The sequence below is a fragment of the Strongylocentrotus purpuratus genome, unplaced genomic scaffold (assembly GCF_000002235.5).
Source record: "Strongylocentrotus purpuratus isolate Spur 01 unplaced genomic scaffold, Spur_5.0 spur5_scaffold_16, whole genome shotgun sequence".
Classification (NCBI taxonomy): Eukaryota; Metazoa; Echinodermata; class Echinoidea; order Camarodonta; family Strongylocentrotidae; genus Strongylocentrotus; species Strongylocentrotus purpuratus.
Genome location: NW_022145601.1, coordinates 5,457,001 through 5,563,821, shown reverse-complemented (window position 1 = coordinate 5,563,821; position 106,821 = coordinate 5,457,001). Strand labels below are relative to the sequence as shown.

Genomic DNA, 106,821 nt, shown 5'->3' with positions numbered 1-106,821 from the left:
TTATCCCAAAGTTATTGTGGGAGCTACACTACTTAGAGATGCTCCCTTCCATTCAACCATTAGACCCCATACTTACCCATTCCCGTCGCCTCCTCCTATTAATGAATTTTGTCTCTCTGTTCGTCCACGAAGAGTTCCTTGGCAAAGGCCACCCCTCTCATGAGCATTTTCTACCAACCTCTCCATGTAACATGTTTGTATGTAATGTATCCCGATCTTCGATCTTCATCCATTTTCACCGCCCCTCCCCCTCTTCTTTAAAGGTAAAGACCAGTATTGGAAACGCCCCAATTTCAAAAAATGAAATGGAAGCTCTCATTACCAATCATGTGAAAGAATATGTTTTGACTAATACATGATGATAAAAAATTTGCCGGGAAACCGCCTACTAATTCATATATTTGGTAAATTTGTTTCTCTCATGGTCTGTGAGAGATATAGGGTAGTCCCATATACATCTTTCTGTGTATAGTGCTTGTAACTTTACGAAGAATGGGCCAAATTTCTTATCATTTTGATGATTCCAGAACCTTGCAGATGCTAGATGCTAGATGATCAACCTTTTCTGATCGATTCCACAACGTTTCTTTCACAATGCAATCGCATGACCATAACTGGTCTTTACCTTTAATAGTTAGTGTTATCATTTAGTCCATGAGGAGGTCACAACCCATAACACCCCCCCCCCCCCCCCGTTCTACCGACCGCCACATGTGCCCTTCCAATCAATGTTTACCCCATGTTCGACCACGAGGAGTTCATATAGGCTATGGCTCCCTCCCCCCATCTTCATCCATGTCATCACCCCCTCCTTTCCGCCCCTCCCCATCTTTCTCCTCTCAGTTAATGTTATCCTTATGTTCGTCCATCAGGAGTTACTCGTCGATTGATACGACCTCCTCAGTGACTACCACCCGTCTGCGTGCTGTGGATCAATGCAAACACGTCAGTTCTAAACCACCAGAAAACGATTACCATTTTCTGTAAAGACTCTAAGTATATCTTTAAAGGCTTTAACGATTTATTGAAAGGCTTTAATCACTTCTTTTCAGACTTCAACCTTTTCTATAAACACTTTAAAACAATTCTTAAAAAAGACTTATAATATTTCGTTAACATATTTAAAGGTTTTTAGGCTTTAACCATTTCTTTCGAGGCTTTACAATTTCTTAAGATACCTTTACAATTAAAAAAATTAACCAAAAGGCTTTAAACACTTCTTTAAATGTGACCTTCCTGTGATAATAGAGATCTTCTTCAACTGAGACATTTGAAATCGTCATTAAATCAATTATGAAGATGAAAAAAGTACCTTAATAACATTACCCATGGAAGCCTCATCAGCATCAATGTTGTTATACTTGAGAGCCCTGCAATTGGCATTATCCCCTCCACCATGCCAGCCAGCCATGAACACTAAGTAGAGAGTAGCAAATGTGGTGGATTAATGTATTGCCACATCCATGGGCTGGGATTCGAACCCTCACCCCTTGGATCGAGAGTCAAGCGAACGAACCACTAAACCACGACACGTATAAAGATAGTTATGTTTTATGACTGGGGAAGGGATTTATTCGTGATGATGAGGTGATACCGCTATCACTACCATCCCCTCCCCTTAATCCTCTTTATATCCTTCTGAAACATTTGTTCATGACCTTACACCATACAGTTCATTCATCCGAGGGCTAACATGAGTTTCGTATTCTGATCTCAAATCGAAACCATCCCAGGCTTGTATCTGTTTCCTCGGGAATTAAGAATGGAACATTGATTCATAATTCATCCCGGCTGACACCGAACTCCTTAATTGTCATTATCACATCCGTTATTCCTGACATCTCGCCCCATCATCTCTTCAGAGGTTAAACTTGTCAGAGATAAATCAAAAGCAGGTTTCAACCAGTCACTCGTAAAGATATCGTCACTGATACAAGTAAAGGCAATTATATAAAGGATGTGTGAATGAGGTAAGAACGCCGCTTGTGGCGTAGCCATGGACATGGGGGTACATGGTTACGTACTCTCCCCCACCCGCCCTTAATCGAATGGCGAAAAAAATTATCTCAGATAATCTAAATGAGAATGAAGAGGGAAGAAAGGACGATAACGTTTAAACGAGATGATACAGCCCCCCCCCCTCTCCCCGCTCGATAGCCCTGTGTTCAGTGCACTCCCCCCCCCCCCCACCCCCTCCATGGCGGCGGTGCCCTCTCACTTCGCCAATGGCCGCGTTGATACGATTATAAACGGGAGAGGAGCACATAGTTCACTTTCAAAATCGCAGTCGGATAAAACATAAATTTGAGACGAGTTCCTTTATAAAAGGAAAAACAAAATAGCGGGGCTTCTATTTCTGTAGCGAAAAAAATACAAATAACATCACGATATTTTTTCATTCTCAAAACTGTCCATGTCTTTCCACTAAATAAAGAAGCCTTTCTAGATGGATGGCATTAATTTTGTCGAGGGTAGGCCTACTTGACAGCATATGTACTTGATAAATGATAAGGTGAAAACATATCTCTGTTTTTCCAAGAATAAATAACTTCGGCTATATATTTTTCGAAACAAAAACACTTCTCATCTCTGATGCGACATTTGAAATTATGATACAAAATGATAAACCTCTGCAATTTTTTTTGTTAGAAGATTATTCTTGCGGTTTGAAAACAGAAATTCATCTTTTCTTCATGAGCATATGAGGCGAATTCCTTTTGTTCGATCATGTACCCTATGGTAGGGTCCATGGTTCGACAGACAACTTTTTTTACTTTGGGATGGCTACTTTTTCCATAGGGTACTTTTTTCTTTCTTTTTCCCCGTTTTTTTTTCTTCTAAAAACGACATCACTGAGTGTCTCAACACTACCTGTCTCTGTATTCTCATGTTTCAAATTCCTTTATTCTGGTCAGGTTATATCGGAACGGGCCATGATATATGCCCTATGCGATTTGGGATGACTATGACTAGGAACTTTCAAACTTCTTGGCCAGAAAGTACCGCGAATCACTAAACTATATGTACAATGTTACAATAATTATGTTCAATCATATTGCGGTATGAAACGTTCAGCAATATTCGAGACCACTCGCAAGATTCACGAATGTTTCATGCATGTGAATATTTTTAGTTTTCGGGCAAGAAAACGCGACCAAATTTCCAACGCAAAAACAAAATCATTTCACGATATAAGTATTCTTTCCTAAATCCCAATAGTGCATAAAACTGCTTTATTTTGTATGATTGTGTTGGTCTCAATACGAGAAACGTAAACCGCCTTGTCAATTGTAGCACATTCAAAAATAGAAATCAATGGAAGCTTTGACATTATTGTGATATCCCGTTTCTTCTCTGGTCATTTATCATCATTTTCTTTGACAGTTCTCTTTACTGAATTGGGTCATAAAATGAGGGAAATAAGAATGAACAAAGCATTATTCAGTTTCCCTGTGACAGCTATCAGACATGTCAAACATGTAAAGTTTGTATCAGATGACTTAATGATGTTTTACGTTATGCCCCCCCCCCCCTCATTTAGCTGTATATGTAATTGCTCCCTTTCTGTGGTCCCCCCTCTGTTTATATCCCCCCCCCCCTCTCTCTCTCGCTCTCTCTCTCTCTCTCCCCTCCCTCCCTTCATATTCCATCACATACTCTGTTTTCTCTCTCCCTCTCTGTCCCCCTCTCTCTCTCCCTCTCTCTCTCTCTCCCTCCATCCCTACCTCCATTCATATTCCACCACATACTCTGCTTCTCTCTCTCTGTCCCTCTCACTCTCTCTCTCTCTCTCCCTCCATCCCTACCTCCATTCATATTCAATCACATACTCTGTTTCTCTCTCTCTCTCTCTCTCTCTCTCTCTCTCTCTCTCTCTGTCCCTCTATCGCTCCCCCTCTCTCTCTCTCCCTCCCTTCCTCCCTTCATATTCCATCATATACCTTGTTTCTCTTGTTCTCTTCTCTCTCCCACCCCCTCTCTCTCTCTCTCTCTCTCTCTCTCTCTCTCTCTCTCTCTCTCTCTCTCTCTCTCTTTCTCTCTCTCTCTCTCTCTCTCTCTCTCTCTCTCCCTCCCTCCCTCCATTCATATTCAATCACGTACTCTCTTTCTCTTCTTCCCCTCTTCTCTCTCGGTACATTCCTCCATTCACCTGTCTGTCTATCTGTCAATCATCTAACCTCTCTTACAATCTGACATTCGCTTGTCCTTTTTGATCCGAAAATTGATGAAGGATTATGAAAAACATCTCTAAACATAATCTGTATTCCCACGAAAAGACCATCTAACATGGAATTACAAGTAAACTTCACTTGCATTTTAGGGCTCAAGATGGATTTCTAAAATATGTTTTGGGGTAGAAGAACATGCAACTATTAGTTTTGCATTGAAGTCATTTAGTTTCGATTAGACACATTCTTTTTCGAAAAGACACATCAATCAAGCTGCAAATAGAGGGTAGAATGCGCCATGATGTAATAATGCTGACCGTTTGTATACTGCTCGTGTGTGCAAATCATACTTGTATCGAAGTCACCTCTTCTAAGGTGTATGAGCTAAAAGATTTGATATGGACTTTTATGATAATAAAATAATAAATGATAATATATATAATCCACCCAGATGGTACTCAATATGTTTACAAGAAGCAGATATGATCATGAAGAATACTCTGAACGCGATCATGATAACAAAAGATATTCTGGATGAAATACTTGTCCTTGGTTGTGTTTTCAGTTTTCTCTCAAATTAATCTACAGTCTTGCAATCTTCCACTGATTTTGTGCCATTACAAGAATTGGGTTGTTGATGTAAACAAATGCTCATGTACCCTTTACAGCTCTTTTATGTATGTTATTACCAAAGAAGAAACAAGAAGTCAGTCAGTCACTCAATGTCTGACAGTGAAGTCTAGAAAGTAAACGGGTTTCCTTGTATAATTTGAATATTAGGACACTGCTACCCTATAAATTTCACAATTGGACATACGTGATATGTTTATATTTCCTGCAAATTTCTACAGAATTTGATGTTGGCTGCAAATGGAACATAGTACCTTTAATAGGCCAAGGAGTTACTGTGCTCAGAGTGTGCTAGTATACCCAACTGGATGCAATCCAAGTAGTATTTAGCCTAGTCATCTAAAGAGTGACTTGAAACATTTTGAAAAAGCTTGATCTTCATATACCCATGAATTATATGTGAACGGCCCCAACGTGAGTGTTACAACATGTATCACTCATCTCATGAGCTGTGTACCGGTGATGTTCACATCATCCGGTCTGTTATGAACCAGAGGAAGAAAAGAGGGAGAGAGAGATAGAGAGAAGGTCCCACGGCGCCGGCAGCATCCATCATAACAAAATAATTATCATGATCAGAATTACGAAAATGATCATAACTGACAGGCCTGGCACAGGACGCAATATGAATTAAGATCGGAGCGTCGGCTGAGAGCCAGAAGGGCGTTAACTCTGTGTTTAAAGTATATGAATTAATGTCCTTCTGGCGCTCAGTACAATGAGATGAGAGGAACAGACATGCACAAACATTGATCCATGGAGAAAGAGTTTGTCCGCGAACCCATTCAGGTAACATGGGGATAAATCCACTCTTTTGGGAGTCAAAATTTTGAGGGATCACTTCATCTTGGAGTGGAAAACAACGCTATAGCTTGTGGAATCCACTTTTAAAAGAGTAATTTAGATCACTATTGTTCCAGTATAAATGGGAGCCGATTCAACTCCAAAATTAAGTGACCGCCTTAAGGTTAAAAGAAAAGTAACGTTGGACTCTAATAAATGAATTTGAATTTAAATTTTTCTGGAGAAAAAAATGCCCCCCCCCCCCACCCCCTCATTTGAAACCAGCTGGTGAACAACTTCTAGAAGTGGAGTGGATCTGCTTGGAAAAGGCTGAACACGGAATATTCCTTTTATTTGCCGTCGTATTTTGTCATGTTTATGGAAAGAAACAAAACAACTATAGGTCTTGATAAATGAGATATTCTCTGGTGATAAACATGTCATGACTATTTGGACAGATGAAGAAAATGTCATCGACTTGGTATGGAAGTGAAAATAAACAAATCCATCCACCAGAGATATCGTTTTAGAAGAAGAATTCGAGAGAAAGATCACGTTCATTTCCTGTTCCTTCTGGGTAGTCCAGTGGCGTATCCAGACCTTGGCCTGAGGAAGGGCGGGGGGGGGGGGGGTCAGGACACCAACATATCGGCAATGGGTGTAGTTCTGTACAATTGGAGGTGTCCCCGGGTAATCCCCCTTATTATCTATATCCATCGTATGAGGGGAGAATCATTTTTTAAAGACTGTTTACTCTTATTCGTTTCATGGTGGGTTATTGATTGAGTAGCGGCACTGAGCGCTACATTATAGTTACTAACTCAATTATTTATACCCGAACTAAGTTTTGTAAACAAAAATAAGTATGTGAAAAAATAATTTGTCCAGATTTGCGTTTCTTGGGAATGTGACATATTAAACCTTACATCTAAAATTATTCAACAAAGGCCCCCAGAATCGACCAGTCCACCTTTTATTATTGAGTGATTAAAAAACACACAAAAGCAACAATTTTCATATAGTTGTTAACTGTGCGATTGTAAATGACATACACGTATGCAGCGCTCGATGCTAATATAAGTTTGCTTTCAAATTGTATTATGATCAGTGTCCAAATTAGCTTGTATACCTGTAGGCGTGATGAACATTACCAAAACACATGCAGTATGTGTGGAAAGTACATGTTAAGAATTGATAATAATTTTGTCCTTATCAATCAATAATGAAACTGAATTACAATGTTCAGACGTCTGCCAATCTTGCGAAGGTCTCTACAAAATAATGCGTTAAGCTCAAATCTTATACTTCATTATTATATTCATATTAGTTCTTTGCATTAATTTGGCAATATAACGCACAATATTCAATGCCTTTCGTTTGCGCGGTCTCAAGCCATTGTCCCTCTGTAGTTTGTTAACCCGTTGCATGTGAAGTTCTATAATCCTCATAGAGTTTATACATGGCTCAACCGCTCCCAGTAAACAGGGAGTGAAGAATGAATAAACCGAAACTTGGAAATTTTCATTTTGTTCGTCCTGTTAGATTGTAATCAATAATGCAGTTGCAATGCAGTTGCCATGAAGTTAAACGCAATTTCAAAGTCCCATAGGATCTCATCAAGCTCAAAAGCAGACGGATTTTGGCTTGAGTAGACTCACGCTTTCGATGGGTATACGTCTATAGACCTCCATAGCATTAATGACTGATTTGGAATATGCTTCTCGTATGCAAGGGTGCCATGTAAATACAGTTGATCCAAACATGACTTTCTTTCAACTGACTGAGATCCGATTCTCCAGGAGACAGTCTCTGAGGATGCGCCGGTATTGTCTCCGCCTCTGGAACCATTGGCCAACCATCACGTTGATCTATTCATTGGTCCTGTGCATCATGGTCACGTCAAGGACTCGTGAGAGAGTGGTTCTAGACATCCCTCTTCATCTGGATTATCCCGTTCATTGTGGTGAAGTTATGAAAGGGAGTCCGAGGGAGTTAAATCTCGTCCGAAAACTTTATGAAGAAGTTATCAAGATGACATCGGATGGGCTTATACCGATACCTTCGGACAGAGACGTTGTGGCCTATGCGGACAACTGCGGCTTCTTCAAAGAACAGAGGAGATATCCGCAACGGGTTGGTTCGCTGGAGGAAGAACAGTATCCTTTGGCGTTTGTGATAGTGGTTCATCGCAATGCCGCACAAGTGGAGAAGCTCCTTCGAGCGTTGTACCAACCGCAGAATGTCTATGCCATTCACCCAGATGGCAAATCACCGCCGGAGTTCATAGAAGCTGTCCGGAATATTGCGTCTTGTTTCGACAACGTCTTTGTTTGCTCTAAGCTTGAGGATGTTGAATATGGGAAGCATTCGCGTCTCATGGCGGATATCAACTGCATGCGAGACTTGATAAAGCATCCCGTACAGTGGAAATACTTGATCAACCAATGTGGCGAGGCTTTCCCTTTGAAGACAAACTTGGAGATGGTTCGACAACTGAAGAGCTACCATGGCCTCAATGACGTCGAATCCTACCCGACTTCCGGTAAGAAACTTAATAGATTCCTCAGATACGGACAGAACCGGAAGCTACCGGTCGAAACCAGATTAAAGCGGAACCCTCCGCCAGGAAACATCGGACTGTTCTCTGGAAACGCGTACAACTCCCTCACACGAGGGTTCGTGGAGTATGTCTTCACCGAGGAGATGCCCCAGAGGTTCCTGGAGTGGCTTGAGGATGCATGGTCTCCGGATGAGCACTACTGGGCATCACTGAACCGCGTTCCTGGAGCCCCTGGAGGATTCGACGGAAGCACTATGGACCTCACCACCTACGTCAATTGGAAGCATACACACAAACATGTCTGTCACGGATCTTATATCCACCATTTATGCGTGTTCAGCTCTGCAGATCTTACTTTGATATCCATCATGCCTCATCTGTTTGTTAACAAATTATACTATTTCGAGGATCCCATAGCTTTACAGTGTCTTCAAGAATCTCTCACATACAGGACACGTAAAGGACATTCTATACTACCTTGGTGATATCATGGTGACTGTCATAGATTAAGAGTCTCTATTAGGGTCAGGTCCCTTCATCTAAGAATATGTCATAAGTCAACAAAAAAACGTTAATATAATTATGATCAAATCCTGAAATTATGTTGTTGCTTTTGTAATCTAAAATCATCTCCCCCCCCCCCCCCCGAATTTAATCATTTTGCGTAATGATGTTGGCTTTAAACAGTATGTTTTTGTTTTGTTTTTTATTTTTGTTATTTGTTTAATCAATGAAAGTTGTGAATTGCCCTTCACTGTGATAACATTTTCTTAGTTTGTCTAAAAATCATGATTTTGAATATAAAACTAAGCAAGTAATTTTTCTTTGATTTATAACTTATAACTTCCGCAGTTGTTATATGGAAATCTGTGAAAGCTTTCTGAAACATATCATTATCGATTGGATTATGTTCGATGTCTAGACTTTTCTTTTTCTATTCATACTTTGTTTTAAAATAGTCTTACCACCCTTCTGCCGATATTTTCTCAGTGTCTTGGTGAGGTGCTTTTCCAATTCTTGAATCAACTTATGATATTACGTTATATTTTGTTATTTATGTTGTGTATTAGAACTAATGTAAATAAATTAATCTGAATCTGAAACTAAAACTAAAGAAAGATGAATGGCAGGTTAGGATTCAGATTGTTCTGTAAATTGTTTTAGCCTGTTGAGCCTGTTTATTAATATAAGCAAACTAATTTTGCGTGTTTGAATGTACTTTTGGCCAATAAAACTGAATGACTATTAAAAAGAATGAACAAAGTGATCTGATATTGTTTGTTCGAACAACAATCGCCCTTCGTACTACTGAACTTCGTACTACTGAGTTCCCCCTCATAGTTTTGATGACGTCACGCACACCTCACGCCTGCGGAATCCAATTGGCCACCCTCCAAGTTCTAATGTGACATGAGCGGTTGACAATGGTTGAAAAGTTCACAACTCTCCAGAACTTCACGCAGCTGCTGGGGCAGTATTCAGTCTTGTTAGACCTTTCTCTGTCTGTCTGTCTCTCTCTCTCTCTCTCTCTCTCTCTTTCTCTCTCTATATATATACATAATATATATATATTTTTTTCTGTTTCTTTCTTTCTCTCCTCTCTATTTCTTTCTCATTCTCACTCTCATTATCTTTCTTTCTATTCCCCCCTAATTTTCCCAAAGTATTTTCTATAATTCCATTATTCATTTTTTTTCTGGCCTCCCGATTCTTAATGAATCTTTTTTTTTTTTCTGTCTAGACAGTGAGCACCACATCATTGAAACTTTCTTCATCTTCTCTTTTTCTTATGCGGCTCCTTCTTCACTTCCTTTCTCTTTCTTTGTATCGACATCCTCCTCCTCTCTCTATCTCTCTCTCTCTCGCTCTCTCCCTCTCTCTCTCTCTCTCTCTCTCTCTCTCTTTCTCCCTCTCTCTCTCAGGCTCTCTACGTTCCCATAACCTCTCTTCACCCACTCTTCCTTTCTTCCCATGTGGTATGAGGTCAGCCGATGCGATTACAATCATTCATACGATTTTAAATGAATGAAATTCCTCACCAAAGCCAATCTTTGCAAGAACAAGAACTCTGCAATGTCATAACAACCAAACATGACGCATTCCTAATAATATAATTCAAGAGAATAATCACCAAAGGTCGCTATACAGATAATTAATCATTACAGTTATTATAACACTGATCCGAAATGTGTGGTTGGACCATTTCCATTGTATATTATATCCATCAACATTCTTGTTGAATGATTGTGTAGTGTGTAGTGCATAAAAAGGGTTACGTGTAGCACAACATAATGCCAGCCAACATGCCAAACTGTCATGGTAACAATCATCATGTGCTGCCAAAAGGTTGTCAAAATGTTTATGATATGATAAATAAAACATTTTTCAGTACGAATTCTAAAGTAAAGCAATCATTTTTTCCTTTTTCCTGTTTCTTCCAGATCCAATCTCTTACACCGAACCGCCATGTTGGGCGTTGCCCCCCTCCACCAGACCAGATACCGGATGATGCGTGCTCGCAGTGCGGATGCCGCTCAGATAGGGTGTGTCCAGTGGAACAGAAATGCTGCTTCAATGGGTGCCAGTACACCTGCATGAACCCCGTTAAACCACCACCAGGTAGGCCTGTGTGTGACCCTGGAAGTGGCGTAGCTACTGGGGGCAGCCCCCCCCCCCCCCACACTCACTCACACACTGAAAGGCAAAATGAGAGAGAGGGGGAACCAAAAAGGGAATAAGTTCTTTAAAATAGAAGAGGGGAAAGGAGGCGTGATAAGAAAATGATCCATAACCTACACCCAATCAACATCCTTGATAATTCGTACATTAATTGGCCATGAATTTTGAGATACTTGAACAAAATTCTTTGTACCTTGCCCCTCCTTCCCCTAGTCATTTTCTTCACTATAACCAAATTCGAACTCAATCAACGAGGGGAAAATGAAGATTTTTTTGTTGTTTAATCTTCCGAATATGCTGCATGAATTGCCTATATTAATTCCTTTACACAAACTCTACACTCATACCGTTATGCATGAATATGAACGACTGCTTTGTATCGCGGTAATTGAATGAAGTGAATTGAATTGGAAGGTGATCCACAGACACATAAGTATTACGATGTCTGCAAACTAAATTGAATACACAAACTCATCATGATCGGTGGATATGATTGCGATGACACAAAGGTGTGATGCATGCGATACCATGCAGTGTATTGAGACCGACATGAATAAACCCTTACAAAATGTGTGTTAGGGTGCGTTAAGCTTAAATTCTGAAGGCAGAATGAGCGATTTGTAACGCTCATCGTAAACGCTCATCGTAATCGCAGTTCCACGGTGTACTGTTTATGCTCACTTCTCTGGCTCCTCCAGGCAATTCTCCCGGGGTGGCCTTAATTGGCCTAGCAGCTGGATTCGTAAACCTGCACTGCGCATGCTACGTAGACCCACTAGAGGTCAGTGCGTTGACCCAATTTAAACGCGTTTACAAATTGTAAACGCATCTTTTTGTGAGTTTACGATCGGCGATTCTACAAAAGTGAGAAAGGACGCAACCATGTTTTAAACTAAACTCGTAACAGATGCCTGATTCTTGCCAGAAAAAGTTAAGCATAAACACGCCCTTAGAAAGGTCCCGCCAGGCATCTGGGCTCAATATAGAACCTTACTCAGCTAGATGTCAACTAATTACATAGGCTATAGTGCTGTTACTTGACAATATTATGCTAATTAAGGTTTTCTGAAGATGGGCACTTACAGTAGAGACTTTTCTCAACTTGGCCAACAAGGTCTTGCTTTGCTAGCCTGAAATTACATGTACTCTACTTGAACTGTGCTTCAATATACATGTTTTAACTTACCCTTTTTTCCTTCTTCTTTGCTGCAGCTTTTGACTGGTTAAACGAACCAATGCGACAAAGAACTTCTGGTAAGTCATTGATTCTTATGGAATACTATATCATTTTCGTTCAGGGGCAATATCCGGGGTCGGATCCTGGAAAAGTTTTTTTTTAAATGGGACACAATTAAAAAAAAACTCTAACAAGTATATAAATACCAAACAAAAATTATAAAAATAACATAAAAATCGGTGCATTTTAAAGGGGCACATTTTGTGGGTATATGTACGATTGGGCTTTAAAGGGGCTGACAGTTGCCCCCCCCCCCCACCTGTCCGTCTCTGTTAGTTGATGAAGTTACGCAATTTATACCAAAGTCACAAAGACGAGACCGATAGCAGACCAACAACAGACTTAATGGCCAAGGTTTTGTCTATGGAGTTTCTGGGGTATTAGAACAATGACTATCCGAGTGATAGTGAACATTGTATCATTTCATACTTGACACCATAGATCGAGACAAGAATTAAAAAATTGGCAAAATGCAAAGAAAATGAGAAACGTAATGTGACACCAACAAAAACGACCCCAAACCAAACTAACAACTATACATTACCACAAATGTCCTAAGAATCGGTTAGTGTACAAGGGTGACCATGGCGACGATTGAAAATGGATTAATGCGGTCAAACTTGGCAATGGCATACAGTAAGGCTTGTCAAATATGATTACCTGAAAAATCAACCCAATTGCAACTGTTGATTATGACGAGAATTCCCTAGTTCCTCGATCTGGACCTGTAGATAATGATCATGAATTTGACACCAAGAAATAGAAAGTTTGAAATATATGACAGGAGGGATGGTTGGAGAGGAAGAGAATGGAGAAGAAGAAGAAGAGAAAGAAAACGGAAAGAAAGAGAGAGACTGTATACATGGATTATTATTACTGAAAGAAAATATGAAAAGTATCACAGAGCCCACCCCTCGCCCAGCAACACAGAGGAGAAAATAAAAGAGGCATCAAATACATGAAAAGTGGTAGAAGTTTTTTTGTTTGTTTAATAATAAAGGATAAAAATACTTTCTCCGGGATTCGTGCCATGTTCAAAGAGAGAGAGAGAGAGAGAGAGAGAGAGAGGGGGGGAGAGGGGAGAGGGAAAGGGATTGGGAGAGAGAGAGAGAGAGAGAGAGAGAGAGAGAGAGAGAGAGAAAGAGAGAGAGAGGGAGAGAGAGAGGGGGGCGGATCAGGGAGTATTGAGAAGAGGATGGGAAAGGTTGGAAATACGGGACGGAAGAACGGAATGGGGGAGGGAAAGAGATGAATAGACATGCAGAGATGGGGAGAAGGGGGCAGTAGAGAAATATAGAGGCGGGCATGGGATGACGGGGGGGGGGGGGGGGGGGGGGGGGGGGAGGGGCGCAAAGGTGGGGGGATGACGAGGTGGTATATAGAGGAAAGCGTGTTGACCTGTTTCCGTCTTTAAACCTTAAACGTCCTTTCATGAAAGTTTGAAATTTGAGCCTCATCTAGGACTTAATCTGATTTGAAGGTCCTCGAAATGGAATTCAATAAGTTCACCACTCTCTTGAGAAATGTGTTCATCGATTAACCGCATTTCAAACCTCTGAGACATTTTTGGTCACAATTTTAGTTTAGAGTGTATATTCCGTCGAGAATTAGAAATTTCCTTTGAGAAATGGTGTCAACTCCTTTCAAAGCAGAAAAAAATTATTAAAACTGACAGAAGTCGTATTTCATTTTTCGTTCTTTGTTGGATTGCAGTATTTTTTCATTTTCTTCTTTTAATGCTGAATCTGCAATCATGGTGAGGTGGATTTTTTTACGGACAGCTGACAACCGAAGAAAGAATAGTTAAATTAATTATATAGGGACGCAAGAATTCCTCTAAATAGAATTTTTTAAATTAGATATGATAACCCGTATTCAAATTTTCAGGAGTGGATATTCAATTTGGGGAGTCATATATGGATCACATCGTTTGGAGTGGAATCCATATTAAAAATGATGAAAGTCATTCTAAAAGGAGTTATACAATCACTCCTTTGGCGTGCATCCCACTATATTTTGGAGTGGATTGTGAATATTAAAGGCTTTCCTTTCCTTCAATATGTTTACATGCGCATATTAAATGGTATAGGCCTTCTTCTTACTGCTCATTATCTTTGGTCATGAGTTTTCACCTTTTTTTTTCTTTCCTTAGCGATTTGATTTCCTTTTCGAATTTCGATTTCTTTCACCAGGCAACGCATGGTTAATAACTGGGCCAGAAAAGACACACACTGGTAAGTTTAAAGTAATGTATCTTTTATATTAAAAGGATAGATTTTGAGGATCATAATGAATCTCTAAATTTGTCTGATGAATTTAATGTATTTAAATCCCAATCTTTTAGCCCCATCAAATACCTTTTCTACATGAAATATTTTCTTTATGTTTTATTGACAAAATGTTGAGAAAGCAATAACAAAAAAGAGCGCATATATCAGTGCATTAATGACTCCCAATTTATGAAAGATAACAGCAAAGAATTCTCTAATTTTTAAATGATAGAAAATTATCATGGTCATATTTAAGTCATTTATGTAATTTTCTAAAGCAATTCTCTTTTGCACCTTCCCTCCCTTTGTTTATTTTTCTTTGACTACAGTCGAATCGTGCAGCACATCTACATTTGACGAGGGGGATGGAATCTTACTGGAATGTCCGACAGGCTACCAATGTTACATCACATACGGCGGTGATGCTGAGAACAATATACCCAACAAAGGCATCTGTATTCAAATCAAATGATGACGTCACCATTAATCACAACGTGTGACATTTTTAAGAAGTTACGGGACAGGCAGCAACCGCCCCCTCCCTAACGCCGCCCCTTCCCTGCCCTTCGAGTTTATTCTATGCAATTTACATCCGTCCGCTATCATACCGATATTTTTATTTAAACAAAAAAAAACCTGCTTGGGGTGATCATAACAATGTAGTTTAGTCTTCTACCAATATTAAAATTGAGTTAAGCTGTCATCCATTCCTGTTGACTTTCTCAAGTCAAGTGATTCTTCACACAGTTTATTGCTGTCTGCTTCCTCGAGATCATTGGAGCGAAGAGGATGTAATCACAGTCCTTCACTGTATTTAATGAAGGATTCATATCGATACGGATTGATTCTTTCACTTTCTTGACCAGAATGTGTTCCAAAATTAAGTCAATAATATAGGCATCGTCCCATCCAAAGTTCTTTCCAGTTTTAAGGGCGTACATGTTCTGCTACTGCTGAATGAGATGGATTGCTCAATCTAAGGGCTCTTTGGGGGGGGGGGGGGGAGAACACGGAAAAATTGATTTAAAGGCGGGTCGAGGAAAAAATATTACCAGAGGGGACATAAATTGAATGGCAAGATTGAAATAGAGACGACCCCCTTCCCCCTTTCTGGATCCACCAATGTTTTTTCCCCCTTTTTGGTTCGGCTTAATAATTATGTGTTCACAGAAAATGACAACATTTTCTTTTTCAAGGTACAATTTACGTGTAATAGAAAATGAAGATGTTGAATTACATTGCTGTTCGAATAGTCCCAATGGTTGATACAATATTTTAGCTGTCATCGCTGAGGGCATCATTTCACAAAACTTTCCCAAACACAAGTTTACCGATATTCCATTGAGACGCGTGTATTGTCATTCAAATACACTCGATTCAATGGGATATCGATGAGCTTGTGTCTTTAATAATTTGTGAAAGCTGCCCCGATTGCTATGTCCCACACTATACTTTTTTATTTATTCACAGAATATTATTGTAAAATCTCTTTTATTTCAATGTACAATGTAATCGAAAATGTAGATGTTAAATTGTATTGCTGCAAGTAAATACCCAATGGTCTATAAAAATGTATTATCATTGTTTTAAAATGTATAAATATACTATTTGTAAATAACCTGTTACGGACTACTGTTTTTAGTATGATATATTCAATTAATTTAATGTATACAAGGAAATAACATATACAACTCAACTCACTGGAATGTCTTCGACTATATACGATTCCATTTGTGAATTCAATTTTTAATAAATATCATGAAAGTACTACCGGTATGAATTATTATTCTTCTTCTGTGCAGTGTATTGAATCGAATATTCAGAGCAATTCTTAAAGTTAAGTTCGTAATTTAAATGGGCAGGTGTTAAAAACCGCTTTAACTATTAGGGATTTACTTTGGTTTGGAGAGAAAATCCACGCTCTAAAGCTTAATGATACAAGATTTGACATTTTCTGGTAAATATTAAAATACCCCTCCGACTAATGAGCAGGTATGTGAGTATTAGACCTTCCTGATAGATAGCCTGACGTGTACAATTAGGGATTTCCTCCATTTCCATCTACCACAGGGTGACACAGACCAGATAATCCTATCCGTTAATCCACATGATCTGACATCAAGCGCTGCCGATTCGGGGGAGGGGGAGGAGAGCGAGACATAAAGAGCGAGAGGGGGAGATAGGGAGAGGGTGAAAGTGTGAGAGAGAGAGAGAGAGAGAGAGGGGGAGAGAGAGAGAGAGGGGGAGAGAGGGAGAGAGATAGATGAGGAGGAGAGAGAGAGGGGGGAGAGTGAAAGGGAATTAGAGAGAGAGAGAGACAGAGACAGAGGAGAGAGAGAGAGAAACAGAAAGAAGACATTAAGAGGAAAAGAGGAGCATATACTATTTTGGATAGGGGTGTCAGGACAAATCTTGCTACCAAGTTGGCAGAATTTTTTAACAACAAAATGAGGGGAAAAAAAGAACAAAATCTAGGATCTTCAAACTTGCCATAAAAAGAAATGACCCTAATGCAGATTAGAATTATGGGATATGGGAATAAAGCTTTGTCCATTCTCTATCAGAAATGGACGTTTGTCCATCTATAGCTTATGTATTCATGCCAAACAAAGCCCTTCTCTTACATATTCAGATTTAGGGGAATAAGCAAGGGGTCAGGGGTGGTGGATTAACTACACCCCCCCCCCCCCCTCCCTTCTTACCCATCACAAGTCCTTGTATGATCGACATGCTTGTCCATTTTAATTGTGTCCGGGAAAAATCTCCATCCAGGAAATTAACAATTATTAATTAACCCACTACCTGTATAGATGTACAAGGAGATTCAGAATACCGTCTGTTAGAAAGCAATTCTCCAAGACTAGCTGCCTTCCTTTAAAAGGGAAAATAAAAAGGAATCTCTCAGATATTAGGGGGAATACAGTGTATTTTGTGTGGTTTTATACAGAACTTTCCCCAAGGTAATTCCTGAAGGTAATGGGAGGGGGGGGGGGGGGGGGACGATACCGTAAAGGTATTTTGATACAAAGTATATTATTACATTTAAAGTTTTATGAATATAGGCCCATGTTGCTTACTTACAAGCATATCGGTACACAATCATCAAACATTGGGCACACAATCATCAAACATTGGTTGGTTTAGAATCGGTTTGTGGATGTCACTGAGGTATTTCTTACTCTCCATTTCTCTTTCAAGACAAAAGTACAAAGAAATCATTCACTTTCATTTTCTTCATGTTTTGTTTAAAAAATAGCTTCACATAGATTTTAATCAATTAACAATACAAAATACAAGAGTTTAATCATTATTGCACAAATAGCAATTTATAATGAAACATTAAAAAGATAAATATTTCTAATTCAAACACATCAAGGCAGCTGACATCAAGTGAACTAATTCATAGAAGGAATCGTACAAAATTTTGTCCAAATACTGTAAAACAAACTACTTTACGAGCAGATTTTAAAGTTCTATACAAAAAGTAATAATAATAATAATAATAATAATAATAGCCTAATAGTCCACTCCAAATTTTATTAAACCGAAACGGAAATTCTTTTTGCCCAATTGATCGTGAGCCCGGCAGCCACTGAGCAGCGCCAGATCGACGTTGCTCTATCCCTTATTGTTGAACGCCAAACAAGGTAGCAACAACTCCCATCTTTTAACGTCTTTTGGTATGACGCGGCCGGGGTTTGAACCCACGACCTCCCGGTTGTGAGGCGGACGCTCTACTGACTGAGCCAACATTAACAATGACTAGAGGACCAAGTGGCAGCATAATATATGCAATAAGACATGACCACCTGTTTATTGAAAATTTTCTGCACATGCCCCCCCCCCCAAAAAAAAGGAAGTTTCTGTTGGACAATTACGAAATCAGTATATAACGTCAACAAAATAAAAGTGGAAAGTACAATCGGCATGATTTTTATGGGAATTCCTTGAGATATAGATATTTGATGCTCTTTGTCTCACAACTGTATTTATGAAAATAGTATTTTTTTTTACTCCCAACCTACATAGCGTTCCATTTAACAATTCTCAATACACAGATCTAATAATATTATATATTCCACTTTTATATAGCGCTTAATACAAATGTCACTAAGCGCTTTACAGATATACTATTACCCCGGTCATTGGATTCAATACTTGCCCGCACAATCTCCACAATCTACACAAAAAATTATTTTGTGTAGCACCCTCCGCAACAAAACTCAACTATCCCTTTAATACAACATTTTCTGTTGGAATGCATTCACTTTGTATCCAAAATTTGCACTATCAAACTTGGTAGGAGATACTCTTATTTCTTAAGAAGAAGGATAGCACACTTTCCCCATCAACCAATGAGAACGCATTACCATGTAACAACATTTGAGCTTTGCTTGATTCTGAGTTGATATTCATATGCAACGATTGCTGTCATCATCATCATCATCATCATCTATACGGGAGTGTAGGATATCCTGTAGGTTTCCCGGTCAGATCACTTGGTACATTAGTAAAGGTCTATATCAGTGCATGCGTGGATGTCAGACTATGCTATAACAAAGTGTTTGTCCGACCAAAAAGAATCCAAGCTGTGTTTAAATGAGTTGATGCTGGTAGCAGTTACTAGAGACTCTGGTAAACTGTTCCAAGACTGGATGACCCGATTGCTAAAAAAGTTACTCCTGACATTCAATCGACAGCGAGTAGTGAATAACTTCAATGAATGGCCTCTTGTTCTCTGATACTGAGATTTCACAAAAAAACAATCTGGATCGAGTCTATCTATACCATGAAATATCTTGAAAACTTGGATCATGTCTCCTCTTACCCTCCGGTAATGTAAAGAATAGAGATTGAGCCGTTTAAGTCTTTCGCTGTAAGATAGGACGCTGAAACCTGGGAACAGCCTCGTCGCTCTACGTTGCACAGCCTCAATTCTCCTGTCATCAGTGATGAACCTAGGGCTCCAAGCGACACTACAGTATTCCAAATGAGGACGAACCAACGCCTTATACAAAGGCAAGAATATGTCTGGATCAATGTTAACAAATGCACGCTTGATAATGCCCAGCATTTGGTTGGCTTTCTGGGTAGATGCAGAGATGTGTTGACGAAAAGTGAGTTCACTGTCAATTAGAACACCAAGATCCCTTTCAGATTTGACATCCTCCAATACGACGTTCTCCATTGAGTAGGAACAGTGCAAGTTATTATTTCCTATGTGGAGAGTTTTACACTTCTGGAAATTCAAAGGGAGTTGCCATGTTTGTGACCATGTCTCTATACCAATCAAATCTTCTTGTAACAATCTGCAAAAGTCTGTATTTGGTACTCTTGTGTAGATCTTGGCGTCGTCGGCATAAAGTTGTGTGAGGCTTGTCATACTATCTGGCAGATCATTAACAAACATAACAAAAAGTGTGGGCCCGAGTACGCTGCCTTGTGGTATACCACTCAATACACTTGTCCAGTCTGACTTAGAGCCATCGACGACAACCCGCTGTACACGCTCTGAGAGAAAGGCCTTGATCCACGATAAAAGCGGGTCACGTATCCCTAGCGATTCGACTTTCTTCAAGAGTCTAGCATGCGGTACGGAATCAAAAGCCTTTTTAAAGTCCAGGTATATTACGTCAACCGGTTCGCCATTGTCTATGCTTTCTGTCCAATCCTCAAGCTGACAGAGTAACTGTGTTGTGCATGAACGTCCAGGCACAAATCCATGCTGAGCATCACAATACAACTGTTGGTGAATCATGTGCTTGACAATGGCATCTCTAAGAATGGACTCCATGACCTTAACCACAACTGATGTGAGACTAATGGGACGGTAGTTACCGGCATCCTTCCTACTACCTTTCTTATATATAGCCGTAATGTTTGCTGCTTTCCATTCTAGAGGAAGGACACCTTCTGTGAGTGACATATTAAAAATCTTGGCAAATGGTTCACAGAGTTGATTAGCAAGTTCTTTTAAGACACGAGGATGCAAATTATCTGGACCAGCAGATTTACCATTCTTCAGTGAAAGTAGTTTCTTTCGGACAACATCCGCTGAAAAATTTACTTTGTCAAGCAAATTGTCAATTGAATGTTTGGGAGCTTCAGGAATACTAGAGAGGTCTTCAATAGTGAAAACACTACTGAATTGTTGATTCAACACATCAGCTTTTTCCTGACCAGTAGTAGCTGTTGTTCCGTCAGTTTTGGATAGATTCCCGATCTTACTTCTGCTCTTCGTTTTACTGTTGACATATCTCCAAAAGGATTTAGGATTCGACTTTACTTCTGTTGCTAACCGCAATTCAAAATCTTTGCACAGATCTCGTGTCATATCTCGCAAGGAGTTCCGTTCACGAGCATAAGTAGCATAATCCCATGCGCTATTTGATTCCAGATATCTTTTCCACAGTCTCTGCTTTCTCTTGGAGATAGTCAAAGCTTCATGAGTCATGTAAATATTCCTTTTCTTGCCTTTCCCCATGACTCTCTTTGGAATATACTCTTGCATACATTGATGGAGTTTATCAGACACTTTTTTCCATGAGTCAGTACAGCTAGAATTGGCAAGGAAATCATCCCAATTAACATCACACAAAGTTCTCCTCATTTCTTCATAGTTGCCTTTGTTGAAGTCATAGACAGAGTCTTTTTTCTCTTGTGGTTCTTCACGTTCAAGTGTCGTGTTGATCAATAGACAACAGTGGTCACTCTTCCCCAGGGGAGGCAGATATTGTCGTAAATAAGGTCCGATTCATCAGTGAGCACAAGGTCCAGAACGTTAGCCTGTTGTCCTTCCCTAAATCTGGTAGCGTGTGATACGTGCTGGTAGAGAAAAATATCCTGCACTGCAGTTAAAAATTGATATGCAGGCTGTTCTTCACTGCACTGTAGATGCCAGTTACTCCAGTTTATACTTGGAAAGTTAAAGTCTCCTACTACAAGAATATGTCGCTCTTTCCTCAAGGTACTGTCGCGTACTAGTTTGCACAATAATTCATTGTTAAGTGATGTTGAAGATGGGCTGCGATATACACACCCCAACAACAAAGAGATTTTTTCAGAAAAAGTTACTGAAATCCATACGGATTCTGAGAAATCGGAGCTGTACTGAACGTCAGTGGCAGATAATGATTGTTTCATGTACATAATGATGCCTCGCACCTTAGTTTCATCAAAGTTACAAAAACTGTCGTACCCTTGCAAACTCACAGATGTTGGATGCAGTGCAAAAACTGAACTTTTGTGATTGGCTGCCTGCTACCTAACGGAGCACATGACTGGACGGATGTTGTTGGACTCTTCCACTGCCTGACCACAGGAGGGGCAAGTGTAGGATGGATCAGCTTCAAAATTACTCTAAAATGAAAAAAAGAAAACAAGAATCACAGTTATCTTATCCACATTACTTTTAAAGTAATCATTTATAGACCAGTTTTGGAAATGCCCCCCCCCCCCCCTCTCAAAAAATCAAATAGAAGCTCTTATTACCAATCATGTGAAAGAATATGTTCTGACTAGTATGTGATGATACAAATTTTGCCGGGAAACTAAACCGCCTACTAATTGATATATTTGGTAAATTATCATATCAATCCGGCCTGGACAGATATCGCGAATGCACTTCAACATTGAACATTTGGGCATATATTTCTGCTTTTTTACAAATTTATGCGGAAATATTGCCATCTAAACCTCTGAAGGCAATATTTTAACTATATTGAATGGATATTTTGCACCCAAAACCCTTTAACCGCAATTTACCACTACCGGTCTATATCTTTAATCTATAGGTAAAAGTGGCTTTGGCTTTACGGCAGAATGTTAAACCAGACATCAGGACAATGGGCTTGGGGGCAGTTGCCCCCCCCCCCCCCAATAAAAAATTAAATCATGGTTTATTTCTAATTCGTCACCAGTGATTTACAAATGTTGCTGAAATGACATGATTTTCTGGGTTTTATTTTTCTTCTGCCCCCCCCCCCCAAAAAAAAGAAGTTTTTACTCAGTGCGCCACTGAATAGAATTAACCCACTAGCTACTGGAACCAAGTGGTCCATGTATCAAGCCGGTGTCAGTGAGAGAGTTGAGTATTAATCTGACTGATGTAGAGTATAGTAATAGGATTCAAATTAAACAAACATTACAATGGATGTTGGAATCACTTTCATTATAATAATGTAACAAACTACATCCATAATTCAACATATGGCAGTCACACGGTCAACTCCCTTTCACCTTGAGACAGTAGTAGCAGAAGACATGCTGGCATCCCATCTCCTGGGGACAGGTCGGCCACTCTCCACAGACGGCACACTCCTTGCACTCCGCCAACGACCTCTGCAAGGTGCCCCGCCCCGCCGGAACGCCAGCGATCCTCCGTCGAATCACGTTCCGGATGCGATGGATGTTGACAAGCGGGAGGAGGAAGAAGAGGAACTCAGCAAAGCCGTGCCATAGAAGCTCTCGGGTCATGAACTCAAAGGTCACCTGGTAATTACAAAGGTCAAAGGTGGAAAGTTGAAAGAGACAGTTTTGCTGATAGAAGCTCTAATGGGGGAAACTCAAGTGTTACCTGGTACTTACAAATGTTAAAGGTCACAGGTGAATACTTGAGAGAAGCTACTTCGCTGAGTCCATTATATGGAAGTCCTTGTGTCATAAACTAAAAGGTTGTCTAGTTATTTTAAAGGTTATACAATTAAAAGGTGAAATACTAAGAGATTCATTTTTGCTGATGAGGATGCCATGCCATTGTGTCATGAACTCAAGGGTCACCTTGTACCTACACAGGTTAAAGGTCAAAGGTGGAATCCTGAAAGGGGTTAGTTGCTGATAAAGAAAACACGAGATTTCAGAGAAAGGCGACTAGGCAGAGATGTTCTTAGTCATAACAATCAATAATAATGAGAGTATCATACTGTTCTAAAAGTCTTAGAGATCACTTGCTTCATCTGCAACAAGGACGACTCAGAATTTGTTCTTAAGTTGAAAGAATATCATTCGGTAATCTACTGCCACTTTGCAATTGCTTTACTACGGCAGGGATATGCTGAGGTCTAGAAAAAAATATTATCCTCTTCTGTTTTACAATTTACAAGGTAAATTTACAATTTACAAAATATCCCAGGAAGAACCTTTGTGAATAAATAACTCTTGTCTGATTAATGAAATTTATAAGGGTACAATTTTCGAAACTGCCTTTTGAAGTATTACAGAATAGATAGCACAATTTATGTAATGGCAGATTTTATGAGGGTTGCAACGATCATAAAATTCCTTTAACACATAGAACATATCTTCATGAATATGACCAGAATACCGGAATGTAAATTACCTGTCTGACAGACTGAGGCTGAGCAAACCTTGGAATGATGCCCAATACCCTCTCAAGAAGACTGGGATAGAAGCCTTGCTGGAGGAACACCAGGAAGTTAACCAGAGAAGCTACTTTCACCAGTCTCTCCAACAAGTCTATCAATTTCCATACCTACATGAAGAAAAAGTTTAAAATGAACAGCAAAATTTCAATTCAAATAATTATGCTAGAAGAATGTTATAGAACTTGATAGGTGATTTGGATCTGAAAGTTTAGTTCAACAAGTTTTCAACTTTTTTTATACATGTATCCTTGAGAATAAAATGACAAATTCTGATGAACTTTTGGTGAATAAATTGAGAGGATTTGAGTGAGATAGATAGAAATAGATTGAACAAATTGAGAGACAAAATGAGAATTCACCTGCTCTCTCCCCCCCCCCCCACCCTCCCCCACCCCTTTCCCAAAAAAGAGAATCCTGAAGCAATGGTTACAAAAATTAACCCCCAAACTCCCTTCTGTTCAAGACGTGACGATTATGAAATAATAATACAGTAATACAGTGTTTCTTGATGGTCATGAGTTTGGTGACAATGCGTTCTTACTTGGTGCATGCAGCTTGTCTTAGATCACACATTAATCTATTTTCTTCCAATAATTCTGAAAGCTACAGGATTACATAGGTTGGGGTTATCTGTCCAGAGGAGAAAAAAAACTACAACAGATAAATGTTAGTCATTTCAACTTGCTTACAAATTGGAATTTTTCGCTGCTTCCCGTCATCAGAGAAAGATCTGAACTCCTCTCCTGAAACCACCTGCATCCCACGAGGAGCAGCGCATAGAGTAGCTGGTGCTTACGATCTAGTGAAAGTGACCTTTGACCCAGCGGGAGGCTGTTTGTGTAGAGCATGTTGAGCATCTGCTGTCCAAGGGTGGCCCCTACTTTGCTGATTGAAAACTGTGAAATTGAAGACACAAAATACACCTATCATTATATGGTCCTTGGTTTCTATCTTAATGTAACAATAATTACAAGGAACCTGACCATTTAGAATTGACCTAATTTCCCAAATTTCAACACTATTTTCATTGGAGATCATAACATGATTCTCATGCATTTGAAAATTTCTCTTGAATACCCTTTAACATTTGTTGAGCCATTCTATAAAACATTGCTCCAAGGCATGCCAATCCCACTAAGGGGCTTTCATTTAGTATGCAGAAAACTTTAAAGACCCTATCCGGTGAAAATACACCTTGATATAAATGGAAAACTATGAATGTAGAATACAAATATAAAAAAATAACAAGTATTAACCGTTTTAATATTGCACAAAAGCAAATTAAAACCTCATTTTACGCACCCCTCCAAATTAGGGGTCAACAGGGGTCGAATTTGTAGAAGTTACAGTGACGACAACATGTGGACCAGATCGATTTACCTATATAGCAGAGGCGATGAGCCATGCTTAATCAATGCAAAGTCTTTGTGAAAATGCGTACCCCACATAAGATGATGTCATCAAGTGGATAGCAAGTTTTTAGGTCGACAACTTACGATTTTTAAAGCTTTAGATTTTGAGCTTTCAGAGAGCTGATACTCCTTTAACAGACACTAAAATGGAATATAATAGAAATTATTGTAAATTATATCCCTCATGTATAGTTGTTTGCATTGCAATTGTACAGAGCATGAAAAAGGTATAGATAAGTACTATCTACCTGAGATAGGTCTTTTTGTAAAGTAATTTTTTGCTGCTACCCCACTTGCCCACCCTTGCCCATTGAATACGCATAGCAAAGTAGGTTACGCGAAATGTCAAAGTCAATGTCAATGTCAAATGAGCGGGCATCGACTGTATTACATGTATGCATGTTGCGCTTTGTAAAATCTAGCTGAAGCTAAACTCTCTGCAGAATCAGTTCTCGGGGCTACCATCATCCCTCGCCTTGCGGCTCAGGAAGATAGTAGCCCCGAGATCACCTCGGCGATGATATTTTGCACCATTACCCTCGTAGTCGATTAATATTTGCTTATTATGGCTTATAAGCTTTCACTTGATATATAATTCATCCATTTCATTTTTCAGTTTGGATATGGCCTTTAACAAATAAAATCAGGATAAGTCATTGGTTAATGTCTGTGCCAAGCTGGCTGCACTTATGCTGTATCAATCCGATTATGATTATTTACGTCTGGGGAACGACCTATAACGTCACCGTCTTCGTCTGCGCAAGCTTGTAGAGGAAGACAGAGAGCTGACCAAGTGAATGTTCCACTAGACCAACTCACATCTCCCTAATTAAGTGTAGCCCCTGCATATTTCATTGCCCAGGTTTGTTATGGTACGGTACGTACATGCCATATCAAGAGACGTAAGACAGCATTCACTTCAGGATCACACTTTGAGAGTACACCCGGCTAGAAAAAAAGAAAGAAAAAAACATTTATCCAAAATAGGCAAAATGTTGATGTGCATTATATTACTATAAAGCAAGGTATGTAAGGCACTATTTAGTGTCTACCTTTCTTTTCTTGATTTTTCTTCTATCATTTTTTCCCCTTATTTTCCTGTTTAGTTTGCATAATATTTGAAAAGTTATTTCCAAATCAAAATGTTATTCAGTTCACCTAAGCTTACATTAGGAAGATATTACTTGAGTAACTTGACCCAAGTTTGATCTAAATTGGATAGCATCAATTGCACATTTTTGAAATGTTAAAAGCTGAACAACAAAAATGTTAATAATAGTCTATATGTGGTTGGATACACAAACTACTTCACATGGAGTGAGCTCTGATAATTCTTGAATTTGAGACATGAGCCTTATTAATTGTTACCAAGAAAATTTAAATATGGTAATTTACTAATTAACAATTATTAGTTAGTCATACCCTGAAGAACTGGAATGCTTTTGTTAACTGAGCCCTGAGAAGCAGATGAAGTTCATCATCTAGCTGATGAGCATCCAGCTAAAATTTGAAAAGGAAATAAAAGACAAGCTCATGATATTGCTTGCTTAACTGAGAATGAATACAATTTTTGTTAGAGCAGATTATATAATCATACAAAATGAATAATCACTGTTCATCCACTGTTAAAAAAAAAGTTGTATCTGACTCTTGAACATCCTCACCTCGACCTACTCAGCTCAGAGAATTTGACATTTTGACCAAAACCAAATGAAGCTGAATAGGTCTAAAAATTATGCCATGAACTAGGTATGTTACAATGTGTGTGCTTTCGCCATGAAGGTTTCTGCCATGGGGCTGTTATGCACTATTGGAGACCAAGTTGGATAGCCTAGGTAAATGTGATCTTTTATATTTCCTACTGGATTCGAAATATATTTCCTACTAGATTTGAAATTGCTATTGTTGATTTTGAAAGCTGTCCGTTTGATTGCACTTCAATAGCTGATATTGAAGTGCAATTAGACGGATAGCTGGAGACTGTGGATCGGGAGCTAGCGGATGGGGGGGGGGGGGGGGGGGGGGGGGGAGCTGACGGGAAATGAAATATCATATTATGAGACATTTTAATTTATGACGCATGTTATTTATTTATACGACTGTGCCGGTAAATTGTTAACTTAACTTTTTCAATCGTTAAGAGTTCATTTTACTGTAGAAGTGTTGCGTAATTATATCACGTATTTATAATTATGAAATCTGAATGTAAATGTATTTATTACTGTTATTTTTCTGCAAATCCAAACCATCTGTGGATCGGGAGCTAGCGGATGGGGGGGGGGGGGGGGTGGTGACGAGAAATACTATATTATATTATGAGACATTTTAATTTATGACGCATGCTAAATGTAGGCAATAGGAAATTGAGGGGCATATGCACACTATAAACAGTTATCCATATTTATGTACATAGTTTTCTATTGTTAAATGTTATATTGTATTTTCTATCATTTGTATTTTCACTGTCAAAAAAGCCATTGGAAGCAAAATTTCTATGTAATGTTTGCATGCATGGACCAATAAAATAATCTTGAATCTTGAATCTTGAATCTTTTGATGGGCTGATTAGATTTTTGTTTCATGATTTATATTGGATGAGAAGAATGACATTGTTATCTTTCATTTCATACTAAATTTTTTATGATTTATGTTTTCGGCAGTTTGTTTTGCTGCACTGTTTCACAAGAGCCGTGTTTAGTGCCATTCTGTACCCTGATCCCACCTACAGGATTTGAAAAAAAGTATCTAGGATGATTGGTTAACATGTGAATTTGCTTTTGGTGAAATTTCAGCAAAATCTATCGATTAGAAATATGTTTTTTTGGATGAGGAATGTGAAAATGTCATGCAAAAATGACGGCCCTATTAGCGGTTTTTGTGTATTTACATACATTTTGGGGCGATTTTATGTAATGAAATGGAATCTTTTGGTCACATTTGAGATCACAACTTTTGGTTTAAAAACAAAGGAAAACAAAGCAATTAAATACATGATTTCCGGGCGTTTAAAATTGGCATAACTTTCTTATTACTGGGGCTATTACGATGAATGAGGCATCAAATAAAAGGTCTTATCAAGCTCTGTCTAATGGCATAAAGCAAGAGCTTGAATTCTGAGATTTAATTTTTTTGTAACATCCCTAGACTCTACATCAACTTCAACTAGCTAGGACAAGGTATCATTCATTCATCACGATAGTGAAAGTTTTTTCAATTAGGGCCTAGATCTAGCCCTAGATAGACCTAACACTATAATTCATATTTATGTGTTTTTATAAAATAACCATGTTCAAACAAAAAATCATGACAACCAATGACAATGTTTAAACTTAAGTTTACTAAAGTGAGATGGGGGCGTGGTCAAAAACAAAACATTGACCGGATTCAACCCCACAACATTTTTCATTCAGAACACACAATCTACCGTATGACCGACTTCACCATACACAAATTGTACCTTACAAACACTCACTTCAAAACAGAATTACGCCAACAGTAAATTATTAATTGAAAAGCAGAATTTTCCTATCATCTGTTTATTTACCCAGCTACGGACTAAAATCAAGTTTGGAGATTCAATTTCGACAAAAGACATTAAATTTACCTGATCAACTCGGAGAACGCTGTGTGCCATCTTCCACAAATTGTTGTTGTTTACATCTTGTTTCATTTCTGATTAACGACCTCTATCGTTAGAGCGCGCGCAGCCTCACCTGAGTATTATTTTATAGCTTGAATAAGGAGAGAATAATCGAATAAATAAATAGGTAAACAAAACTATATATGAATAAAAATGAAATGAAATAAACAAATAAATAATTATATAGATAAATAAATTAATAAAGAAAGAAAAAATTAAATACCACAAATGTCTGTAGCCTTTTGGTTGAAGGGTCTTCTTTTTTCTCCTCTCCCTCGCCCCTTCCCCTTCTATATATATATATATATATCTCTCTCTCTCTTGCTCAACTTTTTTGTATAGTCTACTCTTCCCTTTCTCTGTCTCTCTCTCTCTCTTTCTCTCACTGTATCTGTATATTATACATCCAATTTTAGTTGTAGGGTCTTTTTTCTTCTCCCCTCTCCCTCGCCCCTTCCCCTTCTCTCTCTCTCTCTCTCTCTCACTGTATCTGTATATTATACATTCAGGTATCATGTTCACTCAAAAATAAAAGTGGTTTCATGTCAGATGTTACGTTATATACATTCTTTTATTTCTCTACTGCTCACAATTGAAGTATTCTCCTGAAAAAAAGATACACTTAATTACATTATTGCAATGTAGATGATGCAAATGAGATGTTCAAAATCAGACTATTATACATCCTCTTCAATTCAATTTCATTTCATGAAAAATATCTTACAAAGAAACAAAATAATATACAGTGGTAAGTAGAACATACATGGAGAACAATTGATCAATTGATCCATTCATTATTCAAGCAATTTAACATAATTTATCAACTTTTATGGCAAGGGCATATGATGTGCATTTTGTTCTCAAAATATTTACACATGTAAGGGCTAGGGTTTTGGACATAATTAGATTGATGCAACAAGCAATGTTTAGCAGTACATCTATCCACATTTCTCGTTTATGAGATTTATACATACAAAAGTAATGAGCTGCTTTTAGACATACATAAATACACACACAAATCAACACAAATCTATCTGGATTATCATAGCGCAGTTTCAATTACTAAATCAATTCAAGTATGCTCTTTATACTCTTTATAAATGAGAACAAACCACTGGGATTAAAAAAAACATTTCTCAGTCGTCATGGATATACAAAGAGAACAAAATTACATAATGTCTATGTATTTGATGATACGCTCTGTATAACAAGTATTGTCTACCATCAAAATCATCTGCACTGAAAATGTCTATTATCACTGCAATTTAAAACTTTATGTCGTACAATATCCAACCATATAAGTGGACCTAGCACACAAAATCACTTCTAATATTTCAAGCAATTAACGACTTTTCGTCTTCGATATTGAGAGGTTCAGAAAACTTTACAACACAATCATTGGCACAGAATACACTAATTGCATTGCATGGACAAATACATATCACTACAAATAAATATATAGCCCCTCTGGAGGCATAGATGGCTTGAATACCATAGGCATAATGCAAGACAATAACACTCCTCCCTTTAAAAAATTTTTGATGGGAGGGGGGGGGGGGGGGGTTCAAAGATGTATAAAACAAGAATGGTTTACACGCAAGTCAATTATATACAATTAATTGTATTTACATAACTAATTACAAACAGATACAAAAATTCGCTCTATGAGCTTGACGGTCGTTACAATTTGACCTACAGATACGAAGGTCAACCATGGAATTCACTTCAATCTATATTGAAGGCTTATGTAAATATGGTGCAGTAAACTACCGCAAAAAAGCCACTGCATATTTTTCTATGCGTCAATGAATGGCAATTGCACATAATAAAAGACTTACACATACTCACTGAGCTCTGAGTTAGAAGATACAGAAATATAAGGCGTATTACACTTGACTTCATCATACAAATTTTGAACAAAACGCAGCAGTTTTGCCGCATCATATCTGAACCGAGCTTTAATAGACAATAGACTGCCAATAAAGTTATAATGAAATGAACACATTTTCTAGTAATATGCTTCAGTCATACTGCTAAGCCGATTCCAAATTATTTCTACACTGACTGATTCTCGGCCATTCGGTGGAGTTTAATTTTCTGATCAGTCTGCGGCTACCTTTCAGTCTTGTTGGTGTAACTGGGGTATTTAAGAATGACTTGATTTAGCTGACCTACCTATGAGGGTGACCAGTAGACCACTATAAGAGGATTTACAAATAATTTTTTTAACTGAATTCATACGAAACAAGAACACTGGCTTGTATACTGTATACACATGAATTTGTACAAAATGACATCTACACACAATTGATTTTCACTCACAGCACAAGCTACACTTCAAGTTCAACAGTAGAAAAAAGAGAGAAATGACCGAGGTTTCATCGCTATAAGAATTCATGTACATCCTTTGTTGTTCTATAGAAAAATAAATTTTGGCAAAAATACACTGCATAATTGATCATATCATGATTCAAGTTCATTGAAAAGTAAGGCATAATTTCAAAGATTTATAAATGTGTTAATACAAAAGGCCTATAAAAAAAATATGGTATTGCCCCCAAAATAGTGAAATCTACACAAGGTTTTTTTTTTTTACCGTTTTTTAGATTTAAAAAATGTATTAAAGTATTCAAAACGGAGAGATATCAGCCCAAAGAGGTAGTATAACAAACAAAAAGTTTTTAAAAAAGAAAGAAAATCTGACCGACCGACCCATGTTTTGGCACTTAAAGGCAATACAACATCTGTTTTTGTTAGGCCTAATGTATGGCACAGCTAAAAAGAGACTGGCCAATACCACAAGCTGATGTAGGAAGAAAGACTTGATTATAGAAATCCAATTCTTTTAACATAAACCCAACAATGTGACATAATGTATATTACACATAAGGATAAAGTACACCATAGTGAGCTCTATTAAATGTACAGTGCTCTTACTATGTAAAGTAGAGGGACTATATTGCATGAAAGAGCCGGAACTATTTGAAAAAATCAAATTCATAATTTTACAGAATCTACTCAAGTACTTGATCAATACGTTTATTTCAACATTTTCTGAACAGCCATATATCCTTGCATACTTTGTTCCTTTTTCAGACTGGTAAATATCTTACATTAATTAATCAATGGCAATCTATATCAGTCTCCAACGTTCAAAGTTTGGTCATCATTTTATGACGCTTGACCCAGACTGGTAATCATTATTTATTAATCACTGGCTATAAGCATTTATCATGCCTATTACATCTAAATGTTGGTCACCAGTCACTGGCTCTTGCATAAGACTGGCAAGTATCATACAATGACCAACAGCTCTGTAGATAGGTATCAGCCTTCAACATTCAAGATTTGGTCACCAGTCTTGGGTTCTTGTCCAGCAAAGCACACCATAACCAATGTGAGTTACCATTCTAACTTAGACTGGTACTAGTTTCTTCATCCTGATACACTGCCACAGCCAGTCTGAAGTCACATTCTCAGCTGAAGAACTGCTATCATTCTTCTGCATTGCACACGAAAGAGAAAAGATATTGCAAGATGGTAATCGGGAGAAGTAATGAGGTGACATCAATAATCAGAATCTAAAATGCAAACTCAGAAGTTTTTGTTCAAAGTATTCAGGGAAGTATGACTGATGTGAATTTTTGTATTCCTGTCCATAAGATTTGGGGAGTAAGGCCAGAGATTATGGGGCTAGGATGGAGTGGAGAAAGCAAAACCAAAATTGTTTTTGATCTTTTCTTTTTCCCCACCTTTCCTCTCATTCAGAAGGGGGGGGGGGGTGCAGCTATTTTGCCCCCCCCCCCCCAACCTCCAATGGGCATGACATGATGTGAGATATATAGAGAGGACAAAACACAAACACATATATAAATAAAAGAGAAAGAGAAAAGATATTGGGAATGGAAGAAGAAAAAGCAACAAAGAGTTCAGTGAAAAAAATACAAAATACACGGGGGATCGGGGCGAAATAGCCCCCGAAATGCCAAAAACAGCCCCCGAAAATCAGAAAAGAGCCCCTGTATATCTGCATAGAGTTTAATGCAAAACAAATTTAAGAGTGTTAATTTCTTGCAGGTAAGTTTGAAAAGTAGCCCCCGAAAAATAAATATTAATTTTTTCCCTGAAAGAGTTAATAACCGAAGAGTAATAAAATCTTTCTTACGTCGGATGTTTTTGCATCACCTACGATGTGGGTGGCTTGGGATTTGGATGCTTCGTCGATGACATCTCCATCGTAGGCAATCACAAATCGCTGCAGCTTCTCGTAATCTTTCACTCCCTCAGGGATGTACATGACCATGCCTGTGAACACGTTGGGTAAACCCTGTTCCAAAGGATAAAACAAACATTGGTATATCAAGCACGTATATCATTTTAAAAGATTTTTTTTTCTATGCAATTAATCTTTCAAATGAACCGATGTTTCTTCCATGAAGCTGTTGACGAACTACTTCACATGTAAGGTGTGCATGATACCATTTCTACAAATACATTGATAGATTATGTATACATTAATTGTTGCAAAAGCAGATAAACCATAAACAATTATGTTTTGCAACAGTTCTAGTCTACCACAATAACAATGTATGCTCCCTTCAAGAAGCAAAAATATTGATACAATTATCCCTCATTACAACAACGGATACTTCTAAGTACTCATGCTACTCATTTCGCTTTTCTTGTAAAAAATGTCAATCAGCCAGAGGGAAGGTCTAATTAATAACACTGATTCTGAGTCAGATAAAACCATGAAAAACACACTTTTAACACCAAACAAATTTCCTATTTCTACCAATCTCAAAAATTGTAACAAAGTTAGCTTTGTGATGACACACCACTAATTTCTTTTGTCCTTTCTGATCACTCCTAATTCAACTCTGGTGTACCGTTCCAGGTAATACACATCAATGTTAACCTATCACCTCTGAGATTCTGTCATTCCCAAAGGGGCAATACATGGCACATCCAGTTCCTGTAGGAAATGGGATAATAAAAGACGTCTTGATTAAAGCATACCTTAGATGGACTTTGTTTTGAGGGTGAGCCGGTGTGTCTGAATTTCTCCACATGATCTTTACTCTTCTGGTAGCAATCAGGTCCATACTTGCACATTGTCTTCTCCTAATAGAATTATAGAGAAAGAGGATTTGCTTAACATACATTAATTGTATTCTATGTGTATTTTAAACTAATGTAAGTTGATAAGTATATATTAATTATAGCTGGTAAATATGATATCGAATGTACTATTATCTGAGAACCGCCATTTTTTGTAAAGCGCTTAGAAACATTGTATTAAGTGCTCTAGAAATACAATGTGTTATTATTTATTATTATTATTGATAAGAAAGGTATTTCAAACATTGACCCATTTTGCCCTTGCGTTCCTAGCATATCCAATGTCTCATACATTATCCCACCACATGTAAAGATTTGAGTATATCTGTTGATTGTTTTTGAAGATAATAATCAAATTATCATGTAAAATGTTACTTTTCATCACAATTTACAATCATAAATCACTAATACCAAGAACTGTATATGATATCAAATCAATTGTAGCTTTGGAATGGGCCAAATATATAGATAATCAAATCAGATTATTACTAGGAGAAGATTTGATTCGTGGAAGACCTACCTTTCTTGGGCTTGGTGAATTGCTGTTGTTGCCGTTCCTCTCATTCTTCACTTTCTTGGCCGGACTCTCCGCTGCCTTCTTGGCTGGGCTGGCCCCTTTGGCTGAGGTGCTAGCTCCTGTTCCTCCACCCTTCCCAAAGCTGAATCCTGTGATCTCCTCCTCGTCATCGTCGTCATCATCGTCGTCCTTCTTCCTCTTTGCAGACACCTTGGACGGGGAGGATTGGACACCTAGTATTGCACTCACATCAGTACTCTCCTTGGATTTCTTGAATAGTGTCTGTGTTAAAGTAAAATAAATAATAAACTTGTAAAAAATTTAATGAATGGATGTCGAAATTTGGGTCATATGAAGGCCACCACACGTTGTGCAATCCAGCTGCAGTCTCATTTGGAATGAAAGTGCGATATTATATGTGAAATAGGGTGAAAGTGACCTGATTGAGGGTCCAAGTAGTCATATCAATATCAAAACCCCAATTGCAGGGTACTGTGGGCCTTCATTTTTAAGGACCAGTCAGAGCATTTGGTCCTCAAAAATGAGGATGCACGACTAGTTCTTCTGTTGTGAAAACCTCTGAATGACAAGGTGATCTTATTCGCTCAATCAATCATCAGGAGACTTAGACCTGGTCCTGGACTTACCCTCAATCTCGGTAGATCAGTTGCCGTCTCAAAGTCTTTATCGTCACGGATACGTGTCACTCTAGGAAACCTGATGGAGATGCCTCCTGCTGTGTGAGTTTCTGATTGAGTGAACTCTGCTCCAATGATCTCCCACACTGGCGCTTTCTGTAGAAAATACAAATTTTATCTTAAAATAACACGTGGCTACAACGTTTTTCATAGAAATGATTTGCCTTTCTTCTGATAGATTATCTAAAGAAAGGCATTTATGATTTTAAACAAATACTAGTTACATCTCGCAATTATTTATAACATTTGACAGCAGAAATACGACACTAATGTTGAATGTTGAATACAAATATCTCACTGAATCTAGACTTGCCCTCAAAGTTTCCTTGGCAATTGGTCCTTGAAGACATACACATACACACAATTCCAAATTGCCAATTTAACAATCGCTTGTTTTGTATTGACTTTCATCCATTTCTATTTTCAAATTCACAATTTTTCTGCTTCCCCTCAAATCAAGTCGTAATCGAGACCTTCCCTTTAAAGCAACTGGAACACACTCTTTAAAGCCCTACTGCACCACTTATAGCTACTTGCGCCCTCTATATAGCAAATAATGCCTAATCAGTGCCTGTTGGTCCCCCACGAGCCCCTTTTTCTTATTTTACAATAATTGAGAGCCGATTTGATGAGATAACCACCTGTCAGTGACCTTGCAGGGAGGTAAACAATTATCAGTGATTCCCTGCCACCAATTAATTTTTACCTTGGGCTCTCTGATGACAAAGTCCGGCACCAGGGTCTTATTGACTCGTAACCATGACGGCACCTTGCTACTGTCCTTACTAATCTTGACCATGTCCAGATCACGGTTGACCTTTTCCATCGTATTATCATCCAGACCGTTGCCACACTTGGTGACGGTGCGGAACGAGTCAGAGTGCGGGTCGTACACACCCATCAAGAAGACTGACATCATGCCACCTAAGGTTTTAAAAAGAGAAAGAAATTGTAGCTGGATTAGTCTTTAGGCTATTGAAATTAATCCAGTAGTCCATTCATAAATGATGTTATAGATTAGAGTAGTTGTTGATTTATTGTATTTTGGCATAAACATAACAATAGGCATTATACAGAAAATGATAACTGGAGAAAATAAGAAATGTCAAAAAGGACAAAAAAGGATAAGAGCCCTGACAAGAATAAAGTCAACAAACTGCTCAACGTAATCAAATCTATCACGACGCCACAAAATGGAGTAATTCTAAATGCTTATATGTACTCTATAAAATTTAACATATGTAAAATTTAACAAACACAATTTTTTATGTGTGTAATTACCATTGTATTATTGTATTTTCTTTGTCCCTGTTTTTTTTTTTTTGTGTGTACATTTTTAGGATCATCTACCTATAAGTTTTTGTAACTTTTTTGAAGATCCAACCACTACGTAATTTCCTTTAGTGTATTTTCCACTTTATTGGTTTATCTATGTTTGCAAGAAATTATTCAATTGTATTCTTTGCCTTTGTATGTTTTTATGAAAGTGGTGAATAAATAAAAAAAAAAATAAAAGATACAGAAACGTGAAGGGCACTCAGCGAATGCCTGATCATTTGTCATGCCGGGTTTTTTAGAGACATTTCACCATATCACAAGAGAACAAGGCCTATATGAGATGGCCCACAGAGGGCGCCCTCTCACCTTTGGTCCCAGTGCCGTAGAACGCTCCCAGCACCAGGAGATCGGCAGAGTCCGCCATGGAACCTTCCTTGAGGTAGTCCTTCTTGACCTTGAGCCAGTGGCGTTTGCCCGGCTCGTACAAGCTCTGGACATCCTTGAGGACCAGACCCTCAAGACCTTCCCGGATGACGTCCGCGATGAGGCCAGAGAGCTGCCGGGTCTTGGTGACAAACTTGGACTCGGACAGCATGATGCGGTTGGGGATCTCGTCTAGGTTCTCCTCAAGGATCTTTCTCCTTGTCTTGAGAGGCCTATGAAGGGTTTGGGGAGGATAAAAATAAGATGTGTTAACAGACTCATTTCACTCTTGATTTGTTTGTTGTTATTGTTTTGTTTTGTTTTGTTTTTTTTTTTTGGGGGGGGTGGGTGATACCATGATCTTACTACAATTATACTATACCACTCACCCATCCCCCTCCCCCCCTCTTAATTTATCTAATTTAAATGTTTGCAACATCATGTTATTCCCACCAATATCACATGTACACATATACCCAAAAGCATAATCTGTTTGAAGGATGGCATCGACTGTACACATAGATGAATTTTGTTCATATAGTTCATTATTTCCCCAAGAGAAGTGATCCTAGTCATGGTAATATCAAACAGGATAGAAGTTATTTATCAAGCATTAAACAAAACAGATGAAGAAGCACGATGTGTGAAAACTCACTTGTCCATAAGGTCTTCTCCGTTGAAGTGAAGACAATCAAAGACAAAGAGACAAACGTTGGCATCCTGGAAGGCCGATTTCTTGTGGACACCAAGGGTTCCAAACGGCAGGATCTTACCATCTTTGTCAACCATCAAGATCTAAGCACAAGAGGGTGGATGTTAAAAATTAAAATGGAATATCCACGGCTTGACACTAACAGGCACCAAGAACATAAAATCTTATTGCAGACCCCCAAATTACAAAATTTCACCTAGTTGCTCATGTGTGCAGATTATTTTTTCTTTGCATATATCTGATCTCACTGCCATTAATGCTTACACAACTGAAAGAAAGATTCATCTTCAGTATCCAATCAACTTAATCAAGAGACTTAGGTAGCCAATTATCATAGCATCTCATATTTAAAAGTATATGGAATTTTGAAATAACAAAAAATGAAGAGAAAGAGACCCAACATTTGCTCTGGCGACAATTGCTCCAGACTAGACATGATCAAAGGTCAAGGGTTGGAGTTAGGGATAGAGTTAAGGGTGCAATCGAGTTTGAGATTAGGATTCAGGCTAGACAAAGGTATAGTAATCGGTCCAGAGCAGAAGTCAGAAAATAAGGACTTCAGCTAGGTAGGATGTACAATGTATACCGAAAAGAGCAAATGCCATTGAAGCATGCTTCTCAGAAACGTCAAAGAAAAACACATGGATGCCAGTTAGAATTGATCAGAGGGCCTGAAAATCACCTAGAATGAGCTAGTTTGTACACAAAAAAGCTCAAACTATGGTATGAAAATAACTCGCCAGGGCCTGAAAACTGGCATCCCTGGAAACATCCACTCTTACCTCACTGTCCAGAATGAGACTGTTGCCATGGGGACAGGCCTTTGGGATCCAGTCCTTGATGTGGGTCACCTTGTGAGGCAGGACTGGTTTCAAGGACCGGCTGAAGTACTGAAAGTTGTCCCCTTGCTTGTGGATCTGTACTCTCTCACCGTCATACTTGATCTCCGCGTACATGCCGTTGGGGCACTTCCTCATGCCCATCTCGACTGACTTACAAGCCTCAGCCTGGTGAGAAACGGAGAGACAGAATAGAGTATAAATGCATCCTATGAACCAGGGACCCGTTTCACAAAGCCACTTTTCAATGAAAAGTGACAAAAGTCGGTGACAAATCTGCTGATAGCCAATCAGAAGCAAGGATTTTGGTAGCTTATAACAAAAACTGTCAATTGTCACTGATGACAAGTTTTGTGAAATGCCCCCCCCCCCCCCAGGAGTCACGTGATACTCACCAGCATGGGTAAGACTGGTGTCATGAGAGCGGCCCTGACACTCAGCTTCTTTGTCATGCCCGGCACTCCGTTGCTGGCCTTCTGGTTGGCGAGGACACGACTGACGACATCCAGGAGATCCCTTGAGGCTTGGAAGGCCTCATATGCGTTGGGGTCCAGAGCGTCAAGTCTGGTGATGAGGAATGAGTGAATCACAGTCAAAGAATTGTTATTAATTATATTTTTTAAAGCCCCACTGTCCTACTTGTAGCTACTTGCTCCCTCTATATAGAAAACTTCCCCAATCGGTGCCTGTTGGTCCCCCCTGATCCTCTTTTTCTTATGTTTAATGAGAGCTGATTCGATGAGATAACCACCTGTCAGTGACCTTCCAGGGTGGTCTAATCCCTCCTGGCCAAACTAGTGCGGACAGGCTTTAATGACTCACAAGACAACTACTTTGGTCTGAATTAACAAAATTAATATTTTCCATCATCACCACAGCTCAAAATCACCTGTGAAGGTCTATAAGCGCCAGGCTGAGATTTAATCTAACAATTTTCAAATTAAAAGCCACCAAAATTAACCATCTGACTATAGTGATCCTGGTGTAACACCAAACAATAAATGATTTTAATGAAGACATACATGTATGCTCCTACATGTATGATAATTTCTTTCACTAACTAAATTTTCTAACTTCAATGCTCAACCCAAGACTATACCTAATCTTAAACCTTACCTTAACCCTAATCTTTGACAGGAGCAATTGTTGCCAAAGAAATTTTCAGATAATCCTATAAAATGGCTCTCCCTAAGTTCTACTCACATGTGCTTTGCTCCAGAGCTGATGCGAAGGTCGTGTTTCAGAAGACGGACCACCATCTTGAGGTCGTTGGCCGTACATTTGCCGGTGATCTTGGCAAGCTCCCTCTGCTGTTCGAGTTCCTTTGTCATCATGGACATGTTGTCTAGAAACTTGTCCACCTAAAGGAAGTGTATCAATTAGGAAAAATGTATCAGATATGTAAAGAGTAAAAAAGATAAACACTTTTTTTTTTACTTGTGGAAGCTTTGTTTAGCTTTACTATACCAGTAGCAAAAGAGAGATCCCCTCCCATGGCTGTTTACAACTTAATTTCTATACAAAAACTGTTCATGTCACCTTAATTCACAGTTCATAATTCTATATTTTGGTATCAAATAAAGACCAGGGGCCTGTTGCATAAAACTTACCATTGATGGTAACTTTGCCATCAATGCCAACTACCATGGTAACAGGGCTCAACAGCCAATCAAAATCAAGGTTTCCATGGTAGCTACCATTGATGGCAAATTTACCATCGATGGTAAGTTTTGTGCAGCAGGGTCAAGGCAATGATATACAACAATTCACTTTGGGTTTTTCAAACCACATGGGACATTCAATAAGGAGGGAGATAATGCTTCGTCAGTAACAAGTGTCTCATTTCTGTAGAAGCTTTGCTCACAGTCGATCAAATGCAATGGTTTATGTTCATTACTGCACCTTGCAATTTGAAACAAATTTTATGAATCAAGGCCACTCTTTATCTCTCAATATGAGTTCTTGAGGTATATTGCAATCAACTTACATCGTAGATACTGAGAACACTCTTCTTGATCGGGGGCGTGTGTTTGCTCTCCTCGTAAAACTTCCTCACCGTCTCTGAGACATCTCCTTGCTCTAGGTCAGTAACCATCTCATCCAGGTCTGTTCCAAATATCTAAAGAATAAATAAAATGTATAAATAGACTCCATAGTATGAATGATTCATTATTTGGAAATGATGATTTCTATAGAAAATTTCAAGTTGAATTGATGCAGCACCATTTTTCTGGCTAGGGAGTCTTTTCATCAAAGTGGTAATCAACAGCAAGTTTTGTAATGTTTATACTTGTTAGCCCCTGAACTACATTGGGCTGCATTAAAATACAGTATTTCAGCGACTCACAACAGCAAAACAATTCTAGGTGAAAAGTAATCTTTGAATCAACAAGAAGAAGAGCTAGCCAGCAAGAGTGAATAATGATCAAGCATTTGTTTGAAATATCACTTCAATTAATAAACACTAATTGTCGGATTGCCATAAGCTGCCTTCGATTATCTCACTGGGCACTGATATTTTGCAAATGCGATACGTGCAAGGCACACATTTGCTCCAGCAACTGATTGTAGCATACAACCCACACTAGTTACAAAATGGAGATGCCCAGCAAACCATTCACTAAGCACCATCAACAGCCATCACTTTAAGAAAAGAAAAAAAGAAGTTCATACCTGACTGAAAAGCTTAACCAGTTGTTTGCTGTTGATATTGTAGACTCTCTTCACTACGCCGGGTAGAAGCAACTTGAGAACAAGGTACGGATCCCCACTGAATGTATCTAAAGTAAGTAAAGCACAAGATGTGATATCAGTATTAGGAGATCCTGTTGGAAAGTCCCTTGGACAAGAGAGTCGCGTTCATTTTATTTATTTTCTTCCGAGATTCTGATTGCTTTCTCAATTTTGCATGAATACGTCCTAGTAGTGCTGTTTTAGAAAAGTGAAGGTTGACATTTTCCATCATAGTAAGGGGGGAATCAAAGTGAATAACCAAGTTGTAATCAGTCTCATAATCATTGTTTTCAACTATTGTGAATTCATTATCAGAAATCAAAGTACAAAACAACGAGTTATCATCTAATCCTTTGATCAAAGTTCTTTACAATCTAACCATTTACACTCTTTGGACTCACCTCCATCAGCGCCACGCTTGAGGTACGCGGCAACGACTTTGGTTTTAGCATGGTGGCCGGAGATGTCGGCGATGCGGGCACAGAGCTTGCGGTACTCTCGGAATGAATTGTCTGGATGCTTGGGGTCACTGCCGTCCCCCTGGTAGGAGGTCTTAGAGGGGGTGGGTGAGGGGGTGGATGAGGAGGACGATGCTGCTGCTGATGTGTGATGAGAGGAGGAGGGTTGACTTGTACCTGTAATCATGGAAGACAAAGTTGAAATTAACAGGAAACAGCGATTTTATATTAAGACAAAGATTTAAAAAATCTACAATTTGATACATGCAATGAAGGCGTTGTATACTTCCTGGAGTTTACTTTAATATATAATATCCACAGATCGTTTCCTGCTTTGTAACAGCTTTCGGTGAGACAATGCTCAAGTATAATTTACACACTGATGCTGTTTATTTTTTTGTCAATTAAGGATTCCCTCTTAAAAGTCAATTAATGAGGGATTGTGAGCACAAAGCATTAATGATACTCTGCTAAGCAATTCTTTTCTTTTAGCATATCTTGCTATTTTGTACTGTAATCAGAGAATTTAATGGAACATGTTTGAAGTCATACAGAATCATTAGCTCATTAACAAATTATTCCCTGAGGACTTCTCTTCAAATGGTTTCATATTTGAAATACGATGAGGAAGAGCTTAAAAGTTTGGAGCAAACTGTCAAAATACATCTGTGTGTAGTCCCATATACATGTATACCCTATGTGCAATGCATGTGATTTTCAGCAAGTCAATTTCTTTCCATTTGATATTTCCTTAGACTTGAAGGCAGACATCAATTTTCATGTCGTACATGATCAACATTTCCCGATTGCTTCTGCTTTCTTTAGGTCATGCAATCGCATGACCATAAATAAACTTTATCTTCAAAGTTGAGGACTTACTGGGTTTCGGTTGTTTAGACGAGGATACAACTTGTCCGCCCGGTGAGAGGACGCTTTGTACTGTGGCTTTTTTTTTGGCTGGTGTTTTCTTGGGTGTCTTGACTCTTGATAACAGTTCTGTAAGAGGAAAGTCAGTAGAAATTAGTGAGAAATAATGCAATATCATTATGGAAGGGTGAAATAAAGCAAGAAAGCAATAAAGAGAGAGAGCGAGATTGAGGAAGAGAGAGGGACACAGAGAAAGAGGGGGAGGGGGAGAGGGAGGGAGGGAGGGAGGGAGGGAGTGAGGGAGGGAGAGAGAGAGAGAGAGGGAACCAGACACAGAGATGGGACAGAGAGAGAGAGAGAGAGAGAAGGAAATATATATCAATTATCGATGCAATATATGATACAAGGAGAGGGCATGTGACAGAAATAGAATAGGATGTCTTAAGAAGTTAAGAGGAAATATGGAAAGATTCCAATTTTCAAAAAGTGACAATTTTTGGCACTGAATATCTTCTGTGCAGATATTTTCAGTTTCTCACAAAACAAGAGACGGTTGCGGAAATGGCGGGAAGTGAGATAGAAACAGAGAAGACATGTAGAAGCAAAAAGAAAGAGAAAGAGAATGAGAGTTAGATGGTAACTACAGGTACATGTATGTGTAACTGAGCAGAAAAGCAAAAGATTGATAGAGGAGTAAAAAACAATGGGTAATAAACTAGCCCTGGCAACTGTTACATGCCTGCAACTGAACTGGAATGCAATTGGATTTTTTCCATCTTCTATATCAATTAATAATTGCACTGTTTGTTTCAATAATGATATCAATAATACACAATTTCTTTCAAATAGAAATTAAAACTACATTCTCTTACCTTCAATATTCTTCCTGATCAACTTCTTTTCTTCTTCCTCCATCTTCTCAAACCCATCCAAGTCGCTCGGGTCCTCGATCTTCTTCGTCGTAGCTCTCGCCCGGACGAACGTCTCAAACACACAGTTGATGTGGAAATAATTCTTCATCATGCTTCCGTCATCGCTGAAAGGATTCGTTGAGAGCTTGGCGATCCTAGGCGACTTCTTCTCGATCCCCTGCTTGCATTTCTTGCATTTTGACGTCCCAAGCCGTGCATAGTCTACCATGAAGGATTTCTCGTCATCCATTACTGAAGCAAATGTCTTTCCCAAAGTAGAAGAAAGGGCAGTAGGGTTTAAAAAGGATTGAAAAAAGACTATACCCCCTTTATGTTCAGTTTCAAATTTGGATGAGAGTGTATTTCCTAGATAAGACTTTGGTAATGCAGTACCACGTCTACCTAAGCCACTATCAGAAGGACACTTGGCATCCCGGTAGGCCGAAGTGTAATGCTTAAGATGTTGCTGCTCAGGCCTCACAAACGTTCTTTGCAAGCTGCTCCAACCAAGATTAAATGCTGTGTAGACCTTAAATCTCATAGATTCACTACACTTGGGAAACACTGTGGGCAAATGCTGCAAAGAAAAATGACAAGCATTGGTTTAAATATATAAATAATATTTCTCTCCCCACCCCTCCAAAAAAAAAAAAAAAATGATTACCATTATTCATTACCAACAATAAACTGCACCAATAAAACAAACATCAACCATAAGTAATTCTAGACTAGGTCTATGTATCATGTAACATGTACATTTGTAGCAAGCTGGAACTCACAAGTTCTTAAAGACTTCATGATGAGACGTGCACATTTATGGATTTATACTTTATAGATTTCTAGAGCACTTTTTAGTTTTACATCTACAGACATATTTGTAGTCGTTTATAACTTTAGAGCTTTACAATTACAGCACTGGTGTTGTGATTTCTCGTCTAGCTCATCTCAAACTTGAATTGAATGTTCAATTTACTGCACAAAAACAGTTAAATTTCAAAGTAGATTTTTCTAGCTATATCGTTGTGCAATTGTGCACACCACATGCCTAAATTAGTCTCAACTTATAATAATTAATACTGGTTAGATCATGTCAAAATCAATGATCAACATTCAATTTCAATTGAACATTATCGATAATATCACTAATGATCAGAATAGAATGGAGCAGCCTAGGCCAGGCCTACTAGTAACCAGTAGGCTAGCTTAACCAAAACTAGTAAACACTAAAACAGTGACCTTGTATTATAAATTATTAGGCTAGGCCTAGGGCCTACACCTCTAAATGATTAGCATTTTTATCAACAGTCAGACTTCATGCTACACAATTTCATCTAGTTGGTTTCATTGTGAATTTCACTCTTCAATCATAAAGCATAGATCTACAAAAATTATTGTAGATAGGCTAGATCTTTATGCAAAAGTCATGAAAGTTGCACATATTTCTGATATCAACATCATGCATATGTGACGGTGAGCGCGAGCTGAGCTAGCTAGTTGAATCTTGCATTTTGCTTACTCGAGCTCCGACGCCGATTTATTGACAGAAAACTTACGTGAGATATGAATCTCTCAGAGCTCGGACAGCACTTTGTCTCTGAAGTCCATGCAAAACTGATGTGTTCTCCACTTTAGTAATGGGGGTAAATTTATACCCAAATGGACATCAGTGCAACCGGTAAATTAGGTGGATACATGTCCGATCTTGCCAGGCCAAACGAGCGTACATTATTACCCAGCCGAATAATAATAGCGCATTACGTTATTTGCCACATGCGTAATTATTGTACTAGCTACGTACGTGCATGCAATTCAAGTCGCAGCATGCAAGCACAGTTTGCAGATCAGAGAGTGCAGATTTTATGTACCCGTACCCTGCCCAGTTACCGCTCCCCTAATACCAGTAGTGGCTTATTAGACACAACAGCCATCTTCGATCGCCCGAGTTTCTACGGTGCGCGTAATGAAGGCATGTGCGCGAAATATAGTACATTGTTGATCGTGCAATGAACGGAGATACGCGAAGACAGACGTCAAGGTGCAGCTGTGAGCATTGCGCTTATTAGGCCTAAAAAAATTAAAAAATCACTTGGTTGTCCGCGATTGCTTTGGGGCGGGCGGGCGGATTTGTTTTTTGTTTTTAAATTTCATTTTGTGTGTGTTTTGTGTCCCCCCCCCCCCCCCATTTAAAAAAATATATATATATTCTTCTTATTTTTTTTATTTTTTTTAAATAAATATTTTTCCATAAAAATTTAAAAAAATCATTGGGATGTCAAGCTTTTAAAGTAAATGTTTAAGTTTTAAACAAACAGTCTATAAAATACTTTAATATGGTAAAGTACTAGTTTAAATAAATATCAAGACCAACACAGGTTTTTTTGGTTTTGAAATACAGCCCCTTTTAAATCCCGATAGTTTTTTTCTACACTGCTCCCCCCTGCAATTAGTCCATGTTTTCCTTTTTTAAGAATCCATTGACATATATGGAAATAAGCTCTTGAGCTTTCGTGGATTATCCTGTTCAAACTGACTTATTTTTGATCTGTTATTATTGTATACTGTTGTATGTTGGAAGCTTGTCGAATAAATATCAATCAATCAATCATAATTGTGCTTTGGAACCCTTTCCCTTACATCGACAACAATAACAGCAATAATTAAGAACTCCAAAGATGGAGAGTCGCTAATTGTTAGAGTATCTCATGTTATTTTCTCCTGTGTTGAGGAAGTGGGGGGGGGGGGGGTGTCCCCTTAAAAAAAGAGATGGACCATTCAAAACATGAATAAAGTGGTGAAGAAAAAATAATACAAAAAACATGGGGCAAAGGGGCGTATAGCTGGGAGTCGAACCGAGGATGTTTGCTATCCACAGGACCACATTGCAGCACTGCTATTAACTGGTTCGCTTAGATGGACGACAAGTCAATCAACGTTCGAATCCGGCATAATTTTGACCCTTATAGCATTTGGCAATATGCCTGGCATTATTTGGCTGTTTTTTAGCAAAATTCTGGCATATTTTTAGCTTTGTTATCATAATTTGACTACATTTTCAACATATCGTCGCTGTTTTCACGAAGTGACGGTAGTGAAAAAAAATTGCATTCACTTTGCGTTACGATTTTCCTCACTACCGTCACTTCATGAAAACAAGGACGATATTTCCTAACAAATTGGACCCCCCCCCCCCCCCCCGCTTATTCAGCGGCTGGCTGAGTCGGCGCAAAATATTGCCTAAAAATTGGGCCAACAAAAAAAATGCTACTTACCACAAAAATAATACAAAAAAACATGGGGTACGACAGATGACACATGCCGCACATGCCTTGTGACCCCGCCCCTTTTTTTCTAGACCTTTCATGAATTGCCTGACTCCGATGTTTCATAGTTGGGGGAGGAAATTATAAGCATTTGAGACTCGAGTGATTTGGTACAGATAATGCAATTAGCATACTAGCTTATATCGGGAAATACAGGTGTCATCGGTTTACTTAAAATCACATTTCCTATCCATGTCTTGCTTACCTTGAACTCTATAGTACTAATCTTACCTTATTTAAATAAGGAATACTCGCCTGGGGGAACAGCTCTAAATTCCTCATTAATTTTTTATACAAAAACGAGCTATCAAAATAATTAAAGGTAATACAAAGTTTTGGTATGGGGTCATGAATTTGGTTCAAATGAACATACTGGAAGCATAATGCAATCCTACAATATTCAGTGATCGTTGTCTCGGTTGAAATTGAGTCTAAAGTTATGAAATTGTAAATAATAAACTCTTTGTGTTGTATAGCTCCCTATCAGGGTCAAGAAATTGATTAATGAGCTATAAAATAATGTTTCTTGACTAAAATCGACCGATTAGCTATTCCCGTTTGGAAGATATCACAACTATTCATGGTCGCAGCTACCATTGTACGACCGTAGGTGCTATTTGAAATTTATCAAAATTTCATATTTAATTTTTCTCGAAAGCAGAAGTGTTTTAGGGGCTAAATTTGCTAGTGCTTATAATTCATCCACAGGGGCATCCACCCAATTTTCAAAATTTCTCAAAACTTTGTATTACCTTTAACAATTCAAGCCTATCCAGGGAGATGAGAGTTTAAACTCTCATCTCCCTGGCCTATCGAACCCATAATTCCCCACTTTTTTTTACCCTTGTAAGCTCCTGAATTAGATACACGAACTCTATTCATTCAACGTGAGAATATTTAGGTTTCAACTCTCACGTACAACACGTGAGCTACCCGACCATGTGTCTTCTTTGTGTGGTGGGCACGTTAATGAGTTGGTGACGACAAGTTCAGAAATAAAATGAATACAAAATAAGCTCGGATATACAGTTGAAGTCCACTTGATTAATTATAAAAGTCAGTCGAAGCTCCAGTAGTTACAAACGAAGATTAATTATTTTAGAACATTTCAAATAAGCTGCTTCTCTCAGAGGCTGGGCGGCCCTATCGACAGTAAACTAGCAGCACATCCTAAACATGATAACGGAATGAAATAAACTCCAAAATAAACTCAACTAAAACTCAAATAAAACTCCAACTAAACTGACCTCAAAATCCCGCACATGGCATTTAAATACTCCGGCACCCGAAGAGGCTTAGATATCACATGATATACCCAGCCAACCAGGAGGACCCTTACGAAGCCAACCAATTACAAGACGGCATATATAAAATAACCCTTAATTAGGTCATCCGACCAATTAAGAGAGGAGTTATACATTTAATTAATTACTATGACCAATGACAAAGCATAATAGATAAGAGTGATTTGAACTAGTCACCGACAAAAGTGGGAGGAGTCTATCTCTTCGCGAGAATGTCAGGTCCGCGGAAAAACAGTTTTTTTGTCTAACGTGTTATCGGAAATGCAGGAATTCATTTCCATCGTGCTTATCGAAATGAACACTTTAATCTAATGCAAGAATTTAAAACCAGGGGTTGTTTACCCGCTCCCGGCATACTTGGAAACATAATTAATGCTAAGTCAAACTAATAACTGTACAATTAAAGGGAAAGTCCACCCCAAAAATAAGTTTGTTTCGATAGAGGCAGAATAATAAGAAAATCAGGTGAGTGAAAGTTTGAACAAATTCTGAATGAAAATAAGAAAGTTATGAATTATTGAAGTTGTGATCAATCAAATACAAATTGGCAACTCTGTGACGTATTATACGAGCTCTCCTTCATTTGCTTTGTGCATAATATTCCATAAAATCATGTTTTCTTCGTTATTGATGACGGAATATATATTTGTTCCTTGCAGGGGGAGTATAGAAACATATTTGCAATTATTATATTTAGGGTGCATGTATGGTTGAAATTTTTCTTGAGGGAAAAGGAAAATTTTAGATTTTTTTAGTACTAAGCAAATGGAAGTTGAGCTCGCATTTTACGTCATAGAGTTGCCAATTTGTGTTTGATTGATCACAACTTAAAAAATCCTAACTTCCTTATTTTTAATCGGAATTTGCTCAAACTTTCACTGACTTGTTTCTCTCATTTTTCTACTCCTATTAAAACTAACTTAATTTCAGGGTGGACTTTCCCTTTAATCAACCCAGCCAGGCTTCTCTATGGCTCTAGCGCCCCCTTCAGGTCAATGAGTTGCCCAAATCAGCGTACCAATTTTGTTAGTTAGGAATTATTCAGTATCCCGACCTCACCGCCTTACTTTCATGACCTTATTATTGTATGTCTTTTAACACCGTTTGCAAGAATAGTTCTCATTGTTTATTGCTAATGATTTATGTAATGAATATGAATGTGAAATGTGAAACATGAAAGAAACTTTAAAGGGGAAGTCCACCCTGAAATTAAGTTAGTTTTAATAGGAGTAGAAAAATGAGAGAAACAAGTCAGTGAAAGTTTGAGCAAATTTCGATTAAAAAAAAGGAAGTTAGGATTTTTGAAGTTGTGATCAATCAAACACAAATTGGCAACTCTATGACGTAAAATGCGAGCTCAACTTCCATTTGCTCAGTACTAAAAAAATCTAAAATTTTCATTTTCCCTCAAGAAAAATTTCAACCATACATGCACCCTAAATATAATAATTGCAAATATGTTTCTATATCCCCCCTGCAAGGAACAAATATATATTCCGTCATCAATAACGAAGAAAACATGATTTTATGGAATATTATGCACAAAGCAAATGAAGGAGAGCTCGTATAATAAGTCACAGAGTTGCCAATTTGTATTTGATTGATCACAACTTCAATAATTCATAACTTTCTTATTTTCATTCAGAATTTGCTCAAACTTTCACTCACCTGATTTTCTTATTATTCTGCCTCTATCGAAACAAACTTATTTTGGGGGTGGACTTTCCCTTTAAAGGGAAACTGATAACTGAATCTGAACCATGACATAGAATAGAAATTTAATCTGTAGGGACTCATGGTAGTTTATTTTACAGTTGATTTCACTCGGTTGATTTCACTGTTCGCATGAATTAACAGAGAAAGATAAAGTGTACATCAAGCCCGTACAACCTTTTCGGTGTCAGAGGTAAGGGTGAGACATTGCAAGGGAGCGAAGTGACTGAACGGAGGAAGGGTGTGGGAGGGGGTGCCCCCTCCCAAGATAGGGAGCTTTTGCATTTTTGGACTTATATTGGTGCAATTTGGTGCCGTGTCGTACCATGCTAGGCCGTGGTGCGCAAACAAATTTGATGACAAGATTTCAGTTAAAGACCGTCAACTTACTACTGGGCCAGAAGTGATAAGACCACACAGCGAGGTCACTGACAGGTGGCTATCTCATTTACTCAGCTCTCAACTAACATAAGAAAAAGAGGATCATGGAGGACCAATAGGCACCGATTGGGGAAGTTGTCTATATAGAGGGAGCAAGTAGCTACAAGTAGGACAGTGGGGCTTTAAATTGTATCGTAATGTGAAAGAAGATGTAATTTTAGACACATTTCTGAAATGATTTTCAAAACAAATTGAAGTTGAATATCTTTCTTTTAGGTGGGGGGGGGGGGGGGGGGGGGGCTCGCGCGAAACCCGCGAACCCCTATAGTTTTCACAGGCCTGATATTTTCACCATTGACGACGATGTTATTATTATTATTCTCATTTGTTCGTTGTCTCTACAACGCATTTGAATTAACAAAGTGTAAATGTGAGGACACTTGGTATAAGTTTTAATTGTTGTTATGAAATGTGTGGCTTGCACTCAGTAGATCCCGCTGGTTCGAACATTTTCTTCTGACTTGCTTTCAATTACAAGAAGGAGCACGCGATCTTAATCTACTGGGTGCATGCCAAACTTTGCTTTACAGCAAGAAACTATTTTATGTAGCGTCACATGGTAATCACTAGTAGCAGTATGGTAATTATTATATCATTATTATTATGACATGGAATAGTAATTTAGTCTTTAGAGACTCAATGATGAAAAATGTAGTTCATTTCACAGTTGATTTCACTTGTTGATTCCACTGTTCGCATGAATTAGCAGAGAGAGATTGTAGTGAACATTCTGAAGATTAACGTTGACCTTGTTATTATGAAATATGTAGTTCATTTCACAGTTGATTTCACTTGGTTGATTCCACTGTTAATTCGCAGGAATTAGCAGAGAGAAATGGGAGTGAACATTCTCACCATTAACGTCGACCTTGTAGTACATTACTATTATGAAAAATGTAGTTCATTTCACAGTTGATTTCACTTGTTGATTCCACTGTTCGCATGAATTAGCAGAGAAAGAGAGAGAGAGATGGAAATGAACATTCTCACAATAATGACGTTGACCTTGAATTATTATTCTTATTTGTACTTCGTCTTAACAATGCTATTTGAATTAAAAACTTTAGGGACTCAATGATGAAAAATGTAGTTCATTTCGCAATTGATTTCACTTGGTTGATTCCACTGTTCGCATGAATTAGCAGAAAGAGATGGAAGCGAACATTCTCGCGAATCACGTTGACCTTAATTATTCTTATTTGTTCATCGTCTTTACAATGCTATATTTGAATTAAAAAAACACTGAGCTTTCATATTTTTTTTTGCTTGGCGGGGATGGGGGGATGGGGGGGGGGGTGTATACTTTTGGCCTAAGCAATGCACAAAATTCTTATAGCAAAGGGAAATATTGGACAGAGGACACCCTAAGGATATTGGCGTAGCTGTGGGGCGGGGGCGACACCTGGCCCTGAACATTTTATTATTTTTTTAAGGTAGGTGTATTTCACCTGTTATCTTTGATAATTATATAGAGACATCTCCCGCTCCTGTAGTGACGAAAAAAAAGGGGAAAACATAAACACATATAATCCTATTAGAATTTGACTTCCCTGTGGGAAATCCTGCCCAACCACCGTGCCCTCGACTGATCTTATCCAGGCTACGCCACTGAGACATTAAGTAGACCAAGCAGGCCAATTATCATAGTTATTTAATTAAGGACCGAGTTCGCTATTTCAGAAAATAGTTATTGTTTAATGGCAATAATGTGTTTGTAGAAAGTTGCTTTTAGTAGGACTTATGGACCCAGAGAGGGTTGAGAGGAAGGAGGAGGGGCACTTTTGAATTGTGATTTGTTTGGGACTTTGGGGGAATAGGGGGCTTGAACCCTTTCGGACCTTGAAGGTTTTTGCGTCATGTAGCGTACACAGAGGTTATGCAATCCGAATATGAATCAAACATTTATTGACTTTTATGTTGGGGGTGACGGTGATGGTGATGATGATAGGTAAGAAGGTCTGATAAGGTCCATTATAGTGCAACACAATTAAAAGTAAAAAATGCCGTGAGAAATTGTCATTGTTTTTAATTTGGGGTGGGATATCTAGCCCACGTAGCAACAAGGGGGCCGGATATAATGATAAATGCAAAACAAACACAGGAAAAATACGATATGTAAACATAAATATTGGGTGATTTACATATATTATCTGGAAATCTTCAATGTGAATAAAACAATGCACAATAAAACAATGAACTGGAGTTTCGGGATTGATACATTGGGATATATTTTTTGAAAGGACCTTGGAAAGTTTTACCAAGGCTTTAGCACCAGCAACCGTAGTGCTCCATGCAGTCTAGTACATGTAATAGATAATTCTGACATTACCAGGCACCGACTTACAACTTACTACAACAGGGTCGAGTGTAGTCTGCAGACACAGACCCTAATTTGACACTTAATCAAAAAATCATAGTGCCTTGAGAGGAGTCTAGCCCAGCTACCTACTGGTTGTGTCAATTATATACCAAGTTGACCTTCATCTTAGTGGGAGGCATGCAAGTCAGCTCTGATAGTGAATGTCAATCATTGTTACCATGACGATCCATCTCAGAGCTAAGCTCCTCCTATAAGCACAATAAATGCTTATGAGCTCACTTGTTGTACAGACCCTGTGTCAGGAGCAGCTACAGTACATGGCATATGGTAGTCTTATAGTGCATACTCACTTTTACGACTGACCAGGGTTTGTGCTTGCAGACCAGGTCGAGTGTGGCAAATAATAGATTGATATCTTGCCAAAGTACGTTAGTGCTACGGAAGAGATTTGAACCCCCATTTACTATCAATGGGTTGAGCAGTGGCGGATCCAGGGGCCTGGGCCCCCTCCCCTGGGGAAAAAACAGGTTAAAAAAAGGCGGTAACGTTAGATTTGTTTTGCTCAAGTGGGGGGAGGGGGGGGGGCAGTGGGTGTTGAGTAAAACAATTGTGTTCATTATCCTCCCCTCCCCCCCCCCCCCCCTCCCCCGCCTATTCGCTGGCTGGCTGATTCGCTGATAAATATTTTTCTCACGAATTGCCCACCCCCCCCCCCTTCCCCCACCTCTTGCCGCCGGCTAGATCCGCCTCTAGGTGAGTGTGGCGTCTCATCCACTAGACCACAACACATAATATGACATTCTATCAAGCCACTGCACTGTACAGGACATCGTTACCTTCAAATGTTTAAAGGAAACCAAAACCTTCATACTAAGTTACTTTAATTGTAAAGTTTAAGATATTTGAAAAATATCAGTGAAAATTTGAACAAAATCGGGCAAGGAATAAGGAAGTAAGAGCTTTTTCAAATTACTAGTCACTAGAGGGCGGTATTCAATTTGATGACATCATCTGTGGACAACTCTCCATGCCTTTTGTACATCAAATTTCATGTTTTTCCTTCTTTCTTGTGATTGAGATAATGTACTCCCCTGAAAGCAAGATATAGAATGCAAAATGATATTCTACTTCACATGTTATGAAGTCGGATCAAGAACACAAATAAATACGAAGAAAACAAAAAAATTGTGAAATTTTATGTACAAAAGGCATGGAGAGTTAGTTCACAGATGATGTCATCAAATTGAATACCGCCCTCTAGTGACTAGTCATTTCAAAACGCTCTAACTTTCTTATTCCTTGCCCGATTTTTTTCAAATTTTCACTGATTTTATTCAAATCTTTTAAACTTTACAATAAAAGTAACTTTGTATGAAGGTTTTGGTTTCCTTTAAGACAAGTTATCATGACCCCCGGTATAGTTGCGCTGTAATGGCACAACTGGCCTGGGCAGACATATTCATCTGTACCAGTGAAGGGGTTGGAGGGGAAATGGAGGGGGGGGGGCGGGGAGCCGGGGGGGGGGGGGTAGAATGTGAAAAATGTGTAATGCTTGCTGTAAAATGAAATTTGTCCAAATTCAGTATTTTTGCCAGCCCAAGTTTTACCTCTATTTGCCATAATTATTGTAGCGAAGTAGAGATATCTCCCTTTAAACCAGGTAACCCCACACCCCTCTCTCTCTCTCTCTTTTAATGCATCTCTCTCTCTCTCTCTTTTATTGCATCATCCTCTCTACTGGAGGTCAACAAACTATACAGTGAGATGACTCTCTCTCTCTCTCTCTCTCTCTCTTCCTCTTTCCCTCTCCTATTTCATCATCTTTCTTCCTACTTGAGGTCAGCGAACTACAGTGAGATGATACCTGGTCATTTTCCACTGGTCCGAAAAGATTCCAAGAATAGGATGTTTGTAGAGAACAACTTTCAGTCCTAACTTTTAGTACAGATAAATAGTAGACAAAGCCCATATTCAACCAGTGTTTGTGTTGACTGATTATAAGCAGGCAAATAGTGGGAAACAGGCAAATAAATTATCCCTCTGCATACCAGTTTGAGCTGGAAGACAGAACATTTGTTTTCTTGGAAAAGGAGCTGAGTCATCAAAGAAGTAGTAGCAGGAATATCCCCAACTGACCAATGAGCATTTGTATTTTCTACTCCTTCCCCTTATTTTTACTTTTGCCCAATCAGAATGTTAGGATTAATGGTTCAGGAACACTGTTCGAGTGTCCATCAAGTATTATGCCCGCCCAGTCACCTACAGTAATAATAATGAAATAGTTAAGTTTAGGGTAAGAATATTTTGTAGGAGAAGATCTCGATATTGAGATTGTGAATATGTAATTAGGTATAAAACCCCCATCCCCTGCATGAAATCCTCACTTGGTACCCCCTCACTTGGAAACCCCCACCTGGAACCTCCTCACCCGAAACCCTTCTCCTGCTAATACATCTTTAATAATCATCAGTGCTTCAAATATCCATGGGGGTTTTATGTTCTGTCTTCCAGCTCAAACTGGTATGCAGAGGGATAATTTATTTGCCAGTTTCCCACTAATTTTGCCTGCTTATAATCAGTCAACACAAACACTGGTTGAATATGGGCTTTGTCTACTATTTATCTATACTAAAAGTTATGACTGAAAGTTGTTCTCTACAAACATCCTATTCTTGGAATCTTTGGACCAGTGGAAAATGACCAGGTATCATCTCACTGTAGTTCGCTGACCTCAAGTAGGAAGAAAGATGATGAAATAGGAGAGGGAAAGAGAAAGAGAGAGAGAGAGAGAGAGAGAGAGAGAGAGAGAGAGTCATCTCACTGTATAGTTTGTTGACCTCCAGTAGAGAGGATGATGCAATAAAAGAGAGAGAGAGATGCATTAAAAGAGAGAGAGAGAGAGAGAGAGAGAGAGAGAGGGGGGTGTGGGGGTTACCTGGTTTAAAGGGAGATATCTCTACTTCGCTACATCATGATCATATTATATTTTATCATTAAAAAAATATTATTTTAGACACCTCGGTAGAACGTACAGTCGCGCCGTAATGGCTCAACCATTTATTGATATTACATTTATTAATATGTTGTTGATTGTTTTTATCACGGAGCATTATATTCGAATCATTATTATAAAGGACACCGTTTTATATATATCTAGTGTACGAATACTGTCAAACGGCCATCTGAAACGTTTTGGTTGTTATAATGGTCACTTTTAGCCAAAATTAGACACATAATAGCCTATTTTAACTTTCTTTCGGCGGGTGAGGGGCCGGGTAAAGGGGTGGAGGGGGTGGGGGAAGGGGTCGGGGGTGCAGGGTATGATATGAAAAGTGAATGTAAAATGAAATTTGTTCAAATTTAGTATAATTGTTTTCCCAAGTTTTACCTTTATTTGCCATCTAGCATCATATCATATTGTATCATATCATTTGGCCCCCTCGATAGCGCGTACACACGTTTTCATTTATGTCTTTTTGTTGTTGATTCTTTTGGTGTAACGGAACATTATATTCAAATCACTCTCATATCAAGGACACTATTTTATTAGGTGTATAGTCCAGGAATACTGTCCCATAGCCATCGGGAAAAGTATTGATGTAATGGCCACTTTCTGGAAAACTTAGTCACAAAAATATGATTTTTTTTTTCTTTTTTCTTTTTTATTGGGGGGGGGGGGGGGGGAGGCGGGGAAAATTCCATTTCAAGATTGCAAAATTTAGTTCAACATGAATTAATATATCACTTTCTAAAGGAAAATATCCGAACGAAAAATTAGTTTTTCTCACTGAAACAAGTATAATGTGTGCTTAGTTAAAAACAAAGTATAAACCTATAGATTCCATTCAATACTACTTTTCTAGCACGTCAGGAACCAAATGTGACTTTTAACGATTAGCATGATAAAAAGTCTAAGATTTGGAGAAATTTAGTATCCCGACTTTGAGGGGATCGAGTTGAAAACTAGCCAATAAGACTTGCAAACACAAATAAAGAATTAGAAAAAGTCCCTCATTGACAATCACAATTAGTTTATTAGAGTACATGACTTTTGTGTACTGTAAAAATAGGAAAAATGATAACCATGGCAAACAAAACTGAAATCATTATTCTATAGAAATTGATTACGTAGTAATCATGGTAATTTTGAATCCACCTTTAAATATTTTTGTGATATAATTATATTACTGACAAAAATATATGTTTTTGGAACGAGTTTGATTTGCTGAATCTAGAGGTATAATTATAAATCATGATTTTATATTCGACAACATCACTGTTTATTACGGGGAATGAATATGCATAAGACAGAAAAAACTTCACTCACGCGCGGAAAAGTGCAATTTAGGTCACACAATAAGCACGCTCTGTAACGAGTCCACGCTCGTGAAAGGAGGTCACCGATCGAGCAGCATGACTTGCTATTGCGAATGCAGCTATAGCTTGCTAGCAAACGACAATGCTCACACCGCATGGGTGTTATTGGGTTCGAGTTTCTGATACATTGCGGCGAGGAAATCTCCATTGGTTTTCGTTCAACCATTAGGTTCATGGTTCAACCATGGACCCTACCACCAGGGTCCATGGTTCAACCGAGAGAATTGGCGTGGGGTCCAGGGGCGGAGCCCCCGGAGGCTCAGGGGTTTTAGGCAATAGATTACGGTCAGATGAGCATCCAGGGGCCCGTCATAGGGCCAGTGGTTGGGTTCAGGGGCAGAGCTCCGGAAGCTCAGGGGTTAAGGCATTTAATTACTGTCGGATGAGCATCCCAGGTCCCCGCCTTTGGGAATCCAGGGGGCAGAGCCCTTGGAAGCTCAGGGGTTTTAGGTATTTAATCACGGTCAGATGAGCAAATTTCGACACCTCAATATTTTTGTAACAAAAGCAGGTCACTATTCTTTTTTTAGGAATTTGCCTTTTTCCAACAAACGTATACAAAAGTATAATTTACTAAAGATTGAGGAACATTTCGGCATCTGTCATCTCCCCCCCCCCCCCATCAGTACGCCAGTGCCCCCCCCCCCCCGATCTACACCTTGTTGGCGGGGAAAATAGCAACTAATCTCCCTACCTTTCTTCTTTCTCTTTTTTTCTTTCCCTTTCTCTCCTCTTTTCCTTTTCCTTCTCCCTTGTTTAGGTTTGCTGGGGGGAGGCAAGGGTCTCTTGGCCACTCCCCCTCCCCGACCCACACGTTGTTGGCGGGATTAATCGCAACTGTTCTTCCCTTCTTTGTATCCTTCCCCCTTTTTTTTTGTTCCCTTTTAGCTCTCCTATTTCCCTTTCCCTTCCTCCCCCCCCCCCCCTTGGGGGGGTGGGGGGGGGGCAAGAGCCTTTTGACCCCGAACTAAAACTTGTTGGCGGGAAATTGCAACTGATATCCCCCTTCTTCTTTTTTCTTCTTCCTCTTTTTCCTTCCCTTTATCTCCTCTTATTTTTTTTCTTTCCCTTTCCTTCCTTCTCTTTTATTTTTTGATGGGAGGGGGTGGGGTAACAGCTCGGAGGCAAGGCCCCTTCGGTCCCCTCCGATCTCCTTTTCCCCCTTTTCTTTTATTCTTCATCTTCTTTCTTTCCCTTTCTCTCCTATTTCCCTTTCCCTTCTTTTCCTTCTCTCTCTCTCTCTCTCTCTCTCTCTCTCGCTCTCTCACTTTTTTTTGCGGGGGGGGGGGGGTGGGGCGAGCAAGGCCCGCTCGGCCTTCCTGGATCCGCGCCTGCTCGTGACAATAAAAACCTAAATGTGGTTAGCAGTATATCAATCATATCCAAAAATATCAAGCCGTCGGTCTTTACTCTTCTATTGGCAGGGGCGGCGGAGCGTCTTCCAAAGTGGGTGGGGCACCAACAAAAAAAGGGCTCTTACTGGAAAAAAAACTACACCATTTGTAGACACTTGGTTCATGTATATACCCCTACATTGTCATGATTGTGATTATACTACCAGAGATGACATCAATATTTGTTTCTCTCTTTACGTGGTACAAGATACTGATTAAGCTACATATCCTACTTTGCAGTTTTATTTGATGGTCTGAATATAAATTTTCGAGCGAACGGAGCGAGCAGGAAAAGGGCACCTATCAGATTCTCCGAAGAATTTATCCGAAGAAAATATAATACTTATTAGAAAGGAAAAGAGGCACGTGTCAAAATAAAAGGGGTACCTATCAGAGGCGAATTTCTCGCACCTGAAAAGAGGCATTCACCAGTCAAGAGATGAAAAGGGGCGCTTTATATAAAGGAAAAGGGGCACCTGTCAGATTTTGATAGAGGAAATTATTGAGAGAGAAAAGGGGGCATTTACGAGAGAGAAAAGGGGTACTTATCAGACATGCAAAGGGGCACTCATCAAAGAAGAAAAGGAGCACTTATAGGAAGGGGAAGGGGCAATTATTACAAGGGAAAAGGAGCACATGTCAAAGTAAAACGTGTACCTGTCAGATTTGAAAAGGGGCATTATTGTCAGAGGTGAAGGGGGCACTTCTCAGAGGTGGTAAGGGGTACTTCTCGTACCTGAAAAGGGGCCCTTAACAGAGATTAAAAAGAGAAAATGATAATGGAAACGGGACACTTATTCAGTGGTGGATGCAGAGGGACCGAAACGGCCCCCTCCCCCCCCCCCTATTGGCGGCTCAAAATGAAAAGACGGAAAAAGAGGAAGAAAAGAATAGAAATTAGGAAGCCTCCGTCCTGGAGGGACCCTGGGTGAGATTCGTCTTTTTATTTAATTATTCTAACTAATACATTTCGAGTGAATTTGTTAGGGGTACTGCCCCTTCCGCGTCTGTTATTTGCCCAGTGCGGGTCTTCTGGCCCTGAAAATTTCTTCTCCGTGCTCGGGAGGATGCCCCGCCCCCTACAGCCTAAGCCAGGTTGTGGCCCGATCTAGTCAGCCCCATTCCTTTGGGAGCCTCCGTTCTGGAAGGACCCCGAGTGAGATTCGTTTTTTTAGTTAATTATTTTAATTAATACAATTCGAGTGAATATGTTAGGGGTACTGCCCTTTCCGTGTCTGTTATTTAGCCAGTGTTTGGACACAGAAACAAAGCACATTTTTGACGAGTCCCGATTTAACTTAGTTTCAGTTTGCTAATTTAAAGCCCCACTGTCCTACTAGTAGCTACTTGCTCCCTCTATATAGAAAACTTCCCCAATCGGTACCTATTGGTCCCCCATGATCCTCTTTTTCTTATGTTAGTTGAGAGCTGAGTTAATGAGATAGCCACCTGTCAGTGACCTCGCTGTGTGGTCTAATCCCTTCTGGCCCAGTAGTATTGACGGTCTTTAAATAGTCAGCACACAGGCGACACAAAGGGACATCGCAGGAACTTTATAACTTTTCGAGACGAAGCTTCAATTAATAAAAGTTAAGGGCTCTCCAAATGCCCAGAGAAGTAAAAATGGGGTGGTAAATGCTTGGGTGCCAGGGATGCAAGTCCAGCAAATTTCTTATTATTTTCCGTTATTTTTCCATCCCATAATACTTGTTGTCACCTGATCCACACCAGCCAATGTCGACTTCTTGATGGACAGGGCAAAAACTTTTCCCATTGGTCAAAACTGTCTAGCCCGAAACCTTAAAAACCTCATTAATTATGTTTACTTTCTGATTGGTCAGATGAAGGGGCGGTCCTTATACCATTCAGCCTGGGTATGCTGGATTCACTCGTTGGGATATTCTCGAGATACCACTGACAGCTCAGGCTCTAGAGTATCAATTAACTACCAATACAACGACTCTGTTATCATTCACCATTTTAACAAACACATAACTAAATTCTATTAAAAACAAATCTGTTGTCCAAGGTATTTTTATCGTTCTTAACCCCACTCGACCTATCGCTCTACTCTTTTCCCTTGTCCCTTCAACTACATAGTCTATCTCAAAGCCATTTATTTATCAATCAACTATCCCCTAGGACTCATAATCCTTTCAACCCGGCTACTTTCAAGTTTAAGCATGCACTACTCAGCATGTTCACACTCATCTTTAATCCCAGTGTATTCCACCATATTACGTCTATGATTCCACCATGCTCCAAGACACCTTCTATTACTCACCATTTTAAGAAATACATTACTAAATTCAGTCCAAAATAGATCCGCTGTCCAGGGTATATTTTTACCATTATATTGTAAACCCTGCTCGACCTATCGCTCTACTCTTTTCCCTTTGCCCTCCATCTCAAAGCCATTTGTTTATCAGTCAACTATCCCCGGCCCAAGACTCATAATTCTTTTAAATCGGCTACTCTCAAGTTCAAGGACTCCTCGGCCTGTTCACACTCGTCTTTAATCCCATATTATCATCTGTTGATTGTGAGTGTCCCCGTGTCCCGTGTTTTCCTCCTTTCTTCTTAGGATTAGGTGCATTTGGTTTATATTGTTTGAGATGGCTAATCTCTATACGAAAGAGTCTTTCATTTTGTGTCTTGAGTCCGTGGGAATGGTAAACACGTTATTTTTATGTAAACATAATTATAAGAAAAACAGAAAACGAAGAGGAAAGAATGGGTGTCATAGAACTTGGAAGAACATAATGAAGAGAAAATTGTACTAATGGGAAAGGGGTTGGTACAGTTGGTTTTGGGAGAGAAAAAAAGAGGAAATGGGGGAAGGGGGGGTGTGGCAGAATGTATAATCATAACGTCGCCGTTTTCACGAAGTGTCCCAAGAGCGTTTTAGCGTACAGAAACAAATTTTGAGATAAACGCGTTTAAAGTTTCACTTTTTTACAATCGCTGTTTTCACGGGGAAAAAGTATGTATTGGTATTCATTTTTTTGGATATCTTGATAGTACACTATCTACAGAATGAAATGATATAAGTTTTACGTGGAAATAATGTTTATTTAAACAATAATTAGACCTCAATCACAGAGGACAGTCAGAGGACGGTTCGTGAAAACGAAAAACTTGACATCCACGCTTATAGACTGTGGGGCAAGGGCCAGTTAACCATCTAAAAAAAAGTTTCGTAGTCCCATCTTTGGCAGAGAAAACTAACTATACCAAATGATTGTGATGAAGTTGCTGATGAGAAAACACCTTTGTTCTCCAAATTTCGTACACCTGTTAATGAGATAATCCGCTAATTAGTTTTATTGGATTTTCACAAGATTCCCTTGAAAAAGACTAGCGCCAACTATGGTAAATAAGCCATTTTGCTGATTCAAAAGGCATTCAAAGTTGCTATTTCTTGATTATTTTTTGCAAAATCTTTATTTCAGACCTCTATGAGACTGTTCAGGTGTGATTTTGCTGCGCAATTAATTTAATCCGCTAATTAGTTTTATTGGATTTTAACAAGATTTCCTTGAAAAAGACTAGCGCCAACTATGGTAAAATAGCCATTTTGCTGATTCAAAAGGCATTCAAATTTGCTATTTCTTGATTATTTTTTGCAAAACATTTATTTCGGACCTCTATGAGACTGTTCAGGTGTGATTTTTCTGCGCAATTAATTTATATTTATGCTGTTGGTGAACTTGAAAACACTAATTGCAATTTTCCATGTTTTTTATTTTTATTTCAGCACGTCATCAAGACGAGTTTTGTTAAGCCCAAGTTATGTAATTTCTTGCATCTTGTTTAAGTTACCATCTGTTTGTATATTCATGTCACTCATTTAACTCTTCCTTTTTTCTCTATTTCTCTCTCTCTCTCATCACACACATTTTTTCTTCTCTTCATGTCTCCTCTTAAAAATCTCTTGTTCTTCCCCTGTTGTTTTCTCCTTACTCTTCCTCTCTCCTTCATCATATTTTACCTTATTTAAGTGTACATGTCTTATTAAGTTTCATCAACTGTGCGAACTCCTTCCAATCAAATCATCAATATTGTTGCTTTTAGTTTATTTTCCACTTCCCCGAAAAATATATTGCTGTTCAAAACTTTGTTAATACTAATACAAGGTAGTACTAGACAGCAACACTGCTCATGGTCTGCATAGCATCAGTTTAGAACAATACAAATTTCAAAGAGAAACCTAACAACAAATTCATACCAAAACTGCCAAATAAATTATATTCTTCTCTGTTTAATTTGATTTCATTCATTATGTAAAATTTATTACCGTACTACCCTTTTGTCAATGACATTTATCTACAAGTAGCTTATTACCTGGTACTTTTTCTTATACCGGTACTTGCCACTGCAAGTGAAATCAGAACTATGGTACATGCATGTTGTAATTTACAAATGAAATTTAACTTGAACTGCAAAGATTGTTAACAAAGTTTTTACATAAATATTGATGGAATTGAAATAAATTATGAAACATTGATAAGATGTGTCTAGTCATTTGTTTTTTTTTGTTTTTTTTTGTTTGGTTCAGAGAAAATGTCCTAAAATATGTTGATAGAAAAATGGCCAAAAAGCTGTTACTGTTGAGGAATTCATAAATTTTTAATATTTGGATTAGAACAAGTGTCCAAAGAGTGTGATGGAAAGTTTGAAACGACCCATACATTTGAGCGTAATAAAGTTTTATATTTGACTATAAATCTTGGCAATGCTTCAACATGGCAAAATACATGTATGCATAATAAATAATAAATATCCATGTTATTATTATTATTATGAAACAAATGAGCATGCAATGCAAGTACAATAGTACATTACTGTAAGTGATTACTGGTAATATTACTGTTAGCAAAAATAATTCATTTTGCTTTCCTTGATACAATTCTTATCAATTAATCAATATAATTATCAGGTTTGGAATAAATAGGGAACTGTAGGACATCGTTTCCTTGACATTTGAAGGGAAATGTTTACCTCTTGATGAAATAAAAATTGGAACAGTTTGTAACAATCAAACCTTGGGAGATTAATTTTGGCATCCCAGAGAAAAATTTGTATTGTATTCCTAGGAAATAAAAACATTTTTCCAGCTCTGAAATTATATCTTTACATATATTTAGTATATTCTTATATTACAGGTGCACATAATGTATATGTAAAACACCCCAGTCGACCCATACATTTGTATATGTATATTCATGAAAGGTTGGTTATTTTGTACATAATTTACAAAGGAACCATAGGGATATACAAATCATGCTCAATTTTTTTTTAATCCCCAAATTGAATAAGAAATATCAGAGAAAAAGTTTCACGATGATCTTGCCTTTGTTCATTTTAATTCTGTCATATATATTTGTTGTTATCAATAGAACCAGTTAATGTTGAAAAATCTGCTGATAAACAGCAACAAATATTGCATACATTTAGTGCTCAATATGAACGGCGTAAATTTTATACTAATGGTCTCAAATAGGTCCAACAAATCAAAGCTGACAGATGAGCGCCGAGATTGTAGACTCCTACACAGCTTCTTAGGTTGTGGAGGGATATCAGATGGATCTGGGGGAAAAAGAATATAAAACACTAGGTCAAAATCAAAGCTCATATTATAAATTGGCGATAGCTTCGCTGTCATTTCAAAAATTTCAGATAGCTTTAAAGCTTTTGAAAATTCTTTAAATGTTTCAAAAACAAAAATTTATATTAGTCTATAGATCTAAGTTATTTCGAAATTTGGCAATAGCTTCGCCGTCTTTTCTATTTAAGAAAGTCAAACATTAAAATTGGTGATACTGATAGCTTGACAGCCGCCATGTCTATCTTCATGTTAGAAAAAGTGCCCCTTGTCTAAATAAAATAGGCTTTGTATTTTGACCCCTAGTGTGCAACTAATGTAAACAACACAGCACATTCCAGCAGAAAATATAAACCAGTTTAAAATAATGCTGTTTTGACCAGGCCAACAAGTTAAACTAACTAGGAAGGCATGTCTAATGTTAAGTAAAGCCTGGCTCAATGCGTCCAACTTGACTGATATTTTTTTTTGTTTTCCATTATTATATTTATAATTTACAGCTAGGGAGGGTCTACATGTACGTACATGATTACATCAATGACATGACAAACAAAATTGATGTCAACTCACAGAGGCATTGTGAACGATTCAAACTGACAAACTTCATTATTCAAGCTCCATCATGCATGAATGAAGGGCCTAAATAGAGCCTAGAGCCTAGTAGAAGGTCTAGACTCTAAATAGGTCCATCTAGACCTAGACCTAGGCCTAGATCTAGAATCTAATTTAATAATTAAAGTTTTTTTTTGTAATCTAGAGTCTAGATCAAAGTCGAAGGCAGGGCTTCAATTTTTGCTGGGTTATCATGGTTATTGCAAACAATGAGATTGAAACTCACCTTCAAATTCAGTCTTGTCAGAATCTCGAGGTATTTTACGGAGAAGAGTGCAAAATTGCGACGGATTTCCTTGCCAATGTCGCCCGTATTGAACCGTATATAGAGCGACAGTACCAGTGCAGTGCACTGGTACCGGTACTGTCGCTGTACTCTATACGGTTCAATACGGGCGACATTGGCAAGGAAATCCGTCGCAATTTTGCTCTTTTCTCCGTCCGTATTTTTCAAAATATCAGCAGAAGCAAAAGCTTTGGACCATTTTGTGTCTGTGAATTCTTTCAAAACGACATCATTCACAGTCGGGAAGTGAATAAAACACCTCTTTATCTCTGTATCGGTGACGAAACTTCATCAGCGTCATCCCCCATTATGGTTGTTAGATGTTTCTATGTAGCGAACGAGGACAATGACGTAGGGAAAATCCCGCCTCGTGATTGGTTGAATTGGACACACCTCCGATTTCCCGGCACATTACCCACGAATATTAGGAGGCAACATAATAATTTTCTTTAATTAGTTTTCACGAAAAACCGTAAAGAAAATGAGGAGAACAAACGGTAAATATGTTTTTAATAATTTTCTTTATATTTTCATACTGGTTTGGTTGACTGCCACTGATGGGACTACGAAACAACACAATACAGTGACTTGCCCTACAGTCTATTAGGCTCGTCTTCACGTAGTGGCCCCGCAGCTTACGCGGCCCCGTTTCCCCTATTGGTTATGTGAAATTTCGTTTTTACGAACCGTCCCAGTTGACGTGCGCGCTGTGCAAAGCAATGCCCATTTGCGTACCCCCCCCCCCCCCCACCCATAAAACTATATTTGTCATACCTAGCTGATTCTGTTTCCTCGAAATCACAGCACTATATTCAATATTAGACTCACATCACTCTGCCCCATCCAGAAATTCATCTTGAATCCTTCACATAATGCAGGAAATGTAATAATTTGTTAGTGACTCTAAATGCCTGTTATGGAAATTGTACTGTCCTGCTTCATATGTGATTTAAGTTTAATTGAATATTTTTGTCAATGATCAATAGCATATTTGTATACTTTTTGTTGGGGGGGGGCACACCAAGCACTATGTACAACTTCTTCTCAATTCTTTCTTTCTCTCTCTCTCTCTCTCTCTCTCTCTCTAGCTCTCTCATGCAAACAAGAACATCCCCTTCTTCTCTTTCTTTCTCTCTCTTTATCTCTCTTTTGTCGTTTATTACCCCTCTTTGTTGTCACATAAGTCATTATCATTTTAGTACATTACTCTCTCAGACACATTTCTCCTATAAACAAATCTAACTAAATAAGAATAAACGTTGAATAGCACAAAGCAATCAAATCTTAAGATTAATACTTTCGTCTTGATTATGACTGCATTTATTTCTTTGCAATATACAGTAACTGGAATCGTTTTTGTACAGTTCATTTCACAATTACATGTACAATCATTAAAAATTGAAAAATCATAATAATAATAATAATAATAATAATAATAGCCTAATAGTTCACTCAAAATTTTATCAAACCGAAACGGAAATTCTTTTTGCCCAATTGATCGTGAGCCCGGCAGCCACTGAGCAGCGCCAGATCGACGTTGCTCTATCCCTTATTGTTGAACGCCAAACAAGGTAGCAACAACTCCCATCTTTTAACGTCTTTTGGTATGACGCGGCCGAGATTCGAACCCACGACCTCCCGGTTGTGAGGCGGACGCTCTACTGACTGAGCCAACACTCCGGTGTAATGAATCATGTTTGAATATCAAAATTGCAACTTATTTAACTGTAGCCCGCACTCATGGCAAAAAATACAACATGATAGCTCTATAAAGAAGGGGGGTACCGGTGTTCTTGGAAAATTCTGAAATGCAAATTCACAAGGCCACTGATTAGGGGGAGGGAGGGTTACATTGGTTTGAGTACTGCCACAATCGAAGAGCTTAAAAGAAAATCATTAATTATTTATATTTTTTGTGTATGACATACAAAGTTGTCAGCTGCATACGTCCCTGTTGCCTCATAAAATTGCAGATCTGAGATTTACATAGATGTTGTAATCTAACTTTTCAAACATTATTTCTTATTCTATGTCTGATTTCTTTCAAACTTTCACCAGTCTATTACACTCATTTTGTTCTGCTTTAACATAAATCAACTTGTTTACAGAGGTTGGATTGCCCTTTGAAATATAAACTATTAGCAATTAATATTAGTCCTACATGCCAAATCCTTCTAAAAACATACAACACTGTAAGTTTATGGGATTAAAACTTCTTACATGCAACTTTCATATGATGGATGACCTTAGTCTGTGCTGTTCTTAGTGAGGAAGGAGGGAGGTTGTCACTGTCAAAATAATAATAACAATATGCTCAACGCGCCTTAACTATTACCCTGGCTCTGCTAGGCAGCCGCTTTCGGTGCTCACAGCAGAGTGGCAAATGTAGATTAATATCTTGCCAAAAGACATTACTGCTGTGGCGGGACTTGAACCATGGATCCTGTGATCCACAGTCCAACGACTTATCCATTAGACCACAAAACCTCTAAATGGAGGCACATTCGGAGTCAGAGTCTCCTGTCAGTGTTGCAGTCCCTGTCCAGTCCACATCCATCTAGCTCATAGTGACTCTTGAACCCACCCTACGCCTTCCGTTATATCGAAGATCTCGTTTCTTGCCACAATTGATCTCTCCATCACGATCCCACCTAACAATAACTTCTGTATTTTTGTCCATCCTAAGAGGTAATTGACAAAAGATTGTTACAATCAAGTTATCAATAACTCTGTTCAATGATAAGTAGAGAGGACATAGTAATTTTATTTCATAAAACAGGAATGAAACCTAGAAACGGGTATTAAATAAAAAGTGGTTTTACTCTGTCCTAAATTGATATTTTGAAATATACAGTAACTATAAATGAAAATCAGAATATGAATTTAAGGTCTACTTTTAACAGAAAAAAAGCGAAGCATGCACCGAGTAGAAAAGCAGATTTGCAATTGTTTTATAAATACTGTTGCACCATTTATTCACTTAGAATGTAATTTGTGACATTGTGGCACTAAATTCCTGGTAGGAAATCAGAGTGGTATAACTCCTATTTAAAAATATGAATGGCTTTCCTGTGTTCAACACTTTTAGGTTGGGAGGATTGGTATATTGTTTAAAAAATTGTGACAGCATACTCCATGGTCTGTATGGTACTATTGTATTCCATTTCAATAAAAAATGTAGCGAACATCTATACAGTATTTATCAACCACTGAAGATGATATGATAGGGTTCCATATGTATATTACTGGGTTTGTTGTCAATCATTGAATTGATATGTTCATATCTAAAGAAGATATAAAATCTGCAGGTTATCAGCAAATTTGTGATGAATGTTATAAACCCAGTAAGTAACAATGAATGCACTTGCATGTACTTGTCTGCCAGATTGAAAGAAACTTTATTATATCAACTTTCAGAAAGACCACTCAATAAGGATCAATATTCAAAGTTAGTCAAGAGTATAATATCATTCATTATTATTTATGGTGCAATTATCGCATAAAGACACGCGTGATGTAGCAGCGGGTAATATAAGAGCATATTACCATGCGTTTCACATCTGGGTACTTGTACATGATACATATATAAGTGATACTTGAAATATAAGAAGAGGATAATTGATAATAATAACATTGACTGGCTCACATTTTGGTTGATATGAGACAATATTGCCCTCAACATAACCATATTGCCCTTGTCTTCGACCCGGCCAATATGATTATATTTGGGCAATATAGTTTCATATTCCCATTAAAGCCAGTCAAAATTATAAAAATATTTCATATATAAACAATATAAAATGTAACAAATTAGGTTAAAACTTACCTTTGATGACTGAGGGGACTTAGCTATTCAGTCGGTCGGTCTGTCAGTCGTTTGGTCTGACCTCCAAACCGTGGTATTGGAAAAGCAATCAGTTCAAGGGCAGAGGGTGAAGATGCTGGGTTAAAAGGAGAATATATTTGATAACTCATGATGGATGCAGAAAACCCCCAACACAGCTCGTACAGGAAGCTATACTGGGATGATATGATTTTAAAATCGCATCTCTTCAAAAAATTACAGGCATCAGGTTAATGCATATTATTTTATTTTTTCTGTGATGAAACAACACAAATTAGTGTAACTCTCCTTCTTCACCCCTTCCCCCTATGAAAAAAAGACAATAAGAAAAATACAAAATATAAGATGAAGCCTGTCATCTTGTAAGTTGATACACCATAAGTAGCTCAAACATGACATGTTGGCAAAATGAATGTCTGTCACGCACATTAAAGAGCGAGGAACTTGTGTTTGATGCCTTACAATACCATCAACTGCCTAAAACCTTTCAAAGCAAGATCAGTCATGCGTTTATGAAAAAAATTTGAGTGTTTGAGAACCCGTCATCTTTGGAGGGCCCTCCTAGCACCCCCACCACTTTGCGCACATTAGAAAATTACTTCCCAGCATAGTTTTGTCCATGGATCATTGTTATGTAAATGAAAACAGTTCATTTGTTTGCTAAAGATTGACCCCTCCCCCTCGCCAGCCCAACTCCCAATCTATAACTTTTCTTTTGGAGCTAATTTCCTTACCACACATACCTTGTCAATTTGCTAAAAGCTCTCCACATCAGCTGCACAAACTCCTACATGGACATCAACCACTGGGGGTGCTAGTGGTCCCTCATCTCTTGCGTATCCCAGCTGTCTATTCTACTGGTAAACTATGAAAAAATATGAAAAGTATTTCTTTAATTTTTCTGCATTTGTTCAAACAAGCCACTTAATCTCACGGTTGGATATCCCTTTAACTTATTAGCAAGCACATCATTATCTAAAGCAATTAAGAAGACCTTGCATAATTAAGTCTCAGTCTTGCAAACATGGGATGAAACAACCCAAATTAGTGCTAACTCCCCCCCCCCCCCCCCCCCCCCCTCACAACGTGACGGACATGTGCGCTATACCAGAAGCCACTACGGTAGCACTATTATTATAAGCAAACCCCCCCCCCCCCCAACAAAACAAAAAGCCTGGGTCCAAGGCAAAAGGTACACCTTAAGTAGCTCAACCACAACTTTGGTGGCAAAATGAAATTATCATGCACAATAAAGAGGGAGGAATTTGTAGTGGACGTCTTCCCATACCATCAGCTTTATCTTTGTCTTTAAAGCAAATTAATTAAGAGCAGGCATGCGTTTATGAGCATAAAGCAGAGTGAATAAGAAGCCGCTCCAGCCTATGCTAGGTTGACCCCCCCCCCCATCCATTAGTACCTCAACAACATGCTAAAAGCTCTCCACGTCAAACTCCTACTTAGACATCAGCCACTGGGCCTGGGAGTGCTAGTGATGGTCCTCTCAGCCGGCTATTCTACTGGTAAAACCGGGAAGAAACATGAAATGTATTTGCTTCATTTTTCTGCATTTGCTGAAATTAAGCCACTTCATCTCAATTCTCATGGTTGGATTTCCCTTTAAATTATTAGCAAGCACAAAATTGTTTATTCATTCAAGCATACCTGGCTTTACTATTCAAGTCTCAGTCTCGTATTTATAACATGAACATGGAAAGAGCTTACGAGGGGGTCATGTAACATTTAAATCTAGTACTAGGAGTACGTAAGTACTAATGTAGTAGATCTAGACTCTAGGCTCGCGCTCGAGCCTAGACTCAACTCCTACGTCGCAATTGCCATTTTATGATTTGGCCTTGTCATATCAACATTGACATTGAATTTTAACCAAAATGTGCCCTTGGCTAATTGGGCCTTGCCTTGGAGGCTTGGGCTGGTACTGCTTAATCAGTTAACATAGTTAATGTAAAATTATTAATATTATTAATGATATCTCCCCTGCCCTGGCCTGGGCTTCACTCTTCAGCGAATTCGCCTTGCGACTCGTGACATTGTTGTTATTGCATGTAACTGCTCCTGCACTTATACATGTTCAAGCTTATCTAAGATACTGTGTTACTTAATACTTAGTAGCACTCTGTTGATAGTACTAGTAGTAGTAGTAGGCGAGTACTACGTACTACTAGATCTGCATACTAGTAGACCGACAATACAACTCACGCAGAAAACAGTGCGTGGGACTGTAATGACCTATCTCGCCATTTCGTAACTTGATATCCGTTTAGAATATGAGTTTGTTTATACTGCTACAGACGATATTATTGAACGATGCATAACATTTTTTTAAAATAAGTGAAAATAATTACCTAGGGCTGTCAGATTCCTCTAACAATTCCGCCAGAAGCACCGGCATCTGTGACAAAGGCTTCGCGGAGCCGGTTCGTGTACGATTATCAATAGCAGACTACATTTGCGCGTAAGAGGCCACTTCGTGAAAACGGTGTTTGCCAGTTGTACCGCTTGTGATACGTTTCGTGACGTCACGTATGACGTAATTAAGCAAGATTAGACTTTGAAAATTACTGAAGTTGTAGACATTTATATACATTGCTCAAAAACGGTCAAAACTCGAAATTAAAAATTTCAACGATTTTGGCCAGTGAGGCCACTTCGTGAAAACGGTGACGATAATTATATGATTCTATACATATTATCTTCTATGCACGTTTACAAAGTAATGGTAAAGAATATTGCAAATAAACCCAAATACAACATTGTTTAAATCAAACGTATAAAGCATATCACATGCATACACAATATTGTTGCAACTTTGAAAATATATAATACATAGTATCTGTATCTACTAGTAACTACTAAAGCCTTAATCGAGGGGAGGGGGGGGGGGGGTGGGCAGTTTTGGGGTGTGCCGCTCAAGCCTCGAAACCCCTAACCATTTATAAGGGTTATATGGGGGAGATTTTTCTCCATTTTTCGAAATTTTCGGAAAAAACGGACCCAAGTTTAGGGATATTTTTGTTAAAAATGGGACCCAAATTTTGAGATTTTGAGTGTGTGTGTGGGAAAGTGCCCCATTAGAGAGTACCCCCCCCCCCCCCCCCCCCCCCCCCTCCGGAGGCAGAGCCTAGATATGCCAGTTTCTGGCTGTGTGCGGAGGTAGGAGCTAACCTTATTTTGCGGACGATGCCAGCGACGATTGACAAGGTTTTGTGCTCTACCCGTCCCCTCCTTCACTGAGTCTCGTCGCACATGCCATGCTTACGTACGTACGCTAGCATTGCAGCGCGCGCATGATCGTCGACGTTGTGTGTGCGTAATGCTTTCCCAAAACCATAGAGCTAGAGAGCTACTAGATATATGCACAAAATACACCAGTAGGCCTATAAACAGTTCAGTGCAGTGCTTATGGTCATTGGAGCTGGATACTTCCGAATTGAATCTTAGACTTTAATTGGGAATATATTCACTATTCAAAGGTAAGTACATTAATTCAGTCATGGCTTAAATATTATCAATATAAGACGCATTTTATTGGAAATTGGCCACAATCATTAAATTACAGTAACTCCAAGACAGGGCCGCGTAAAACAACTCTCCATCGGCATCGATCGCCTCACGCTTGGACGGTCCGGAGACGAGAGATAAAGCGGCAAGCGGCGGACTGGCCGGGTTCTGTACTGGCTGTGGGCTTGAATGAGAGAGTTTTTGAAATTGGGCATAGATCTAGATCTAGGCCTAGTCTGAACATGGTCTCAAGGCACTGGAAGTGAGCAGTAATCTTCTAGTTATACCATGGACCCACTAGCTAGATCTACTTGTGCAGTGGCAGTTTCCAGACCATGACCAGGAAAGGAATTGCTACTTGCAAGTAGACTGTCTAGAGTCTGGCTGCTTGCAACAAATTCCTGTCCTGACCAGTTTGCTTCAATGAGCATGATTATGATGATCACTGATCTGCTGATGATGAGCTGAGTCGATATCGTTGCCCACAATCTCGCCTAATTCTCGGACCATTGTTATTTGTCAAAGGCACACTGCCATACTTGTAGCTACTTGCTCCCTCTAGATCTATATAGAAAACTTCCCCAATCGGTGCCTGTTGGTCCCCCATGATCCTCTTTTTCTTATGTTAAATGAGAGCTGAGTTAATGAGATAGCCACCTGTCACAGTGACCTCGATGGCTTGCTGTGTGGTCTAATCCCTTCTTGCCCAGTAGTGGTGACGGTCTTTAAAAGTAAAAGTAAAACGATTGTCCAATAATTAACTTGTAGTTGTACACAGGAGCACCGTCTAGTATTTGGCCTTAACATAAAAAGAACAGCAAATCTAACAATAATTAGATCTAGATCTAGGCCTAAACAATCTATGAAGTTTGAATTATGTAACCACGGGCGTGGCAATTCTCTTACATCAATAAATAAGCTACAGTACAAATACAATGGACATGATGGAAGTGAAGATTAGCCTTTTGAGGTGTCTAGACTTGTAATTACTAATTGCTATAAAAAGTATAAATATCAAGATATGCCATGCCCATGGCCGTGCTAGAGTTGTGAATGAATGAATCAAAGTACTGCATCATGTGTATCTAGGCCTAGACCGAAAGCTTCAGTCTCTATAATCGTCGGTTGTTCCACTGAGACTACGTCTGGCTCCACTAGACCTCCGGTTATAGAGACAGAACGACTGCCTATGCCAGCCTGTGTTGAACTTATTCCGCTAGATTTTAGCCGCTAGGCCCCTCCCACAAACTTGCCACGGCCGTATTGTTATGCCCCCAAAATCCCCCAAAATGTCATTTTACCTCGTCCATATCCAATTTTAAATTAGGCCTAGGCTATAATACATCGGTTCCACTTACTAATTTGATGGAAATAATCCGTTTAATGGTCCCTTTTAAGGAAATTATGGGTCAAAATCGACATCCATGTTGAAAATCTTGCAAGCCGTGTTAAACTCTCGTTGCCGTCAATCTCATCCCTTCTAGTCTACGCCGAAGGCAAAATGATTATGAAGGAAAAAACTGTGATAACGCCATTACGAGCGTGTAGATGGCGCACAGTTTTTCCTTCATTATCATTTTGCCTTCGGCGTAGACTAGAAGGGATGAGATTGACGGCAGCGAGAGTTTAACACGGCTTGCAAGATTTTCAACATGGATGTCGATTTTGACCCATAATTTCCTTAAAAGGGACCATTAAACGGATTATTTACATCAAATTAGTAAGTGGAACCGATGTATTATAGCCTAGGCCTAATTTAAAATTGGATATGGACGAGGTAAAATGACATTTTGGGGGATTTTGGGGGCATAACAATACGGCCGTGGCAAGTTTGTGGGAGGGGCCTAGCGGCTAAAATCTAGCGGAATAAGTTCAACACAGGCTGGCATAGGCAGTCGTTCAGTCTCTATAACCGGAGGTCTAGTGGAGCCAGACGTAGTCTCAGTGGAACAACCGACGGTATAGAGACTGAAGCTTTCGGTCTAATCTAGGCCTGGCTGTCGAGGTCTAGACTCTAGACCTAATGTTGTTTGTATCTCATTATCTCCGACACCTTTCTCCCTCTAACTAATCTTCTAAGGCTCTATCCATCTGTACTGTAACTAACAGACCATCTTTGTTCCTCTTATTTTTTGAAATATATTATCACACTGTGCACACATCATGACATAATTGTCCATGAACATTCGGCAAAACTTCGGCAGACTCGCAGCTCAGCTCAGTGCAGTACCGACGATCCGAGAGTGAGAGAGTTGGGCTGGATTCATCTCAGATGACTTGATGAAAGAGAGGACAGGGTGAATCAGTCCCGTGGGTAACACGAAAGAAAAGAATGCTACTAAAAGTAGGACCATGTTTTTCCTTGTGTATTATTAACACGAATGTGATGAGTCAGCAAAGAATGATGATAAACATGATTGGTCAATGGTCCACCGTCACGAAGGTCATTTGGTTGTTAATTCCCCCAAACTGGACTGTTGGACAAGTTGGTTTCCATGGCAAGTGGTTTAGCATCTGCATGACCCGAGATGTTTGTTATTTTGGTATGTAAAATTCGAATTAATGCCTTTCTTTTCTATTGAACAATAAAATGTACATGTAGTAGTACAGTAGATCTACGTGCGCTATTTATTTAATTCGAGCCATGAGGCATGTACCATGTTTATGTTATCACCCTGTCTGTTGTATTCGATTACGATATTTCTCTTACAAGGCCGTTTCAAAGACCAATAGTCGTGTCCAGTACATGAGCAAAATGACGGCCATCTGGTGCTTCGGACCAAGATCTACTACATTTTTGTGCGCAAAAGGTGTGACAAATCGGACAGATATGTGTAGCGCTGTAAATTCAAACAGATGTGAACGCCCCGGCCGCGCCCCGGACAATGTGTCGATCGGGGGCTATTCACTCGGAATGATAGGGTGCTATGTTTTGAATACTAAAGGAACAATTGATTCGTGCTATAATTAGGTGGTCTGCGGTGAAATGATAATAATTATGTATGCCTTATATTATCAATGGCAAACCCTGGACCACCCGGTGACGAGTCCACTGCTCTCTACTACTTAGCCATCACGTCTCCTGTATTTATGCTACCCTTTCTCATCAGTGCTAGTGTAAAGGAGCGATAAGACCACACTGCAAGGTCACTGGACAGGTGGTTATCTCATCAATTCAGCTCTCAATTAACATAAGAAGGAGAGGATAATGGGGGACCAATGCAATGGTCACCGATTCAGCATTGTTTGTTATATAGAGGGCGCAAGAATCTTTTTTTTTTTTAAACCACATGGATTTTGTTCGCTTCATATTTATCATGAATGATATGGTTAACGACAATGAAATGTTCATGATATGTGTCATATTCAAGATTATTGATTCTTGAGAAGAGATTATTTAAATTACTGATGCGTGACGTCATCTGGGCGCCATTTTGTTAATTTATATTATTGTCCATATTCCCGTCATACATTGTAATTTCTGAGTGATATACAGTGCGACCCAGCAAAAACGAAACCGAGAATTATCTATGTTTTTACCATAACTTAATCACAATTATAATTAATAATTTTGTAAAGCTTAGATCCTCCTCTTTCATTTGATGCAACTCATATGATGCATATTTCACGCATGAGTGATTAAAAGCAATTTGAAGGAAGGAAACCAAGGAGTCATTTGGCGGGCGGTATCTGAATTTCGAAGAAGAAAAAAAAAATCAAAGTTTCTGCCCTTTCATATGACACCTCAGTCTGGAAAAAATGAGCTAGGAATAACAAAGTTCTGTTCGTTTAAAGTAGTGCTTGCATTTCCATAATTTTGTTAAACGAAATCGTTTTCACTGGCTGCCTGCCGTAGCAACAAATGAATAACCAAAAGACTTAACTCCGTTTCGTTGACAATCGACCGTAGATGAAAGACTTCATGCACAACGTTTAATCTGAGATGCACGGCCCTACGTGTTTCAGTGTCTATTAATATTGAAGCTCTAAAAATCGCGCTTCAAAATGATCAAGAAGTGCCTCTAAAAAGTTAAAATCTTTGAGTGACCAGTTTTACCATACTCATTTCCCCCAATTTACTGTAGTGATATGAAAACCGTTAGGTAAACGCAAAATTTGGTTTCGATTTCCAATCATAAATATCTTGATAATCAAACAGGCGATCGGCTTGTAAAAGTCATGGGGTTTCTGACTGACCTAACAGTTTATAATTACCATTGCAGCATGAGCTAAATCCAGGATTTTGTTTCAGAATCTGAGACAAAGTTACCGGATGCCTTTAAAGTTGCCGACATGCATTGACCACCAGCGTTGCCGGATGTATGATTGTTATGAATATAGTGAAGTTGTTTAGAATCAAGGGATATTCAAAAGGGCTTTTTACACATCCGGTGGTGATACATGTAGATGAAACGATGAAATGTGGATTAAAACTAAGCATGTCGGAACAAGAGTGTTAGGAAACTCTGAAAAATCGTTTCACACCTCAATCGGATAGAGATGAGAGTCAAGAGAAAGGAATTGACCTCGATGCGGATCAATGTCATATACAATATACCTCGAAGGAACAATGATTTAAAGGTAAAGATCAGTTCTGTTCATGCGAATGCATTGTGAAAGCGACGTGTAGAATCGATCACAAAAGGTTGATCATCTAGCATATAAGTATTGGTGTGTACTGCAAGGTTCTGGAATCATCAAAATGATTAGAAATTTGGCCCAGTCTTGGTAAAGTGACAAGCACTGTACACAGAAAGATGTATATGGGACTACGCGACACGTGCGCGATATCTATCAGGTCCAAAAAGATATAATCATGTACCAAATATATCAATATAAGTAGGCGGTTTCCCGGCAAAATTTGTTTCATCACGTATTAGTCAAAACATATTATTTCACATGATTGGTAAGAGCTTCCATTTCATTTTTTTTTTGAGAGGGGGGGGGGGGCGTTTCCAAAACTGGTCTTTACCTTTAAGACAAACGAGGTAGGCATTTTCAGACCTCAGTCGGTCGGAGATGAAGATTCGCAGCAAGTTTAAAGTACACGCTGATTCATTGTGACACAGATGAAATCGCAGTTGAGATGCGATGTTATTATTAGACGAATTATTTCATTCACCTGTTTCAAATGAAAAAAATAGAATGCAAATAGCATTATACGTCTTTGTAGTAGGTCCATGGGTAGAGCAAGTCATAATGTTGTTACCGTAACGAGCAACAACTAATCTATGCAAATTGAATTCTGAGATTTCTGATTAATGAGAATTTGAGATACATTTATCCGTAAGTGGCGTAACGGGTGAATTAATTAATTTATTTCAAGGAGCTTCGCAAAGGCATGCCTATGCTTACATTACAATACGAAAATGGCCGATTGTGATGCGGATTAAATTCCACATCTGTTTGGCCAGAGATAAAGAGTGATACAGTATAAGGGACGAATGTGGCGTCGCATCGCACAATGGTTTATTTTCGTAATGTAAGTAAGTCTTTGTGAAGTGCCTCAATACAAATTATTTCATTCACCTGATAAGAATAATAGTATTTCAATAGACAGAATCTGAACTGCATACATTAGTTGTTCCCGGTTTGGACAAACATTATGGCTTGACATACCTAGCAACACTGCAGTTTGCATTCTGACTATTGAAATATTGTTATTCTTATCAGGTGAATGAAATAATTTGTATAAGGGACTTTTAGATTTGCCGAACGACAACGTGGATTGCTACGATCGAAGTCCTTTTAATGCACTGTCTTGAAAGGACGTCACACGTATCAGTCCACGCAAATCTAAAAGTCCCTATTGAGGCACTTCACAAAGACTTAGAAATGCACTAAATTTGGTTACATTACGAAAATGGCCTATTGAAGTGCATGTAGGCTTTTATACATGCACTTGACATTTCAATACAATGTTATCGAACTATCCAGTTGCTTGCAACTAAGTTTACATATTTCTTATAATATTATCCAAGTGTTTAATTTTGCATGGAAAAGATCAATGGTAAATGTGTGAATTTATTCATAATCTGTTTTCCTGATCACAGTAGATAGTAAATTTGTGACGTATGAGGAATCCTGAATATATATAAATTAGTCATTTTCGCAATACATTAAAATGTGATGCATGCATAATATGAAGGGCCTACATTGCCTACGTTTCTAATGCCATTAACGAACTACATGTACATGTACGTACATGTACGGCCCAGCGGTGGCAAGAAGAGGAACAGGAAAAGGAAGGAGAGTTATGGAATCTACATCTAAGGCCCCGGAAATTAGGCCAACCTCAAAATTTTGTGTAATATTTGATTTGATTTGATTTGATTTGATTTATTGGTTTCTGAATCTTTTCTTTTTTTCATCATACAATATGGTTTGATGCAATATTTTAAGTGTTTAGATAATAAACGAAATTAAACAAATATATTTAATGCATTAACACATTAGATGCAGGAGGGCTACAGAAAAAAGGCAAAGTAGCTTGACGTGTTATCATTGTCATATTTTACACACCTGTATATCTTAAAAAGTTTGCACACTCTGCAGTGCTTCCTGCAATGATGCAGAAACCCAACTCCTGTTTCCAAGAAGAGGTGAACCATGTTGTGCCTTCTTCCAAAAATGAAACTAAATCGAAGGCGTTGGTCATGTCAGTGGTTTCTGCCTGATAGCATCAGTTCTATACCTGATGCTTCACAGTAAACACCTATTCTGACCAGCCTCTTCATTTCTTTTCTGTAAGAAAATACAACTTTTAAATTTTAATCTCTTTAATTTTTGTCGGTTAAGTTAATTATTATTATTCCATTGCTATATTACATTGTTGTCCTGCAACACATGATGAAGTGAATGTTATTAGTTATATCAGAACCAATAAAGTGTATTTTATGAAACCAGATATATTGATGAGAGATGCAGGCTTAATTGTCTACGTGACATGTACATGTATCTTGTACGGTGTTGGTTATGTTTATGAAGCATATAGATTATAATCAAAAATTAATTATGGTCGTTTGATTATAAAGTGGAAGTAGTAAATCTTTATATATTCATATTAAGTCAGGTTAAACCAACTATTGTAAACACACCTCATAATGTACATGTACATGTATGTATGTATGCTACTATGCTTAAAGGTAAAGACCAGTTAGGGTCATGCGATTGCATTGTGAAAGAAACGTTGTGGAATCGATCAGAAAAGGTTGATCATCTAGCATCTAGCATCTGCAAGGTTCTGGAATCATCAAAATGATAAGAAATTTGGCCCATTCTTCGTAAAGTTACAAGCACTATACACAGAAAGATGTATATGGGACTACCCTATATCTCTCACAGACCATGAGAGAAACAAATTTACCAAATATATGAATTAGTAGGCGGTTTCCCGGCAAATTTTTTATCATCATGTATTACTCAAAACATATTCTTTCACATGATTGGTAATGAGAGCTTCCATTTCATTTTTTGAAATTGGGGCGTTTCCAATACTGGTCTTTACCTTTAATGTGATATATGTATAATGACTATAGTTCATACCCCCACTTAACCAGCGGAGCAAAAAGAGTACAGTAGTAACGTTAATCCTGATACCAATTCAATAGTCTGTGCATTGGGAGAAGTTTCTCGATCTGGTCTTTATCAGAAGTAACTGGTGACAAGTTATGACTTATAAATGGCTTTTGGTCAGGGCCCACTCAGGGGTAGTCCACCAACTGGAGAAATTAGAGAATATCGTGGAAAAGAGAGAATTTGGGTTCGTAGTTCAAGTTTCTAATCTTGATAAATGAGTTTGTTATGAATTTGTAGTTTCTCTCTCTCTCTCTTTCTCTTTCCCTTCTCTCTCTCTCTCTCTCTCTCTCTCTCTCTTTTACTCCCTTTCATCCTGTTTTTCCCTCTTTAACTATATTTGAAGACCGAGTGTGATTTTTTTAGAATATGTTCCTTGTCTCTAGACTCTTTTATTATACTTTTGTCACTGCATATAGAGGAGAGTTTTGCTAGAATTGAGAAAGTAATTTTGTATTATTTCAGGAAAGGATTTTAGGGTTACTGACTTACTGCGATTTTAGACATGTCGGGATATTAGAAAAAGTTGGGTAATTGTGTAAAAAGACACAGGACGACTTTTAACTGGTTCACCTTGGTCTATACATTACAGTTAACCATGTTCAGGTTTAACGTTAAGCAGTAATATGCTACAGTGTATGCCAAATCCAATGTTGTTTTTATGAATTCGTGTTCATATAATTCAATCCGTATTACTTGTAAATAGCTGTAATTAGTCTCATTATTGGAATATGTTATTGTATGTTTATCGTTATTAAAGATCAGTTCTATACATGATGCTTCACAGTAAACACATATTCTGACCAGCCTCTTCATTTCATTTCAGAATTGATATCATTTACTCCCGGACCGGGATATATGTAAATCCTGTGACAATTATAGTGCGGTATTTGGTGTACACAATTATTGTAACAAGTTAAGATACGAATTAGTAATTTGTCAACATCAAGGTCCTAGTACGATTTCGGACGAAACTGTTTTTCCTTCCGACACTTTCCATTATCCCGCTCTTCGCAGAGGCATGTACGGAATAGACCTCTTTACTATTGCATTTCAATTTATGAACGTTTCTCTTCCGAGCCCCATGCACTATGAACATGACAGACAATGAAAGCGGACAAAATATACAGTTCCTCAGGTAAACAAAGGGACATCCCTTCACTGCTATTATGTAAAAATATGTAGAACAGGTGTCACATGCATATTCACCTGTTCTACACATTTTTACATAATAGCAGTGAAGGGATGTTTCTTTGTCTACCTGAGGGACTGTATATTTTGTCCGCTTTCATTGTCTGTCATGTTCATAGTGATGCATGGTTACTATCTTTTTGATTCACATGTTATGCAATATAACATCACTATGGGTGGACTCACTTTCCATACACTACATACAGTGGTTGTGGGTACATGCATGTACACCTGTACTCTCCCTGGTACATACATGTACATGTATGTCGGACCATGGACCTATTTCGTAGTAGGTCCATGGTTGGAAAAGACTCTCGGATGCTTTTTTCTGCCGTTTAAAATAAGGTCCATGAAATCAGCCATTTCACGGCTGCAGTCTGAGCATGAGCAGATAAAGGTCATTGCAGGACAAATCGTGAAATACACTGGAGACAATATACATGACATGTGCTCATGAAAGTTATGTAATCATTATTCATTTATGCACGAGCAGTGCACTCCATGATACACAAGTGGAAGTATTCTTTGGAACGGGGACACAAAGGCTATTTACACACACTGTTTGTAGCACCTCCGTCGCTGTAGGAGTGATTATTTCAAAATGTGCAAAGTGGGACCTCTTCATGTTTTGAAGATCTTATTTGGGGTCATTTGGGACATGTGCTAGCCGTAAACTGGTCTATTGTTCAAGAAGGAGGCATAAAATTGTTAAACATTGTGTATTGTTTAGAGTGGCTATTGGGACATTGCGAGCTGAGTAAACAAGTTCTTGGCATAAACATGATGAAAAGATTTGCCTTCCGTTTTGAAGCCAGTGAACAAAGGAGAATCAGGTGAAGAAGATAAAAAGGAAATTCCTGTGCATCATTGGGCATTGGATGTGGAATGCACCATTTGGAACTTGGTGCATAATTCAGCATGTTCCTACATTGTATGTGACTTGTCTGCCCATGCGCACATGGTATCCGTTCTCCGAACTGACTGGGCTATAAGACCCGTTCTCATCAGTCGGCGTTCTCAGGTTAGTCGGAAACACTTCACAGATTGGATGAGTTTGTGATGAGCGTGGTACACGGTAGCCTCTTGTCGATGCCCTCGCGCTGTTGGAGTCTCTAAATTCTGACGAGCGAAGCGAGTCAGAGAAACCGAGGCGCTTGCGCGGAGGGCCTCTTGACAAGTGATCTGAATTATATATTCATGAGACCCGATTTCCTACTGAATTATGCATGTCTAGACCGCAGCGATTGTGTGTTTGTACGTGTGTGTTCGGGATTGCCCAACTAGGCTAGTCTGCAAGCACAAACCCTAATTTGACACTGTATCAAAAAATCATTGTGCCTTGAGAGAAGCCTATCCCAGCTATCTACTGGTACCTACTGGTTGTACCAATATAGGTCAGGAGCAGCTATAGTACGTGGCATATGGTAGTCTTATAGTGCACACTCTCTTTTACGACTGACCAGGGTTTGTGCTTGCAGACTACAACTAGGCGGCCAGTCTCGCTCTCACGGAGGGAATTCGCACAGAGCGGTAGATATTACGTCATAGTAGCTCTCTCTGATTGGATGACTTTCACCGAACTCTGCTGGGTCGGAATATTCGCCAAACAAAGTAAAACATAAGAAATTCAGATCACTTGTCAAGAGGCCCTCCGCGCAAGCGCCTCGGTTTCTCTGACTCGCTTCGCTCGTCAGAATTTAGAGACTCCAACAGCGCGAGGGCATCGACAAGAGGCTAGGTACACGGCGGCATCATCATAAATTCACATTTTCAGCTCATACTTTTTCACCAGCTTTCTTTCCGACGAATTCTCATGAGACTCTTCATCTTCATCGCTCCAAGGTGAGGTCATAGTCATGTACTGTACGTGTATGTCAGGTTCTAGACTTGAGGGGAGGAGGGGTTTCCACAGTCTCTGTTTACTGTTTTGTCACTATTCATTGTTTATTCACAATGTCTAATTTGTGAAACATTTTTGAATAAAAGTCAAAGAAGTTGGGTAAAGAGAGTTGAGCAGTTCGGTTTAACAAGAAATCGTTTCATGATCATGTTGACAATGCCAACGTATCGTCAACTTATCCCAACCCACATGGCTGGCATAGGAAGGGGAGCAGGGATGCAGATGTCTCTATTTTTTTTGTCTAGTTTGTATATGGATAAACTGTAAGAAAGACTTCCCTCTGTACTGAACAACGTAATTGTTACCAGGTATAGCTAGTCATGACACAGCCAGAGAATGGCAGAGACTGATTGCAGAATTTAATTTATGCAAGGCTGAGCTGACGATGTTGTGAAAATCATGGTTGTAGTTTAATAATGTGTCACATTAGAGTCTGTGGACGCAGACTAGACATGTACTACTGGTCAGGAAGATGGATAAACCGGGATGCGTCATCTGTCGGGACTGGACAAAGCTGCCTTTTGTTTCGAGTATGTAAACAAGTGTGGACTGGCAAACATCAATGATTTATGCGGAATGTGTACTCCGTAGTGGAAAGTGTGGTCATCAGATTTACGAAGAAATTGCGAAGAATCATCACCGGAATTAGGAGGGTGCACTGACCGATCGCAAATTACCCCCCCCCCCCTTTTTTTTTTGGGGGGGGGGGGGGGGATTTCCATTTGACGTTGACCACGTTGGGTTCAGATGTAGACGTCAGACATAATTATCGGAGTTATCTGTGCTGACAGGGGAAATTTGTGTTTTTTTAAAATTAAGATTTGAATCTGAAGTTTATGTAACTTGTCTTTATTTTTCTTGAAGTGCAAGACATCTGGTTGCATATATATGCTTTCTTAGCAGTCAGGTAAAATAACTACCACCGTTCATTTCTCTTGAAATCGTATGTCCTACATGAAATGTGCGTTTTTTTCATCTCCCACAAATACGATTTAGGCCTTTTCACCTTTCAGTGGTACAATTAAAGGGATAGTTGAGTTCTGTTGCAGAGGGCACTACACAAACTAATTTTTTTGTGAGAAAATGAAAAACCGAGTGTCAAATTTGAAAGAACATAATATTTAAATGACAAAATCATCTTTGCTTGATAAGATCGGTTCCGAGACGGCTGAAATATAACGATTTCTAATACTTGTGTACCACCACAAATATTCGATATTTTGACAAATTTGAAAAAACCGTTGAAAAAAACGAAATAATGCCTTTTTACGTCGTATGCCGATGTTGGCTTTTTTGTTGGCATTTTCGTGTTGCTTATATTACCCACAATAAGCCGGCTCATGTATTGATATTTTTAATTAAATAATTAATTAACGGTCACCATGTTTTTTTGAAAGTGGAACTGAATTTCTATGATCGTATTGGCTAAATTTCACACATTTTGGGGTCTAAAATTACCTTCATAGCAATTTTAGGTTCTAAAAGGGCACTATAAATGTCATAGATAAGAATAAGAGCAATAACCATGCACCTTGAAGGCATTTGCGGTCTGAAAACAGAACTCAACTATCCCTTTAAACTAAAGTTGTGTGACGTACATGATGTAGATGGCAAAATATCCACATACCTGTAGAGGGAAAAAAAACTTGAGTTCTGGTAAAAAAAAAAAAGAAAATGAATTCTCACATAATCTAACGAAACTTGCACTGAATGATCAAGATTACAAATAAATGTCATGAGCCAAACAATTTTGGAAGAAAATGTATACTGGCTGAGTAATGAGCATAGAAAGATAAGGAAATAAGGGTAGTACTAGCACCGACACCATGTGTGTTGTCCCATATACATCTTTCTGTGTAAGTGATTGTTACTTTACCAAGACTCTGCCAAATTTATGATGATTTTGATGACTCCAGAACCTTGCATTACACACCATTACTTACGTGCTATATGATCAACTTTTCTGATACATTCCACACCTTTTCTTTCACAATGCAATCGCATTACCAGAACTCAAGTTTATCTTTAATGGGTGCTAGATTGTGATTGCTGCTGTAAATTGCATTGGAATAATGCTCTTCTGCAAGGCACCCGAGCTACACATTGTATGATTAAGGAGTAATTAGGCTGACGGCTATACAAACTCCTTCTCTTCGTGGAATTAAAAAAAGCGTTTTGTTAAGAGCTCCAGTAAGAAGATCAAGCGTGAATGTAATGTTAATCCCCGACATCCAACTCCTTGTTTTGAATACCACTTGCACCAAACAAACTCGCTCAGCAGTCTTATCGCCTTTAAAATTCCACGGGATTATTTGCTTACAACTACCTACATATTCTCCGGAGATTAATGTCACCTCTCTGGCTGCCAACCACCGCCGATAATTGACACACTCCAGGGTTTTGCTTTGCAATTCTCCCTCTTTCCCTCCCCATCCACACCGAGACGTAAGAATAGATCAAACCTCGTGGTCGAAAAAAGGTGCCAGTGAATTCAAACTTGAGGATGGACAGGAACAAATATTGAGAAGAAAAAAAGACACCCCCCCCCCCCCCAGATCGTATTAACACTTTGTTTTTCCTTGCTTGGTGATATACAATACTGATCTTCCTGTTAGGCCTCAACTTATTTTTAGGGACTGGGAAAACCCACTGACCCGAAGGTCAGATAATGTACCGCGCCATTCAAATTTATGCACACATCTCATCCAAAATTGCCCCCGGTACTAACATGTAAAAAGGTTTGCCGACGTCCCAACATGAACAAGGTGGATTCTTTTCAGTGGTAGAGACGCGAATTTGAAACACTGATTACCGGTAAGTTCTTTTCTTTGGATTCTCTTCAATGGTAGAGACGGCGAATTTGAAACACTGATTACCGATAAGTTCTTTTCTTTGGATTCTCTTCAATGGTAGAGACGGCGAATTTGAAACACTGATTACCGATAAGTTCTTTTCTTTGAAGAATCATCAAAAATTAGAAAACATTCTAGGGTTTACATCTGTGTATCCCTGGTACGCGCAGAATGCAAGGTCCTTTAATCCTTCTTATTCTTTGAGGGGAAACATATTTCAAATTATTTGTTTCTTTTTTCTTCTTGGCTCAGAAATTGTGAGAATATTCACCTGTTGCTGGTTCCGTAATGTTCATACAGTATGCGAGATCTCTGCATGTTTTGATCGCACCGGAATTTTCTGTGTGTTAATGATGTTGTATGTAAAGCTGATTAGTTTAGAGCTCTTATAATTAATCAGCTTTTAAAAACATTTCCCGTGTGTGAAAGCGGGGATGGACTTGTAAAGTCTATGCGCGCTTATAGTGGCCGACTTCTGAGGTCGTTTCAATGAAACTCGAGTACAATTATCTACACAGTTCCTTACAAATTCCTAATTCCTTTTGTGAGTCGAGTTCGTCCGTTGCATCCACAATGTTGCGTTTATAATTGGTACCACAAATAATTGTAGGTGCTTCAATGCATTATGCAAATTCAGTGACAATAGATGCGGATTAAGTGGTGTGCGCAAGACGGCCGATCAGGTGTATTTGCGTACAGAATTTCTTTTCAATTTCTTAAATCCACACGAGAAGTTAACTTTGCTGATACTCTATTTCATTTAGTCGCTTTTCCTGGCATTAAATATGAACAACATGGAATGAATGTTCGGTCAGTGCAGTTTGTTGTACCAAACTCGGTTCCTGTGATCACACCGAAATATGGTTAGACAGGCCAGGTTCTGGTAACTTATTTAGGACCAGGAAGTTTGGATGGACCACTTGCAATGCCATCAACATGCAGAAGTAAGATCTACCGCGATTTCAACGAGTGAGAGTCGGCATGTTGTGATGTGGGTGTGAGAAAGCGGCAAGAAAGTTCTGGAAGATAGGAAATGTAATATCCTGCTGATTTCTTAAAGAGAACAGCAATCGGATGAGTTAATAAATCATGTTAAAGATCGGGTGACATCCAATTATATATTTATAAGTTTGTTCATGTTGATGTGCAGGGCTGCATACAACCCATATTTTGTTATTCAAACATCTAAATATATTTTATAGATTTTTGAATATTTAAACAAAAATAACCTCAGACCTGCTTAAAGCCACACTGTCCTACTTGTAGCTACTTGCTCCCTCTACATAGAAAACAATGACTAATCGGTGACCAGTAAACTATGGCAGATAAGCTTTAAAGCTTATCTGTACTAGTTTATTGGAGGGATTAGACCACTCTGCAAGGTCACTGGACAGGTGGTTATCTCATCAACTCGGCTCTCAGTTAACATAAGAAAAAGAGGATCATGGGGGACCAATGGTCACCGATTACGCATTGTTTGTTATATAGAGGGAGCAAGTAGCTACCATGTAGTGCAGTGGGCCTTTAAGCTCGACCACAAATAAAGCTCCAGATCCCATTCATCTTGTGACATCATCTGTCGATCATTAGTGAGCTAACAAGAGACATTGCTATGTAACTTTCACCAGCTCAGCACATGCTCACAAAAGAATTGCATTCTTTCATGCAATTATTGGAATATTTCCGTACTACCTTTCTTTTCCTGGTGATGCAATAGCACGTTGGTATATTGTGTGGTCTATTGTAAACAGGAGCAAAAGCAATCCCTGTTAAAGCCTTTGAGGCCTTGAGGGGTAATTTAAATATTACATTTCCATCTCCCCCACCACATCCTGCTCTATCATTTTGAAGAGTGGATGAAATTATACCAATTTTGCCACTGAATCAAGAAAGACATTTCATTTTTTACTGCCCACCTTTTTTCTTGCCCTTTTCCCCCCTTTTTGTTTTGCTACTTTATTTTGCTTTTTAAAGGGGGCAGGAGCCGGGGGGGGGGGGGGGGGGGAACCCTTTATGAATTATTGAATAATATTACATTTCGAAATGGTGTTGACTGTTGAGGTCATTGACTGGGTCATCTCACTCGACTAATATGATTTTCTCTCGTTTTTTCTACCATGCAGAATGTTTCTCCAATCCTTTACATGATCAGTCAGTACTACATGTACATTAATTAGAAATCATCATGGCAACCAAAACCAACTTTGATAATGACCAGGTGGAAAGATTGAAGGCAAGTATTTACGAGTGGATTTGTATGTTCGATCCCTATCACCTCGACACAAGTGAATAGATTGGTTTAATATTTAATTGACATAAATCTTTCCTGAACCCCCTGATACACGTACATGTACTTGTACATGTAGTGTACAAAACTTGATCTTAAGTCGTTAAAGTTATTATCAGTTTCTTGTCCAGATTCCTTGAAAATGAAGAAGCGGGAATTCCATGATATTATGATAACAATTGGTGGTTCTCTAGAGATAGAATGTTGTTGGTTTAATTTTAACTGACATTTTCATATTTTCTTACACATTGAATAATGTTGTACCTTCAATGCTTACATTTGATCTGATTCTACATTTTATGTCCAACAAAAATGTCAAGTAACTGAGGGAAATAGGAGAGAGCGTGAAAAATTATGAGGCACTAGAAACAAAAAAATGTGTTTTATTTGGCCTTTAAAGCTGTAGAATCTAAAATGAGGGAAGAAGTCAAGATGGTCATTTTGACAAATGAGTTATACATTTTCTGAGAACTGAAAGGAACAGGGAGTAAACAAAACTAAACATAAGAATAAAAGCTGGAAGGAATGTTTTAAAAAAGTGTAACCCGTTATACTCTGATACATGTAAGTCTTAAAGCCCTCTAAAGTGTTGGGAGCCCTAAATTCGCCCTAATTTTGTTGGCACAATTTCACTTGTAATGTTAATGGTATCATGATGTGAAAAGAGGGTGTCTTTAAAGGTACTATGTCCCTTTTGCAGCCAACCTCAAATGCTGTAGAACTTTGCATGAATTATGAATGTCATGTATGTCCTATCTGTGAAATTTAAATGTTAGCAGGGTCCTCATATTCAAATTATGCGAGGAAACCCATTTACTTGCTAGACTTCACTGTCAGACACTATTGAGTGACTGACTGGCTTTTTTTCTTCTTTGGTAATAACATACATGAAAAGAATTGTAAAGGGTACATGAGCATTTGTCTATATCAATAACTCACTTCTTGTGATGGCAAAGATTAAACTGATTGAATCTGCGCGCAGCATAAAACGTATGACCATTCGGTACAATTGTCTGAAAATCAAGACTATTACTTTTGGGCTCTACAGCCCTAAAGTCGATTTGACAACTAATAGTCGTTATTTTCCCACTTGAAGACATTTTCAAGCCCCACCATTTTTAGGGAAGTTCTAAATTAGTATTATCTTTCAAATGCAGTTGGAATTTACCTTTTTCATTTTTTTGGCCTGCAAATGGGACATAGTACCTTTAAGACACACTTCTGCAAAGATTCACCCCCCCCTTCCTCCCCCCCCCCCCCAAAAAAAAGTGTTTAAAGAAAAATATTGATAAAATGATACATAATTTGGGGTTTTCTGTTGTACGCAGAAAACCTCAATTTTGTATTCTTTCATCAATATTCATTCGACTTCAAACGTTCTTCTGTTATTCTGCTTTGACATGATCTTCATTCATTTTTATTGTTCAATCAATGGAAATATAATTTCTGTTGTATGAAAACTTACAAATCTATCGATAAATTCAATTCAATTCAATTCAGTTCAATTCAGTTCAATGAGTTTCCAACCACACTTACGCAAGAAGTAAAAGGTGAACTCATTACATTATTAGGGGTGCAAAATGTAGTGGTATTATTGTCCTTTACATGTCTGATATTTGTCATAACTGGAGATTGAGTCACCTTTATCTACTTTTTATATGATATTTGTTAAACAGATTGATATCTTTTTCTTGTTCCATTGCCAGGTCTGGTTTGACATCAATCCCACACCTAGCAGGAATCAAGTAGATCATATCTCATCTCAGCTGCAAGTGATGTCAGCCCATGTTTGGATGTGGTTCCATCAACAGCAGAACCGAGTGAAGGCCAAACCATACATCAGTCCACAGAAAGTGAAGACAGCATCCCTAAGTAAAGGATTGAGCTCCTCTATGCCCCATGCGCACAAAGCAAAGACCGGTTCTTTGTCAAAGCAATTAGACTGTACTTATGGAAATGCTCATAAAAACCGAGATGTTCAGGAACATGTGAAAGGAGCGGAAGATAGGAGAAAAGATAGGGTACAAGCAAGGAAGGGACACATCAGAGGAATACTCAGAAAGCAAGATACAAGGCAACATAGTGATGCAAGATCTGCGGAAGGATGTTTTAATCGGACAGTGGAATCAGCGGAGACGAGAGGGCGAATGAGAGTGAATTTCAAGGACGGTGGTGATGTTGGTATGGTGAATGGATCAGAGGTGATGCAAAGACTTGAACCCATGCAGGGCTGTATCAAGAGAAAAGACAAGGTGGCAGACTCTGTGGAACATAAAAGGACAAGATCTTCACCAGGAGATGTCGGGATAAAACATAAAATAGGAAATCCCCAGGAGAGCAGTGCCACAAAACTTCAAAAGGATTCCATTCACAGAGAAAGAAAAGAAGCAGAGTCACATCAGTATATCAGAAGGAAACCAGCGCAGGGTAGCATGACCAGAATAGTGAAAGAAGTGGACACACGGAAGTCTATGAGAAAGAAACTTGTATCTAGATCTGAAAAGAAAATACTGAAAGAGGCAGATTCCCAAAATTTTCTTGTTGTTAAACCTGTTCTAAGGGGCATTGAAAGAAGAGATAAAGTAGCAGATTCTCGTGAGCGTGGAGGATTGAAAGCTACACAAGGTGGCATAAACACCGCCAAGAAAGTATCCGAGAAGAAGAGGTCTTTGCTGCAATCGGAGTGTCTTCTGAAACAAAATCAACTCACCCACAAAGTAAAGAACACTGTTGTACCAAAGAAAATGGATGCAACCAGCAATATCAGTCAGGTTGGCTACCAAAGAGCGATAGAACCAGAAGGGACACGACAAAGAGGAGTCACCTCCACTCCAGTTAGTATTAATAGGACAGTTGAAGTAGAGAGGAAACATGAAAGACAAATAAAAGGTCCCGTCACCAGAAGAAAAGTCCCAGAGGTCCTTGGTTCTCTGGTTAATGAGCATCATAGAGCAGCTGAGAAGAATTTAAGGAACCTAAATCATTGTCGACCTGTAGTAGAGGTATCCTCATCCTCCATTCACAAAAAGAAATGCAAAGATAGTTCCAGAAAAGGAAAGAAAATCAAAATGCTTCTTTCTCAGAAACCAAATCCTTTAATGAATGAGGCAAAGACTGGGAATGTGCTTAAAGAAAGTGGTGGGTGTGAAGAGAAATCCAAATTAAAGTGCAAGATGCCAGCTAGAACTTCCACCGGGCGTACAGGCCTCTTTTCTGCTCTCTCATTGCCACAAGGAAAGGCCAACATCAGTCTGTCTGATTCTTCAGATGCAGAAGACTTCCAAGATGATCAAAATAAGAGAACTCACAAATTAACAAAGAAAAAGAAGGACATGACAGATGCCTTGGGAAATAGCAAGTCCATTCCAGTTCTTTCAAGGAAAAGACAGCACAGTGCTCTTGCAGATTGTGCAAATAGAATGACAGATGGGAGAAACCTGACAAGAATTCCGTTGAAGTCTTCAAGTCAGGTGCATCAAGATAATAAGAAAAACCTACCTGTATCACCAGTAAAATGTGATGTAAGTTCTACATCAACCAGTCAGTCATCCGTCGTTTCTTCCACAGTAGAGGAAATAAGCGCTCTGCAGAACCATCGTCATAAGAGACGTCCCTTGTCTCCAGATTCTCCAGACAAGAACTCTTGTGAAATAGACATCAGAATAACAAAGCGTTTGTTGCAAGGAAAGAACAGTGAAGAAATGAATTCTGGCAAAGAAGTTGGAAAAAGATGTGACCCTGTTATTTCAGATGACAAAATCTGGGATCCTTACAGTGGCAACTTTCTATTCAAAAGGGAACTGTCTGTCAATTTGATAAAGATTAATCTGTCTTCTTACTCTGACCGGAGAGAGGTTACTGTTTCTAGCAAGATGAACTCCACCCGTCGACATAAGGAAAACAAAGACAGCAACCCACTGTGTATAGATGACAAGACTGATATTAATGCCAATGTGTCTGTGAAATTATCCAGTGTGCCAAAGGCAGCGGAGAAATCCATCTGGAGTTCGATTGCCTCCTCAGTGGAGACATCGAATAAGGTATGGAGTTCAATAGCATCGCCAACAGAGACATCGCTCAAAGAGATACCCTTCATTGATGGTTCATCCTTACAAGATCAGGAATCAAACAAGTTATGGAGTTCAATTGCTTCCTCAGCTGAGAAGTCCACCAAGGATATACCGTTCATGGAGAGGCCAGCGTCACCAGATGGAGAATCAACACCTTCTTCATCTCAAGACACTCTGGCAAGCAATGAGGACCCCAACAGAGGAAATACAGAGAGTATATTTGAGGATGACAGTTGTGAAGTGAGTTCTTCTGTTGATCTTGAGAAGGTTCCAGCAGATTTGTCAGGAGAAGTGGAAGGGATTGAGGAGACTTTTTCAGCAGTTGTGAAGGAAAGTAAAGAAAATGAGAAGATATCAGGATATGCGATGGAAAACACAGAAGACAAGGAGAAGTCTCCGGAAGAAGAGGCTGAAACCATGACAGAAGTAGAACAGACTTCTGCTGATGAGCTAGAAGACATGGAAGTTAACAAAGAAAAATATCAGAACGCTTCGGATAATTTGATGGAAAGCGAGGAAGAATTTGAAGAGACTCCGGTAGTATTAATGGAGTTCATGGAAGAAGCTGAGAAAAGTCCTGCTGATTTTGTGGAAAACTGTGAAGCTAACAAAGGGCCTGTGGAACGAGAGAGAAGTACAGAAGATGTCGAGAGGACTGGAGCGGATTCGGGGGAGACCCCATTAGAAGTTGACAAGATTTCTGAGGAATTGATGAAGAGAACTAAAAGCAGTTGTGGGAAGGAGGAGGAGGAGAAGGAAATTAGTGAAAAGCCAGCCACAGAGTGCCAAGATTTGTATGAGAACATAGACTCTCCTTATTATGACATCTGCTCACCATACATGGTAGTAGATGAAGTCAGTTGCAGTGATACAGAGGAAATTGAGCCTAAAATGACTGCAAGTCAAGAGGATTCCTCAGTAAGTACCCACTCTTCAAGCAAACTTGAAAGCCCTTCTTCAAAGGTTGTGAAAAATGCAGAAACGAGTGAAGTCTCAGAGCTTGATTTAAGAGATGATGAGGAGATAGTGGTCAGTTGCAGTGATACAGAGGAAACTGAGCCTAATATGACTGCAAGTCCAGAGGATTCCACAGTAATTACCCACTCTTTAAGTAAACCTGAAAGCCCTTCTCCACAGGTTGTTAAAAATGCAGAAACTAGTGAAGTCTCAGAGCTTGATATAAGTGATGATGAGGAGATAGTGGTTTCCTCATTGCCGCCCAAGAAAACAAGGAAGGAATCTCCTGGAAACAAAGTATCGAAGGATCAGTCGGTGGGAAAGGGAATATCAGCTGGTGCTTTTAAACCCTCTGCAAGCAGCCCAACTAACCCTACATCTTCAAAGGCAACAAAGAAAAAGGATTCACCTAAAGTGGTTGACTTTGACTGTTGTAGTGAAACCGATGAAGTGATACTTATGTCCACAGTAGCTCCAAGCACTCCCAGTTCCAAGGATTTTATGAACGGGACCCCTGACCTTTCAAAGAAGGGGTCTGAAAAGGGTAGTCCTAAGAGCCTCCAAATCGATGCCCCAGCGACATCTGTTAACCAAGTCTTGCCCATTGCATTGGAAAATGTTACACTTCTGCATACTCCATCAGTCAGAGATAGTCTTTCAGAGAGCCAGGGTGTATCAGATAGTACAGAGGAAAAGTCCAATGATCCTGTTGATATGAACACAACACCTGATGCAGACATGGAACTAGACTGTAATGATATTGAATTGGACATGATCTGTGATGATATTAAATTGGACATCATCTGTGAAAATGTCTCGACCATATCCAATGATTGTGATGATCACAAGTTATCAGAGAGGCTTCTCGCCACATCAAAGCAGGATGTAGGACGTAACGACTCATCATCAGATGAACTTGTCATAGACATGGAACCATGTGATCAGATGGACCAACCTCTCCAAGACCAAAATGTTTCAGAAAATACCAGCGGTTCCCTAAGGGATAGTGAAGATGTAAGTCTAGACCCACCAGGGTGGAGTGTTGATTGTAATGATTCATCATCAGATGAACTTGTCATAGACATGGAAGCATATGATCTAATGAAATATCCTCCCCAAGAACAAGATGTTCCAGAAGAAACCTCTGCTTCCCAAGGTGATCCTGCAGTAGACTCAGCAGAAGACGATGTCAAACTGGATAACTATCAAGCTTCAGATGAGCTCAATTCATGCTGTGATGCAGACACAAGCCTCAATGCTGCAGAAGATCTCAAATCAGATGAACTTGATGAAGCAGAGCAGAGTGTAGAGGATGGGGATTCAGTACATGTCATAGATGTGAATGCATGTGGTGAGGTGGAAAGTCCACTCCATGCAATGGATGCTTTAGAAAATGATGCTGTAGTAGTAGCAGGAACAGACTCTTCACAGGAGAATAATGAACTTAGAGACTCGACATCAGATGGGCTCTGTAGTGATGAGATAACATGTGAACAGAAAGAGTGTTCTCTCGCAGGGAATGACCCTGCAGGAATTAATACCACTACATCCAGAAGTGATGCTTCCGAAGAAAAGTGGGACTCTGTCAAGTTGACTGTGGTTCATGAGGATTCAACATCTGATGAACTTGTCATAGATATGGAAGCTTGTGATCTGATGAAATGTCCTCCCAAATATCCTGCCCAAGAACAAGATGCTCAAGAAGATGTCTCTGCTTCCCCAGGTGATCCTGCAGTAGACTTATCAGAAGTCTCTGCTTCCCCAGGTGATCCTGCAGTAGACTTATCAGAAGACGATGTCAAACATGATAACTCTCAAACTTCAGATGAGGTCAATTCATACTGCGATGCAGACACAAGCCTCAATGCTGCAGAAGATCTAACATCAGATGAACTTGACGAAGCAGAGCGGAATGCAGAGCATGATGCTTCCGAAGAAATGTTAGACCCTGTCAAGCAGACTATGGTTCATGAGGGTTCACCATCTGAGGATGAACTCTTCAAAGATGCGACTACATGTGATCCAGTGGAGAGTCCACTCGAAGACAATGCCTTTACAGAGAACAGTGTCAACACATCCCTTGACAGTTTCATTGCATCTAAAGCAAATACACCTGCATATGGTGCAGAGTCCTCAAGCTCGGTTACATGTGTAATGGATCAAGGTTCATTGGAAGAAGGTTTGATGACAAGCGGTGGAAATCCTCCATTGGAGGAAGAAAGTTTTGGAAATGTCGGAGCAGTTCTGGGTGAAGTTGAGGATCTTGTTCCTGCCAGAGGCTCCGCTCCTTCAAGCGATGATTCTGTACCTTGTGAAACCAAGGTTCATGCTGACAGGAAGGGATCACCATCTGTCAAGGCAGGAACAACCACCACAGAACTTTCAGAGGTATTTGAAGCAGGAGACTTAGCAGTTACTGCTATTAATTCATCTGCCACTTCGGAGGATCATCAACCCCAGACTAGTTCTTCAAGTGATGCTGCAAATCTTTGGCCTGCTAAAACTGACATAAAAGTCAGATCTGAACCTGGTGTTGCAGCAGAGAAGGACACCCTGTCGGGAACAAATACTCCTAGTAAGTTGAACTTAATGATTTTCCACGTTCGAGCAAGTAAGTCCAAGGAACAGTAGAACCTTGTTATAGAAATGTTCTTGTTATATCGGGTAAAAAATCAAAAGAATATAAAGAGCTGGAACTAGCAAAGCCACCTTGTTACAACAGATACCTCGTTATATCAGAACTCTTTATAATGAGGTTGAAGGTTCCACTGTATTTGGTCATGTGTGTCCCTTTGGTGTGGAATTATAAACATAGATCCATTTTGAAAGCAACATGTACTTGATACTGTGTCCAATCCAAGCTGTTACAGGACTATTACCTTCAGATAAACCAGAATATTAGTTGTGTTTGGTTTATACATGGTACATTGTATGTGGACAGGTTAACTTGGACTTGCTCATTAACTAAACCAACAGAATTGATAATGAAAACAAAGACTCCCCCCCCCCAAAAAAACACAACAACAACAACAACAACAACACAACAACACAACAGCAAATCACTTTTGTTTATAAAAAGCCTTTGAACTTCCACTTTGATACATGTATTGTTCTTTCAATGGAGCAACAACTTGTTTATGTGCAAAGACATCAGATTTTTTAGGAATTGCTAAATAATATGGTTCGTCAACATGCACACAAATTTTGACCCTTGCAACAGCCTTTCTCTTAGAAGGGATGGAGGAGGGGGGGGGGGTCTCTCTTGTCCTGACTTGTCTTGAATTTGTGTATGAGATGTTTGACCTTTACCAGACAGACCCTTAACATCTTTGCAAACATATTGCACACCTGTTTCACAATGGTAGCTCTCAATGACCCCCCTTTTCTTGTTCAAAGTTTACCAAACATAGCAACAAGTGATGTATGCGACCCTTTCTTTTATAACTAATGCTGTTCACAGCGAATGTAAATTGTATACATACCTTGTGCATAATCATTGCTTTTTAACAACCCATGTATGCTTGTGGCAGACTCGTAGGCCCTAATTCACAAAGGATGTTTGTTCACAAACCTCCTTTGTGAATTAAGGCCCTTGTGGTCAGATTTTCCAGGCATAGCATCAATAAGGTCAAATAGCTGACTTCTGACATTCAATCACTTACAAGCAAATACAATTTTATTTGAGAACTTGGCTAGTCTTTTGTTAAAGCCACGTGAAGACTAGGGATAAATATTCACATACTTTAGAACTGGTTGCTACAGCTGGAGAGTAATTTACCTGTCACCAATGTATATATTAACTGCATTCCATACATTAGTCTTTCTTAATAGTTAGCTTTAATGACCACAAATCTTGTGTGATGCTTGTCTGACATTACAACAAGTGATAACATTAATTTACATATTATGAAGTGAATGCTACTTATTATTACAGTAATTACACATGACAGCTCGCAATATCCATTGCATAGGTACATACATTTTCATAAAGATATTTAAGAAATCTTGGAATATTAACCTTGCTGGCATAATTTGCCAATCCATCAAATTCATTTATTTGTTGTTTTGTTATTTGATATTAGGTGGAGATTTGAAACCTTCAAACAAGGAGAATTCTGCAGAAAAGGTGAAGCATCCCAGGAGTCTATCTAAACTTGTGTTGGACCTTACACAAAAAGTATGTTGCTATTTCTGTTTTAAAATCATTGAAGAAAAAAAATTAATGTAAGAAAACATTAATTTGATTAATGGTACGTTGTGTACATTTATATCATTTATGAGGAAAAACTTGGATAAAAGCCATATTGCACTTTTCCTTTCAAATCTTAATGGAAATCAACATTTAGACTCTTATTATAACACTCTGGAATAATGTTGAGCGTTCTATCTGGATCTTGTTTTTAAACAATTTCTGTGTTAAACTTTTGTTATGGCTATGACAAGGTAGGATGATCATGCCATGCTTTGACCATAGTTTATTTCATGACGAAGGCTTTTAACTTTTATCAATGACTGAGAGTGTCTACAACAAACTGCAATATTATAGATGCAAACAATTACACTTTAATAATACTGGTTTTTCTTGATAAAGATCATTTTCTTCTTTTGTTATTTGGAGGGGTTACTTTATTTGAAGCAGCAATAGAGTGGTGAAGTGTGACGTCATCAAAAATCTATTTTTTAGAATTTCTCAATTTTTTTTTCACATTCCGAAAGAACATCAAAAATAATGTCCAAATGTCGAAAACCAATTGAATATGTTAAGTATTGGCTGAGATATGACCATCTGAATGAATATATGTCCTATGGGAACTCAGTGTAATATGCTCTGGCTCCTAACCATTAGGAGCCAGAGCATATACATGTAACACTGAGTTCCTATAGGGAGTATATTTATTCAGATGGTCATATCTCAGCCAATACTTAACATATTCAATTGGTTTTCGACATTTGGACATTATTTTTGATGTTCTTTCGGAATGTGAATAAAAAATTGAGAAATTCTAAAAATAGATTTTTATGACGTCACAGCTTTGGTACTCTATGCCATTTCCCCTACAACACTGTTGGTATAATATAGGGTCAGTTGTGCATCAAGATAAACCTCTTTTCCTTTTTTTTTTTTATACGTAGCTTGGAATTTTAGCTAGAAAGGCATCTGTTGGTAGCTTGGATCTCCCAAAAAGCACTGTTAGTATCAACCACAAAGCTCGCTACTCCAAGAAGTCTTCATCGTTGTCGTCATCATTGTCGTCATCTTCTACGGAGGCAGCCCCTCAGCCATCCAAGCCCATCCAGGAACCAAGACGTGGTTCTAAGCGGCGTCGTGTCATTACCAACACGAATCTAAAGAGACCTCCCATCCCAGAGGCTGTGCAGATTCGCATCCAGCAGTTGAACCCGTATCCATGCGACCACAACTGGAAGCGTAATGCGGCCATGGTGGAGCTGGCGCAGAAGGAGCTGCAGCTTGATTGCCAGCCGGGTGATATCAGCTTTACCAAAGGTACTCTAATCAGTCAGAAATATCTATTTACAGTCAAACCTGTCTATAAAGACCGCCCAAGGGAAACACTAAAAGTGGTCTTTATAGACAGGTGGTCTTTGTAGACTGTACTATGAAATAAAAACTGTTGCATTCAATAAAATTTTGCAGAATTCACATGAAATTAAGAATTATATTAGATATATGAAATTTTCATGACATAATATGAATGCACTGCATCTGTGCCACATTGCTTTTTTTGCAATTCAGTAGAAATTGTGATTTACAGAAGGATTCCATACTGAATCTTTGTATGGTAGTTATTACAAGTCTTAATGTGTTCATAATAGTTGCTTGTTTGACAGAAATATGTACATATTACATGATGCAAAATGGCAAGCACCATGAATATGACTGACAAAGAAAGCGGACAAAATATACAGTTCCTCAGGTAGACAAAGGAACATCCCTTCACTGCTATTATGTAAAAATGTGTAGAACAGGTGTCACATGCATATTCACCTTTTTACATAATAGCAGTGAAGGGATGTTCCTTTGTCTACCTGAGGAACTGTATATTTTGTCCGCTTTCTTTGTCCGTCATATTCAGAGTGAAGGCCTCTTGTAATGGTCTTTCAAGCATTACACCAGTTTCTGTTTCAAGGTTACACATTGAACGAAATATTGTACCAAGAGGCCTGGTAGTAAAGGTCCTTCAGACAGTGTAGTTGTACAGAATGATTACACATTGAATAAATAGAAAGGTGAGAGGTTTTGGTAGTCCTTATCGATTTTATCTATATGTTAAATCTTAACTTTCAAAAATCACCCCCCCCCCCCCCCCTCAATACTTCCAGCTCTCAACTTGGCAGCCAATTTGGAGTTGTCTAATGAACCATTGATGGGTGCGAGAGGCAACACCATGGGGAGTCTGAACTTCTATTACCAGCCAGATATGGATCCAACCAATGCTGTCTCGGCGGGCGCAACGGTCAAAGATTCCTGTGGTGCCACTGTTGCTACAAGTAATGAAAACTCTTGTAGCCAGAGAGTGGATGCTCAGCCAAGTAGCGGCTCGATGGACTCTGGGTGGTCAACCACTGTGGAGGATCATCCCCTTGTGCGTCAATTGCTGTGTGGAACAGAGCCTGTGAAACAGAAGCGGTCAAGGTCCAAAAGTGGCAAATTAAACAAGGACAACAAGTCTAGGAGGAGGAGGAAATCTTCCGATGACATTCCATGGGATGGTGAGAACTATGTGTTTAATTCTTACTTGATTGAAAGAGCTTATTTCATGTTCATGTGAAGTTGTTAATAGAATGAAAAATTCCGGCCAGTTTGAAACGAGAACTCTCTTGAACATGATTTTATTCTCTGGACGATGCTGCGCATGTGCAATGAAGACAAATCAAATTTATTCTTTATTTCATTTTTTTTAAAGTGCAGCCTGATCAGTAATCGGGTTCTGCTCTATCAAAGTGCCTATCTAAATAGCTGTTAGATACAATAAAATATAATGCAACTAGAATATTTTAGAGGTGTTGTGGTCCTCTGGATAAGTACATTGTAGTTTTTAATTTTTGATCCCTGGAAGACATTGATCTACATTTGCCACTCTTTACAAAGGTGAAGTTAACGGATACCTGGTAGGAAGTAATTCCTTTGGCCGTTTTGAGTGCCTTAACAGAGTAGCTTGCCCAAAGCCGGATAAAAATATAGCTATAAAGAACAACAAACTTTATTTATTTGATAACTATGCTATAGAAAAAGACATATTACAACGTCTTCTTCTCTTTTCAGGAAGCTTCTCTGAGAAAGATATTCGTGAAGAATGGATGCAGTTACTGAAGGTCATGGAAGAATCGACCCTTTCTGGAGATGAAGGACAACCTTCCAGCTCTGGAACTACTGTCCCCTCTTCGTCTGTAACAGCATCCGCTTCAGAGGGGGATCTTGGTTCTTCAGCAGTTGTCTCTGTAGAGGGTCTTCCTTCTGCACCTCTCAGGGTGACTGCTTCTGCTTCGACAATGGCTTCTGCAGAGGATCAATTTCCTGCGGCAACTGGCTACCAGGCAGCAACACTGGGAGTGCCAGAGACATCAACTGCTTCTGCCTCAGAGGCGGACGATCTCTCCGATATGCCTTCCATCTTGAGGGTTTTCTCACTGCGAGATGAAGCACAGGAGAGTTGTCCGACGCTGGAACCGTCTGGACTTGGTAGCTTTGATCTCGATTCTGCAAGGATAGTAGAGGAACAGCGCACGCCTTCTGAGGTCTATTCCCTTGCAGCCACCGCTGCAGCTGCTTCAGCTGCAAGAAATGCTCTGAACACTACCCATCCCGCTTCATCATTACCATCCTATCAACAAGCACAATGTAAGTATGTCAATGAAGTTGGTCCGATAGACTTGTGGCTCTGTTCGTTCATTATTTACAAATACGTAGCACATTATAAAATATACTAGTGTTTGTAGATTCACCTGCAAAGGAATTTATTGCATGTAATTGATTATATATCCCAACTGTTACCCTGTTCTGCAGTCTTTTGAGCTTTACATTATGTGTACTTACTGTGCTTTTAGACTTATATTTATTAAAATCTGGTATATTGAAATAAGATATTGATTGAAAACGTTTGACCTAGAAGTCATATTACAAATGTTGCATTGTTATGCCTATTCTCTCATGGGTAGATAATAGATTATGTATATCATCTGCTAAAAGCGAGAAGGGTGTTACATCTTAGTGTTAAGTGTTAATGCCCTTCTGGCTCTCAACAGACCTATTTGCTTCTTTTCCCACCTCTGATTGACTACATACTGAAGGTACATTAAAATATATCTTAAACCTTGCTTTTTATTCTTTATTATCCTTTTCCATAGCTTGGAACAGGAAGAGACATTCATCACAAACGTATGGTTCTACAGACGGAGTCCCTCCTGTAAAATCAGCAGCAAGAGCAGTGAACGGTTCTACTTTCCAAGAATTTCCTGGTCGGACCATGCAACAAAGGCAGATAAGACCCCAGCCAGTGCCTTCTAGTTGTCGTAATCAGAGTGGTAATTTATCAGGGACTGTACAAACCATAGCTTCCAATAATAATATCATCAACTCTACGTCTAGCAGCGTGCCTTCCGGAATCTCTCCCAACAACCACCTGATCAATATTCCCATGGCGAGTCCATCTTCCTCAAATACGCAGGGCGCAACGTGTGTCCAGTCCGCATCGCCGATTCTTGTTGCATCCCAGCCCCCGGTCAGTCTTGTCCCTGTACCACCTGTGGCTCAACGACAGGTGCAGCAACCACTACTGCAGTCACTCCTTAACCCCCTCATCCTCAACCAGGAGCTTCAACAGCGGAGGTTCAGTGACAGTCCTCCCCTCTGTACCCCTTATCCAATCACAACCGTGTCTGCCAATGTCATCTCAGGACACCCTGGAGTTACACTCAACTCTCTTCCCAGACAGCCTGTACCTGCAGGGAATATCCCTGGTCCTGTCATTGGCTACCTTGCTAGGAATGTGACGTTACCAACTCCTGCGAATACCCAGTGGACCCAGCCATCGACGTCCCTACAACTCACTCCTGTCAATTCGCAGACGTACAGTAACGATCTGAATAATCAGTCAAAAACTATCTATTACACTGCCCAGGGCTCTACATTAACATTTCATGTATGAAACAAGGATACAGTGCACGACTGACTACACGCACATCTTATGAATGGTGGAGGTGAATAGTGAACGGCGCACTCTGTAAAATCTCATCTGTTATCATTCCAAGAAGAAATATGAATTCTAGTGGGCGTGTTCTATCACACATCCTTTTTGTAAAGACCCCTGCAAGGGTCCTAGTTGATATCAAATCGAATATTGATGATTGTTTGCTGGTCATGGTTAAAACATTTACCTCCCGATAATTTGGAGACTATGCTATGCCGCTCGACCTTGTTTTGCCAGGGCATTCCACAGCTTCATGGTCATCCTGGAGCAATAGTTTTAATCATCGCCACTGAAAGCAGTCAATATTTGAATATGCAAAATGAGTCTTTCCATTAGAGTATCATCACACTTTGATAAAATTTCACCTTGATAAAATCACATGTTAACCTTGACGTTTTCATTATGCCTGTGCCTTTAAACTTGTGAGGCCTCTAGTCTCTATCAGTACTTGGAGATATTGTTGTTACTTGCAAAGGTATCTTTTCCAAACCAGTTGTATCATAGTCATTCTCAAGCGTATAACTATTCCTTAAGACTTTTAACAGGTCTCATTATTTGTTTAATGTGGTTTAAATGGATAAATGTAGCAATTGAAACAGTAATTTTCAGTGAAAAGATAGGTTGTTAGAGTTTAGGTCTTACAATGCAGTTTGATTTGTATAACATATACTTGCCAGTTTTGGGCGATAACTGTTTTGCACTTGTTTTTGTTAAACTTTAATAACTTCTTGTCTTATTTTTCAAAGAGTTCTTTCGTTAGTGTGAATTCTCAGTAAGATTCAAATAATGTTTAAAAGAATTCTTTTTTATATGAGATTCATGAAAAAAAAAGTCTTCCAAATCATTGCCATACTTGAGTATATCAGTAAACAAAAGGAGTAAATTAGATGAGAGATTTCAGCTCACAACAACAGTTGAGCAATGTCGAGCAATGTATGTCTTCATATCAGATTATCAGACTTGATATCACTGCCATTGGTGTATAGAATATAATACAACTAAACAAGAAAGGGCATTTCTGTTTGTTTGTACTGATGTGTGTGTTTGAATTTTCTAATTTTTTCAGAGATTTAAGATAGGTTATAACAAGAAATAATAAGCCTTGTACATTATGATATACTCAGATGAGTAAATTGCAAATGTTTAACACAATTTTGGGACTTCATTTTAACAAGCAAAAAGCAGATGTTTTTTGTAACCCCATGTGCGTGACATGTAACCAAAGTTCTTTGCATGGAATAAAACAGGCACATTTTTTTGTATTCCTACATTTCAGCAATTTGTTTACCTCTAATGCTTATATTATAACTCAAAAGCTGTAAATATTTATTCATAAGTGTCATTTTAAAGTTCTATGAACTCACTGCACTCCTTCACCAGAAACTTTCATAACATAACTGTAGTACATGTCACAAAATCGATGAATTGAAATGTTGAACTTTAAGTTCAACATTTCAATTCATCCATTTTGTGACATGTACCTTTCATGATTCTGGGTCACTCGCAAAAGTGGTGAAAAAAACTTTCATTCTGCTTTCTTCGCACACCATGCCAAAGCCCCCAAAAGTGAAAGGGAAAGAAAGAGGCCTTTGCTAATAATTTGTTGCATCTACTGCATCATATAATTTCACGCTATTATAACATTGTTCAATTATAGCAAAATACAATGAAACCTGTCTATAAAGACCACCATTATGTACAGGTTCGTGTAGTGCATGTTTCAATGAAAAACCGTTTTTAAGGGAAACAAAAAAAATTGGTCTTTGTAGACAGGTGGTCTTTATATACAGGTGGTCACTCTATACAGGTGGTCACTGTACTCCTAATGTTTCTTCACCGTATCATGCTACTTCATAGTTTTGCACATTCCTGGATGTCAAGGTATATCTGTCATTTTGATTTACTTAGACCCAAGAATAAACAAGATTCTTGTCTGGGGATAATTTTTGTATCATGGTGATGTGTTTAAAAGTTCACTGAGATGTTCGAAATAGTACTATGTATTAAGTTATTATGTTGATGTTATTTTTGTATCAGTACCATACATGCACATTATAAAGCGCATTAAACCTTGATATGCTGATGTTATTTATAGATAGTGATATATCACATTGCAGATTGTTTGTGATTAATCATTAAGATTATGTTGATGACAGCCGAATTCAACTTGCCAAGGTCGTTGACACAGTTTATGTGTTCCACTACGTGCTGCAGTATTATTCTTATATTTGTTTAGGAAGGGTTTTGTCACTTATGTGAGAAAAGTAGTCTCCATGAAAATCCATTCTTACAGAATTCCTGTGAAAATGGTTAATTGCCATAGGGTATTTGTTTTAAAAATATTCTGTATGACAAAAATTGACATCATTCCTTAAACTTAAGATTTTATTGTTTTTTTGTTGTAAGTATTATGTGCCATGTGGGCTTTGGCACCAGGTTGGGTTTGGCAATTGCTCTTTTCAAAATGATAATTTACAACTTTCAATGTTTACTTTCGTAATGCAGGGAATTAAAGATATGAAGATGACCATGGACCACTCATAAATTGTCACAAAGTTCAAAATCACTTGAGTACTTACAGACCTTCCAGACGTACATATCTAAACTTTACTTTGTTTAAAATTGATTTCTTGAAGTCGATTTCCGTGAATGTGTTTATGACAAGGTAATATGTTTCTTCTGACTTGTCTCATAACTTACTGGTCTAAGATTATGAAAGGCCATGTACTATCCAAGACAGTAAAGCGTTTTTAAGTTTTCAGATGTTAATTCATGGATTCGTGAGCCAGGGAAATTGTCAAGATTTAAAGCCCCTCTGCATTAGTTTGGTCAGGAGGGATTAGACCTCCCTGCAAGGTCACTGGCAGGTGGTTATCTCATCAAATCAACTCTCAATCAACATGAGAAAAAGGGCATCAACGGGTACAGCTTAGGCATTGTTGGCTGTATAGAGGGCGCAAGTAGCTATAAGTAGTGCAGTGGGGCTTAAGAAGAGAGAAAAACATGGAGAGGGAGAGGAGAGATTTAGGAATGGCGTGTGTAAGCTTTATTGTTGAATCATATTGTTATGTTACCAATAGTCACCTGTATATATGTTTAATTGCCACTCTTAATAAGTGTGAATTGCATGGTCGTGCCTGCCTTATAGAAAGGTTCGATTGTGCCATCTTTTGTGACTTCAGTTAGTGTTGAACCTCTTTAAGATATTTGTGTAGCAATGTAATAGTTTCTCTTTAAAGAGAAGGTTGAGTTCTGGGAAGATGTACGAAATAATTTGTGAGCGTTATCATTGTTATTATGCAAGTGTGGAAGAACATCAGATGAAAAATGTTCCTGAATAGCATGGCTCTTCAAATGCCTTAATATTCTAAATATGGCATGTAATAGCATAACAATCGGAACAGATTTTTTTTTTTGCCACATGTTGGTATACCGGTAGTCCAATATACGAATTTCTGTGTACAGTGCTTGTAACTTTACCAAGACTGGGCCAAATTTCTTATCATTTTGATGATTCTAGAACCTTGCAGTACACACCAATACTTATATGCTAGATGTCTAGATGATCAACCTTTTCGGATTAATTCCACTTCGTTTCTTTCACAATGCAATCGCATAACCAGAACCCCACTTTTTCTTTAATGACCATTACAAAGAGATTCCATGGTGTATACTTTTTGTTATCTGTTAACATTTCTGACCTCAATAAGTGTTTAATCTTTCAAAACGAACACCTTGCAATAATGGTATTTTTACAGCTCCCCTGTGCTGTGTTGCCCTTAATAGACAGGATCGGCTTTCATATTTACATCTGTTTCTGCCTATATTTTTTGCCTTGACAAGTACATAAACCTGCCAAGAAACAAAGGCAAATGTGTGTGTGTGTCTTCAAAGTGACAAGACAATGTTTAACTATGTACTGTAACTAAATCAAAGCTTATTTATTATGTTTTTTTTTCAAAATCAATCATTGTGAGTGTACCATGTCAGTGTATATTATTTGTTTGTAATTTGCAAGATCCTAACTTGAATGGTACGGATATGATTGGATATGATATGATGAAAACAAGATGTTTCAGAAGTGCCTTGCCCTTGTTCCGTAAGGCTTTTTTCATTGTTTTACAGAGAAGTTTCATTAAAACTTTTATATTCAAAGTTAAAAGACAATTGAATGTGGAATCTGTAGAGTTACATTACATTTTATTTTAGTAATTGAGAGAATAGTGAAGTGTACGAGTGTTAGGCATACGTCAGGGAGTGAAGAGAATTTAAAAGTGGGAGGATAAATATAAAATCTTGGGGGTGGGAGGGAGGGGGATCCAGTTTTACCTCCGAGGGCGAGGTGCATGGAGGTAAATAATCACAACACAATTCTTTTTCCCTGACACACGCCCCTGCCTCGTAATGCATCATTTGAAAAGGAACAGTAAGCATCAACATTTTTTAAATGGAGGCTGGGCAGATTGAGCAGACTTATTATCGGTAGCTTAAAGAAGATTGTTAAGGGTTCTGTTTGTTACCCACATACTTTGTTTTTTTTAATTCAAGTCGTTGCTAAGATTATTTTTAAGATATGAATGTGTTAGCAAAGGAAACAACACTAAGCTGGAAGAATTGTTGAATATACTTAAATTTTTAGCCTATGTTATGTTTCACTCATTCATTGAGTTATTAATGACGGGTCAACAACAGCAAAAAAGTTTCTTTTTTTTTATTCTCACGAAG

The 106,821-nt window shown here is 38.7% G+C and overlaps 4 protein-coding genes and 2 long non-coding RNA genes across 11 annotated transcripts in view; 2 read left to right on the top strand and 4 right to left on the bottom strand.

The window, feature by feature from the left end:
• The window catches only part of LOC590292 (WAP four-disulfide core domain protein 1), a 32,963-nt gene extending 16,868 nt beyond the window's left edge, over window positions 1–16,095 (top strand). The window contains exons 2-5 of the mRNA XM_789901.5: window positions 10,584–10,761; window positions 12,034–12,075; window positions 14,251–14,292; window positions 14,658–16,095. Of these exons, the coding sequence (XP_794994.4) occupies window positions 10,584–10,761; window positions 12,034–12,075; window positions 14,251–14,292; window positions 14,658–14,800 (405 nt within the window). The 3' untranslated portion in view covers window positions 14,801–16,095. The remainder of the gene's footprint in view (window positions 1–10,583; window positions 10,762–12,033; window positions 12,076–14,250; window positions 14,293–14,657) is intronic.
• Window positions 16,096–18,512: 2,417 nt separating this feature from the next.
• Window positions 18,513–28,813, bottom strand: LOC582970 (peroxisome biogenesis factor 2). The gene is made up of 8 exons (XM_030986603.1): window positions 28,728–28,813; window positions 26,546–26,623; window positions 26,009–26,071; window positions 24,401–24,607; window positions 23,666–23,818; window positions 22,567–22,818; window positions 21,576–21,687; window positions 18,513–18,760 (listed from the first exon to the last, which is right to left on the bottom strand). Exons 1-7 carry the CDS (start codon window positions 28,791–28,793, stop codon window positions 21,589–21,591), a joined length of 918 nt encoding a protein of 305 aa, XP_030842463.1. The 5' UTR covers window positions 28,794–28,813; the 3' UTR covers window positions 18,513–18,760; window positions 21,576–21,588.
• A 3,075-nt stretch (window positions 28,814–31,888) lies between these two features.
• LOC581252 (DNA ligase 3) lies at window positions 31,889–45,056 on the bottom strand. 2 transcript variants are annotated; one of them, XM_030986601.1, is made up of 17 exons: window positions 44,874–45,056; window positions 43,282–43,897; window positions 42,422–42,538; window positions 41,486–41,719; window positions 41,025–41,131; window positions 40,339–40,470; window positions 39,555–39,712; window positions 38,747–38,915; window positions 38,295–38,519; window positions 37,456–37,595; window positions 36,744–37,033; window positions 35,806–36,023; window positions 35,049–35,195; window positions 34,405–34,683; window positions 33,783–33,887; window positions 32,929–33,090; window positions 31,889–32,265 (listed from the first exon to the last, which is right to left on the bottom strand). In XM_030986601.1, exons 2-17 carry the CDS (start codon window positions 43,859–43,861, stop codon window positions 32,179–32,181), a joined length of 3,150 nt encoding a protein of 1,049 aa, XP_030842461.1. In that variant the 5' UTR covers window positions 43,862–43,897; window positions 44,874–45,056; the 3' UTR covers window positions 31,889–32,178. The 2 variants fall into 2 exon arrangements, with proteins under 2 accessions (XP_030842461.1, XP_030842462.1); XM_030986602.1 differs by having other exon boundaries at window positions 43,282–43,884.
• A 17,374-nt stretch (window positions 45,057–62,430) lies between these two features.
• LOC115924470 lies at window positions 62,431–65,290 on the bottom strand. The gene is made up of 2 exons (XR_004064324.1): window positions 64,633–65,290; window positions 62,431–63,778 (listed from the first exon to the last, which is right to left on the bottom strand). It is a non-coding gene; the product is annotated as an uncharacterized LOC115924470 (long non-coding RNA).
• A 1,311-nt stretch (window positions 65,291–66,601) lies between these two features.
• Window positions 66,602–71,186, bottom strand: LOC115924469. 3 transcript variants are annotated; one of them, XR_004064321.1, is made up of 5 exons: window positions 70,900–71,186; window positions 69,954–70,053; window positions 69,280–69,401; window positions 68,519–68,633; window positions 66,602–67,373 (listed from the first exon to the last, which is right to left on the bottom strand). It is a non-coding gene; the product is annotated as an uncharacterized LOC115924469 (long non-coding RNA). The 3 variants fall into 3 exon arrangements; XR_004064322.1 differs by having other exon boundaries at window positions 69,954–70,050; XR_004064323.1 differs by lacking the exon at window positions 69,954–70,053.
• Window positions 71,187–71,918: 732 nt separating this feature from the next.
• LOC100888674 (serine-rich adhesin for platelets) lies at window positions 71,919–104,630 on the top strand. 3 transcript variants are annotated; one of them, XM_011662670.2, is made up of 9 exons: window positions 81,320–81,889; window positions 82,560–82,663; window positions 87,697–87,806; window positions 89,567–95,462; window positions 96,970–97,064; window positions 98,021–98,393; window positions 99,230–99,619; window positions 100,173–100,748; window positions 101,255–104,630. In XM_011662670.2, the coding sequence occupies exons 3-9, from the start codon at window positions 87,759–87,761 to the stop codon at window positions 102,052–102,054; spliced, it is 8,178 nt and encodes a 2,725-aa protein (XP_011660972.2). In that variant the 5' UTR covers window positions 81,320–81,889; window positions 82,560–82,663; window positions 87,697–87,758; the 3' UTR covers window positions 102,055–104,630. The 3 variants fall into 3 exon arrangements, with proteins under 3 accessions (XP_011660974.2, XP_011660972.2, XP_011660973.2); XM_011662672.2 differs by lacking the exons at window positions 81,320–81,889; window positions 82,560–82,663 and adding an exon at window positions 71,919–72,027; XM_011662671.2 differs by lacking the exons at window positions 81,320–81,889; window positions 82,560–82,663 and adding an exon at window positions 86,226–86,517.
• Window positions 104,631–106,821: the final 2,191 nt, after the last annotated feature.

Excerpts from the sequence above, each read along its gene's own strand:
- LOC581252 (XM_030986601.1), bottom strand. The coding sequence starts at position 43,861 with ATGAGATTTAAGGTCTACACAGCATTTAATCTTGGTTGGAGCAGCTTG. Across the intron at positions 41,132-41,485 it reads CAAGCGTGGCGCTGATGGAG|ATACATTCAGTGGGGATCCG; the intron begins GTGAGTCCAAAG and ends TACTTACTTTAG. Across the intron at positions 38,916-39,554 it reads AGCTCTGGAGCAAAGCACAT|ACTTGACGCTCTGGACCCCA; the intron begins GTGAGTAGAACT and ends CCTCATCACCAG.
- LOC582970 (XM_030986603.1), bottom strand. The coding sequence starts at position 28,793 with ATGAAACAAGATGTAAACAACAACAATTTGTGGAAGATGGCACACAGC. Across the intron at positions 24,608-26,008 it reads TACGTCTCTTGATATGGCAT|TTTTCAATCAGCAAAGTAGG; the intron begins GTACGTACCGTA and ends TCAATTTCACAG. Across the intron at positions 23,819-24,400 it reads GCAGCGAAAAATTCCAATTT|GTATGGAAATTGATAGACTT; the intron begins GTAAGCAAGTTG and ends TTCTTCATGTAG.
- LOC100888674 (XM_011662672.2), top strand. The coding sequence starts at position 87,759 with ATGGCAACCAAAACCAACTTTGATAATGACCAGGTGGAAAGATTGAAG. Across the intron at positions 87,807-89,566 it reads ACCAGGTGGAAAGATTGAAG|GTCTGGTTTGACATCAATCC; the intron begins GCAAGTATTTAC and ends TTCCATTGCCAG. Across the intron at positions 97,065-98,020 it reads TGTTGGACCTTACACAAAAA|CTTGGAATTTTAGCTAGAAA; the intron begins GTATGTTGCTAT and ends TTTTATACGTAG.